This window comes from Pelodiscus sinensis, chromosome 19 (genome assembly GCF_052426305.1).
Source record: "Pelodiscus sinensis isolate ZL-2025 chromosome 19, ASM5242630v1, whole genome shotgun sequence".
NCBI lineage: Eukaryota > Metazoa > Chordata > Testudines > Trionychidae > Pelodiscus > Pelodiscus sinensis.
This window is the reverse complement of record NC_143070.1, coordinates 18096710-18206929: the sequence shown is the minus strand read 5'-3', so window position 1 is coordinate 18206929 and position 110220 is coordinate 18096710. Positions and strand designations below refer to the sequence as shown.

The following is a 110220-nucleotide window of genomic DNA, read 5'->3' as shown; positions in this document are numbered from 1 at the left end:
TGAAGGCATTGGTGTGTGTGCGAGAGAGAGAGAAAAAGAACTGGCAAGTTGTGTGGCAGGAAAAATGCCCTTTGTGGATAGGGTTGCCAGATGGTTTTAATAAAAATATCGGACACACTTGACATGACATCACAATCGACATTCCATCTTATTTAGAAAATACCGGACAGTTCTGTTTTCTCGATTTGTTTCCCAAACAGAAAGCTCAAATACTGGCCTGTCCGGTTCCAAACCGGAAACCTGACGACTCTTATTTGTTGACAATCCTGCATGAGCGTTCTCACTGTCATGCAGCTTCTGTTGCAGAAAAAGGCCATGATCAGCAGAGAACATCTCCCAGCTCCACCAGCATGGGCGGTGGGTGAAGGTAGAGCTGGGAGAGGCAAGACCAGTGCTTCAGCCCCGCCCCTTCTGCTCAGGCCCCGCCCGCCCCACAGGAGGCAAACAGCCCCTCCCTTCAACAAGGAGGTGGAGCGGTGCACGGCCCCAGTCTCCCCAACCTCAGCACCACCGGGAGGACAGTGGGCATGTGTCCCCAGCCTCCCTGGCCCTGGAGCGTAGGGAGAGTGAGCGACATGCATCCCCAGCCTGCCCAACCCAGAGCACCAGGGAGCGAGGAGTGTGCACGTCCCCAGCCTGTCTGGCCGGAGCAGCCAGCGGGAGGTGAACTTGTGGTTCCAGCTTCCCTGGGCTGCTCGTGGCCCCAGCCTCCCGAGAAAGGCAGAGGGTACACAGCTCCTGCCTCCTCTGGAGCATGGGGAGGTCGGGCGGCATGCAGATGCCACAGTGCACAGCAAAAAATGGCCACTGGAAAAAAGCAGGCCCGTAGGCAGGGGCGGTGTGGAGGGTGCAGAAGCATCCCCCGTGGTTTCCCAAGTAAGAATGCTCCAGCAGGCCAGGGGAAGGCAGGAATGGCCTCTATCCCCCATACTGTGCCTGGTGTAATGTCACAAACAACGGTGAGCACAATTGGCTCCCAGTAGCTGTTTTTGACACACTAGACCGCCAGATCTGGCGTCTATCAGTTTTAGCTACCAACAGATGCGTTAGGAGGGAAGCCGATTCTGATAGATGGGGTGCACTGTGTCACATTTGGCTGCTTGTACCCCTGCCACTGGCTTAGAGGGGGCCTTTCCCATCCCCTGGTCTGGCGCAGCCAATCCTGATAGATGGGGCTCACGGTGTCACATTTGGCTGCCTGGATCCCTGGGGCCTTTCGCACCCCCTGTTCCAGGACCAGCTGATTCTGATAGATGGAGTTCACCATACCACATTTGGCTGCCTGTGTGCCTGCCACTGGTCCAGAGGGCCTTTCGCATCCCCTGGTCCAGGGGAGCCAGTTCTGATAGATGGGGTTCACTGTGTCACATTTGGCTGCCTGTACACCTCCCCCCTCCATTCCCTGCTCACTCCCTGCCCCTCCCCAGACTGCGATTTGCCCCCTGAGCCCTTTTTAATGATGGTAAAGAGCCGGGAGCAGCATCTGAAGCCACGTAAGGGCAGAGTGAAGGCAGCAGAGCATGCTCAGTACACCCAAGGTATGGAATTGTGATAGGCAGCTGTTTCCATCCTTACATCCGGCAGGAGGAGGGGGGAGGCAGGCATGGCCTCCCTCCCCCATGCTCTGTCTGGCTGGGGCTGATTACCCCACTTTTTTGGAGGACCATGGGGGGGCACATTCACACCCTAATGGTCCATATAGACAAAAAAACCTCACTCCCCCATGGAAATGCCTACATGTGGGCCTGAAAAGTCACAAGAGGCCACCGGAAACTCTTGAACCAAGCAGCGCCTGTGGTGTTTTGCATGGTCCTATGATGTCCCGTGCTCTGTTGCGAGGTCCCACAACAGCTAGTGACACACGGCTAGCACGGCCAGGAAAGTGGGAGACATACCACCGTGCATTGCTCCAGCGATTGGCATGGGAACTAAGTGTGGACACAATCTGTCGACCGAGGGAGCAAATGTAAACTCGCTGTGGCCACATGTGGGGGCCACTTCAGCCTGTCGAGATTAGTTTCCTTGGTGACGCTGGGTAGCGTAGACAGCCCTTAACAAAGAAGCGGATACATTATTTCACTGTCAAGTCTCTAACTTTGCCACCTTAGACGCTCCGATGCCTTCTTGTAACTTTCAGCACTTTCCTTCACCTCCCTTTTATGACCGTAGGGCCTAGCGTTCGTTTCTCATGTTGTCCGTTTTACAATCGGGATGCTATAGTGTAGCTGATGAACCGACAAGCAAAAGCGTATCGGTTAATACTATAGACCACATGCTTTCCCCTCTCCTCCTCTCCGTGCCAGTACATTTCTCAGTCCTGGCTCGCGCTGGGTCCGGGACCTATCCCTGCTGCGGCTCTGCATCTCAAGTCTATTAAAAACTGGGTGGGCAGGCAGCACAGCTCAGTTCTGGCTCACGCTGGGTCCAGGAACTCAGACCCCCCCTAGACAGGGACTGATGCCACCCCATGCTGCTGCCTCTTTCTCAAAAGCAGCAGCGCAGGGTGACAGGCATCTGGTCAGTAAGGGGAGCTGGTTTGTAAACTGGTTCCCCGCATGGACCATCTCCCACCTGACACCCTGCACTGCAGCCTCTGATACACAGGCTGCCAGCCCTGTCCAAGGGGGCTATAGACTATTCGACTACCGGTACCCCATAACATATCGTGAGTGCACATGCTCAGTATGCCCTAGGGCTCTGTCTACATTGGCGTGATTTTGTGCAAAAGCAGCCGCTCTTGCGCAAAAACTTGCTGCCTGTCTACACTGGCTGTGTGTTCTTGCACAAGTAAACTGAGGTTCTACTGTATGAAATCAGGGCTTCTTGCACCAGAACTCTGGCACTCCCGCTCAGGAATAAGCCCTTTTGTGCAACTGTTCTTGCTCAAGAAGACAGTGCAGACAGGCAACATGAATTTCTTGTGCAAGAAAGCCCTATGGTTAAAATGGCCATCGGAGCTTTCTTGTGCAAGAGAGCAACTACACTGGCACAGATGCTCTTGCACAAAAGCACATCTCTTGTGCAAAAGCACATGCCAGTATAGATGCTCTCTTCTGGAAGAGTTCTTGCGCAAGAAGCTGCCAGTGTAGACGTAGCCACTGGTATGGAAGTTACTCGACTTCCGTAATCCATGAGGTTACTCGACTATTCAGTTAACCGATATTTAACATCCCTATTTTGCAGTGCAGCCATCACCCGATCATAGTCGCTTTAGCACATTAATAAAGCCTGATATTTCCCAAGGGGCTTTTTTTAAACAGCTCTTCAGGGCTCATCCCTGTTGGGAAACGCAGGCCAAACTTTACTGATGCTTCTTGTTATTTAGTTGTGCTATGACAACATGGGAGACTTAACTATTGACCCGGGCCAGGTTGTGCAGTTTCCCCCTTCTAACACGGGGAAAACCAATGGAGTCCTAACTCACCGTGGAGCCTCTAGAAACTCTCAGCAGAAGAGAGAAGATGGAGAAACCTCAAGAATTTCCCTTGTTTTTGTGTAGCAGAAGCAGAAGCAAGAAGATCAGGACGGGTCTTGATTCCTGTAAGTATCTTCACATAGGGAAATGCTAATGGGCTCTTCGCAGGGAGGGGAGGGGAGGGGGGCGAAGGAGGAGGAGGGGAGAGGAAATGACCCAGATTGTTGAAGCCAAACTCAGTGGAGAAATAAGGTGCAAATGCCGAGCAGCGTGGGAGCTGACCGGTACCAGCACAGGGCGTAGTTTCCCGGGGGAGGACGAACTCCCAGGGGAGAGCTGTGGGGTCCCTGCGGGGAAGAGAGGGTCTGCACTGCAGCTGGGGCAGCGGGGGAGGCTGACCTGGCAGAAGGCCAGGAACAGACCAAAGAGGAAAGCAGGCGTGGGCGTGGGCACCCTGCACACTTCATTCACGAACCAAATGCCCGACTGGGTATCGCAGGCACGGGAAGCAGCTGCTTCCCCAACTAGCCTGACAGATCTTCACCCAGGCAGGCCCCTTTTGCAGGGGAAACTGGAGAAGGAGGACACAGGCTATGGGGGGCAGCTTGGCTAGAGCTGGGGGGTAGGTCTGGGGGGGTAGGTGGGCTGGATCGGGGGGGCAGGCAGGAGGGTATCTGGGCTGAAACTGGGGGGCAAGGTAGGGGCATAGCTGGGCTGGATTTGGGGGTAGCTGGGCAGGGCAGCTGGGGAGCAGGGCTAGGGTAGCTGGGCTGGAGCTGGCGGGGGGGCAGGGCTGGGGGCAGCTGGACTGCAGCTGGGCCAGGGGTTAGCTGGTCTGGAGTTGGGGGGCAGGGCAGGGGAGCTGGGCTGGAGCTTGGGAGGGTGGGTGTAGGCTGGTTCTGCACCCACTCCTGTCCACCAAACCCTGACAGCCAACAGCCCCGCCCCCATTCTCCTAGGCTCCTCCCTTTCAAGGTGACATACAGCCAATCAGGAGGCAGGCATGTGGGGGTGGGGAGGTGGGAAGAGGGCAGAGGAGGCGGCACAAGGGAACACCAGCCCCTCCATGCCCTGTTCCAAACCTCCCACAGCCAGGCCGACTACATTTCCAGCATGCCCCCGCCATGGGCTACAGGCCACAGCAGGCGGCAGGGGTGTGTGCACCAATGGGACTGCACCTTCCAGAGCCTGGTGCGACGGCAGATGAGCCCCCGGTGTGGGGATGTCTACACCCACCAGGTGGGGCACATCAGCCTGTGGGCCCCCTTGCCAGCTGGGTCAGAGCCTCTGTCTGGGGGGCAGCCCCAGAGTCCAAGGGGCCGCCCCGGGGAGGGGGATGGGTGGGGCTGTGGCTCAGAGCTGAGGGCAGGGAGCCTGGGGTGTTTCAAGGGGGCGGGGAGCGGTGGGCGCAGCCGCATCTTCCATCTCGGGGAAGTGTGGAACCGAGCGGTGCAGGACCTGGCTCTGCCCGGCGACAGATGCTGCTGCTGACACCAATGGGGCTGGGCCCAGGGTGTGTGCGCCCGTCACCAGAGCGACGGGCATAGCCCTGGGGCTGCTGCCAACCCCACAGCCCAGGAACATGCCAGGGAGACAATGGAAAGTCACTAGGTGGCGCTAGTCAAGGCTTCCAGCCCCATCAAATAAGTCACTAAACAACTTTCCTTTCCACGCACAAAACACACTCTGGGCGAGGGACAGTCCCCGCCGCCGACAAAGAAGCTGCAGACCTGCTGGGCATCCCCTGCATGAGCGTGATTCCCACCTGTGACGAACTGGGGACTTTATTCCCCTTGGTATGTGGCATGGGATTGCCACTGTCCCATGGCAACCCTGAGTGCCTCAGTTTCCCCAGCACTGCACCAAGACCGAGACTGCCCTGGGAATGGTGGTGGCTAGTGGGGGGCTCGCCCCGGCAGGCAGGGCTGCCCCATGGCCCTAGGGAGCGGCGGCAGGTACTTCCGGCTGCAGGAACTGGGGGAAGGGGAGGGTCTGAGCCTGGGGCAGGCCCTGGCACTTGCTGCCAGGAATCCCTCTTCTGCCCTGCCGCTGCTTCCCGGCTGGCTCGGCCCTGATTGGCTTGGGGCTGGCAGCTGCCCGGACTGGTCTGAGCAGAAAGAGACAAATGAGAGAAGTTGCCAGGGCGGCGTGTGCCCTGGGGCGGAACCGAGAGCAGGTGGGTGCCTGGGCCCCACGTCCCACTGCCCTGAAACCCACCCAAGCGTGGGTTTCCCTGCCAGGATGCTGCTCCCTCTGCTGCTCCTCCCCTGGGCGTGGGGGGCCCTGGCTGGTAAGTGGGGACCCCCCCACACACCCTGCCTGTTTTGCTACCAGGGGTGGGGATTGTGCAAGGCCAGGGCTGGAGGGTGTGGCGGGGGGGGGGGGGGGGGGGCTGGAGGACAAGGAGGCAGGTGGGGCTCAGCAGGGGGACGTGGTAGAGCTTAACCCTCGACCAGAATGCGACTGATTCTCGTGCCCTGCTTGATTTCTCCTCCCCTCCCCCCGCAGCCTCCCCCCCTCTCACCACAGAGTCTCTCGCCCTCCGGCTCCTCCTCACCTCCCTCTTCCCCAACGCCAGCGCCGTGACCGTGGCAGCCAAGGTCCTGCTGGGCGACCTGGAGACCCACGCCCTGGACAGCCGCACGGGGGCCATCCGTTTCCTGCAGCCCTGGGCCCAGGAGGGGCTGAGCCCCCGGGAGTGGCAGGACCTGGAGCAGGTGGCCGCTCAGTCCCTGGCCGACTTCGTCCGGACAGTGACCGAGATAGCCCGGGAGCAGGGAATAGACTGTGAGTATGGTCCCCATCCATCGGGGGGCGCTGAGGACTGACGCGCTCGCCACAGCAGTGAGCGTGTCAGTGGTGGAAGGGCAGCTAGTCCCTTGGCTGACTGGAGCCAGCATAACCCCCTTGTCCCCTCCTGGTTCCCAGCCAGCCCGGCCGTGCGTGGGGGAACACAGAACAGGCAGCAAAAGCAGGAGCCGCCCCCTGCCTCCCCAGTCCTGCTGTCACCTTGCAGCCAACGGTCCACATTGCACCTGCCCCCCACCTTTACTCCCCTTCTCTTTCTGCCCCCTGCCTCAGACCCCTTTGTGGCCCAGGCCTCCATCGGCTGCGAGCTGCGCCCCAATGGCCCCTCCCGGGGCTTCTATGACATCGCGGGCAATGGCCAGGCCGTTGTCAGCTTCGACGAGGAGGCTGGCACCTGGGTGGCTCGCTCGGCGGACGGGCTGGCGCGTTACACCCAGGACCTGCTCAACAGGGACTGGAGCACATCCACCAGGCTGCAGTATTTTCTCAAAATTTCCTGCATCTACGTGCTCCAGACCTTTGCCCGACATGGGAACGCCTCCCTGGCTAGGCGAGGTGAGGCGGGGAGACCACGCCCTGCGCGCAGAGATGCAGCCACCTCTGGGGTGGGACATGGGCTGTTTGTACAGGGACCCCAGGCCTGGTCTGGGATAGAGATGCAGCCACCTCTGGGGTGGGACAAAGGCAGTTTGTACGTGGACCCTAGGCCTGGTGCACACATGCAGCTGTAGCTGGGGTGCAGCGCAGCAGCTGTTTCCTAGTCACACTGTCACTTAGGCCAGGAAGTGAAGGGGAATCCTGTCACCATTGGTTACAGGAGGTGCAGAATTAGGCCTGGCCCGGAGCCAGCACCTGACCCCGGGTACGGAGCTGGGCGGGGCTAGTGAGTCCCTGAGGCCCAGGCTGACATGTCCCCTCTCCCCCATCTCAGAGCGGCCCATCGCCGTGGTGTTTGCCCGAGAGCCTCCCCCCACCGGCCCCCCCGCATCGTTACTGCTGGTTTGCCGGGTCACCGGGTTCTACCCCCGGACCGTCCACGTGGCCTGGCTGCAGGACGGGGAGGAGGTGGGGCCGGGCCGGCAGCTGGACTCCACTGGGACCCTGCCCAACGCCGACCTGACCTACCAGCTGCGCAGCTCCCTGGCCGTGGGGCCGGGCGACGGGCACAGCTACACCTGCTGGGTGGAGCACAGCAGCCTGGGGGGCCAGAGCCTGCTGATCCCCTGGGGTAAGTTCAGGCCTCAGAGTACAGTGGCCGGAGGGGGGAAGGGGGATGGTCACGGTCCCGGGGGGCTTTTCCTGCCCATCCCAAATGGGGTGGAGGTGGGATTGGGGTGCAGGGAGATGGGGGGCAGCTAGGAGGGATTCATGGAGGGGTCAAGGGGGGGCAGATGGAGCTCAGGGGAGCGCCAAGGGAACAGGATGGGGAGAGCTGTGTGAAGTGCCCCCATGTTCCCCCTACCCATGTGTTACAGGGCAGAGCTGGCGCTGGGGCCCCGGCCTGGCTGTGGGCATCGCCCTGGGAGCTCTAGCCGTAGCCACCCTGGCCGTGTTGCTGTGGCGGTGCAGACTCAGGTGAGGCTGCATCCTCTCTGGGGTGGGGAGTAACGTTCCCTCTGAATTGATCCATCCCCTGTGCAGAATAAATTTTGTGTGGTCCACCGAAGCAGGTGTGGATGTGCACCACCAGGAGGAACACAAACCCAGCTGTGGGCACTCTGCTAATCAGCTGGGCAGCCTTGGAGGCTCTCGTGGGCTGTTGCCCAAGTGCTGGGCTTATGGGGAACACTGGCGGGGCTGTTACACCCCATCACCATCCCCTCTGCTCTCTCCTTCAAGGGTCTACCAGGACGTCGGACCAGCCTCAGGTGACACCAGCCCAGGTGTGGGGACCGGCCCCTCTCCTGGGGATCTGGAGCTCGTGGCAGGATCAGGGCCTGGCTCCAGGGCAGAGGGCTCCACAGATGGGGCTGGATCAGAGCAATGCGAGAACGGGGCCTTGGGGGCTGGTTGGGATTCTTCTCCAGTTGGGACATTGGGGGCACACTGGACATGTGGACGCATCATGGGGTGGCTGAGAGCCAGGAGCCACTCGGAGCCGGGGCTGCCCTGCACCATTCAATAAACCCTTCTGGGGGAGTGGGGTTCAGGAGCCAGGGTAACCCCAATAACACTACAGTCCACGGGATGCCGGGAGGCCACTCCAAGTTGCTGGCTGGGCTGGGGCGAGCGGGGTAAACCCAGACTCCAGGGGTAGGATCTGTCTGTCTGTCCTGTGGCAGCAGCAGGGCCGGGGGCCGGGAAAACGGCGCCCTGGGAGAACTGGTATTTTGGCGCCCCTGGAGTTGAAGTGCGGCGCCGCAGGAGCGAAAACGTCAGACATACAGCTGGGATCGCCACGTTTTCTCACTCCCCAGGAAATTGGACACACAATGGGAGCGGATTGTACGGAAACAATAAATGTTGTAAGTTGGACAAGCCTTATAGCTCAGCGTCAAACTGAACCCCAAGCTCCTGAATAGCAACAGGCACAAAACGTTGCTCCCCAAGGATTGAGAGGCCGCGCTGGTGCCTTTGCTGCTGAAAACTCTACCGGGTCTTGTGCCTGGCGACACTGAGCCACAGTGGCCTTCGCAGCCGGGGTTGAACTGGAGTCGCAGGAGCTGCAAAGGATGAGGCACCTCAGTGGGGCACTGGAAGGAAGCTCAGCTCTTTGGTCCCTGGGGTGCAGGGCCTGCTACTGTGCTGGCCCCATGCAAAGGGACTTGTCAGGATCAGTCCGGTGGCCCAGCCCTTCCTCTATGAGCTAGGTGGGGAATGGGCCATTTCAGCTGAAATATTTGCCCTGAGACATGAGGCATAGAAAGCGGCTGCTATCGGACTGGGACATGAAACACGCTTGGCCAGGCACTTGTGGAGGGGCTTGGCTGGCACAGGGGATCACACCCTGACCCACGGCGCTCTGTGCTGGGGGCAGGGGCCCATCCATGGGCTGTGACCCAGGGGTGCACCAGCCCCGATACACCCCAAGGTAGGGAGCCTGGCAGGTCACCAAGGTGAGGAATGGGACACACTCTTAGGATGCCTTGGCCCCAGTCCAGCCCCATGATGGGAGGGTGTGGCTGAGGGGCTGGACGATGGGACATGGGGTATGTACCCTGCTGGGGAGCCAGCACCGCTAGGACGTTAATGACCAGAATTCCTCCCTGCGGGGTCTGGTCCATGCCCCTTGCATGGAACATAGGCCTGTGTCCCCTGCCCACGCCCAGCCTCCCCCAGTAGCACCCCCTGCCCTGCTCTGTCAAATGCGCTGCACGCTCACCCTGTGCCCATCAAGATGTGCTAGGAGCAGGTAGCAATTTGCTGTAATATTTTGCAGGAATACAGTGCGTGCCTCAGTTTCCCTGATATGCTGCTCTGTTTGTGGGGAGAATGGGGGAGGTGGGAAATGGCTGTTTACTGCATGCAGAGGCCCAGCAAGGCAGGTGGGGCTCATGTCCCCGCTTTGGGTCCCTGGAGCAAAGCTGAATAGTGCGACACTCCCCACTTCACATCCAGCCAGTGACCCAGAGCAGGGCCCTGTCTCTCAGCAGAAACTTGCACCCTCCTAGCCAGGACCAAGGGGGCCAGGTGGGGATCAGCTCACCGGGGAACTAGAGAGCAGAGGAACTGGGGGCAAAGAGGCACCAAGCGGCAGCGAAAGGGACCCCACAGCCTGGCTGGGAGCCCCCCCAAAGGGGCCCTGCTGTGATCCATTTCTCTGGGCTGACTGCCGATGCCAGTCCCCTTCTAGCCCCACCTGCTCTGACATGCCTGGCCCCCGTGGGGCTGACAGGGGCATCGTGCCCTGCGGGGGACACGTCTCTCAGAGGCAGGGAGCCAGGCCTGGGCAGCGCGCCAGGGTGCAGTAACTCCACACTGGGGCTGCAGGGGATAAGCAGCTCACCTGGCTGAGGAAGCCCCGCCTCTTGGCCCAACTGGGCACGCTCCAGCTGGAGGCAGCTATAAAAGGCAGGGGAGCAGCTGTCTTTTGGCTGCTTTCTGCTGTGGTTGGGGGGGGGGGGACTGGATTGGTTTGGGCTGGGCTGGGCTGGGCTGGGCTGGCCAGCGACTTGGCTGGAGACTCCCTCATTCTGAAGGGAAGGGGCAGGGAAGCTGCCCCAGTGAATTTAGTGAAAAGCAGCCCTGGGTGGGGAATTAACCATCCCCCCCAGGGCTGGGTGTGGGGGGGGGGGAAGCCTGAGCTGGCAGGTTAGAGGGTCTGGCTGTGAGGGAGTATCTGGGCTTGCCCCAAATTGGGCCCCCCTGCTGCTAATTTTGGGGGGGGGGGCTGCATCTGCATTTACTCCTATTGCTGAGAGGGTTTTTTTTTCTGTTTGCTGACTAGGGAGCAAGGACAAGTGCCTGGCCTGTGTCCTTCCTCCCCTGGGCAGCTGGGAGCAGAGCAGGCTGTGAGCATGGCCTTGCTCTCTTGCCAGCACTGAGTGATGAATATTAAAAAAAAAAAAAAAACTCTAATAATATATGGTAGACTTAAAACTGGAAGCACTTTCCCACAGGCCCTGTGTGTGCTCGGCTTTTCAGTGAGCAGTGATTTCCATTAAGCTTTAGAATTGGTTTGGGAAGAGGTATCGGCAACTTTTAGGGACAATTCTGGCTCTTCAGAGGGCCTCACGGCTTCATTAGCACTGAGCCTCGTGCCTGCTCCTTGGGTGGGTTGGCACGTGGAGACTTTATTTGCAAGCTGGCTTCTGAGTTTTACTTGCTCACCTGCCCCGTTGCCTCTTTCTGCAGCTGTTAGGACTCTGTGGCACTAGCACAGCCTGGGTCCCACCCGCTCACTCAAAATACCCATCACCTGAGCTGTAGATTAGTTTAGGACACTAAAGCTGGGCTCTGGGCCCAGGTAACATGCAGGCAAAGGGGATTTTCTGAACTGCAAAAGTCCTGGGCTGTGGTCCCTTTCTTAATCTCTTGTTGGATTAGCTAGTAGGGAGCAAAACCCCTTTGTCTCCTGCTTGCTCCTCTTAACAGGGCTCCCTCGCTAGCAGCACTCACCAGTTGCTATGCCAGCTGGGGCAGGCTCTCTAAAAAGCAGTTTATTGTGGGCAACCTCTGGCGGGGAGGTTGGGCACAGGCAGCCAGGTGAGGCAGCAGCATGGCAGGCAACTTAAAGGGACAACTGGGGGTGCTGCACAGGAGCTGTGACCTGGGCAGCATACAGGCTGTTCCTGGCATGCGTTGTTGCCAGCAGACCCTGGGAAGAAGGCAGGCGTGTTCTCTCTGCTGCCAATTTCCCAGCTACATCGCCCCCACACATCCACCCCCTCCCCTGGAGCATAGCCAACTTGTGGAACTCCTTGCCAGAGGATGTTGTGAATACTAGGACTTTAACCGTCTAGTAAAAAAAGAACTAGATAAGTTCATGGAGCTTTAGGTCCATCAACAAGGGATGGATCACTTGGTGATTCCCTGTTCAGTTCATTCGGGGGCATTGGATGATGATGGAAGACAGGATACCGGGCTAGATGGATCTTTGCTCTGACCCAGTCTGGCCTTTCTTATGATTCTTTCACCCTGCCCTAAGCCTCCTGACACCCAAAGGGAATGAATCTGCAATAATAAGAGAAAATTGGTGTTAAAGCTTTAATTGCACGTATTGCACGTTACAAATCCCCTTCCAGTTTCACATGCTGGGTGGGATACGCTCACGTCGGGTCCGATGAGAGGTGGCAGCGTTGTCCTATCACAACAGGACAGCACTTGCAAGACACTGACGTCTCACTCCTGTGTTCTTCCACAGAGCCAAATGAGGGGTGGGTGGCCACTGCCCAGCATCTCCTGCCCTGCGGCGGTTCCAGGGTGGAGACCCAGCAATGGGCTGTGGTGTCTTGCAGCAGGACACATGGGCTCTGGCAGCAACTGCCCTGGCTCATCCCTCCATCCCATGCTTGGTGGGGTTCTTGTGATGGGGTGGGATCACCCCAGGGCTGGGTGCCCCTGTTGCAGTGGTAGTGGTCTGTGCCCTTGCTCTGGGCTGGGGGAAATAGAGCCCCTCTGGACTGTTCTGGCTGTCCCAGAGGGGTGTAGAGAAGGGCCCGATGCCCCAGGAGGAATCTGGTGAAAATGACTCTGGAAAAACAGCATCTGTTCACAGCCAAGTGGGGGGAAAAAATAACAAACCAACCTGTGCACAGCCCCAGTGCTCGCCAGCAACCCTACAATAACAAAACTGCCTGTCCGTAGCCCCAGTGCTCGCCAGCAACCCTACAATAACAAAACTGCCTGTCCGTAGCCCCAGTGCTTGCCAGCGACCCTACAATAACAAAACTGCCTGTCCGTAGCCCCAGTGCTTGCCAGCGACCCTACAATAACAAAATTGCCTGTCCATAGCCCCAGTGCTCACCAGCAACCCTACAATAACAAACCTGCCTGTCCGTAGCCCCAGTGCTTGCCAGCAACCCTACAGTAACAAAACTGCCTGTCCACAGCCCCAGTGCTTGCCAGCAACCCTACAGTAACAAAACTGCCTGTCCGTAGCCCCAGTGTTTGCCCGTAACCCTACAATAACAAACTGGCCTGTCCCCAGTATCAGCACTCCCCAGCAACCCTACAATAACAAACCAGTCTGTCCGTAGCCCCAGTGCTTGCCCACAACCCTACAATAACAAACTGGCCAGTCCCCAGTGTCAGTGTTCCCCAGCAACCCTACAATAACAAACCAGCCTGTCTGCAGCCCAGAGTCAGTAACATTTTGGAAACCCAAGCAGATCTAGCAGCCACTTGCTTTTCCTGCTACCCTCCCCTAGGGCAGTTCAGCTGGACTTGCAACCTTCCCCCCCCCCCGTGACATCACAAAGGGACGGGAGGTGGGGGGGGGGGGTTCCTCCGGGAACCAGGCAGCTCAAACCTGCAGGGGCTGCAGCATGGGCCTGCCCTGCCCCGGCCAACCTGCTGGCGAGGGAGGACACTGCGTCTGGGCTGTCACTGAGCTTGGAGACCAGGCTGGGCAGACAGCGATGGGCAAGTCAGCAGGCCACTGGCCCCAGGTCCTAAGGCAGGAGTGAGCGACCTTCTCACACCATAGAGCCAAACTACACTAAAACTCAGAACAAATGATCAACAAAAAGCCATATCAGCACGCCCATTGGCATGACTGAGATTATGCATCTTACTATTCTTGATCATTGACATGACGATTAATAAGCACATCAATGTCCTCACAGACTTTATTTAATGGGACTTCTGTTGCTGCAGCTTTTTGCACAGTTCTTTGAAGTTTGCATCATAACTGGTCAACTCCAGCTTCATGCCGGCATTCAAGCTGTCTTCTGTCAGTCTTATGGCAGGGGGCTGGGCATGTTGGGGTGCAGGAGTCTGGGTTGGGGTGTGTGTGGGGGGCTCATGGCAAGGGGTTTGGGTATCTGAGGGGCTCAGTGTTGATGGGGGGGTGCAGGAGTGCTATGATGCTGTGGTCAGATGGGGGCTGGGCCAGGGCTGGGCCCCAACTGGGGGCTTGCTAGCCAGGCTTCATTTGTAAATACAGTACACTATGATGTCCAACACAAAAGGTTTCGACATTGCCTTTATTTACGGCAGGGGTGAGGAGTCTTTTTTGGGTCAGAGGCTGCTGAGTTTGGGTGAAGGAGGCAGTTGAGACATGAGGTACAGGGATTGGGGTGTCAGTTTGGATTGTGACCTAGAGCAAGGGATTTCAGAGCAGAGATTTGGGTTGTGGCCTAGAGCAAGGGTTGCCAGGTGTCTGGTATTGAACCGGACGGTTCCGTATTTTTGCCTCCTGTCTGGTAAAACATTCAGAAAATACTGGACACTTAAAATGTCTGGTACTTTCTGATTTTTTTTTTTCATGCCCAAGAGGCGAAAAACTCTGTCTGGCTCAATACGGAGGCAGCCTTGCAACCCTACTGCTTACTGGGGAGCTGTCCAGCCCAGCGCAGGGAGGCAAAATGGCTGAACAATGCTCAGGGTACTTTTTTTTGCTCAGCAAACTTGGCATTTTTTGTTGTTGTTGTTCGGTATTTTTTCTGAAACCATCTGGCAGCCCTAGGACAGGAGAAGATTGTGACCTAGGGCAGTGGACTGAGATGTAGGAGATGGTACAGGAGTTTGGATTGTGACCTCGGGCAGGAGGGGATTGTGATCTGGGGCAGAGGAGTAGGGTGCTGGGTCTGGGATGGGGTATGGGCACAGGAGTGCTCACCAGCAACCCTACAATAACAAACCAGCTTGTCTACAGCCCAGTGTCAGTAACATTTTGGAAAACCCAAGATCTGGCAGTGCCTTGCTCTTTCTGCTCCCTCCCCCCGGGCAGTTCAGCTGGCCTGCATCCTGCTCCCCCCTCCCCAAACACCCAGTGTGACATCACAAAGGGACATCACGGGAACCAGGCAGCACCAGACTCCAGGGGCCCAGCTGCAGCATGGGCCTGCCCTGCCCCGGCCAAACTCAGAGCAAGCGGTCAGCAAAGAGCCGTATGAGAACACTCATTGGCATGACTGAGAATATACATCTTACTATTCTTGATCATTGACATGATTAATAAGAGCATCAATGAGCCATTGTCCTCACAGACTTTTATTTAATGGGACTTCTGCTGCTGCAGCTTTTCGCACAGTTCTTTGAAGTTTCCATCATAACTAGTCAAATCCAGCTTCATGCAGGTATTCAGGCTGTCTGCTGTCAGCCTTATGGCAGGGAGCTGGGGATGTGGGGGTGCGAGTCTGGGTTAGGTGTATGAGGGGGTTAGGGCACAGGGTTGGCATGTGGGGAGTGCAGGATTGTTATGGCAGGGGACCAGAGGTGTAGGGGTGAGGATGTGAAGAATATGAGGGGCTCAGGGCAGAGGGTTCAGGTGTATGATGGGCTCAGGGTTGGGGTATGGAGAGGTGCAGGAGTGTTATGATGCTGCAGCCAGTCGGGGGTTGGGCCCCAATTGGGGGCTTGTTGGCCAAGCTTCATTTTTAACACAGTAAAATATGATGTCCAACACAAAAGGTTTCAACATTGTCTTTATTTATGGCAGGGGTGAGGAAACTTTTTGAGGTTGAAGGCCACTGACTTCCGGTGAAGGCGGCAGTTGTGACCTGAGGCACAGGATTGGGGTGTAGGAGTTTGGATTGTGACCTAGGGAAGGGGATTACTGTGCAGGGGTTTGGGTTGTGACCTAGGGCAGGAGGGGATTGTGGGGTGCAGTGTTTGGGAGGTGGCATGGACTCAGGAGTGGGGTCGAGGATTTGGATTATGTTGGCGAGGAGGGAGATGCTGGCTAGGAGACTTACCAGCAAGACATGTTTCTGCAGGGCCATGTGCTCTGTGAAAAAGACCCTAAGGGGGACGAGGGGTGGGGTGGGGGAAGTGGTGCTTTGCATAATGCCTGTTCTTGAAACAGGCATCTCCCATTGGCCTGAAACCAGCCAATGGGGATTGTGCTGGGGGCAGGAGCAGCCATGAGGCACCCCTGCCCCCTCCCCTTCTGGCTCACAGTGTGTGATAAAACAAAGGGCCCTACAGTGGCATGCGGGGGGTAGGGCATGCTGTGTCCTTGGTCTGGATTGTTTTGCTCAGCCCGGCAGCGGGAACAAGGGGGAGGGGCTGGATTAAAGCTTCAAAGGAGCCATATTTGGCTCCCCTAGTGAGCCGTATTTGCTTTGTGAGCTGTAGGCTGCAGCCCCCTCGTTTAGGATGAGCAGTATTGGGTTACAAACGAGTAGACATCTTAGGGGCTAACAAAAGTAAATACAGTATCAGGAGCATTTGGTTAGACGGGCGAGTGGCTTGTTAATTCAGTCCAGGCTGTAGAAGGCAAACACAGCTCCTTCGTCCCACTGTTATATCATGGCAGCTTCCTTCTGGCAGATCCATCTGAACCTAGAACCACACGTTTGAGACTCAATCTTTCTGCCGCTGATGCAACCACAGCTGTTTCCATCCACAGGGCCTGAGACGGGGAAGCTGCAGAATAAAGAACCAGTGTCACTGTGCTTCCCTGGAACAAGCCAAGGCCCTTAAGTTTAATATTTTTCCTCCCCCTCACTCCACTGGGAAGCTTGACTTTGATTTTATCTTTCACCTCTGTCACTTCCCGGCAGAGTGGCAGGTGAGCAGATGGCCCAGGAGGTGAGAGGAGTTGGGGGTCTCTGGCAAGGAACAATCCAGGAGGAATCTCATGGGGTCAGTGACTCCAGTGCTCTTTGATTGGAATCAGCCACCTTGAGATCCCGCATCTCAGCTTCCCTTTCAAACGACGTCTGAGCCCCAAGGATGGGAGGAAACCCACAGCATGCAACCTGAGTCACAGACGCTGCAGAGAGCCCAGGGACTCATCCCAGGGAACAGTTGGGGCTGGATTCACAAAGGGTCTTAGAAGCTGCTTTGGGTGCCTACATGCAGAAATCATGTTTGTACCTTGTGCTGCGGGGTGTTTATCATGCCCCTTCCAATGGGGTGTGCGTGGGCAGCAGGACGGTTTCCCTCTAGCAGAGCCTGTCAAGTCAGTCCAGCGGTCTCCTGGCAGTCCAGCCTCCATGGCAAAGAATCTAGGGCCCTGCTCACCCACTGACCTTCAGTTCTCTCTGGCCGTGTTGCTCCGACAGAGGAGTAGGTGTATGGTACTAGAATGGACATGAGCAGCTCAGCTCACCAGACATGTTTCAAAGGGCCGGTCGCCGACCATTGTTCCTTCTGCAAGTGATTGTTCCTGGTCTTTCCAATGAGATAATGACCAAGCCTGAGTTATGGAGAGGGGGGCAGAGCTCACAGTTGGCTGACGGCAGAATGGCTCTGCCTGTGCTGCATGCTCCCTGGCCTGCTGGCCAACAGCAGAATGGGAGGGCAAAGCACATATGGGTGACCATGCTGGGCTCTGCCAATTGCCTGTGTCAGCGCCCAGGCCAGGAATACGTCAGTGTCAGGCCTTTCACATGCCAGGCCAGGGGTGGGGAATAATTTTGGGACAGGGGCTGTCGTGACCAATACACGTCTCTCTTCCAACTGCACCTGGAAAGTCTGGCATTCCCGACGGATGCTCTCAGCTCTCCGACGCTGACGTGAATTGAGAGCTCCACTGAGACCAAAGTCCCTGTGCCCTGAGGTCTCCCAAGTGTGCACCTCACCCCTATGCTGATGAGTCCATCTCCAGCAAAAGGGAGGAGGGCTATGCCCTAGGGAAGGGAACAGCCACATACATTGCCTGCTGGGTGAATCCTCATTCGGACTGTCTTCTGTCAATATTATGGCAGAGGGCTGGGGATGTCAGGGTGCAGGAATGTGGGTTCAGGATTATAAGTAGTTCAGGGCAGGGGGTTCAGGTGTATGATGGGCTCAGGATGCGAGTTTGGGTTAGTGCAAGAGTGTTATGACACTGTGGCTAGATCAGGGCTGAGCCCCAATTATGGACTTGTTGGCCAAGTAGGCTTCATTTTAAAACACAGTAAAATGATTATGTCACACACCCAAAGGTTTCAAAATTGTCCTTATTTATGGCAAAGGTGAAGAAACTTTTTTGGCTTTCACTGAGTTTGGGTGAAGGAGGCAGTTGAGACACGAGGTACGGGATTGGGCTGTGGGAGTTTGGATTGGGACTAGAGCAAGGAATTACAGAACAGGGGTTTGGGTTGTGACCTAGGGCAGGCGGGGATTGTGATCTGGAGCAGAGGAGTGGGGGCAGGGCATGGGAGAGGGTAGGGGCTCAGGAGTGGGGCAGAGGCTTTGGGTTATGTGGCCTAGGGGGCCAGAGTGCTGAGGGGATGGAGAGGCTGGAGTGCCAGAGGCAGGCTTACCAGTGACACTCCCAGCCAGCAGCCCAGCATATTTCTCAGGACCCCATCTTGCCCCTACACAGGGTGCAGGGCCATGTGCTCTGTGAAGAAGAGCCGGAGGGGAGGGGCGACTGGTGCATCCTGTGCTGCTGGTTCTTGAGACAGGCAGCTCCCATTGGCCAGAAACAGGCCAATGGGATTGTACTGGGTGGGAGCAGCCATGAAACACCACTGCCCCCCTCCCTTCCTGGCTCAGTGTGAAAAACAAAGGGCCCTGTAGTGGATTATGGGACAGGGAGGGGAGTCTGCCCGGGGCTCCCTACTGTGTCTGAGGTTGAATTGTTTTGCTCAGGCTTGCTGTACTGCCAGCACGAGCTTCCTTCTCAGGGAGGAATAGGTGGGGGGAGAGGAGGGCTGGGCTTAAGTTTCAAAAGAGATGTATTTGGCTCCCTAGTGAGCCATATTTGATGTGTGAGCCATAGGTTGCAGACCCCTGGTTTAGGATGAGCAGTATTGGGTTACAAGCGAATAGTTTTGTGACATCTCAGGGACTAACAAATGAATCACGAGTATTTGGTTAGAGAGGAGACTGGCTTGTTAATTCACTCAAGGCTGTAGAAGGCAAACACGGCTCCTTCATCCCACTGTTTATATCACGGCAGCTTCCTTCTGGCAGATCCATCTGTAAGTAGCTCCACACGTCTCAGACTGAATCTTTCTGCCTCTGATGTAACCGCAGCTGTTCCCATCCACAGAGCCTGAGACCGGGAAGCTGCAGAATGAAAGAGTCAGTGTCACTGTGATTCCCTTTAACAATCCAAGGCCCTTAAGTTTAATATTTTTCCTCCCCCTCACTCCACTGGGAAGCTTGACTTTGGTTTTATCCTTCACCTCTGTCATATTCCGGCAGAGCAGCAGGTGAGTAGATGGCCCAGAAGGTGGGAGGAGGTGGGAGGGTCTCTGGCAAGGAACAATGCAGGATGAATCTCATGGGATCAGTGACCCCAGTGCTCTTTGATTGGAAGCAGCCACCTTGAGATCCCGCATCTCGGCTTCCCTTGAAAACAGTCTGAGCGAGGGTGGGATGAAACCTGCACCATGCGCCTTGAGTCACAGACGCTGCAGAGAGCCCAGGGACTCATCCCTGGGAACAGTTGGAGCTGGATCCACCAAGGTTCTGAGAAGCTGCTTTAGGCACCTACATACAGAAAAACATGTTTCTAACTTGTGCTTTGGGATTTTTATTGTGCCCATTCCAATGGGGTGTGCGTGGGCAGCAGGACGGTTTCCCTCTAGCAGAGCCCGTCAAGTCAGTCCAGCGGTCTCCTGGCAGTCCAGCCTCCATGGCAAAGAATCTAGGGCCCTGCTCACCCACTGACCTTCACTTCCCTCTGACCATGTTGGTGTGACAGAGGGGGCAGGGTGGGTACTAGAAGGGATGTGAGCAGCCCAGCTTGTCGGACAAGTTTAAAGGGCCGGTCGCCATTGTTCCTTCTGCAAGTGATTGCTCCCGGTCCTTCCAATGAGAGAATGACCAAGCCTGAGTTATGGAGAGGGGGGCAGAGCTCACAGTTGGCTGACGGCAGAATGGCTCTGCCCCATGCTGCATGCTCCCTGGCCTGCTGGCCAACAGCAGAATGGGAGGGCAAAGCACATATGGGTGACCATGCTGGGCTCTTCCAATTGCCTGTGTCAGCCCCCGGGCCAGGAACACGTCAGTGTCAGGCCTTTCACACACCAGGCCAAGGGTGGGGAATAATTTTGGGACAGGGGCTGTCGTGACCAATACACGTCTCTCTTCCAACTGCACCTGGAATGTCTGGCATTCCCGACGGATGCTCTCAGCTCTCCGACGCTGACGTGAATTGAGAGCTCCGCTGAGACCAAAGTCCCTGTGCCCTGAGGTCTCCCAAGTGTGCACCTCACCCCTATGCTGATGAGTCCATCTCCAGCAAAAGGGAGGAGGGCTATGCCCTAGGGAAGGGAACATCCACATACATTGCCTGCTGGGTTAACATCCATTCCGACTGTCTTCTGTCAATATTATGGCAGAGGGCTGGGGATGTCAGGGTGCAGGAATGTGGGTTCAGGATTATAAGTAGCTCAGGGCAGGGGATTCAGGTGTATGATGGGCTCAGGATGCGAGTTTGGGTTAGTGCAGGAGTGTTATGACACTGTGGCCAGATCTCGTTTGGGCCCCAATTCCGGACTTTTTGGCCAAGCAGGCTTCATTTTTAAACACAGTAAAATGATTATGTCACACACCAAAGGTTTCAAAATTGTCTTTATTTATGGCAGGGGTGAAGAAACTTTTTTGGCTTTCACTGAGTTTGGGTGAAGGAGGCAGTTGAGACACGAGGTATGGGATTGGGCTGTGGGAGTTTGGATTGGGACTAGAGCAAGGGATTACAGAACAGGGGTTTGGGTTGTGACCTAGGGCAGGAGGGGATTGTGATCTGGAGCAGAGGAGTGGGGGCAGGGCATGGGAGAGGGTAGGGGCTCAGGAGTGGGGCAGAGGCTTTGGGTTATGTGGCCTAGGGGGCCAGAGTGCCGAGGGGATGGAGAGGCTGGAGTACCAGAGGCAGGCTTACCAGTGACACTCCCAGCCATCAGCGCAGCATATTTCTCAGGACCCCATCTTGCCCCTACACAGGGTGCAGGGCCATGTGCTCTGTGAAGAAGAGCCGGAGGGGAGGGGCGACTGGTGCGTCCTGTGCTGCTGGTTCTTGAGACAGGCAGCTCCCATTGGCCAGAAACGGGCCAATAGGTTTGTGCTGAGTGGGAGCAGCCATGAGGCACCACTGCCCCCCTCCCCTCTCCGCTCACAGTGCGTGAAGAACAAAGGGCCCTCTGTGGAGGTGTGCGGGGGGATGGGGCACCCAGGGGAGCCTGCCCAGGGCTTCCTGCTGTGTCCACGGCCGGATTGTTTTGCCCAGGTGAGCTGAGGCGCCAGCGTGGGCTCCCAACTGTGGGAGGGAATAAGGAGGGGGAGGTGGGCTCAGGATTCAGAGGAGCCATATGTGTGTCTCAAACCAAGAGTGGGCGACCCCTGGTTTAGGATGAGCAGTATTAGGTTATAAAGGAGAAGTCCTCTGACATCTTAGGACTAACAAAAATGGCTATAGTATCATGAGTATTTGGACAGGCGACTGGCTTATTAATTCAGTCAAGGTGGTAGAAGGCAAACACGGCTCCCTCATCCCATTGTTATATCACGGCAGCTTCCTTCTGGCAGATCCATCTGAAGCTACCACTGCACTTCTGAGACTCAATCCTTCTGCCTCTGATGCATCCGCAGCTGTTCCCATCCACAGAGCCTGAGACCGGGAAGCTGCAGAATGAATGAGCCAGTGTCACCGGGGTTCCCTGGAACAAGCAAATGTTTAATATAGTTCCTCCCCCTCGCTCCACTGGGAATGTCCCTGACTGGACCAAACAGGTGAGCTCCAACAGATTCAGCCAGAGAGCTTCCACACCTCCAGGTACAGCAATTTAAGGCTTAGATGCTGGAGATGACCCTGATCCTGAATTCTCAGGTCCAGGAGGAACCAAGAGATAAAGTAACGATTTTGTCTAGACTGTCCCAAATAGGCTGATACACCAAAGCCAATACATGTGGCCAATGGTTCGAAAGGGACCTTTGGCAGGCTCTGTGAGAATGTGATTAGGGTCCCACGTGGTGCAGGTCCCTAACCAGGGGATATGTGTTGTCAATGCTCATGGGGAGGCGTTTTGTGATATGGTGGGGAAAAAGTGAGGAACCTCTATTGGATCGTGGAATGTGATGGCAGCCAAATGGAACTTTAATGAGCTAAGGGATAAACCCAATTCCTTCAAGTCTAGTAAGTGGTCTAGTAGGGTGGAAATAGGTACTTAGGTAGGTGGAGTTTGTTGTCTCTGTTGACACCCTAGAGAGAAACACTTCCATTTGTGCTGGTAAGTCTTTCTGGTCATGGGCCAATGGCTATTCATTATTATTAATATTTGCTTTACTCTGCCTGAGTAGGTGTTTTTGCCTTGATGGAGCCACGGAGCAGCCAAACCATGAGGTGAAGCGTTGTTGGATCCGGATGTAGCTTGCAACCGTGTTGTGATGACAGATTGGGGTGGTGTGGCAGTGATTGCAGTTGCAGAGAGCCAGTCTCTTGAGGTAGGGGAACCAAGTCTGAGCCACATTGGTTTTATAAGCATGATGTATGATGGGTCCTCGTGTATCTTATGCATTATTCACAGTATGTGCGGGATTGGCAGATAGCCATTTAGAAGAGAAGCTTTTCACAGGATGCCCGTATCCTCCCTGGAGCAGAACTGGTGGCATTTGCGATTCACACGAGTCATGCAAATATCAATTTGAGGGAGTCCCCACTTGTGAAAGGTCTTGTGGAGAATGGTAGTGTCTATTTCCCACTCGTGCTGTTTGGAAACATGGCGGCTGAGACTCTCCACCATGACATTGAGGGAGCCTGGTAGGTAAACCACAATAGGTGTAATTTTGTAGCAGTTGCACCAATTAAATAATTGTATTGCTTCTGCAGCCATGCTCCTCCCTGTCGATTGATGTAAAACAGACAGGTGGTGTTGTCTCATGAGAACCCAGATGGCTTTGTTCTGAGTGAGCGGGAGGAAGTGTTGGCAGGCATTGTATACCGCCCTCAGTTTTGATAGGTTGATGTGTAGAAGAGATTTTTAAGACCATTTCTCCTGGATTGTGGAGTTTCCTAGGGAGGCATCTGTGGCTGAGAGAAGTTGTAGGGACTTGGTGGAATAGAACACCTTGAAGGGTAGTTTGGGTCTGTGTCCTCCAGTGCAGTGAAGAGAGAACTTGTTGAAGTTCTTGCTCAGTCCATCGCGGGAGGGGATATACACTGTGGCAAACCAGGTCTAAGGGCAATGCATGTGTAGCCTGGCAAACGTCAAGTACATTGTGGTAGCCATATGCCCAAGAATTTGGGGGCAGGTCCTTGTTGTAGTTAAAGGGCTGAGCTGGACTCTATTGATAACAGTGGTGAATGTGTCAGATCTGCATTGGAGCAATGTTGCCCTGACTTGTGTAGTCTAGGAGGGCTCCTATAAACTCTACGGTCTGAGTTGGCTCCAGTGTTGACTTTTGGACGTTGATCTGCAGACTCAGGCACTGGAATAAAGAGATTTCCATGTTTCCCATCTCTAGTGTCTCTTCGTAAGTGGTACCCTTGATTAGGCAGCGGTCATCCAGGTAGGGGAATATAATTACCCCAGTGATGGAACTATGCTAAAACTCCTGCTAATGGCTTGGAGAAGACTCTCAGGCTGTGTCTACACTGGACCCCTTTTCCTGAAAAGGGATGCAGATGAGACAAGTTGGAATTGCAAATGCAGCGGGGATTTAAATTTTCCCCGCTTCATTTGTATAAACATGCCTGCCGCTTTTTTCCGGCTTGGGGCTTTGCCGGAAAAAAGAGCCAGTCTAGACGGGGATCTTTTGGAAAATAAAGCCTTTTCCGAAAGGTCCCTTACTCCTGATTTTAAGAGGAATAAGGGACCTTTTGGAAAAGGCTTTATTTTCCGAAAGATACCTGTCTAGACTGGCGCTTTTCTCCAGCAAAGCCCTGAGCCGGAAAAAAGCGGCAGCCACGTTCATGCAAATGTAGCGGGGAAAATTTAAATCCCCGCTGCATTTGCATTTCCGACTTGTCTCATCTGCATCCCTTTTCCGGAAAAGGGGTCCAGTCTAGACACAGTCTCAGAGCTGTAGAAGTTTAAGGGCTGGGAAGCTGTCTCTCCTGTCTAGAGCCAGTATCATTGTGGCAAGAGTGACCATCTTGAACCTTTGAATGCATAGACATTAGTTCGGTCCCCTGAGATCAAGTATCGGTCTCCAACCCCCTGTTTTCTTTTGGGTAAGGAAATAATCGGAATAAAAGCCTCTTCCTTGATAAGGAGGTGGGACTAGCTGCACTACTCCCATCTATGACAGAAGTTGCACCTCCAAGTGTAAGAGGTGCTTGGGCGCGGGGTCCCTGAACCTGCGGAGTCAAGGAGGAACAAAACTTCTGTCCAAACAGGTCCTGGTCCTGCAGCACAGACTCAGTGATGAACGGCAGGTTGTGGATGGGAAAATAGGAAGTCTATATGTGGCTGGTACAAAGTACTTTCTGTTGGTCCTTTTATTCATTGGGGTACTGATGCCAGTGTTTGCCATATTGGGTCAGCCGGTTCTAAGTTGGCTTCATCCATTGGCAGCACAATTTTTATGAGAGTGGAGGGCTGCAGGATTCATAGGAGTTTGTGCTGTTTCTCCTGAACTTTTTGGAGATTGATTTCCTGGATTATGGCCGCTCATTTGAACAGCCCCTGAAAATGTGTCTGGTCATCAGCTGGAGTCAGTGAAGCTGGGGAAGAGGAAGAGCTATGAAGAGGGGACCTCTGCCCATCACCTGTGAGTTTGTGCTCCCCCTCTTTGGGAGGTCCTTCATCCTCCACCGTCAACACCGCGTCTTTGGTCTGAGGTGGGGGAGACCTGACGTCTCTTCTCGTTGGAGTGGAGGGTGCTGCCTGCTCAAGAACCAGAGGTCCCATGGTGGCCAGTGCCTGTCAAATGGAGGTGGGGGGTATGGCCATGGTTGCCCGTACCAGTGCGGGGGTGGTGCACTATGAATCTGCCTTGCAGGTCCCAGCTCCCAGGGAGGTCTTCTCTGGGTAGCTGAAGAATGTTGAGAAGAGACTCTCCAGTCCTAGATACTGTGTCTGGGTTAATGTTAGAGATTGACGGTGCTGGAGACAGAGGCAAGTGGGCAGAAAAGCAGTGTTTGCAACACCAAGTGGACCTCTGTGTCACGGTGCTGAGGGAATTGCAGCAGTGCTGAAGGCTGTTTCAGCGTGGTCCGCTTCAGTGCCAGTTTAGTTTTTGTGAGTGTTTTAAGTGCCCCATGCCGAGGTCTGCAACAAGTTTCCAATCGCTGGCACAAGGGTCACCACAGGGGAGCACCCCCCGGGACATTTCTTGGAGAAGCAGAATGAGTTTGCTCTACAGTCTTAGCTGAGAGCTAGATACGTTCCTATTACTTCTGTGTACTTTGTTAATTGATTTTATTCACTGTTAATCCGTTAAACCCTGTTTCTTTAAGTTAAGTAAAGGTGTGTTCATTCTAATGTAATCATTTAGATGTATATTATTTATAATTGTTGTCCTGGAGTTAGATCCAGATTATTGCTGGAATAATTGTATTCCTGGAGGTTCCCAAGGCACACCATTAAGTGTGTACAGGGTCAGCCAGGTGGAGGCACTGCCACTGCATATTCTTTATGAGACAGGGACTGCAGCAAGGGGGTGGATAGGGTTTTCCCCAACTAAACAACATCACCACTGGGGTACTCAGGATCTCCTTTTATGTTAAAAACACCAGGCTCCCAGGCACACCTGTGAGTGTGACCAGCTCCCAAGTAACCCAGGGAGGAAAAAGGGGATTACACTAGTAAAGGTTGTAAGGTGCTCTGGTACTAGCGTAATGGGGGCCATACAAGCACCTTCATCCTTATCTACACTAGGAGGTAAATTTCCACAGGAAACCTTCTAGTGCAGACACAGTTATGTCCACAAATAAATGCATCTACCAGTATGTCTGTTCCCCTGATTAGCATAAGCTACACAGCTATCAGCACAGGCATGTTGGTAGAACTGCAGCTACACTACGGCCTTTACCAGCGCAGTGACAATGCCCTTAACCTAGGTAGCTGGGCTAGTAAATCTTTTAGGTGTGAGCCACTTGCAAGACAGACATTGCCTGTTTCATAGTAACACATTACGCAATGGGAGCTTTTCTCAAACAGGAAATGACAGGCAGCACTCACCGGGCTGGATCTAACGGGGAGCCGTCCACCCAGGTCCACTTCCCCCCGGGGGGTGTCACTTTAAGTCCGATCCAGACGTTTTTTCCATCTTGTGTCACATTCTGTATGAAATCCTGTGAAGGGCAAGCAGAGGGGGAAGGTGAATTGGCTGTAACAGGCTGGAATTCCCTTAGCACTCCCGTTAAATGTCAGTTCTGAGCTTCGGTGGCTCTGCCCATAATGCCAGCAGGCGAACCCATTAGCAGCTGAGCCAACTCACCCCTACCCCTGAGTGAGCAGGATCCCAGCGCAGGAGCAGAGAAATGTGTCTCTCTCTATGCAGACCTGGTAATATGATAATATGCCTGCATATTTTATGGAATATGAATATGCATAACACAAAGATGCTTCATGAGACGTACGTTATGGGAGATGTTTAAAGTTGCAATCTGCTGAATCTGTACTAATCTGCTGCGGGGTTCTGGTTCCGAGCCGTGTGTGCCTCAGCCAGGTGCCCAGCAGGGAAGGATCCCCTCCCCACGGTTTGGAGTTTGGTGAACTGGAAAAAAAGGAGGCTGAGGGATAGACCCAGGCTGGATAAACCCTGCTGCCCTATCTCTCTCCAGCTACACTTGTATTATTCCTGCATTTTGTTACCAGTTCCTCCTGGCTCTGGAGCATGAGCAGTCGCGAGCGCTTCCCCCAGCAGTCGTCCCGGCTCCAGTTCCAGTTGTTAGGCCCTTTCGACAGCCAGTAACACTTGTCCCCGCGCAGCAGCCAGTCTGTGGGGCAAAGTTTGCACCCGGCGCCCCCTGCAGGGAGAGATGGGAACAGAGGTGTCATCAGTTCTGAACAGGCAACTGGCAACCGGCTGCAAACTCTTGTTCAAAGCTCTTGTTTAATGGAAAATGCTGTTTGACCTAAGTGAAAGTTCACATTTTGGTTTCTGTTTTTCATTTTCTGCTGGGGGAGGGAACGCAAAATGGAAATACTGATTTTATTGGAGGAGAGGGAGGATTTCATACAGTTTTGGAAGGGAGTAAAACCTTCTAATCACTGTTGTTCTTCCAGAGGAGGTCATGTCCCCTCCAATCAGGTGCATGCGTCCGCACATGCACAGTAGCCAACCCTGTGTGTGATCTGCCTTTACTATCTCCCTGTAGCAAGACCAGTGGAACAAGGTACTGGACAGGTAGAGCCAGGGCCCCTAGCCCAGGTACCCCACTGGCCAGTGTGCAGGAAGGAAGAACACCTGGATCCTTCCTTTAATGAGAGTGGGGGAGTGTTGGGATTAGAAAAAATGAATAGGGATCTGGAATGACTGTACACTGGTGGTTAAGGAATTCTGCCATAGCATTACCCTTCAGCATGTTTTTCCCTTTGGTTCTATAGTCTGGAAAGATAGATTAAGAGTCCGCCAAAGCAGGTATTATCCTTCCCGATGTATAAACATGCTCTTTGCCTTCATATTTGTAGCTTAGAAAAATAGGGACATAGGCAGTGACTCTTCTTTTACTTTGTGTTTTTTACTTACCCACTCTTCCTTAAAAACTGAGGCTTACGCGATTTTTTCTGAAAAAGGGTTTTTTTTCCTGAAAAAAATGCATCCAGACTACTCTGCTTTCAAAAGTGAGATTGGAAGAAGATATGCAAATTCCCACGGAATTTTGAAAATAGAACGTAGATTAGATGTAGCCTTAGGCTACATCTACACTGCAAGGTTTTTGTGCAAAAATGGCTGTTTTTGTGCAAAAACCTGCAGAGTGTCCACACCTCAAATGCACTTTTGCACAAGTAAATCAGCAGTAAAACGGCAGAACAGAGGGCTTTTGCCAGTATAGGTAAACCTGCTTCTACGAGGCATAATTCCCTTTTGCGCAATAGCTGTAGCGCAAAAAGGCAAGTGTGGATGTTTAGCAAGAAACCTCAATGGGAAAAAGCACAAGTGCTCTGATGGCCATTCTATGAATTCTATGAATGGCCATCAGAGCTTTCTTGCAGAAGAATGTCCATGCAGGGTGGACGCTCTCTTGCACAAAAGCACATCACTTTTGTGATGCACTTTGAGGTGTGGATGTGCTCTTGCACAAGAAGTTTTTGTGCAAAACTCTTGTGCAAAAGGCTTCTTGTGCAAGAAGCCGGCAGTGTAGACGTAGCCCGAGACTAACAAATTATCGGCTCTAGCAATGGGAATTACTCTGACCACTAGAGGTCACTGATTCTACTCTGCACACACAGCTGAGCATTAGTATTTATTTTACTGACACTTTGGTGTTTAAAGTGCTGCTGCAGGGCTTTAAAGCAAAAGTGTGGACAGAGCCACAGTGGTGGGTGAGGTCTATCTCCGTGCTCTCTGTTTTCCACCTAAAAGAGGGGCGTAGCTCCCAGCACTGGGTGCCCAGTACAGTACTGAAACTTTGCTGCACTTGGGGGGAAAGGGTTTTCTCCCACACTGGAGGGAGAAAGTTGCAGCACAGTGAAGTGGCCGTGTAGAAATGGCCTCAGATTGCACACTCTGTGGGACAAGGGCTGTCTTGTTAAGAGGTGTGTGGGTGTGGGGAGACTGACATATTTGTCACAAAGGGGGTTTGATTCCCAGCTAGGTCATGTAGCTATGCTGCAATACAAATCAATAGTGATCCATCATTTGTGGTAGCGTAGGAGGGAGAGGCCACACAAATGACCGTGGGTCCCCTTGTGCTGGATGTTGCACATACTGACTACGTCTAGACCGCAGGCTTGCATAAGAATTGTTTTTTCAGAAGAGATCTTCCGCAAAAACTTCTTGCACATGAGAACGTCCACCCTGTAATAGTGCATCGAAAAAGTAATGCACTTTTTAAAAAGAGAGTGTCCAGACTGCATGGATGCTTTCTCCCATGTAAGCTGTGATTGCTATGGGCGGAATGGCCACCAGGGCACCTGTGCTTTTTCCTCTTTCCTCTTCTTCTGAAAAAAATTCCCAACTCCCCATCCATATACGCCTTTTTGCAAAAGAGCTCTTTCACAAAAAGGTTTCTTCCTCATAGAATGAGGATTACCAATTGTGGAAAAACCCCTCTGTTGTTTTGATTTACTTGTGAAAGAACATGATTGCAGTGTGGACATTCTGCAAGTTTTTTTGGAAAAACAGCCGTTTTTCCAACAAAACTCTGTAGTGTAGACATACCCGTGGGCAGTAAGACGATCCTTGCCCCCCAGTGAGCTAACAAATGCAACACAGGATGAGAAACAGGTGGAGATACACAAAAAGGAGCCAAGAGAGTAAATACTCAGACTGGCGCAGAAAGGAACAATCACAGCATTTATCTTGCACCCATCCAATGGGACTGATGACAAATAAAAATGACAGGAGCATGAGATGTATAGTACATCACTGCTCCACCTAAAGCATTAGACCAGGCTGGCCCTGAGCATCGGGTATAATCGGTGGAGAAGGCTAAATTGCCAGTCTGGCCCCGCCCACATTCTGCCCTCTGCACACCTGTTGTAAGTGTTCTGGGGATGGAGTGTTGCTACTCCCAGCACCTGCCCTCACCATGCTCCAGGACCAGGGAGGCTGGGGATGCACGCCCTCTGCTGGGGAGTCTGGGGAGGCTGTGGGGCCTTACTGAAGGAGGCTGGACAGGGGCTGGAGCTGGGGGCTTGTTACATTTAACTCTTCCAGTTATTGAAATAACCTTCTGCCCCCTGGACGTTTGACAAAAAAAGAATTTCATCACTCGCCTCCTTTACCCTATCACTTAGCAATGTTACCAGCACACACATTATCACACACCTTGTGGAGTTGTAGTGTTTTCTTTGAAACCCCAGCCCCTGGAGACATGAGATTAGGTGAGAATGTCAGTTTCATTAAAGAAAGTTTCTGGTCCTCGTAAGTCCCAGAAAAGTCTGACAGCACAACCCAAAAACTTCAGAGGGGGAACCAAGATATTTAAATCCCCCGCGGATTTGCCTATTCCAAAGTGCTACATTAGCATCCCTATTACGGAATAGGGTGCCAGTGTAGACACAGCCTACCGGTGCAGTGAGCTCATTAAGAAGACTGGACATACAGAGGCCTTGGGAGTCTAGCAGCAAGTGCCTGTCCTAGGAAGAACTCTCTTTGAAGCAGCATTAGAAAAGGCAAGATGTTGACTAATTGGCTGCAGGAGAGGGATAAATAGGAGGCATCTTGCAGAGGGACCCCGGATTTTCGTCTTGTCAACATGGGAGCATCGATCTGGATCCTCAGAAGCCCGGCTCCACCCCTGCCCCATCTATCTCACCTGGCCAGTGCAGTTAGGGGAAGCAACTTTTGGTAACAACAAAATGGAGTGTGCTTGTGTGTGTGTATGAGTGCATGAGTGTAATGTGTCATATGCATATGATAAGTATTGATTGATCTATGTATGTTCAATAAATGTGGTGTGTTGCCTTATCCCTGGAAAAGATCCCAAGAGCTTCTTTTAAGCACAACAGGGGCATATAGGAAAGGGGTGGAGTATGTGGAGGGTTAACTTGGGGCAGAGCCAGGGGCTAAGCAAGGAGAACCCCCTGGCACATTAGAAATTTGGCACCTGTGGCTCCAGCCTCAGACTCAGGAAGTAGCAGCCTATTAATTTCTGAAGAGCCACATGTAGCTCCAGAGACACAGGGCGGCCACCACTGCATGACATCATATTAAAAAGAACCTTGTCTACTTGAAAACACCCTGCTCTCTAACCATTGTTTTCCTGCTGTAGTTCGAACGAGAGCAGATTGACAAAAAGTGGCCTTGTTGCAACATGAAAATCTTCACAGCTTGTTACATTTAACTCTTCCAGTTATTGAAATAACCTTCTGCCCCCTGGACGTTTGACAAAAAAAGAATATAATCACTCGCCTCCTTTACCCTGTCACTTAGCAATGTTACCAGCACACACATTATCACACGCCTTGTGGAGTTTTAGTGTTTTCTTTGAAACCCCAGCCCCTGGAGTCATGAGATTAGGTGAGAATGTCAGTTTCATTAAAGAAAGTTTCTGGTCCTCGTAAGTCCCAGAAAAGCCTGATAGCACAACCCAAAAGCTTCAGAGGGGGAACCAAATTAGTCTGTAATGGGAAAAACTTAAAAAACAACTCACTTGTGCCCACAAAAGCTCATGATCCCATCTATATGTTTTGTTAGTCTTTAAAGTGCTACCAGACTATTGGTTGTTTTTTAAGCACAACCCAAGTTCAACTTAAAGGCTCAGAAGGCAAATATAAAGAACCCTGCATTAATAATTTTCCTAAAATTAGCCAATCTCACGATTTATTTAGGGTCTGACGCGTCGTTTTTGAATGCCTGGGGATTGTTACTCTGGCATAACGTACATAAAGAGACCCCTGTAGGAATGAGCATCTGGTCCATTGTATTTGGAGCTGACTGTGCCCCTTTCACATGGTACCAAGGCTTTCAGTAACAGTGATTGTGCTGCAAACTCTCTAAGGGACAGTGAGTCACGGTTCTGGGACAGTAGGAGCTGCCGTTACCTGCCAAGCTGTCATTGGGGGGTTCACATAGAATTGATTTCAAGTGAGACCGGAAATCCTCCAGGCTGGAGCTGCCTTCAGTGCTATTGACAATTCTGGTTTCATTATTCTCTGATGTGTTCAGAGCCACCCTGGTCTGTCCTCTAGCAGAGATGTACAACTGTAACACTGCGAAAGAGCATCGGTGTCAATGAAAATCACGTCTCTTGCAGCTATTTAGGGATGAAAAAACCAATGGGGGGAAGAGCAGGGTGTAAAATCATCAGACAGTGTCGTATCCATCCCAGCTAGGGTGAGGACAGGAAGGGAAAAATCCCTTTCACTGTACAATATTGGTGCATTTCTATCCTCCACCCACATGTAACCAATCTTAGCTGGGTCACACGAGTTTCATGCATCCATTTCTTACCTACACCTTATTCCTGGTGGAGATGTAATGCCCAGAGTCTCATTCACAAACGGACTGGGATCAGGAACGGAATATCCTTCAGATTTGGGGATGAGAAGAGAATTCATGGTGCACCACTGAACCCGAATGGATAAACAGATCAGTGCTACTTACCCCAAATCCTCAGCGCTATCACAGCTATTATCAGGATGATGTTCCCAGCCCAGCCGACCCCTATAGCGATGCGATGCCACCGGGGACACGGAGGGGCACCTATAAGAGGCATTATTTGGAGAAACACCATCAGCCCCCATTGCGGGAAATAACAAGAAACTTCTTCAGAGTTTATTGCAGCCTCCTGACATGGGTAGGACCCTCCTTGCCCATATGTAGAATTTGCAGCTGCATGGGGCTCCTGAGAATCTGGGGCACCACTGGGTTTTAATGTCCACTCTTCCTATCTCCGTTCTGTGGCTTTGTTTCCTCCAGAGAGGCTCATTAACTTGCAAATGAAAAAGAATCTGTTATGTAGTGGGCAGGGGGTGACCCCTACTGGCTGGTAACTGTTGCACTGCCCAGCAGGATGGCTGACTAAAGTCACATAGGCAAAGACCCAACCTGTCTGACCGGTTGAGGGCAGGGATGGAACAAAGGAAGGGAGGTTTCGGGGGAAGGGTCAGTTGCTGGCTGGGAAATATGAAGGAAACAGCCTGGGCTGAGGGTCTAGGGGAGGCAATGGACCCCTAACCCAAGGGGTCTGAGGCATCCTGGCCCTGACTCCTATAAGCACATCATGTCTATGCTGTGCTGTATCCTGGAGAAGCAATAAACTCTCTCTATTCTACCGGCTGGCTGAGTCTGTTCTTGCTGCTACGGGGCTGCAGGACCAGGGGGAACCCTGACTCACCGTCACAGCCTGCTAGAGTATTAGCAGAGCACTGACCCCGTGAGAGAGCCAGTCAAGTGGTAATGAAACCATTTAACAGACAGGTGCCAACCCCAGATCGAGTCTGTCAGTTTCGGAATTCACTGTGTCAGTCGACAGAACCCGAGTTTACAAATTTCTTTACAATATTTTATTAGTGTGTGGCTGAAGATTATAAAATCACATCTCTAAAAATAATCGGTCCCTCTGGCTGCCATCAGGCATGGCCACACTGATTTAATGGCACTGCGTAAGGCCCCATAAATTCTATGGGCAGCCCTATACATGGGAGTTCCTCTTTCCATAGAACAATAGGGACAGCTGTAACAATGGAAGCCTCTTTCATCCATTTCTCAGAGCAGCAATATCGCACCTTTCTCCTGGTTGGCTTGTAAGCATGGAGGGCCCTCCTGAAATCGTTGTGTAAAGCCACTCTCAGCCCTCTTTCAGATCCTTTCTTAAATTTCCCCTTTAATATGACACCCATGTAAGCTTCCTAGTAATTATGGCTAATTAAGTGGCCTGTTAATGATGAATTAATTTAGCTTACTTTGTTTAAAGAAACCATAACTAGGAAACCTCCAAATCGTTCACCTAATATGTGCCACCTTGTGTTCCTGTGACACATCCCCTTAACTTCCTTCTCCCCTAGCCTTTCTCTCATGTTCTCAATATACGTACTGTGTTTTGACCCCTGTCCTATAAACACTGTTATGGCAGAGTCACTAGGTGATGCTGTTACACATAATTTTATAAAAAAATTTTTGCTATGGTGTGAACACTGGTCATTCTTTGAAGAAATATTATTGTTCATTTTGTGGCATGCAGTAATGTATTTGTGGGGGAACTATTGCAGCAGTACCAGAGTTTGCTGTCTGCCTTAATTTCTCTAACTAGAGTCACATTATGCATTGCTTTTTACAACCAAACCAGGGTGCTTGGGCTGAGATTCCTGAAAGAGGAGTTTGTCTGCATGCCATCTGTGACCACCTCTGTTCCAGGACTGGTGTAGACAGTATAAATAAACAAAGGGTATGTCTACACAGCAGGGCTACAGTCAAATTAAGCTACACAACTCCAGCTATGTCAATTGTGTGCCTTAAGTCGAAATAGTTTAATTAGGCTTTTGGCACTGTCTACACGGCTGGAAGTGGAAGAAAGAACACTTTTCCTTCAACTTCTCTTATTCCTTGTGAAATGCCTTTTGCCAACAAAACAGCAAGAGCATTCACACTGCAATGTGACCTTTGTTGGGAAAACCACCCGGTTTTGGCAACAAAAAACCTTCCACCCCATGAGAGACTTTTGTCTTTTCACCTCCCTTTATTGTTGCCAAAGAGCCAGTATAAACACTGCTTTTGTTTTGTCGACTGACCCAGCTTCCACCAGCATCCCACAAGGCCTGCCCTGCTGGCTCTGCTCAGTGTTTTGATCTCTGCTGCCCTGCAGGCAGGCGCTCCTCTCCTCTGGGAAGTGTCTGTCTGCTGAGTGAACTGCTCTCTCCGGGGAAAAAACAATGAGCTAATCGTTGGAATGATCCTGTTCTGCCCAGCTAGGAATATGGCGGCAGGCCAGCTGCTGCAGCCGGGGGAAAGAGGACAGATGCTATGCTGCTCTGACGTGCCCCAGCACCATAGACAGCTCACAGAGCTGCTTAGGATGCTGCTCCAGCAGCTGACGAGGCCGTAGGAGAATTTAGAGGGATCAGCTCTGCTTTCCCCACAACACTGCCCTGCGGGCTGCTCACTCACAGTGCTTTGCGCTAACTCTCCACAGGGTGGTGGCAGTGTGGCCATGAAATGTTGACAGCAGGATGCAGAAAAACCAGGTGGATCGGTTTTCATTTTGGGCAGCTTTTGCTTGTCAACAGCATTTTAGTCACCAAACATTCCCAGTGTAGAAGCAGCCTAACACCTTGTAGTCAGCCTGAGACTCCACTATTTTGAGTAATTTTGTATCCTCTGCAAATTTTGCCAACTCATTGTTACCTAATTCCAGGATCATGTATGTATAAGTTGAGCTGCCGTGGTCCAAATGCAGGTTTTCCCCTATCTTGTAAATCAGGGGTAGGGAGCTTAAGGCCCGGGGACTGGATGCGGCCCTGGATTGCCTGGATCCAGTCCCTGAGTTTCAGGGCTTCTCCATAACATTGGGAAGCTGATGCTAGTGCCCCAGCTTCTCCACCATCTCTCCACAGGGCTGGTGCACACAAAATATACTAGCTTGCCCCTCAGGCTCTGGCATGCGAGGGGATAGGAGAACGTGGGGAGTGTCTTTCTCCTCATTTGGGGGCCACATCAGTCGGGTTTGGGGTTTTTTTTGCTTCTCATTTGATTTTTTGTGGGTCAGTGGCCCCCGACCCAAAAAAGGTCTCCCTACCCCTGCTTTTAGTGGAGTCCCTGGCAATGTGTTCATGATCATCTAATGATCCTGCAGTTACTGGACTGCCCAGCCTTTTGTGATCTTAAATCATTTTCCTCCCTCTGTGTATAAGCAAACTCCCTGCCTCAAGGCAAAGTTGGAAGCAGTCAAACTCTTGCAATTAAGACCTGTCTCTGGAGGACATGCACTTGAAGCAGACCTCAAGTATGAAATCCAGATGGGTTCAAACTGCCCCCAAGTCCTCCTTACATGGCAGTCTTGCTCCTGGGACCCAAGGGCCCACTGTTACATCATTGGACCTCTGTCATCCTGGTCTTTAAAGATGTCCCGGCCAGCTGTGTCCATTGATTTGAATGAGAATTTACTCTTTCAATGGAAGCTTCAGGGGGTAGCTGAGTTATTCTGTACAGGATAAACTTAAAAAAACAACAAAAGGTCTGGTAGCACTTTATAGACTAGATGGATCATGAGTTTTCGTGGGCACAGCCCACTTCTTCAGATGACCGGAGTCTTTCAATGGAGTGCTCCATGCAAAGAGTTCATACGTAACTCGCTAATAATTTATTCAAGATTCGCACCTGTCTCCATAATGTTTCCAAAATGTGATCACAAAATACATGTTTCTGTTTGATTTTATATATTGGGGAGATGCCACTGTAGGAGGAATGATTGTAGGAAGAACAGGTGTCCCAAAGAGCTGTTTAGCCTGTGAAGATGTATTCTGAGAACTTGAACAGAGCAATGAATAAAAATTCATCTGCTGGCTTTGCAAAATAAATAAATAAATAAATAATGCAGCACACAAGGGTGCTGTAGTACTGGTTAACAAGTGGTAACAGGGCTATGCAGTGAACAGAAAGCAAAGGTCTCTGTGCAAATAACAAGGCCCTAAAGAGACAAAGAGTGTTAGGAATCCGGATGTCCTTCAAATGGCTTGGGTTTTCTCTGCTGTTTTTTCAAGCTTACTCTGTGAATTGCAAAAAGTGAGGAGCGGAGGGACCTGAAGTGTGAGAGTTTTGAAATAAACAGTTTAATTGTTGAACGCCTCCATTTCTTTTCTCAGAAATCAAGCAAACAGCAGAGGACTTTGCAAGGGCATATTTACCTCAGGTTATGTCTAGATTGCAGGCATCTTGTGCAAGAAGCTTTTCTCAGAAGAGATCTTCCAAAAAAACTTCTTGCACAAGAGAGCGTCCATACTGCAAAAGAGCATTGAAAAAGTGATGTGCTTTTTCTAAAGATAGCATCCAGACTGCATGCACTCTCTCCCGCATGTAAGCTGTGATTGCTATGGACAGAATGGCCACCAGGACACCTGTGCTTTTTCCTCTTCCCTCTTCTGAAAAAACACCCTCTTTCCTGTCCACATGCCTTTTTGCAAAAGAGCTCTTTCGCAAAAAGGCTTCTTCCTCGTAGAATGAGGATTACCAATTGAGCAAAAAGCCCTCTGTTCTTTCAATTTACTGTCAAAAGAACGTGCTTGCAGTGTGGACGTAACTCAAGTTTTGTCGGAAAAATGGCCGTTTTCCCAACAAAACTCTGTAGTCTGGACATAGCCTCAGTGTGGCTGTAACAATCTCTCATGGGAAGTACTGAATGAAACAACAGGAATAGAGGGATGAAGTCAAGATGTTCAGGCAGAACATCGGAGGTTGAAGTTATTGTGGTCAGATAAAGAATTCTGAATGTCCTACAGATAAATATCCATCTCTTAGAGTTACTTCTAAAAATGGCATTACTAGAGATTGTAGGACCTGTCTGATTAGCACTGGAACAAAAACAAACACCTATTTCTGGCACTGTGGTTATGGTATTCTTCTTTAGTTCTTGTTCTAAAGTGTTGCTGCTAAACTGCCGATATGGTACATCCCAGAACTGCTGCATTTCAGTGGCAGATGAAACCATACACCAGATAGACTGAACGTGCAAAAATTATTCAGATAAAACTCACAGACAAATTAATGTAGAGCTACTATTTCAGACATCTAAACTTACCTTTTTATATGCAACTATTTATGCACAAGAACTACATACTGTGCAAAAGGCATCTGCAGTTATTAACAAACGAGCAGACATAAGACCTAGCCTTGCTTGGTTTCTTAATTCATATTTTTTAAATGACAGGAAAATGTACGTGATTTATTTAAAAGATTTCATTTTTCAAAAATACAATGTTATTTTTATGAAGATAATTTTTATTTCAAATTTCTTAAAAAAGGGATTGTTTACATTTTTCCATTTAATTTTTTTAGTAACATTTTTAAATGGGGATCCCAAAAAGTGTATTTTATACTGGAAGAGCATAATAAGTGGAGTTCCACGGAGATCAGTTTTGGCATGGGTTCTATTAAATATCTACATCAACAATTTAGATAATAGTATAGTCCGCTAATTAAGTTTGCAGATGATACCAAGCTGAGAGGGGTTGCAAGTGCTTTGGAGGACAGAATGATAATTCAAAGTGACCTGGACAAAGTGGAGAAATGGTCTGAGTCAAATAGGATGAAATTCAATAAGGACAAATGCAAAGTGCTCCACATAGGAAGGAACAATCAGTTTCACACACAAAAATGGGAAGTGACTGTCTAGGAAAGAATACCGCCGAAATGGATCTGGGGCCAGAGGGGACCAGCAGCTAAATATGAATCAACAGTGTGATGCTATTGCAAAAAACCAAAAAACCCCACAACCTCCCCCCAAAAATGCAAATATCTGGGATGAAATAACAGAAATAAAACATAAGAAGTAATTCTTCTGCTCTCTGTGCTGATTAGACCGCAGTTGGAGTATTGTGCCCAATTCTGGGCACCACATTTCAAGAAAGATTTGGAGAAGGTGCAGAGAAGAGCAACAAAAATGATTAAAGTTCTAGAAACCATGAGCTATGAGGGAAAACTGAAAGAACTGGGTTTGTTTAGTTTGGAAAAAAGAAGACTGAGACTGGACAGGATGGCAGTTTTCAAGTATCTAAAAGGGTGTCACAAGGAGGAGGGTGAAAAATTATTCTCCTTGCCCTCTGAGGACAGGACAAGAAGCAATGGGCTTAAACTGCAGCAAGGGAGATTAAGGTTGGATATTAGGAAAAAGTTCCTAACCGTCAGGGTGATTAAACACTGGAATAAATTGCCTAGGGAGCTTGTGGAATCTCCATCTCAAGAGATATTTAAGAGCAGGTTGGACAGACATCTATCAGGAATGGTCGACACGGTGTTTGCTCCTGCCGTGAGGGCAGGGGACTGGACTTGATGACCTCTCAAGGTCCCTTCTGGTTCTCGTGTTCTATGAGTCTAAGCACATGAGGTCAATGACAGCAGCAGTCAGTGATGTCAATGGGGGTCCCAAAGGCAGTAGCACTGAGGAGAGGAGAGGATACAGGGGTCTGAGACAAGCAATGCTGGTCACCTGGCTGCGCACTAGTCTCTCACCTGTGTGTGCCTAGATCCTGTAACTGATCTCCACGACCAAGCCCTGTCTGTGGGTACACACGAGGGCAGAAGTGGGGGGACAGGGCGGGTATCGGTGCTGAGATTCCTTCCACCAGGCTACATGGGACACGCCCAGAGGCAGACAGTCTGTTTCCATGTGGGGGCTTGCCCTGGGGTCACCGCTACTGGGGCTCAATCCGCAATCCCACTGGAAATGCCAGTTATGAGCTCCAGACCCTGTGTCCGGCTCGTGCTCCTTGTTCTGGGGCTGCAAACGCCTGTTGTTCCCATGCTGGGATCTCTCCCAAGGAGCAGCTGCCCTGATCCCCCAACCCCCGGCTCAGCCCTGCCCTCTCCCCATTCCCTGGGTGGCCAGGTCAAGTGCCTGGCCATGCGAGGAGCTGAACTAGGAGTCGCCCTTCCCGGCACTGAGCCATCCTGGGGACAGATCGCAGGCTCTTTGTTTCCATGGAAACAAGATGTTAAAAAAATGCCCCTAAAGGTCCCATCGAACTCGTCCCCCAGTGGAATCCCAGGGCAGGATCCTTCCCTACTGGGCTTTGACCTACCTGATCCTACCTGTGCCCAACCACGGGAATCTCCCAGTCCTTCCCCGCTGGGGGCTGATTTCACTAAGGTTGCCAAGTGTCTGGTATCAGCCCAGACAGTCCAGTATTTTCGCTTCCTGTCTGGTAAGAAAATTCAGAAAATACCGGACACCTAAAATGTCTGGTATTTTCTGATTTTTTTCACGGACAGGAGGCAAAAATCCTGGGTGCTTACCAAGTTCTGCAGGGAAGCTGTCTGGCCCGGAGCAGGGACACAATATGGCAGACAGAACGGTCGTCGGCAGCCTGTTAGGGCCGAAAAGTCTCAAAAGCATTTCTTAAAGGGGCCATGCTGGGTTTTTTTTTAAATTATTATTATTATTATTATTATTATTATTTAATTTTTTTTGCTTAACAACTCTCAGGGTCCTTTTCTTTTTTTCTCAACAATTTTGGTCTCCCCCTTTTTTTCCTCAACAAAATTCTTCCCCATTTTTTGGGAGGAGGGGGGGTGTTCAGTAGTTTTGGTTAAACCATCTGGCAACCCTAGATTTCATAGCCCAGCAAACCCATCCCTTCCCTCCCAGCCTCCCCTGTAGGAACAGACCCCGTCTCCCCAGATCCTGACCCACACGGGGACAGGAGCAAGACTCTGCAGGGAGGCAAGAAGCCCCCGGATCTGGGTGGAGGGACAGCAGAGAGAAAGGCAAAGACCTCACCAGACAGGCTGGGCCCCAGATCCTAGTTCCAGTGGGAGAGGGGAGAGAAATCAGGCCCCTTTTGGAGTTACCCAGGCTCTCCAGTTCCCAGTGACACCCAGATCCTGGGGTTCAGGAGCTCCAGACACCACAGAGGAGCAAGGCCTCCTGGGCCCTGGATCTCACAAGGGGAAGGATTTCTTGACAGCTGGGACAGTTGCAGAAAGTGAGCATGAAAAGGGCCGCCATGCAGCTGTGGTTGTGGTTAAAATTCAGTAGAAGGAGGGATGTAATGCCATATAATCCCCAGTCCTCGCTGGGAATGGAAGGAAAGAATTAGTGGCCGTAACCACTGAGGTTCATTTTCAATTGGTGCCACCTCATCTGGCTACCTTGTCATTACCAAAAGTGCAGAATCGGTCGTTTTTCAGACCAAGATCTTACACTGTGGGAACCTCCTGAATGCCCATGGACATTAGATTTCATCACAGCCCATTCTCCACTGTCTGTGACAGCAGCATGCTCCTATCCAATGGTTTGCACTCAGTGGCCAGGGAAAATACACATACCGGTGGCCAGTCATGCAGCACCCCTGTCATTTGTCATGGCCCCAACATTTACTGGGTGCTCGGTTGGTTTGATGCCTTCCCAGTGGGCACGTTCACTGTGCACGGCTGTAGAACATGCCAGAAGTCGATGGTGCTGTTCTCGGTAGGAAATCGCAGGGCGATAATTGAGTGTTCACCAGACAAGCCCTTAGCGGTGCCATTGGAAGTGCAGGGAGTAATTTCACTCACTCTCTGGCAGTGAGTTGTGTTTCACTCCATGGATTGTCTGTTCATCCCAGGGCACTTTCCCTCTTCCCCCCTCTCTGAGCCATGACACGCAAAGGCCCCACCCTGGGCTGTCAGAGCGGCCCAGTGAAGCTGGGCACCTAACTCTCAGTTAATTTCATCTCCCTTGGGTCCCTAAGAAGCCACCCCCAGTAGTTGCTGTGTGGCAAAATGCTCTGGGATGATGCTCAGTCACTTACCTTGGGCTGCAGCCAAAGCAGGGCAGTCTGGCTGCTTCTCCCTTGACCGGAGGTTTAATACCGTGTAGCCCTCCATTGCCCAAGCGAGTCCCTGCTTTGATTTCCAGCCCGGGGTTCAGAGCAAGGAAAGGAGGCTCCCTATTAACTGGCCATCAGGCGTGATCTGTGCAGCTCCGGGCTCCCGTGAGCACCGGCCGCTCTTCTATGAAACCACACAGGAAATGTGGATACCGAGCAGTGCACATAGGACTTCGTTCCCTCCCCTGCACACTTCATTGAAAATGAGCTGCAATTGGTTTTTGTAAATTTCATTTAATAAGGTAAGTGGGGGAGGGGAGGTCATTCAGATTCTTTTCCAAAAGTAGAGAGGAAGATTTTTTTCAGACCAGAGAGAGACACCATGATAGGACAAGAGAGAGAAAACCTCGTTCATTGCACAGCATCGTCAGCTTGCTGCTTTTCCCTGCCTACTATCCAGGGAAACAGTGAGAGCTGGATCCCTGGGGGGGGTTATATATCCAGCTCTAACAGCCCTTTGATCGTGTGATCTTATTCCCTCTGTGCTGCCAATGAAGTGTCCAGATCATTGTTCACACACGTGTTGGAGTCAGAAATGGAACCCACATGGAGATAGGGGGGAAGGGGAAATTCTAAGGTGGAGCATTGTGCATGAATTAATTGTGACCTGATTACTCCAAATGTCGATCGCTATCAAGATGATTTCTCAGATGCTCCAAGCCATACAGCAGAAGTGGGGAACCTACAGCCCCTGGGAGCGATCCAAGCTGTGGCTTGCCTTGATCAGGCCTGTGAGGTGCAGGGCTCCCTCCCTCCAGAAGTAGGGACAGCTGACACTGGCACATCAGCCACATGCGGTGGGAGGAGGAGGGGAGGTATGTGTTGCTGTAGCTGGAGCACTAGCACCAGCTCCCCACTGCCTCTCTCTCTTTGGACCTATGAAGACAATAGAAATGGCCATTGGACTTTGTGGGCATGGGCCTGGCTTGAAAGGTTTGGGCAGTGGTGTTGGAAAGCTGGGGTAAGGCCTTGACTTTGAATCCTCTGTAGTTTAAGTTTTAGAACTAGATAAAACTCTTCCTTTATTTATGGCCTGTGCTTACACACCCTTAAAATCCTCTCTTATTTGGTTAATAAGCTTGTATTACTGTTAAACCCAATCCAGTGTGTTTCTGTTGTCTGCGTAACTCTTAAGGTTGCCAGATAGTTTAACCAAAAATACCGAATACCCTCCCTCCCCCAAAAAAACCCATGAGGGAAAAAATTCTGTTGAGAGAAAAAAAAAGGAGGAGACCAAAGTTGTTGAGCAAGAAAAAAAAAAGCACCCTGAGAATTGTTAAGCAAAAAAAAAAAAAAAGGGGGAAAGAAAAAAGGCGTGGCCCCTTTAAGAAACGCTTTTGAAGCTTTTTGGCCCTAACAGGCTTGTCTCCCTGCTCCGGGCCAGACAACTCCCCTGTGGAACCAGGATTTTTGCCTCCTGGCCAGGAAAAAATCAGAAAATACAAGACATTTTAGGTGTCCGGTATTTTCTAAATTTTTTTACAGAACAGGAGGCAAAAATTCCGGACTGACCGGGTTGATATCAGACACCTGGCAACCCTAGTAATTCCATTTAAAGTGGCACATTTGTGTGTCTGGTTCCCTTACAGCAAAAACAATCCCAGTCTCTCAAGCCCATCCAGGAGAAGGCTGGGCAACACAGAACCTATATTTCTGGGGGGAAATCCAGGACTGGGCATGTATTGGGGTCACTCTGCTGTGTAACCAAGACTGGAAAAACCAGAGAGTGACCCAGGTATGGCTGGCAGGCTGCAATTACACATCCTGGTTATGACTTTGGAAGCAGCACCAGGTGACTTTGTGTGTCCCGTGTCCCAGGGTCTGGATGCTGCAAGGGGATGCTCGGGAGCGAGGGGAGCCTGCTGCTAATTTGCCGAGTGACAGCTGGTCTGCGAGGCATGGAGGAGAGCTTACAGGGGCAGAGTTGGGGAGCTGATTGCATGCTAGAGGCAGGTGGTGGCAAGGTGCCTCCCAGCCGTGAGTACTAGGGATATAAGCGAGTAGTTGACTATCCGGGTACTTGAGTACTTGAGTCAACTATTTGCCTACTCACATTTCCCCCTCTTCCACTCTGTACCGACTTAAAAGCTGGTTCCCCCCAGCACTATCACCACAGTGCTGCCCCTTCCCTCCTCCCCCCCTCACTGTTGCCTCTCTCAGAGGCAGCAGGGGGTGCTGCCATGAAACAGCCTTGGCCTGCAGTGGGCCCCAGCCAGGGCAGGGAGCCTACTACAGTTAAACTGCAGTGTTGCAGTGGGGAGGCTCCTGGAAGCTTGCTTCCTTATCGACTAGTCGTGTAGAAATTCTATCGATGACACGCTTTGCTATTTGCTCCCCTCCTAACATCCCTAACGCGTATCCCGGGAAGCAGCATGGGGCGGGAACTCACTGCAGGTTTAGGGCAGGTACAAATCTCTCCCCAGGGGCTGCCCAGGGTGAAGGATGGAGGGAAGAGCTGTGACTGCCAGAGGCACCTGAGTCCCATCACCTCCCGGGGCTCCGCCCCAGCTCTGAGCTCTGCAAACCCGCTGGCTGAGCCTGAACCCAGGGTGCTGCTCCTCCTAGATACCCAGACACGGCTCCTTCGTCCCACCGTTTAGATCACGGCAGCTTCCTTCTGGCAGATCCATTTGAGCTCCGCGCCGCACGTCTCCGAGTGAATCCGGCTGCCTTTGATCCAGCCGCAGCTGTTCCCGTCTGCCGGGCCCAACACAGAGAAGCTGCAGGATTGAAGGCAGCATCAGTAGCGCTGGGGGTCCCCGTAACAAAGAAAGGCCCTTCAATGATACCTCCCCCCGCCTCTCCCCTGCCTCGCTCTGCTGGGAACCTTGGCTGTGGAATTGTCTGTCTCTGTCACTACCCTGCAGAGCATCAGTCCAGCTGACAGCCTAGGAGGTGAAAGGGTTTCTGGCAAGGAATGAACGAGGTTGAATTTCGTGGGGTCAGTGACTTGGCATTTTGTCATTGGTCACCCAGACCTCCCACAGCTCGATGTCCCTTTAAAACGCCAAGTCAGAGTCTCAGGGGTGAGAGGAGACCTGGGTAAGGGGCAGCCACAGGGAGCCAGAGAGCTGGTCCAGATGAACGGTGAGGGCTGGATTCACAAAGGGACTAAAGAGCCTAATGGCTCCTTCAGGCCCCTCCATCCCAAATCCGCTTTCCCCTGGGATTCACCAAACCCCGGCTCAGCTGCCACCAAACCCTGGCTGCTCCTGAATGTTCAGAGGGGAGGTTTCCTGGGCGCTCGTGCCTGTCTCTGGGCATGCACTTGGCTGCCTCCCTCTAGGCTGCCGGCTGCCCACACCCCAGTGTGATGTACGAACTAGCAGAATCCAGACATTCCCCTGTCTAATGCACCTGTGGGCCCTGAGCTGGTCAGCATGTGTGACAGTCTGTATCCCTATGCCCGTCCCCCCTTCGCATGTTAAAGCCTGCCTTGTGAGGTGTCATTTGAAAATTCATAATTTGCTGATCATCATTGTCCTGCTAGATGTGGCTATATTGGGTGCAGAGTTATAAAATTCTACTGCAGGGGCAGGGGATCTCTGGCCTGCAGGCTGGATCTGGCTTAATTTCATCTGGCCCAGGGCAAGTCTTTGTCATGTGCTGGAAGCTCTGAGCTATGGCGCCACCCACAGCCACTGCAGGGCTGAAACGAAGAGCTTGCCCCACTATGCGGGGGGAATAGGATGCCAGTCTGATCAGGGAAGCTTAGAGTCCACATGCATCTACCCTTGAGGTTTCCATTGGTGGGGACTGCAGCCAGTGGGAGCTGCAGGGGTGGCACCTGCAGGTGTGGACTTCAGGCACCATGTAGATCCACCTGATCACATCCTGGCAGCTTGTGGGAGTGGTGCAGGGCCTTAGAGCCACAGCAGCACCTGAACCCCTCCCACATGATAAAACTCCCAGTCCTGAGCCCCCTATCACATTCTAAACCCCTCAATTCTGGCCTCACCCCAGATCCTAGGGGCAGACCAGTGCCTCTGAACTCCACCTTCCCTCCCGTAGGGCTGGGTGTGACCCACGACTGATTTTTGTTGTGGGTCAGAGGCTTTCCTTAGAAAAACCAAAGCTGGGTAAAAGGCACCCCCAGTTTGAGAAATGAGGGGACACAGCAGGGCAGGTTCTACCCGGAGGGCTCTGAGCTGGTAGGGTTCAAAGGCCACGTCCTGGCTGGGGCCCAGAGCTGAGCAGCCACCAAACAGCAAGGAGAGACAAACACTGTGACCGCTTGAAGCCCAGGGGTTCAGGCGCTGAGCTGGAAAGTGGGAGACCCCAGTTCAAATTCCCTTGTGGCTGCAGGGGAACCTTTTCTGGCCACTTGAGCTAGGGGTTAGTCAGAGGGGCGTGGGGGGAGGTCTCCCTCATTCTCTCCTGTGAGTAAATAAAGAGGGATTGGAGCAAAGGGACTAACTAGCACCTCAGTGAAGAGAGATGACTTCTAGCCCCCATCCATCAGTCTAGATGAACCCTTACTCCTGAAAAAAAATGAGATTTACAGGGTTTTTTTCCCCAAAAAGGGGCTTTTTTTTGAAAGAACTGCATCTAGACTGATTTTTGTTTTTCGAAAACACCTTTTTCGAAAAAGCCATCGGACGAGATTATGCAAATAAAGCACAAGATTTTAAAACCTGTGCTTCATTTGCATTTTCGATTTCCCTCATTTGCATTCCTCTTTCGAAAGAGGAATGTGGTCTAGACGCACCCTAGGAGGTGTTTCTGGTTCAGTTACACTGGAAACCCTCCAGTGTAGACAAGGTCTGGACATGTCTATAGGTGCTTCTACCACTACAGCTTATGCCAGTTTTCCTGTTCAGGATAGGCTACCCTGCTGTAAGCACAGGTATATGGGGGTAAATGTCATAATATTAGGGCCCTTACTGCCCCTTCCCCCCCAGTCCCTCTGCTATGTTAGGAAAAATACCCTTAACTGCCATAGCCACACTGGTGAAATGTTCAGGTGCAAGCCAGGCCTTAAACAGACGCTGGACATTGAACATCAGCAAGTTGTACAAAGGAAGCTTTCTTCAAACAGCTCAAACAGGAAACACAAGGCAGCACTCACCGCGCTGGGTCTAACGGGGAGCCGTCCACCCAGGTCCACTTCCCCCCGCGGGGTATCGCTTTAAGGCCAATCCAGATAAAGTTTTCACCTTGCGTAACATTCTGTACGGAGTCCTGTGAGGGCCAAGCAGAGGGAGAGGGCTGAATTTGCTCTAACAGGCTAGAATTCCCTTAGCGCTCCCATTAGATGCCCATTCCGGGATCCGGTGGCTCTGCCCAGGTTGCCAGCTGGAGAACCCATCAGCACCTGAGCTAACTCACCCTCACCCCTGGGCAGTGCAGGGAAATGTGACTGTCTGGGCAGACCTGGTAACACCAGCATCAGTCCTTGGGGTGAGTTGGTCCTTTAAGGGAGTCCTGGGATCAGCCTCACAGGAGATTAATTTACCTCTCAGCCCAGGCCCAAGTGGTGGAAGCAGATGACCGGGAGCCAGGCCTGGTGGAGCCCAAGGTCAGTTAGGGCAGGGGGCAATTGGATGGCTTAAGAGAGTGGTGATTTGCTCCACTCAGGGGCCTGAGAGTGGAAAGCCTGTGGCAGCCAGACGACAAGTCTGGGAGGGAGATCTGTGCTGTTCTGGGCAGCTTGAAACAAGCCAAATCCCCAGAAGGGGAGCAACCCCTACAGTGTGGGGTTTGGAAAATGAGAAATGAGACAGGGGAGACCCAGGCAGGATAATCACAGCTGCCCGGGGATTGTAACTAAGGACACACGACTCTCTCCAGTTGGAGTTTGAGCCCATATTTTACCATCTCCTCCTGGCTCTGGAGCACGAGCAGTCGCGAGCTCTTCCCCAAGCAGTCCTTCTGGCTCCAAGCCCAGTCTTTCCGCTCTTCCGACAGCCAGTAGCACTTGTCCCCACGCAGCAGCCAGTCCGTGGGGCAAAGTTTGCACCCGGCACCCCCTGAAGGGCGAGTTAGGAACAGAGGTGTCATCAGTTCTGAACATGCAAACTGCATCCGGCTGAAAACTCTTGTTCAAAGATCTGGTTTAATGGTAAAAAAATGCCATTTGGACCCAAATGAAAGTTTTTAGTTTAGTTGAAATTGTTCATTTTTTGGACTCTGTGGCTGTGTCTAGACTGGCAAGTTTTTCCGCAAAAGCACTTGCTTTTGCGGAAAAACTTGCCAGCTGTCTACACTGGCCACTTGAATTTCCGCAAGAACACTGACGATCTCATGTAAGATTGTCAGTGCTTCTTGCGGAAATACTATGCTGCTCCCATTCGGGCAAAAGTCCTTTTGTGCAAAAGGGCCAGTGTAGACAGCTCAGATTTATTTTGCGCAAAAAAGCCCCGATCATGAAAATGGCCATCGGGGCTTTTTTGCGCAAAAGCGCATCTAGATTGGCATGGATGCTTTTCCGCAAAAAGTGCTTTTGCGGAAAAGCGTCCGTGCCAATCTAGATGCTCTTTTCCGCAAATACTTTTAACGGAAAACTTTTCCGTTAAAAGCATTCGCGGAAAATCATGCCAGTCTAGACGTAGCCAGTGTGTATATTTTATGGGGGTGGGGGATTCATTTAGTGTTCATGGGAGGAAAACACTTTACTCTTCCCATTTTCCCTATTGGAAAAGTGGGGAGGGCTTTCCCCAGAGCAGTGCCCAAAAAGCCAGGCATGCTGTAGGCCAGGACTGAACAATGTTGTCACAGATTGAAGCTTTTACCTGGTGTTCATGTCTTACTAAAGACCTGCTCTTATTCAGTCCTCTTCTGGGCTTAGTGCTGGAGTCTCTGGCTGGGAGTATCTCGATTGGACCATCTCGGCTCTTAAAAGGTGACCAGAGGCAGGTCTACAGGAGACCTCAAGGGAAACTCAGGCTAAACGTACACTGCCACTTAACTGCACTGCAGCTTTCTGCACTTTAAATGTCAGCGCTGCAGTCTGGCAGTAGGGGGCGCTGTGCCCTGCCAGTGCCAGGACTCAGGCAGCGCTAAAAGCAAGGGACTGTTTGTCATGGTTAAAAATCCCATAGTACTTCTTGAATATGGGGATCTGAGTCGGTCCAGATTCCGGTTTGGGTGACTGCAAATTGCCTACCCTGCAATGTCAGCAGGCTGTGGGATGCATCTTCCACCCTTCCTGCACTCTGGCAGTGGGAATTCCTCTGACTACCAGATGTCACTGCTGCTTCTCTAATAGCTGAGATTTATTATTTATTGTTAGTTAATTATAAGCTCAGTTGGGCAGGAATTTTTAAAAAATGTTTTACAGCATCTGGCATGAGTGGACCCTTGGGTACTACTGCAGTACAAATCAATAATTACCAAGGCCGTCAAGTGTCAATCACACTACTAATAATAGAATACCAGATATTTAAATATTTTTAGCTGTTTTCTACACATTCTAAATATTTTTATTTCAGTTGCAACACACAATTCAAAGTGTACAGCGTTCACTTTATATTCAGTTTTGATTACAAATATTTGCATGGTAAAAACTAGTATTTTTCAGTTTACCTAGTGCAAGTAGCATTGTGCAATCTATTATGAAAGTTGAACTTACAAATATAGAATTATGTACAAAAAACCCTGCATTGTTTTATTTTTCAATGTAAAACTTGAGAGCCTACAAGTGCACTCAGACCTATTTCTTGTTCACCTGATTGTTCAGGCAAATAAGGAAAGAGTAAAATAACCATATTGGTACCGTAGCAGGCCCTTCCAGCATTGGCCTTGAATCCTCGAGCTGGGAGTGATGCAATGAAAGAAGACCGCAGCACCGGGGTGATATAGCCCAGCACAATTGTGTCTAAAGCATTAAAAGGTACCCTGTCAAAATACAGATCACCCTGCTGGCTGAACATTGTTTCCTGCTGTAGTTACCAGGAGAATTTTCTGCCCACTTTTCTTGGCCAAAATTTGCCTTTTTGCCAGAATGAAAATCACCACAGAAAAAACTTTTCAGTCGATTGTTTCCAATTTTTGGTTCAACTCCCCTCTCCCACCCGGAACAGAAACGTTCTTGCACATTTAACATCCTTTTCACTGCACATGTTGGCAATTCTCACATTTTAATCGCAAGTCTTGTGATTTGTGTGTGTATGTTTTTCTTGGAGTCAGGTGATTAAGTGCAGTTTGGTTTGTTTAAAAAAAGTTTTATGAAAAAAGCTTAAAAATCTGACTTTCGGTGCCCAGAAATTAGAAAGTAACAAAAATCCCCAAAATGTTGTTTTTTTCAAAAATCTCATGATTCTTTTTGAGGGCTTATGAAAGGCTTTTGAGCAGCAGGAGGTGGCTGGACTAGGGGGGGTACAAATAAAAGGACCTTGGTGTGAATGAGAAGCCAGCCTCTTGTATTTCAAGTTGATCGTATCCCTTCAATATGGAGACATGTCTTCAGTCACAGTGAGAGTCCTGCAGATTCCTCCAGGAAAAGTGACCAGGTTACCTGCCAAGCTGCCATGCCGGGGTTCGCATAGAATTGATTTCAAGCGAGACTGGAAATCCTCCAGGTAGAAGCTGCATTTAGTGCTTTTGATTCTGGTTTCCCTGTTCTCTGATGTATTCCAAGCCTCTCTGCTCTGTTTGTCACCAGAGACCTGCAACTGGGAAACTTCAAAACAGTGTCAGTCACTAAGGCTATGTCTAAACTACTTTTTTTTTTTTTTTGCAGAAAAGAGGCAATGCAAATGAAGCAGTCATTAGCATTTTCTCATGCTTCATTTGCATAATCTCTTCCGATGTTTTTTGCGCAAGAGGTTTTTGTGTAAAAACTAGGGCTGTGTCTAGACTGCATCCCTTTTCCGTAAAAGGGATGCAAATTAGACATATCGCAATTGCAAATGAAGCGGGGATTTAAATCCCCCCCGCTTCATTTGCATAAACATGGCTGCCGTTTTTTTCTGGCTCGGAGTTTTGCCAGAAAAAAGCGCCAGTCTAGACGGGGATCTTTTGGAAAATAAAATAAGGAATAAGGGATCTTTCGGAAAAGGCTTTAAGAGGAAAAGGCTTTATTTTCCAAAAGAGCCCCGTCTAGACTGGCAGTTTTTTCCGGCAAAGCTCCGAGCCGGAAAAAAGCGGCAGCCATGTTTATGCAAATGAAGGGGGGGAGATTTAAATCCCCACTTCATTTGCAATTGTGATGTGTCTAATTTGCATCCCTTTTACGGAAAAGGGATGCAGTCTAGACACAGCCTAGCAGTGTAGACGGGTGTGTTTTTGTGCAAAACCCCCCTTTTTGTGCAAGATCTGTATATCTCCTTTTTTGAGGCATAAGAATCTTGTGCAAAAGGTTTTTTTTTTTTTTTTGCGCAAAACAAATCCGTCTACAGAGGGAGGCAGAGGTAACGGAAAGCCTGAAAGAGAAGAAAAGAGACTGGAGTGAACCTTGGAGGGTTGGCGGGTGTGGAAGTGAGAAGTACAAAATAGTTCTCTTTTGGGGCGAGGGATGGGATTGTTAGGGGTGTTGAAGAGCCTCCACCAGACAGACACTGGCTGACCCCAGACCTTCCCTATTCACTCAGGCATGTCTGCTTTTGTCCCTGTACCTCCTGTGCTCATGGGTCTCTTCAGCCTCTTCCCCCATCCCCAGGTGGCCTTGCACACCCATGCCCATTCAGCCCTTGGCTCAGTGCTGTCACCCCTCTACCTTCTGATCCCACATCCCAGTCTGTCCCCCCCACTAGCCACTCGAACCCCAGGCTGTAACCTCCCAGCAGCCCCATGTGTCCACTTTGGTGCTGATACAAACTGGAGGGAGCCATGGGGGATAATGTGTGACCCTGGTTTTAGGGGGAGGGAGGAATGGCAGGGACACATAGAACCCCTGGCATGGAGGGAGGGGAAGACACAGAGCCCCTGGCAAATGGGGGGACAATGGTATGTGGGGAGAAGCACACGGAGGGGTATAGATGGGATGTGGGAGGGGTCTGGCTGCCAGGAGCCCCTGGGAGGTGTAGTCAGCCCCACACAAGTGACGAAGCGAGTGACTCTCTAGAAGGAATAACAACCACGTGCCTGCTCTGCGGCCTCGCACCACTTACCCCGAACAGCCAGCGCGATCACAGCTACCAACAGGACAAGGCACCCAGCCCCGGCCAGCCCCAGGGCGACCCAGATCCAGCGCTGGTACCGAGGGGAACCTGGAAGAGTCAGGGTTTGGTGAGCAGGGGCCCTCATTTTCTGTGGTTAACCTCCCCACCCCCTGAATTCACTGATTAAAAGAAAAATTCTGTGTCTTCCTGTGATTCAACTGAAATGCTGAACTTGAGTTTCCTGATCCACAATCTATAGAGCAGGGCTGGGCACGATGGGGCTTGCCGCTCGGGGGTTAGATCTATCTCACCTAACACGTTGATCCGGCCTGTAGACCGCATCTGATGCTTTCTATTTATATCCTGCTGCTCGTGCCAGTGAGTTTCCAGGCTGTGGCTCAGGCAGCGGGATCCTATTTAAATGGCTCCCAGTCATGGCACTATCCCAGCATGGGGTGGAGCCGTGAGCCCTTGAAATAGCCACAGCAATCCCAGGCGGCTGCCAGGCAATGCGGTAGCAGCAGGGGTGAGAATGGTAAGCCCTTTGCTGTGTTTTTAATTCAAAGCCTCTTGCCCCAGACAACTCAGGGAAGGCTACTCCCCAGACCACCCCCATTGGGGTGGATCGAGCCCATAACCACATACTAAAATTCATTAAGAGGCCCCCCCTTTAAAAATTATTGCCCACTCCCGATATAGAGGTATCAGTTGAACACAATGTTTTAGAGATATAGTTACACGTTTTAGATCAGTTTGCCGCCGGTCATTATCATGAAATGTTACAATGCAAAAAAAATAACAGAACTTCAATTTGCTTCTCTTACAGCTACCCCACGTGCACGTCTGTAGTCTATATTTTCCAGGAAATTGTGTGTAAAAATGCACCAAAAATAAATCAAAACTTGCTTTTTATATGAACACTGTTCACGTTCTGAGTTAGTCCTGGAGGAGAACTGAGAATAACGCTGAGATGCATTAAAACCAGAACTTCGCTCCCGCTATGCCATTGAGTAACCTCCATGCGCCAGAACCAGTTTATTGGAATATTTTTAGCCTTGTCATGTTAAACAGCATTCAGAAATCAACCACGAGAAGGGGCAGTTGTGTGCACTGAAGAAGTGATACTGGGTCTTGCCGTACAGTTGGTTAATATGTGTTTTAAATTTTTTTTTCACAAACTGTAAATACTCAAGAGTCTCTATTAAAAAACAAAAAACAAAAAGCCAAAAAAACCCCTCCAAATTGTGGGTCTTTTCCATAGCAAATGGATTTCTAGTGTCCCTATGGGTGATGCAGCTTCATCCTCTAGCATGTGGGTCAATAACATACCCAGGGGTCATGTTCCCCTGTGGGAACCCTCGATGGGTTATGCTCCTTCTCACCCCAGCAGGAACAGCTGCACTCGGAGAACCCCGGAACTCCAGCCCTGAACATGTGTCGGCACGGCAGCCGGGAGGTAGGATCCCCAACCCGGACAGAAAGACGGGCAGTAGCTCTGCTCAAGCTAAGATTAAAACCAGCCGTGTGGATGGTACGGCTTGGGCGGTGGCTCGATTCAGCCACTGAAGCTCAGACCCAGGAGTCCAGGGGACCCAGATGGGCTGAGACCGGGCTGCCCTCTCGCAGCAATGGCCATGCTGCTATTTGTAGCATGCTAGCTCCAGCAGAGTGAGTTTCCGTCTCTGCGTGGGAGGGGAAGCAGGGTCCCAGCTGCAGTGTAGACTTATCCCAGGTGTCTCCACCAGCTCCTTCCTGAGAGATACATTCAGTCACCCCCTAATTTAGCTGTGCAGCTGCCTCTCAAGCCATGCACAAGTGCTTAAGGCTGAGGTGGGGAGAGATGCCTTTCTGCAAGTCACAGAGCTGCCATAGCCGGGGGAGAGGTGTCTCTGCCAGGAGCTGCTGCAGTCAGGGAAAAGATACCTTCCCCCATTTTCTATCCAGCCTAGATGCACATCCCTTTCACATCGGTGCTCATAACAAAATTCATTCTGCACATGAACATAAATATTAGAGGGAACACTGGTGTACCTCCCATTGGCGTTGTGCTACACTCACTCTCTGCTTCCTACAGTCCCCACTTCTCACAACAGAGACGCCATTTCAGATTTCTGTGTCACTTAAAGCGGTGTTTCTGAACCTTTTTTTATAAAGTACCCCTTTAAAAAAATTATAAGTACCCCCAGTACCTACAGTTTTCAGACACATAATTTTTTTTTTAACCATTGCAACACATTTGTTTAAACAATTTAATTATAACTGGGCAGGCAATGAAATTTTTGAGTGTAAAAAGTACAAAAATAATAAAGCGCTGTAAAACTTAAAACAAAAATTCAGTTTTCTCCAAATTTCAGTTGTGTTGACGTACCCCCCCCCAGACTTCTCTCGAGTACTCGCAAGGGTCCTCGTACCACTGGTTGAGAAACACTGACTTAAAGGACTTTTTGACAGGTTATCAATGCTAATGTTTATTCTTACTTTATTACAAATACAAATGAGAGAGCGAGAGAGACAGACCTCTTTTCCAAACTGAAAAGACCCAGCCTTTTTAATCTCTCCTCATATGTTGTTCCATACTCCTTAATCATTTCTGTTACCATTTTCCGTACCCTTTCCAAAACCGATCTATCTTTTTTTGACATGGGATGACCAGATCTGCATTCAATACTCAATATGTGGGCGTACTGCTGTAAGTATAGTGGGGGTCACATTTTCCAGTGTGATTACTTTGCCTTTCTGAGCACTGAATTTCATCTGTCACTTTGTTGCCCCATCACCTAGTTTTGTGAGGTCCCTTTGTAGCTCTTCACAGTCTGCTTCGGATTTAACTTTGAGTAGTTTTGTATCATCTGAACACTTTGCATCCTCACTGTTTACCTCTTTCTCCAGATTATTTCTGAATGGGCACGTCTAGACTGGCAAGATTTTGCACAAGAACACTGACTTTGTAACGTATAAAATCAGGGCTTCTTGCGCAAATACTTTGATGTTCCCGCTCAGGCATAAGCCCTCTTGTGCAAGAATACTTGCACAAGAGGACCAGTGTAGACAGGAACATTAATTTCTTGCGCAAGGAAGCCCGATGGCCAAAATGGCCATTGGAGCTTTCTTGCGCAAGAGAGCACCTACACTGGCACGGATGCTGTTGCGCAAAAGCAAATCTTTTGCGCAAAGGCACATGCCAGTATAGACGTTCTCTTGCGCAAATACTTTTAATGGAAAAACTTTTCCATTAAAAGTATTTGTGCAAAATCATGCCAGTCTAGACGCAGCCAATATGTTAATCAGCCCTGGTCCCAATATAAACCCCGGGGAGACACCACTGTTTATCTTCCTTGATGCTCACCATTTATTCCTACCCTTTGTTTCCTACCTTTTAACTGGAGCCCCTGGCAGTATTTTCAGGATCATCTAATGTTCAGCTTCAAACCCTGTCACATATCACACTCAAGCTGTGTAGCATTTAAGAACTCTGTCTGGGGCTGGGGCACCCACCGTGTGTAGATCTCATGTACAAAAACTCCCCTAGAAACCCCTTTAAATGGCGCCTTTGCCACACAGGCTGGAAGCTCACAGTGACGTTTTCAGGGCACATTTTTCAATATTTGCCTAACCCAAAAAAATCCCCATTTCCAAACATTTAATAATTCCTCAAGCAATTACTTCTGCCAGGCAGTTTGTTAGCAGGAGTATTGGCAGAAAGTGAGCACAAAACGGGTAGAAACACAATTCTGGTAAATTCCTTTACAATCTCAAGCAAATGAGTGGAGAGATTTGTTGCAGCATTTCCCCGGTCCCAGCCAGGAATGGAAGGAAAGAATTAATGACTGTGAGCATTGAAGTTCACATTTAGTTGGTGCAACAGCGTCTCACTAACTGTCCTTCTGGAGAATGCAGCATCAGTCTTCATTTAGAATAGTAATAGAGAGGTAGCTGTGCTAGTCTGATCTTGCTAAAGCAAAAGACAAAACTATGTAGCATTATAAAACTGACTCACCCCACCTTCTGCACTAAATCTGAATTTATTTTTTCATTGTATTCCTTTGGTATATATGGTTGTGCCAATTCTCTTCCAGAATATGATCTGAGGAAGTGGGTCTGGCCCACGAAAGCTCATCACCTATTAAACCATCTTGTTAGTCTTTAAACTGCTACCTAGTTTTTCCTTCTTCATTTAGAATTAGACCAAAGTCCTAAGCTGTGGGAACCTCTTGAAGGAGGTTGCACATTTTGATTTAGGTGTTACATACAATTAAGTTTTATAATAAGACTACAAGTTGGACCTCTCTAGTCCGGCATTCTCTGGTCTGGCAACATCCGTGGTCTGGCATGATTTGAGTTAGCCAGATGTCCACTTATCATGGGTATGGCAAAGTTTCCCGCGGTCCCCTAAAGTTTGTTTATAGCCACCAGTGCTGGCTCTCCGTGTTCTGTTAGTTCTAATTTACCCCTAATGGTCTTCTCAGAGCCCAGCAAGCAGTGGACGTGTTGGTGATGATGCTAGACAATATTGGCCTTCTGTGGTCTGGCAAATTCTCTGATTTGGCACCGGTCAGGTGCCGAGGTGCTGGACTAAAGAAGTTCAGGCTGTACAGCACATTTTCCATTGTCTGTCACAGCAGTGTTGTCTTATTCGATTGTTTGCATTCAATCTTCAATGGAAATACCTTTATCAGTGATCAGTCAAGCATCACCCATGGATTTGTTGTCCCCTAACATTCTCTGGGTGCTTTTTCTATTTTCCCTCAGGGCAATGGTCCTGTGTAGTGCTGAAGAACATGCCAGAAGTCGATGGTACTACTCACGATAGTAAATCCTGTGCATATCATAGAATACTAGGACTGGAAGGGACCTCGAGAGGTCATCGAGTCCAGTCCTCTGCCCTGGATGAGCTGGATCAAGCCCTTAGTGGTGTCATTGGAAACAGAAGGAGTATTTTTCTCTCACTCTCTGGCAGTAAGTTCTATTTTACTCCATGGGTCATCTGCTCATCCCAGACCACTTTCCCTCACCCTTCTCTGACCCACGGCATGAAAAAGCCCCCACTGGGACTGTCACAGCTGCAGATGCTCAATCCCTAGTAAATTTCAGCTCCCTTGGGTCTCTTTGAAGCCATCTCCTATAATTTCTGAGTCGTGAGAGCAGATACTCAGTCACTTACCTTGGGCCCCCAGTGCAGTGGGGCGGCAGCCTGGCTGTCTCTGCTTTGGCCGGGGTTTTAACGCCATGTAGCCCTCTTCATCCTCCATTGGCCAAGCATGTCCCTCCAGGGCTCAGAGCGGGGAAAGGAGGTCCCCCATTAACTGGCCGTCAGCCTCGATCTGTGCAGCTCAGGGCTCCCGTGATGCACTGGCCGTTCTATTATGAAACCACAGAGGAAATGCAGGTACCGAGTAGCGTGCCTAAGGTGGCTACCGCTCTGTCCTCCTCCCTCCCCTGGACTGTGCTGTGAACTGAACTGGCTGGGCAGAACGGCTTTGAATTCAAGTGGGTCAGGATCCCTGTGACAAAGCAGGGATTGTGGGGGAGTTATTCCCTTTCTCTGTTGCATGTGATTTCAACTGTCTTGTAGTAACCCTGTGTGGGTGCCTCAGTTTCCCTGGGCACTGTGCTAATACCTAGATGGTGATGGGAGTTTTGGGTGTGACTCCCACTGAGGGAGGCTGTCCGCTACCTTTAGGGATACTCGTGAGAAGTCTGGTGGGGCGGGGAGGGTACATCAACACAACTGAACTTTGGAGAAAACTGAATTTTTGTTTTAACTTTTATAGTGTTTTATTATTGTTGTACTTTTTCATCCAAAAATGTCATCACCCAGCTGGCTACAATGACAATGTTTAAACGAATGTGTTGCAACAGTAGGAAAAAAATGGTGTGTCTGAAAACTGTGGGTACTTATATATATTTTTTAAAAGGGGTACTTTATAAAAAAAAAGGTTGAGAAACACTGACCTGTTTGTGAAGGGGGTACAAGGCCCAGTGACTCTCCACACCTCGGGGACAGGCCCTCTGTTAGCTATGCTGAATTGGATTTCAAACTGATTCCAGTTCATGCTGCACCCACACCAGTGGCCTCCTCAGCTGTTTCCACTGTGATGTCCTCTGGGTACCACTCTTCCAGCTCAGCCCTTGGAAGCAGTGCATTCTGGGAAATTCAGCAACCCCACCAGGGCACTGAGGGACAGCAGTGGGAGGGGAGAGATGGACATGTATAAATCACTGGCCAAGGTGTGTTCCATGTCCCCACCTCTGCTTGATCTGCAGAGGCTGTGGGTCTGTGACAGCCCCACATACGGCCCCTGGCTCTCTTGTGCACACTGCTGGTGGGCTCACACTTCTAGCTGGTTCTTGTCACATGCACCCAGCTATGTTTTCCCATCCTTTAATCATCTTCGTGGCTCTTCTCTGACCCCTCTCTGATTTATGAGCATCCGTCCTGGATTATGGACACCAGATCAGGACTCAGGATCCCAGAAGGGGTCACACCAAGGCCATATCCTGGATGCTACTCAAGAATCCCCTGTTTATACTTCTCAGGATGGCATTAGCTCCTTTGGTCACAGTGTTGACCTGGGAGCTCATTTTAATTGATCTTCTACCATGACCCCAAAATATTCTTCCCTACCACACTCATGGGCTTTTGCTCAGCATGTCCTGGAGTGTGTAGGGAGGCAGAGTGCTGGTATGTGTGCTAGAGCCATTCTGGGGCAGGGCTCAAAGAGGGCAGAGTTAAGGTTGTTTTGTGGGGTGGGGATTTTCCCTCTTGGTGTTTGTACATCAGTGAGTGAACTATATTCATTTGCTAGTATAGCTGCATATCACATTGTGCATTGTTTGGCCAGTGCTTGCTGCTACAGTCTGGCAGGTCAATAGAGAGGTTTTTGGAATCAGTGCTGGCAGTACGACTCTAGCAAGAATTGCAGCCAGCCAGAGAGCTTGCTGGAAATTGGTTGTAGGCACTCCAGCAAACTCACAAGCATGGGCCTGACCCAGGAGCTCTCACAGGAAATTGCCTTTGGTCAAGAAATTGCTTAGCATCTGGGCGGTTGTTCACACCATCAGCATCCTCTGATGCTGTGGTCGGGCTGGCTGAGCTCAGCTCTTCCTGTCCTTGCTGGGTGCTGTCATTTGCTGCTCTTACCTCCCACAGCCTGGGCTCCTTCTATGTCCCAGAGACCAGCCTCACCCATGGCTGAAATGAGCAGGGCAGGGCTGCAGGGAATGTGGGTGGGAAGGGGGGAGGATAACGTGTCATGACAAGAAGGTGCCCAAGCAGTGCTGTGTATCATGGGAGGGCAGATCGTTAAAGCTGAGACAGAGGTTGGGGCCCCCCAGGACAAGCATCTGGCAACAGCAGAGCTAAGGGCAGTGATGGGAGCTGGCTGAGCGACGTGGGGGTTTGAAGAGAAATGGATCACTGTTCCATTCATTCCCTTTGGGACACCTGGCACTGGCCACTGTCGGAAGACAGGACACTGTCTGAGCCAGGTTGGGTGCTCTTATGAGAGAGAGACTGGCCTTGGGCTTATGGGAGTCTGCAGAAGTGGGATCAGATCCCAGCATTGCCCCAGCCAGCCGGAGCATGTGGGAGGGAGGCTGGGGATACGCACTACCCGGCCCAGCCAGAATTGGCTCCATGGGGGACTATGGAAGGGTGCATTGACACCCTTCACATCCCTCCTGCATACGAGCCTGGTAGCTAATTCTTGTATGCAGTGTAGTTGTAGATGTGTCAATCCCAAGACAGTAGAGAGATAAAGCGAGGCAATCTGTGATATTAACTCATCCATCTGGTTTCTTTAACAGCTAAGGGTATGTCTACACTTGCCCCCTAGTTCGAACAAGGGAGGCAAATGAAGCATACCGAAGTTGCAAATCAAGCGCAGGATTTAAATATCCTGCATTTGATTAGCATATTCGCGGCCGGTCGCCATTTTAAAATGCTGGTCACCCAATGTAACTTGCCGCATGGAGACGCGGTAGTCCTATTTAAGACCCTTCCCTTGAATTAACTGTTACTCCTCGAATTAACTGTTACTACTCTAATGAGCAAGTTACATCGAGTGACTGGCAAGCGCGGCAAGTTACATCGAGCGACTGGCATTTGAAAATGGCGACTGGCCACAAATATGCTAATCAAGTGTGGGATATTTAAATCCTGCACTTGATTCGCAGCTTCGGTATGCTTCATTTGCCTCCCCAGTTCAAACTAGGGGGCAAGTGTAGACATACCCTTAGACTATTAATATTCTGCCTCTCTAAATTCCCTCAGTTTCACATGGTTACCCTCCTCCACTTTCTGACCTATCCGGTCGTGTTGATGCGACATTGGCTGTTTTCTGCCCCAGAATGTGCTGCTTTTTCATGACTCGCATGGGTACGTACTTTGTAAAGATGTAACCCTTTGGGATGAAAGCGGCTATAAAAGTGTGTGATAAAGCAGGTAGTATTAATCATTGTTAAACGTCCTAGCAACCACAGGTGCAAAATCCTCCTTTCTCACAACTGAGCAAATACTTGTTGCATGCAGCAGGTCCAAAGCTGCATTTCCAGCACCTTGTGTTGCCACTGACACATGTGCATCCGTGTACAAAGAGAGTGTGAAATACAATTCATGGGAGTTGGGGGGCATTGTGCACACCCTTATAAGGTGCACCACACTGGAGAACGGGTTGGAGGGCTCCTTGATGCAGCTTGGCAATGTGTCCCAAAGCTGAATTGGTGATGCACAGGGAGCTTCAGAGGTGTGGTGCACCTGTCGCTCCCTTTGACTCCGGGGGGAGTTGAGACTGAGCAGAATCTCTGCAAAGCGAAAGGCACCTGGCCAGATTCCTTTCCCAGCCGTAAGTCCAATTCCTCATCAGTGTAAATCTACTGTGAGGAGGAGAAGGAAGCCCCGGATCTAAGCGACGTGGCTGGTTATTGCTGTGCCTGTGTTGTAAACACCCAGCTCCTCTGCTTAATGAACCTTGATGTATGTTTTCCTGCCCTTCTTCCCTTGCAGAAATCATGTCACTGAGGGTATGTCTACACTACCCTCCTAGTTCGAACTAGGAGGGTAATGTAGGCATACCGCACTTGCAAATGAAGCCCGGGATTTGAATTTCCTGGGCTTCATTTGCATAAGCGGGGAGCCGCCATTTTTAAAACCCCGCTGGTTCGAACCCCGTGCAGCGCGGCTACACGGGGCTCGAACTAGGTAGTTCGAACTAGGATTCCTAATCCGAACTACCGGTACACCTTGTGGAACCTCAAATCCCGGGCTTCATTTGCAAGTGCGGTATGCCTACATTACCCCGCTAGTTCGAACTAGCGGGGTAGTGTAGACATACCCTGAAATAATGCTGTGAGCTGCTGTTGTGGCTAACAGGTTCTTGTGCTGTACAGCCCAGCCCTGTGCATCTTCCATGTCTAGTGCTCTAGCTGCTCAGTCTGTCTCCAATACTCATTCCAAAACCGCTCTCCCCAAGAGTTCAGTCTTTGGAAAGGAGTCATGATACACAGGCATCGTTTTCTGTAGCTCCTTATTTCTTCTGTGTACCTTGCATTGTACGTCTGTAAAATTATTGATTGTAAATAGCAACCATCTTGAAAAGGGGAAGGGGGTGGGGGGCAGAATCAACCTCAGCCTACCCCTACCTGGACGGCACACAGGAGAGAGATGCTGTGTCCTCTCACATACCTCTTCCTAACCCTTTCCTCCAGAAAGGATCTAGTTCTCCTCAAAGGGAGAAAGCCTGCCAGAGCCATTTAAGTGCTAAAGAAGCCATTTAACAGCATTTGCCAACCCAGGTATAGACTGACAGTTTCTGCATTTACCATGTTAGTCGACAGGACCTTCATTTTTTAAAAAAATTGCTTTAAAAATGTCATTAATGTGTTGCTGAAGATTATAAAATCACATCTCTACAATATTATTATTCCTCCCTCCCCACCCCCGCCCAGTGTGGTGGTCGGGCACAGGAGCATCAATTTAATAGTACAGGCAGTCCCCGGGTTACATGGATCCGATTTACATCAGATCCCTACTTACAAACGGGGTGAGGCAACCCCGGACTAGCTGCTTCCCCCCAGCAGACCAGGGAGACGTGAAGCTAGTGCCCCCCTTCCCCCCTCTCCAGCAGACCAGGGAGACGCGGAGCGGCTTTTCTCAGCAGACCTCTCAGCTTGAGAATAAAGGACTGAGGGAAGTGAGGTGTGGGAGAATAAAACTGAGCTCTGGAGAAATGTTTGGCTAGAGTTTCCCCTACAATATGTACCAGTTCCGACTTACATACAAATTCAACTTAAGAACAAACCTACAGTCCCTATCTTGTACGTAACCCGGGGACTGCCTGTACTGCGTAGACAGGCCAGCTGATGGGGCAGAGATGGGGGCAAAGGGAGCAATAGTCCCAGGGTCTGCGATTCAAAAGGGCCCGAAGCTTCTGAATGCTTCTGCTGTGGAGCCCCAAGCCCCTGTGAATTGTTGCTGGAACATCAGAGCACCCCTCTAGGCAACTGTGAGGGCTGGGAGCAGGCGGCAGGGTGATGCCACGTTCCTGGAGCCACTAAGGGCTGACTGCCCTTGGCCAAGCCTTTTCTGCCCTTGACCTTGCCCCATCAGGGATGGGGTCTGCAGTGGCTGGCAGCCTCGCTGTGCATAGAAAGCAAGCATTAAGGGATAAGATACAATAAAAGGGATGGGGGGAAAAAACAAAAAACAATCAATAGCTCCTAAAATAGCCAGTTAACTGACAACAGTAAAAACAGTGACACCAGGGACGGGGGGGTTGGAGGCTTGAATCCCAGGCCCAAATCTCTCCCTCCCTTGAACAGCACACTGTAAAGAATCACGTTTCCTACTTGCATCTCGGTGCAGGGTCAGTGTGCGCCAATGATGCTCAGGACCGCAACTCTCAGGCTCCTGGCAGCCGTCAAAGAGAAGCTCTGAGGAGTCCAATGGTGATGGCGCAGCTGTGGGGAGAAGCCCCTCGAGGATGGAGGTGAGAATTGAGCGTCTTCAATAATCATCATAGTGCAGACTGAGGCCTGGCTGGCACCACGAGGAGCCCTGTATATGCAATGAACTTGGCCTACAGAAGGAAAGCATATCACCCTCTAGTTTACCATTTCTTCCTAGTCCTGGGTCACTAGGGTTTGAGAATTCTTTGCTGAACAGTCATTTTGGCCCTGACAACAAATCTTACTCTCTTAATAAAGCCAGCACTTTTATTCCTATACGGAAGCCATTCTATTGGCAGAGTTTGGGGGAAAGTATGCGTGGGATGTCACCAACTGTTTTGGATATATTGGGTTACCACTTGTCTTTTACAGTAACATGAGGAACAGTCGTGAAAATTAATTGGCACTGGATGCCAAAATTAATAGGTAAAATTCTATGGCCTGTGTTATGTAGGAAGTCAGATTAGGTGATTGAAGTCATCTCTTCAGGCTCTAAAAACCAAAAATTTAAAATATTTTAAACAGGATGTTTTACTCGTTTTATTTATTTCTTTATTTTGCTATAGAAATGCTGCATATGAAGAATAGCGAAGGGCATGGAGCAACCACAGGTACAGAGATTTCCTTTTCATAGAACTTATTCAGTGTCTGAGACCTTTAGGGAGAAAGATATATAAGTACACTTCCATACTATTAATGTATTCTATGAGTTACACCTGTAGTCATATTGAAATAACAACAGTAACTCTATAGCCAACCATGCTTATCCTGTCTGGCCACTAGATGTCACTGCTAATGGCCCAGACAGGCACTGCTCAGTGTACAGCCAGTCCCCAAGTTATGAACAGTCGATTTACAACCATTCGCACTTATGACCAAAACTCCCATTAAGCGGTCATAAAGGCGGTTCCCGAGTTACGAACGCAACCCGCGCTTACGAACAGCGCGGTTGCATGTTAAATCAATGGGGTCCGACTTACGAACACTTCGAGTTATGGCCAAGTGTTTTGTCCGTAACTCATTTGTAACTCAGGGACCAGCTGTATTAATGGAGTGACCCAGATGGGATTAACTTAAAAAACAACTAATAGTCCTGCACCTTAGAGACTAACAAAACATGTAGATGATATCATGAGATTTCGTGGGCACAGCCCACTTCTTCAGATGACTGGTGTTATTAAAGGTCCAGTTTTGAAATAAATAAGGGGGGGAGAGAAGGAAAAGAAGGGAAAACAACAGTTAATCAGAGTCTCCACGCTACCAGAAGCTGATAGAGAAGTTGCAAATTGTTCTTACGCACCCATTGTTTGGTTTGTTACGTCATTAGGACGTGGAATGTAGTGGGGCCATCCAGCCAATGTCTTTATTCATACCTTTGTGATAGGAATCAAACCTGAAAATGAAGCTTTGTTCCAAGAATTCCCTGTGTATTTGGCTTGTGGAATTGGCCTGAGACAGTACAGTGATGTTGAGATCCATTAGTGAGTGCCCGGGCAAGTTAAAATGTTCCCCAGCAGGTTTCTGTGTGTTACCTTTTTGGATATCTGATTTATGTCCATTAATTCTTTCCCGTAGAGACTGTTCAGTCTGGCCAATATACATAGCAGGGGGGCATTGCTGGCATTTGATTGCATAGATCACATTAGTGGATGTGCAGTTATATGAGCCTCTGATGTGGTGGCTGATGTGGTTAGGTCCTGTGATGATATCACTTGTATACATGTGTGGACAGCATTGACTCCGCGGTTAATTGCAGGGGTGGGGTCCGGGATGATTATGATGGAGGTTACTGGAAAGAATTTGTTTGAGGTTAGGGGGTTGTCAGTAGGTGAGGAACGGCATTGACAGGGACAGAGATGACTCACTCACATCATTGACCTATCAGCCATTACAAATTAACTCATTTCTAGGTAGCCTATCCCTGACTAGCTAACTGTTCTGTGGTGTTCAGGAGCTCACTAGGGGTATGTCTACACTACCCTCCTAATTCGAAATAGGAGGGTAATGTAGGCATACCGCAATTGCAAATGAAGCCCGGGATTTGAATTTCCCGGGCTTCATTTGCATAAGCGGGGCTCCGCCATTTTTAAATCCCCGCTCGTTCAAACCCTGTGCTGCGTGGCTACACGGGGCATGAACTAGGTAGTTCGAACTAGTTCGTGCCCCGTGTAGCCGTGCGGCACAGGGTTCGAACGAGCGGGGATTTAAAAATGGCGGCTCCTCGCTTATGTAAATGAAGCCCGGGAAATTCAAATCCCGGGCTTCATTTGCAATTACGGTATGCCTACATTACCCTCCTATTTCGAATTAGGAGGGTAGTGTAGACATACCCTTGGTCATGTTCTCTAGATCATTCTTGTTGCTCTTCTCTGGACCTTCTCCAATTTCTCCACATCTTTCTTGAAATGTGGTGCCCAGAACTGGACACAATACTCCAACTGAGGCCTAATCAGTGCAGAGTAGAGTGGAAGAATGACTTCTCGTGTCTTGCCCACAACACACCTGTTAATGCATCCCAGAATCATGTTGGCTTTTTTTTGCAACAGTGTCACACTGTTGACTCATATTTAGCTTGTGGTCCACTGTAATCTCTAGATCCCTTTCTGCTGTACTCCTTCCTAGACAGTCGCTTCCCATTCTGTATGTGTGAAACTGATTGTTCCTTCCTAAGTGGAGCACTTTACATTTGTCCTTATTAAACTTCATCCTGTGTACCTCAGACCATTTCTCCAATTTGTCCAGATCATTTTGAATTATGACCCTATCCTCCAAAGTAGTTGCAACCCCTCCAAACTTGGTATCATCCGTAAACTTAATAAACATACTCTCTATGCCGATATCTAAATCGTTAATGAAGATATTGAACAGAACCGGTCCCAAAACAGACTCCTGCGGAACCCCATTTGTTACTTCTTTCCAGCAGGATTGTGAACCATTAATAACTACTCTCTGGGAATGGTGATAGAAATGTAGCCGTGTTAGTCTGGTGTAGCTGAAACAAAATACAGGACTATGTAGCACTTTAAAGACTAACAAGATGGTTTATTAGATGATGAGCTTTCGTGGGCCAGATCCACTTCCTCAGATCAAATAGTGGAAGAAAATAGTCACAACCATATATACCAAAGGATACAATTAAAAAAAATGAACACATGGGAATGGTTATCCAGCCAGTTATGCACCCACATAGCCCCATATAGTAGCCCCACATAAGTTGTATTTGCCAAATTTATTGATAAGAATATCATGCGAGACCATATCAAATGTCTTACTAAAGTCTAGGTATACCACATCCACTGTTTCTCCCTTATCCACAAGACTCGTTATCCTATCAAAATACGGGACAATATTCTTGTTTGTTATGAAAAAGTTAGGACACCTGAAGGAGGGCTTAAATAGGGGACTGTCCCTTTAAAAGCAGGATGTCTGGTGGTCGCTCTACCCAAAACCATTTGATCCCTGGTATATGGTTCCAGCATGACCTGCCTCCACACTGCCAGAACCCTCCCTGAAGCTGCCATTTTGCACCTGTCACCAGAAACCCTCACTGTTATACACTCTATCTCCATAAGGGCAGGTTATCTGGTAGTGCCAGGGCTGATGACCTGGGAGGCAGCTACCCGAAGGCCTGGCGATTTAAAAAGGTCGGGGGATCCTGATCGCTGTTGCCTGCACTGTGGCAGCAGCCGCTGCTGCCAAAGCCTTGGGCCCTTTAAATCACAGCCAGCACCTCCCTGCAGTCCCAGTAGCTCTGTAGTGCTGTCTAGGGGATGCTAGCCCCAGCACTGCCCCTTCCACCTGAAGCCCTGCCCTTTCGGGGGGGGGGGGGGAGGAGGAGTTGGGAGAGGGCAGGGAGGAGCCAACTTTCCCCAGGGCATAGCAAAGTCTTTCATTAGCCCTGCTTGGGGTAGGACTAATGAATATAGTACAGGAAGAGGAATAAGCTACCTCATTGTAAGGCACCTTCTCTCTGGTAATACTGCATCCATACTAGGATTGTACTAGTATAACTACATTTGTTAGAAAATGCACACCAAGCTGAAATAGTTATACTGGTACACAGGCTGTGCAGAACAGGTTTATTAAGGGACACTGAAGCACTTGTGAAAAATATACTCCTAATTAGTAAGTGCTTTGAAACATTTAAAGTGCTAAGTGCAGTAATTATTTTATCTTGGCTTTATCTGAGGTGGGCAGCTGGTGTTTCTCCTGTCCAGCTGGAGATGTAGTATCATGTAATTTTCTTCAATATGCACCTTCTGTTTTACATGTTGTCTTGTAGCAAAGATTTGACAATAAAAGAAGTGCTAGCCGCACCTGTACTGAGATGATCCAAGTCAGGTCATAGGCCCACAGCAGATATGGTGACACCTCCGCAGGGGTCTGTGCTGAGAAACCACACAGGAAGCTTAGATATGTGCATAGACACAATAAAAACAACAATAGCTCAACCGTTATTTAGACTGGACACCTTAGAACTTCAAAATGTGGAAAATTAAATTGTGTGCACGGAAAACAAAGTTAAACCAAAGAATCATAGATGCAGACCATGTGTTGAAACAAGCTATGGCCTATCTTTTATTGAGTTTTAAATATGGATAGCTTAAGACTGCATCTAGTTCCACATTTATAATATGGTAAATGGGGATAATCTTACTTTTTCCATCTTTTTTATCTATATTGTTCACACTTTAGTGCCACGTCTACACTGACATGATTTTCCAGAAATGCTTTTAAAGGAAAAATTTTCCATTAAAGCATTTTTGGAAAAATCGCGTCTAGATTGGCAGGATGCTTTTCCGCAAAAGCACTTTTTGCGGAAAAGCGTCCGTGGCCAATCTAGATGCAGTTTTCCGCAAAAAAGCCCCGATCGCCATTTTCGCGATTGGGGCTTTTTTGCGGAAAACAGTACTATGCTGTTTACACTGGCCCTCTTGCACAAATGATTTGCGCAAGAGGGCTTTTGCCCGAATGAGAGCAGCACAGTATTTTCGCAAGAACACTGACGATCTTACATGAGATCGTCAGTGTTCTTGCGCAAATTCAAGCGGCCAGTGTAGACAGCTGGCAAGTTTTTCTGCAAAATCATTTGATTTTGCAGAAAAACTTGCCAGTCTAGACACAGCCCAGGAGAAAAACAGTCTTTTACTGTGTGTGTTTGGGTGTGTTCAAATTTTGTCATTACATTTTAAAGGAAACATTTAAAAAAGGAATAATTTTTATTTTTGAAAAATTGTTTTTCAGAGTTAGTGGGTGACAAACTACTTTTCTCCCTATGGAAAGAAATGTGGTGGGAAGGGAGACTAAAAAAAAGTGAGTGGGATTTTTTTCCATCAAAACCAACAAAATAATTGTTTCTCGAGTAAAAAAAATAGTCAACCAAGCTGAACACTTCCTTTGAATATTAGCATTTTCATTGGAAAGTCATTTGCTGTAGAAAAATCTTTGAATGAAAATTTTTTGACCTACCTCAAAGTGGCTTAAAACAAAGTCATAAATAAACATCTCTCTGCAAACTTTGCATGCATAACTGCAAAAAAAGACAGTTACTGGTCTCCGTAACTAGTGTTCTTCAAGATGTGTTGCTCATGTCCAGTCCATGTAAGTACATGCGCTTGCCACATGCAACGATGTTGGAAGATTTTCCCTCAGCAGTATCCATAAGAGACCAGCTGCAGTCCCCATGGAATAATGCACACATGCCGCTCTGTATGCAATGCTGCTGGGCAGTGTTCCCTCTAACATTTTTTATTCTTGGGCAGGATGAATTTTCTTTTGGGCAGGTTGAAATTTCTTATGTGCAACACCAATGTTGAGGTTGTATGTGGATGTGTACCACCAGTACAAACAAAAAAAAACTAGATATAAATATGTATTTTAAACAGTACATAGGTGTGGAAGAAAATATATTAAAACAAGGGATAGTTAACAAGGAGCAATGCTCATGATGTTTATTTAATATGAAATCAAATAAAAAGAAAATTAACTCTAGAGTACGAGTCGTCGTCCTTTCTAACAATTCAAGCTAGTAAACACTGCAAAATGCCTATTGACCACACATAGCACAGCTTTAAAATGATAAACAAATCTAAGTCAACTAGAAATAGTTATATCTCCTTGCAAATACTAATACAATATTTACTGACTCTGGAAAGGCAAGTAAAAGGCATTCACTCAGGCTTATACAATTTCTCTGGGGAACATTTCGGATCCATGCTATACAAGAACAAGTGAAACAGAGACTGTAAAAACAGATAAAAGTTCTGGTTTGAAACTTTCACCTTGTGTGTGCCACCAACTCAAAGAGTAGAGAAGCCTCAGAGAAAATTAACACATGGCTTCAAGGTTTGTAGACAGATACATATTTCAAAGAGCTTGCAAATAAGGTTTCATCCTACAAAACAACGAACATCACACCTATTACTTGCTACTTCTGACTCATAAGAGCCAGAACTCTACCACATAGCAAAGATCTGGCTTTAATGCAATACAACTTACCACATATTAATTAGTAAAACAGGGTTTTAAAAAATCATTAAGATCAGCATTTTAGATATCTGCAACACGCCCAAAAAATCTGTTAAAAGAATCCGCTTCTTTCTTACCGTAAGCAGTTAACAGCCGTGTAAACTTTATGTGAAATGTAATCATGCAAATGTCCTGTCCCATGCAACCTGCCTCCCTTCCCCGCCTCCTGCCCACCCCCAATCCAGACAGACAGAGAGGACTGCCATCTGGACTGGAGCAAGTAAGTCAGGATACCCCAAACAAACTCCCTCCTGCCTCCACTTCAAGGCACAGATGCCAGCACCCTACCCACTCCCTCTTTACCCCACCTACTCCTGAGCAATCCCCCCCCGCCCCAGCCCATTCAGCACGAGCCAGCCTAGCTTGAAGTTATAGGACACACTTCATAAACTCTTTACCTCTCCCCACTCCCCCCAGGACACACAACACAAACAAACTCTCCACTTCCACCTCACCTCAATGCCAGCACCCACCACCTCCCTATTTCCCCCACCTGCCCAATGCAGTCTGCTTGCTCCCACCCTTCTTCCCAGCCCACAAGGCTTGAGGAGAGTGCTGGGTCTCTACCTCTCTCTCCTCTGCTGGTGGAGATGGGACCCCTCTCCCCATCCTTCCCTCTCTCCTCATATCCCCAAACTCCACTATCCTACATCTCTCCTTATTCCCTCCTTCCCTCTTCCTTATCTCCCCTCCCTATCTGCACTCAGAAGTCCTCTGTTTGAAGCAGGCAGTTCTGTCTGAAGCTGCTCAGCAGCGAAATGGTCCCTTCCCCAGCCAGTCAGTTGAGCTCCCTACCTGCGTGAGAGCTCTGAGCCTCTAGGCAGGACCCATTAAACAGCTGCGTGGCCACAAGGCTACACAGTTTACAGGGAGCCTAGCTGCTGGGCTCCCTCCTTCCTTATTGTCTTTTTGCTGGAATCTCTGACAGAGGGCATGGAGGGCAGGATGTTGACTGGACACGAGTAACAATTAGTCATCCCTAGGATAAGTTCTGAACAGGAACTAACTAACTACTAACTAAAACTGTTAACAAAAGGTCCTCGGGCTAAATCCCTGATAGGAACTAACTAACTGCTAACTAAAACTGTGAGCAAGAGGGAAAACTATTTACAACTATTCTACGTGGACCCCTCCTGATAGTTGAAATGACACTCTGGACGTCTACTATGATTGCTTCAGCAAATGTGCACGGGCTGACGTGGACAAACAGCATCATGTGACCCATAACTTCAGCCATGCGAAATGCAACGCTATCCACAGCCTCAAAACAACTCTGACTTCATAATAAAAGAGGCTGACAAAAGAGGTGTTATAGTCAACATGAACAGATCAGATGACAAACAGGAAGCCGCTAGACAAATCACCCACACCACATTCTACAAACCTCTTTCCTCTGAGCCCACTGAGAAATACCAAAAGAAATGACACCATCTACTCAAGAAACTCTCTGCTAGAGCTCAGCACCAAATCTACACAAACACCTTCTCCCCCTAGAACTCCAACCAAGAGTATTCTATCTGCTACCCAAGATCCATAAACCCGGAAATCCCAGACATCCCATCATCTCTGGCATTATCTGGCAATGCTGGCTCTCTCCTCAGACCATATGCTACTAGCACTCCTAGCTATCTTCAAGACACCATTGACTTGAGCATCAGTAATCTTCCTGAAAACACCACCCTGGATGTAGAAGCTCTTTACACCAATATTCCACACAAGGATGGACTACAAGCTGCCAGGAACGCTATCTCCCATGATGCCACAGCACACCTTGTGGCTGAGCTATGTGATTGTTTTCACCCACAACTGTTTCCAATGTGGGGACAGTTTATACCTTCAAATCAGCAGCACTGCTATGGGTACCGACATGGCCCACAATATCCCAACATTTTTATGGCTGACCTAGAACAACCGTTTGCTCAGCTCCCATCCCCTGGCACTCTTCCTCTACTTGTGCTACATCACGTGGAACCATGGGAAGGAGAACTTTGAAGACCCTGACAGGAATTTCAACAATTTCCACCTCATTAGACCAAGACACAGGAGAGACACTACCTTGACACTACAGTGCAATTACATGATGGCCACATTAACACCACCTTATACTGGAAACCTACTGACCACTATTCTTACCTACATGGCTTTAGCTTCCATCCAGGACACATCACGTAGTCAGTTGTCTGTAGTCAAGCCCTAAGATACAACTGGATTTGTTCCAATCCCACACACAGAGACAAGCACCTATAGGATCTGTGTCGGGCATTCTTAAAACATACATCGCCACCTGGGGAAGTGAGGAAACAGAATGACAGAGCCAGACAAGTACCCAGAAGTCATCTACTTCAAAACAGGACCAACAAGGAAAATAACAGCATACCACTGGTCATCCTTTACAGCCTCCAGATTAAACCCTCCAGCACGTCATTGACAATCTACAACCTATCCTGGAAAATGATCCCTCACGCTCAGTCTTTGAGACAGGCCAATCCTCATCTACAGACAACCCCCTGCAACCTGAAGCAAATACTTACCAGCAGCCACACATCAAACCTCAGATACACTCACCCAAGAACCTACCCCAGCAACAAACCCCATTGCCAACTCTGTCCATACATCTATACAAGCGACACCATCGCACGACCTAACCACATACATAGCGTGGAATGTGCATACCACTCCAGGAGGCTCTGGAACAGGTCCTCTGTGGATACTACTGAGAGAAAATCTTCCAGCACTGGTGCATGTGGCAAGTATACACACATCTAAGTTGAAAGGATATGAGCAAGGATTTGAAGAACACTCACACACAACATGCCGCACCCCATTTGTGGCTACACCACAGAAGTTTGAGTCCATTCCCTCTGAACTGATAGAAAAGGCTCTTTTAACTCAGATAGTAGGAGCTCATGTGTTTAGCTCAAGAAGTTGTAGGTTCAGTTCCTCCTACCAACAAGCTACATGTAAAATTGCTGCTTTACAATTAAAAGCCACATCTATCTGTACAGGCATTTTGTATGTGGTATTGTTGTTAATAACTACACATTTTGCACACTATGCCATTCTGGTGGATACATAGTTGCATATGGAAAGTAAGTTTAGAAGTTTAAAATAGTAGCTCTACATTTATTTTTCTGTGAGTATTGCAGGCTCAGATCTTCTGGTGTATTCGTTCATCTGCCACTGAAATGCAGTTGTTCTGGAATGAACCATATTGACTGGCTAACAGCAATACTTTAGAACAAGAACTAAAGAAGAATACTATAATCATAGTGCTAGAGATAGGTAGAGTTTGTTTTTCTTCTGGTGCTAATTTGACAACAAAATAATGTAGGTCCTTCATTCTTCCAATAATACCATTTTTAAAGGTAATTAAGAACTTGATATTTATTTGAGTGACATTTAAAATTCTTTATCTGGCTAGAATACCTTTAACTGCTGATCTTTTGCCTGAAATTCTTGACTTTGTCCCTCTATTCCTGCTCAGTATTCAATATTTTCCATGAGAGAGTGTTACAGCCCACACAGAGGCTACGTCTAGACTGGCATGATTTTCCAGAAATGCTTTTAACGGAAAAGTTTTCCGTTAAAAACATTTTTTGAACAGAGTGTCTAGATTGGCATGGACGCTTTTCCGCAAAAGCACTTTTTGCGGAAAAGCATCTGTGCCAATCTAGACGTGCTTTTCTGCAAAAAAGCCCCGATCGCCATTTTCGCGATCAGGGCTTTTTTGCAGAAAACAAATCTGGGCTGTCTACACTGGCCCTTTTGTGCAAAAGCTTTGCACAAAAGGACTTTTTCCCGAACGGGAGCAGTACAGTATTTCCTCAAGAACACTGACAATCTTACATGAGATTGTCAGTGCTTTTGCGGAAATTCAAGCGGCCAGTGTAGACAGCTGGCAAATTTTTCCGGAAAAGTGGCTGATTTTCCGGAAAAACTGGCCAGTCTAGACACAGCCAGAGTTAAATATAGCCTTGCAAAGCACTCTGCTGTTTGCTTGGTTTCAGAGAAAGGAAATGGAAGGTTTCAGCAATTAAACTATTCATTTCAAAACCCTCACACTTCATGTCCCTCAGCTCCTCAGCCCAATTGCATCTTTTATAATAAACAGAGTATGCTTCAAAAAACCCAAGCCATCTGAAGGACATCCGAATTCCTAACTCCATTTGTCACTGGGTTTAGGACCTTGTCATGTGCAGAAAGGCCTTTGTTATTTGTTAACTGCATAGAACTATTATCACTTGCTTTAACCACCAAATTTGTTTGCTGCCTATTTTTGCAAAGCTAACAAACCAATGTTTTTCACTAACTGCTCTGTTTATGTTTAAAAAAAAATCTTCACAGACTAACTCACTTCTTGAGACAACTCCTCTGCCTGCAATCATTCCTCTGACAGCAGCATCTCCCCGATATATAAAATCAAACAGGAACATGTATTTTTGAGATAGTAATTTGTAATTGTTGTTATGGAAATAGATGCTAATGTCATACATGTTATGAGTTGGATACAAATAAGCACAGATTCATTCCACTGTAGGGGTATGTGCACGCAGTGCACTCCGGTCTGACTATGTAAGGCTGTCTATCACCTCTCTCTCAGCTCCTTCTTATCACTTACGGTGAGAACAGGAGATTTTTGTCACACATAAGTTTTGGGTAAGCTAGCTTTAACTACTACTTATTGCATGTAGTTCACTTTAGTGTTAGAGCTAGCATAGTTTTAGTTAGTCAGTTAGCATCTACACAGCACCTAAACTCAAAATAAGATACACAATCACCACCATTTCAACGAAGTGCTACATGCAGGGCCTATATCTCTGTGAGTGACCGACATAGAACTTGCCTAATTTGCTGAGGTGCAGGACATGGAGGGACAAATGTTCTATTGGCACCTCATTTCCAATGACAAAGAAGAAAAGGGATTTCCACCTCAATATTCCTCTTTCCAAAAGGAGATGTGTCCCTCCTTGGAGCCTGACCCTGACCCGTGGAGAGTGGGGAGCCCCTCAGACTCTGAAACTGGATTTGGATAAGAAATACCACTCCTTTTCCTCTCCTGTGGTCTCCTCAAAGCGCACAGAACTGCCTGAGAGTGTCATATTGACAAAGTGCTGTTCTTTGCCTCACGAAAGGGCAGTAAAAAGTCCTCAGATGTCAGTTTGATGTCTGGCTGTAAGCACCAATACCTCAGAGGAGGAATTGTCAAGACTGGTGCTTTCACCTTTTCTGGAGGATCTTTGCTCCCAGCACCATCAGATTTGGTAGCAGGCAGGTTCGCATTCAGCTCTATGGTCAGTCCGTTGACATCACAAGCACTTGTGTCTCCCTCTGCCAGCCTCGCCTCTGCTACAAGTGCATTGTCTGATTCCAATCACAGTAGCTTCAGCTATATAGGCATGGCTGTCATTGTGTACCATTATGTTTCTTCTGCCTCCTACAAGCATCTCACATTGGCTCCACTGACATTTAACATTGACTCACTTTTTGTCCTTCCCACTGCCTCATCCATTTCCACTGACACTCTTGGATACTTCAGTGTCCATTCTATGTGTCACCAGTGCTGAGATCTCCACCGAAGCCATGGAAAGTATTCTTCCATTCACAGAAAAGAGTTCTGTTTCCTCTTCAGACTTTGCACACGACAGGCGTCTGTCTTCTCCAAGGACTTTCTGTTCTCCATATAGAACATACTCTAAACTTGCGCAAAATATTGAGCAAGGCTATTACTCTTATGAAGATGCCCTGGTACAGTGCTCACCACCATGGGCAGTACTGGGCCTCATAGACTGCTTTAAGACCCTTTGGACCGCCAACAGCTACACAGTCCAGAGGGAAGTCACCTAATCCAGCTCAAAATCTCAGGGTGTGTCTAGACTACAGGGTTTTGACGACAAAAGTGGAGTTTTTGTCAACGAAACTATACCTGCGTCTATACTGCCGACGAGTTCTGTCGACATAATGTCGACAGAACTCGGCAGTTTTGTTGACGGCGGTAAACCTCATTCTACAAGGAATAACACCTTTTGTCGACAGAGTTCTGCCAACAGAAGGCGTTAGTGCATCTATACTGTCCTTTGCATCTACACTCTCATGTCGACAAAGCTTGCTTTGTCAACAGAACTGGATGTAGTCTAGATGCTCTTTGTCGACAGAAGGTTCATTTAGACGTACCCTCAGTGTCCCTTCTAACTAGATCCCACAGGGCTGGAGGCAGCAAGGAAAGTATCCCCAAATATTTCTTCCTCTTCTCTGGATGAGACCATCATGAGTCAACATCACCTAACCATGAAGACATCAAGGCCTTTCAAGACCTTGTGAGGTGAGTGGCTGCTTCTCTTGCAGAACCAGTGGAAGACAATACACATAAGGGATTAGATATCCTGTAGACTCCTGCCCTTCCCATTAATGGAGCTCTGTTGCAACTTTCCAAGACTCTTTGGGTATGTCTACACAGCAACATTTTTTTGAAATAACTAGTGTTATTTCAAAATACTGTCAAGCTGGATGACTTCTTTCTCCAACTCTGTAGCCAGACAGGAACCCCCCTTGTAACATCCATTTTTGCTTGCCTGGGAACAGAAGGCCCAGGCTGCTGTGACTGTGAATGGCTGTAAACAGAGATATGCCAATTGCTGACCAAGAGGCTGCTGAAGAGTGCCCTTGACTCAAACCCATATTGATACGAACACACAGCCGTCCATGGGGGGAGGAATCTCTCGCCCAGTAAAAAAATGTCCAGTACTCACAATTTAGTTCTCTCTCTTGCAAGTGTAAATTAACTTGAAACTTGCTTGTAAGAACTGGCGCCACAAAACGGACCAGTAGAATTTGGCATCTTAGATAAGAAAGAGGACACGGGCCCCCAGGGGTATAAAGATGGGTCCAGCAGCACATTTTCTCTGAGTGTCAATCTACCATCTATCTGCTGATCGGGTTTGGTGTTTGATCTTCCGAGGTTCAACGGGGATGCCCACCTCATATTCGTCTTTCCTAGGAATTGAGAGACCGGCCCTGGCTTGACCCGCTGGAGTTGAGAGGCACAGAAGGGGGTAAAAATTGTACCTGGATGTGGTCCTTTGTTTAAGTGTATATACATAGTGTTAGAGCTCTTTAAAGATTAAGCTGTCACTTGGTACCATTATTTCTATTTTCTATCTTTATTTTCCTGTAACCATTTTTAAGATCTATATATATTTGCTAACATTTAAGAAAGAGAGCAATAGCCATTGTAACCATATGCTTTTATAAGTTTTTTTTAATAAACCTGTAACTGTTTAAGCTTTAACCTGACTCCTTCAGTTGCTGTAACAGAACCAAGCACAATTTAAAAGAACTTCAGCCAGTCATAAAAGGGACAGTTATAGGAAAAGCTTGGGTGTTTGGATCTGTGTCACTCCCAGGTGACAGGGTCCGCTGGGGCACCTTTCAGCCTTTCCTGGGTTGCCCGCTGCGAAGGAACCCTGTGTTCTAGCAGCTAAAATCTTAGGTGTAATAAGCTCTTCCTACAAACCGGGGCGTCTGTTGGTCTGCTGGCCACCCTCTGCTACGGGACCCCGGTCCTAGCAGTAAAGACACGGATGTTAAACCTTTTCTAGGAAACACACACACACACACTGCCCTGACCGTCGGCTGACAGACTCCTGAAACCCTCATTGTATGAGGAGTGAGGGAAGTCGGAGGAAGAGAGCTCTATTTCAAACTAAGTGCTGTGTAGACTCTCCCAATTTCGAAATAAGCTATTTTGAAAAAAAATGTATGCAATTGACGTAGCTCAATTTGAGTAGCTTATCTCGTGTTAAGCCCTGCTGTGTAGATGCACCCTTTGGCAGATCACAGCCTCCATTGGACTCACTGCCAAAGAAGTGGATTACACAATGAAATTCCTCAGCAAGAATATAATTATTTCTTCACCCACCATGTCCCTGAAGTTCTAGTAGTTACGGTGGCAAGTGAATGAGGGTGTTGCACCCAAAGTCTCCCTCGAAAGACAAAGAGTTTAAGAGAATAGATTGGTACAGAACAAAGTTTATATCATTATGGGCCTTCCAATTAAGATATCAAATTATCAGGCATTGTTGGCCAAATACTTTTATTTTTCTTGGTCAGGCAGTTTCAAATCTCACATACCAGTTGCCTGAAGAACACAAAGAACAGTTGTTTGCCACCATCTTTGAAGGACACTCCACTTCTTGGATATCCCTCCAGATGGTTTATTGACATATTTTACATGACTTCTTGTTCTGTGGCAACAGCTGTCTTGAAAATGAGACACATTTTTTGGTTGCAAGCCCCTGGCGTCGGAAGAGAGCTACCCAATCATTTGAGGGAACTAAGCTATTTCTCAAAAGACTCTGGATGCCACGTGCATGTTAAATTTCCTGTGCAACTGTTCATTTGCTTTGCGTGTACACCCCAGTAACACACACACACACACAAAATCCATTCAAAACACAGGTGCAATACCTTATCAGCCATCCACTGTGTCTCACTTTCCAAAAAGACTCACTTTCCAAAAAGAGGTAATTTTCATTTTGTACATACAAACATTAAACAGATTTATCAAGAAAATCAAGTTCAGAATGGTTACCCTTCTTGTAACCAATTATCGGTCTGGAGATGGGAGGTTGATATGCTGCTCTTGCTCTGTAGGGCATTTCCTTTCATGTGGCCACACATCCTGGTCACAAAAAGTATCTTTGATTAATGGTAGCTTCCTTGTATTACCAGTAGATGGTAGTGCCTGTGAGGCCTGAGCATGTTCACCAACATAAGGCAATGGTAACAGTCTGCACCATTCAAGAATTCAGGCATTTCCTCAACTGGATGTTGGCTAGTTTGAGGAAGATCAAGGTCCCATGTCTAGAACAACATCCTGGTCCTCAGATCTTGTTTTCTCAGCTTGGTCTAAAATTGATTGTAGACAAATCAACATTACAACCAACACAAAGAATAATTTTTGTAGGAGTGGATCTGGACTTTATGACTCCTATGGCTTATCTGCTGATGGACGGATTTCTGTGTCTAGTCTCTGTTTGACACAAGGATTACTACTAGCTGTATCACAGAGATGGGAGCGAAATGGACCATCATATTACTTAGGCAACAGCATGAGAGGAGGCCAGGGGTGACTGCTGCAAACCAGCCTCTGTCCACGGTAGGCCCAGGCTCCCCAGAGTTGGCTCCCACCTCTCCTCCACCCTTGCTGCCTCTGATACAGAGGGAGGGGGCGGGGAGATGTGTGTAGTTGACAGGATTAACCAGTAAGCCTAATTGTGTAGCTGTCTACATGTTGACATCTCTGAGGACTACTGCTGCATTTGAAATGTTCTGTTCTTTCCATCAGTAATGTGATGATCCATTTAGCTTCCATCTCTGTGATACATCCCATGGAGTAGCCTCTGTCCATGGCAGAACCAGGCTCCCTGCAGACAGGGGCTGCTTGGACCCCCCTACAAACAAGGGCAGTAGGCGAGAGTTTGTCTGCCCAGGGACCAGCTCCCCTCATGGACCAGCTCTCACCTGATAGAGAGACAGCAGCGTGGGCTGACAGGGGGCTCCCCAGGAGGGGAGCTGGGAGCACATTGGCTGCCAGTCCTGCCTCCAGGGACTCTTTGATGCAGTTACACGACTATTTAATTACGCACTATCTAATATCCCTAGTAGTCCTTGAGCTGGACTGGAGGTATTCAAATAAACTATGGAGAGATTTCTGTCCATCAGCAGATAAATCATAGCAGTCATAGGGTATGTCTAGACTACATGGCATTTGTCGACCTCCCCGGTATGCCTCATAGGATGAGGTTTACCGGGGAGGTCGACAAAGGGCTTTGTGGTCGACTGCAGAGCGTCCAGAATACCGCACAGCGCAGCAGCCATTTTAATTTAAATGAAGCGGTGATTATTTAAATCACCACTTCATTTTCCTATGTCTACAAAGATAATCTACATGGCTCCATCGACGGAGCCATGTAGTGTAGACATACCCTTAGAGTATGTGTACACTACAGGACAAAGTTGAATTAAGATATGTAACTTCAGCTATGTTAATTGTGTAGCTGAAGTCGAAGTAGGTTAATTCAACTTTCAGCGCTGACCAAACTGCAAGAAGTCAAAGGAAATGACGGTTACAGAAGTCGGTTTAAGAAGCCCGTTATTTCGAAATAACAGTCTTGTTCTGTAGACGTGCACTTTGTTATTTTGAAATAAGTGAGTTATTTGAAAATAAGGATTCAGTGTAGATATAACCATAGAGTCTAGATCTACTCCAATGTTTTTCTTGGGACTGGTAGTTCTGCTTGTATAGTAACAACTGTTTTTCAAGCTGTGTCATGCACATACACACACTTTCCAAGTCTCCCATCCTCCCTGCTACTTCGGTTATGAGATAGCAATGAAAAAGAATGGTGAGGGAATTGGTGGTTCTGCCTTTTTATACCTATCCCCATGCACAGTGCAAAAGCAGAGATACATCCACTGTTGAGGAATACTGCTGGCAAAAGTGTCTGACTCGAGTGCATTCGGCGCAGGTACACCTATATTGGTATATATATTCACATAATACATCTTGAAGGACAACAATTCCTGTCTAGTTAGATAACTGCTTTGCTTCCCCAATTGTCAGCCGATGGTCAGGGCAGGGAGTGGTGTGTGTGTGTTATACACCCGAGATTTCAACTGCTGAGACCGGGGTCCCTTGCAGCGGGCAACCTGGAGGAGGTTGACGGGTGCCCCAGTTCTGACAACTGATGGTTAGGGCAGTGAGTGGTGTTTGTGTGTGCTATACACCCGAGACTTTAACTGCTGAGACCGGGGTCCCTTCGCAGCGGGCAACCTGGAGGAGGTTGACGGGTGCCCCCCCAAAAAGACTAGTTTAACGTCTGTGACTTTACTGATAGGACTGGGGTCCCGTCGCAGAGGGCAGCCAACAGGCTCTAAGATGCCCCAAATTTATAGGAAGAGCTTATTACACCTCAGATTTTAGCTGCTAGGATACAGAAATCCCTTCGCAGTGGGCAGCCTGAGGAGGCTGAGAGGTGCCCCAATGGATCTGCCACCTGGGAGTGACACAATCCAAAACACCCAAGCTCTTCCTATATTGTCCCTTATGACCGGCTGAAGTTCTTTTAAATTGTGCTTGGTTCTGTTACAGCAACTGAAGGAGTCAGGTTAAAGCTTAAACAGTTACTATTTTATTGTTACAGGGTAAACTTAGCTGTTAAATGCTACTGCTGTGTTACAGATAACACAGCCACTACAAAGGACAGGACAGAAATTACACTAATAAGTCACTTACAGGTACCATGAAACCCTTTTGGTTCTCTGAGCTCTTATTAAATGCATGCAAAATAGACATCTAGCAGGTATATATTCTCACCCCTGCGTTCCAGACTTGGCATGGCCAGTGTCTGTCTCTCAATCCCTCGGGAAGAAGTAGAGCGAGGTTGGGCATCCCACAGACCTCAGGAGACAATCAATACCTGCCAGCAGGTATAGATGATTGGAGCTCAAATGGGGTGGGCTACTAAACCCCTCTTTATACTCCTTGGGTCACGTAGGCATCTTCCTGGTCTCAAGTGGCCAATTAGGAAAAATGGCTTTGAATGCCAAGTTTCCCACGAAGGGTGCAATGCATAATTCACACCTGGGAAAATGCAGACAATGAGCACCTCTGGTATGTGATGGGCGAAGATTCCTCTCCTGGGACAGTGCAGGCGTGTCAATTACTGGTACTAGCCATCAGGACGGTGGGAGGTCCCGGGTCGTCAGCTAGCCCATTTACTGTCTGGTTTCTGTTTATGGTAGAGTCAGGGACAGGCAGCACACCTGCATTTCCAGGGCATCAAAGGCTGACTGCCTTTCTCTTGCTCTCGGGGGGGAGGGGGCGGAAACCAAGATGGGGTCATGTCTGGCTACACCAATATGGTAGCTTCACCCACACAGTCATTAAGGGGGTTAAAGCACTCTGCTTTGCCTGGGTAGGCAGCCAAATCTTGTCTTTGGTTTCTTCCTGGGGCAGAGCAGTAGTGCAAAAGAAGAGTCAATAGCCAGCCATGACCTAAGTGAACAGCTGGCATGAGGGATTTTCCATGTGAAAGTTCCACACTTGAGTCAGAAAGACAGGACTATGTGTTAAGGAACAGAACACACAAGAGAGGTGTTTCTTGGTGATGGGGCAGTGGTGCTTTAGCTGAGGTTTCTGCAAAAGGGGGGTGAGTGGTGGGGCAACTTCCCCACACTGGTTGGAAGGGGTCTGCAGGGAGTCTGCACAGAGCCCTGCCCAATTGGAGAAGAGCTTTTAAGGAGCCAGTCAGGGTGTAGCTTGCTAGGGCAGTCCTGTATAAAAGGAGCTGCTCAGCAGAGAGTAAGTAGTTTCAATCCTGACCTGAAAGGATACGGGACGGGTTCTTTTGGAGAAGGCACCTTCAATAGAGCAGTGGTGGGCAGGCTCAGTGAGGCTGGAGAGGGGGGCTCCAGCCCGATACCCGACAGGCTGCTGGCCTTGTTCTGTCTGGGAAAATACCACAGAGTTCATAACCAAAACCATGAGTAACAGTCCCAGCCCAAGTAGGTTGGACAATCTCCTTTTCCTCTCACGCTCTTAAGTCTAGCAGATTGGGCAGACCCAAAGTTCAGAGGTGCAGCCACAGAGTTTACTTCCCATTCTGAGTCAGGGGAGGTAAAGAGACATCTAATTGACTCTGCCGGTCACCACCTGGCTGGCCATTCATCTCACCTTCACCATCTTCTTGGCCACTCATCGTGCCTCTCCATCATTGCTTCACCACCTTCTGGCCACTCATTACACCTCTCCATTGTCATTCTGCTGGCTGCTCAGTGCACTGCTGCGTCTCTGCTGACCGGTCACCACACTGCTCACCACATTTGTCCATCACTGAACTCTTGCTATATCTGTCTGTCACCGGGCTCTCAGTCACCACCCACTTGTTGCTTCTGCAGGTTTGTGGTGGATTTGACTCTCGGCCAAACCTAGTGATTTCAGCTCTTGATCCAAAGCACAGTCCAGCCACAAGAAATTCCAGTATTCCATGGAATACATTTAAATAATAAAAGAGACTCCTTAGGGGGCCTATCTTTGGGTACATCTAGATTACATCCCTCTTTTGGCAGAGGGATCTAAATTAGACACTTTGAAATTGCAAATGAAGCTGGGATTTGAATTTCCCGCTCTTCATTTGCATATTCGCATCATGGCGCTTTTTCTAAAAATCTCTATTTCAAAAGTAAAACCACAGTCTGGACATGGTTCGTTCGAAAATAGAAGCCTTTTTTGAAAGATCCTGTAAACCTCGGAATAATCTAGACATAGCCTTCAGCTCTGAAACAGGTTGAACGAGTCTCTCAGCTCATGTTTGGAGGGCATGTAGCCTGCTGACTCAGAGTCCTGCCCTTTCGAGTTTAAGCTCACAGGGCTCTGGAAGTGGAACCTCTCTCCAGCCGTGTATTTTTACATTGACAGCGTCTCTCTCCTTTGTGCCAGGTTAAGCACAGACTTTCTTCTTTTGTAGTCCCACAATAATTACAGAAATTGCAATTAGCATTAACACAATTTGTGACCCAACACCAGCCAAGTGGATTACAGTGAGCAAAACACTCTTCCATCAGCTCAATATTTAACACATCTAAGTAAAGCCAGGGCAAACTCTCTTTACATAGATACACTCAGGGTTTCTCTCCCATTCCAGCTGGCTGCAGTGGAGATATTGATCCAGAGCCTGTTTGCATCTAAATAAACAAATAGCACTAGGAGATAACCTGTCAGTTTGTCATTCATTTCTCCTCCAGACACGAAGCTAACCTCTAACACATAGTAACGTGGTTCGAGTCCTTCCTAGAGGGATTCAGCCAATGAGTAGTGATGGGAAACTGAATTTCCACTATGGGACTCCTCACTTTGGGTGTGTCTAAACTACATGGCTCCATCAATGGAGCCATGTAGATTAGGCTGATCGGCAGAGGGAAATGAAGCCGCGATTTAAATAATCACGGCTTCATTTAAATTTAAATGGCTGCCACGCTCTGCCGACCAGCTGATGATCAGCTGTTTGTTGGCAGATCAGGGAAGTCTGGACGCGCCACGGTTGACAAGGAAGCCTTTGTCGACCGGCGCAGGTATGCCTCGTGAAACCAGGTTTACCTACGCCGGTTGACAAAGGCTTCCTTGTCGACCGTGGCACGTCCAGACTGTTCCAATCTGCCAACAAACAGCTGATCATCAGCTGGTTGGCAGAGCACGGCAGCCATTTAAATTTAAATGAAGCCACGATTATTTAAATCGCGGCTTCATTTCCCTCTTCCGATCAGCCTAATCTACATGGCTCCATCAACGGAGCCATCTAGTTTAGACACACCCTTTGAGAATTGGTACAAGGACCAATTCTCTCTGCGGTCCTTTTCAGCATATACATGCAGCCAGTAGGTGAACAGGTCCGATGACAAGGATGCAAGTGCCAGCATTTATGTAGATCAGTGGTCCTCAACCTTTTTAAGCACAAGATCACTTTTTGAATTTAAGTCCGTCCAAGATCTACCTCAAACCCAAATACCTACTCCACCCCTTCGCCAAGGCACCACCCTTCTCACTCTGGGTATGTCTACACTACAAAGTTAATTCGAACTAACGGATGTTAGTTTGAATTAACTTTGATAGGCGCTACACTAGCACTCCGCTAGTTCGAACTTAATTCGAACTAGTGGAGCGCTTAGTTCGAACTAGGTAAACCTCATTCCACGAGGACTAAGCCTAGTTCGAACTTATTAGTTCAAATTAAGGGGTGTGTAGCCCCTTAATTCGAACTAGTGGGAGGCTAGCCCTCCCCAGCTTTCCCTGGTGGCCACTCTGGCCAACACCAGGGAAACTCTATTGCCCCCCTCCCGGCCCCGGAGCCCTTAAAGGGGCACAGGCTGGCTACGGTGCCCATGCCAGGTGCAAGCCTGCCAGCACCCAGACAGCAGACCCTGCACCTGGCATGGCTCGAGCCAGCCACCCGATGCCCCCCAGCCCTCCCCCTCTTCCCGGGACCAGGCTGGCGGCTCCCGGGAGCTTGCCTGGGACCGCAAGAGGCGGGCACTTGCCTGGTCTAGTGCGGACATCGTGGACCTTGTCCACGACCTCCACACTAGGCACAGGAAAGTGGCCATCTAGGGCAGGAAAGCTGCCAGCCTGGCCATCTGGGAGCAGGTGTGCATGAAAATCAAGGTGGTCCACTGAGACCCCCGACCCTGAGCCCTGAGCTTACAATGGCCGTCCTGGGTCAGACCAAAGGTCCATCTAGCCCAGTAGCCTGTCTGCCGACAGCGGCCAACCCTAGGAACCCTGGAGGGGATGGACCAAAGACAGTGACCAAGCCATTTGTCTTGTGCCATCCCTCTCCAGCCTTCCACAAACTTTGGGCAGGGACACTACTCCTACCCCCTGGCTAATACCACTCCATGGACCCAACCTCCATCACTTTATCTCACTTCTCTTTAAACTCTGTTTTAGTTCTAGCCTTCACAGCTTCCTGAAGCAAGGAGTTCCACAGGTTGACTATTTGCTTTGTGAAGAACTACTTTCTGTTACTAGTTTGAAGCCTGCTACCCATTCCTTTCCTTTGGCGTCCTCTAGTCCTTCTATTATGGGAACTAATGAAGAACTTTTCTTCATGCACCCTCTCTACCCCACTCATGCTTTTATAGACCTCTATCCTATCCCCCCTCAGTCTCCTCTTTTCTAAACTGAAAAGTCCCAGTCTCTTTAGCCTCTCTTCATATGGGACCTGTTCCAAACCTCTGATCATTTTAGTTGCCCTCCCCTCTCCCACCCTCTCTCTTCCCCTCTCCCACCTCCTTTTCCCAGTCTCCCCCAGTTTTGTTCAATAAAGAGAGATTCTATTTTTGAACACACGTTTTCTTTATTTTGTACATCAGGAAGGGGGGCTTGGGAAGGGTAAGTGGAAGGAGGTGAGGGAGGAATGGGGTACGAGCCCCCGATGGGGAGGACTGGGCTGGCTCTGCGGGCTTCTGGGGGTGGAAGCTTTCCTGCAGCCCTCCAATTGCCCCCTCTCCCCAGATGGCAGCCTGCAGCAAATGCAGCCAGTCTGATGGCCGAGTGCTGTGATGTGCCCAGTGTGGGTACTCCAGGCAATCCAAGCCAGGACTGCTTTGCAAGCGGGGCACCCCTGAGAACTGTCTGTCCGGGGTGGGGGTCGGGTCCCTTTAAGCACAGCCCTCGGCTAGCCTGAGGCAGCAGCTCCACGCTCTAAGTTCTCATCTGATGCCCTGCCGGCACTGCTTCCGGCCATCCTTAACCCCGGTTCAGGGTCCACTTAATGTGGACATGCTAGTTCGAATTAGCAAAACGCTAATTCGAACTAGTTTTTTAGTCTGGATGCGTTAGTTCGAATTAGCTTAGTTCGAATTAACTAATTCGAACTAAGTTAATTCGAATTAGCGCTGTAGTGTAGACATACCCCCAGTGAAGATGGGGTACAGCGGACAGGGTCAGAGTGACCTAAATGCCCCTTTACCTCTGTCTCCCCCACTCTGAACAAGCAGGAGGCTCTGAGGGGCAGTTCTGAGCAAGAGCAGCAGGATAGTGCAGGGAGGGGCAGCTGAAATGCACGCACTTGATAGTCTCCCAGCCACACCAGTCAGGATCACCTGTCGGAGGCTCCAAGATCTACTGCTAGATCCTGATCTACTGGTTAGTGACCACTGATGTAGATGATAGCCGGCTCTACCTATCCTTCACCACCCACGTCTACACCACTATCCCCAAGACAGTCCAGGGTTTAGACAAGATCAGTTCATGGATAAAGAACATCTGAACCCAAGCAGGTAAGAAGTGATGCTGATGAGCAGAGGAAAAGTTTCTGAAGAGTTCACAGCCCTGGGGCTGTCTCCACTGGTTGAAGATACACATCCACAGCTGGTCAATTCAGTCTGTAATGTCAGAGTACTCCTGGGTTCCTGGCTGATATTGAACACTCACAACGCAACATCTGGGAGTAATGCTTTTTTACCAGCTCTGTTTGGTTAGAGAAGCCATCCCATCCTGGCAGATGAAAACCCAGCCTCGGTTATTGACACTTTTGTTCCCTTTCAGCTGGATAATATGCCTGGACATGAAACCTTCAGTGCCTAGGAAACTCCATCTATGCTGAACACTGCAGTGTCTCTTCAGGAGCACAGGCTACCATGGACACATCAGATCTGTCTTCTCAACACACTCACTTCCCAAAGAGGAGGTATCTGAGCCTTTAGCTATGATCTTTGAAAAATCATGGAAGACAGGGGAGATTCCAGAAGACTGGAAAAGGGCAAATATTGTGCTCATCTATAAAAAGGGGAATAAGAACAACCCAGGAAACTACAGACCGGTCAGTTTAACGTCTGTCCCAGGGAAGATAATGGAGCAGGTAATTAAGGAAATCATATGGAAACACTTGGAAGGTAATAAAGTGATAGGGAATAGCCAGCATGGGTTTGTGAAGAACAAGTCATGCCAAACTAATCTGATAGCTTTCTTTGATAGGATAACGAGCCTTGTGGATAAGGGAGAAGCGGTGGATGTCATATACCTAGACTTTAGTAAGGCATTTGATACGGTCTCGCATGATATTCTTATTGATAAACTAGCCAAATATAACTTAGATAGGGCTACGATAAGGTGGGTGCATAATTAGCTCGATAACCATAGTCAGAGAGTTGTTGTTAACGGTGCTAAATCCTGCTGGAAAGGGATAACAAGTGGAGTTCTGCAAGGGTCTGTTTTGGGACCTGTACTGTTCAATATCTTCATCAATGATGTAGATATTGGGATAGAGAGTACGCTTATTAAGTTTGCGGATGATACCGAACTGGTTGGGGTTGCAATTTCTTTGGAGGATAGGGACATAATTCAAAATGACCTTAGCAAGTTAGAGAAATGGTCAGAGGTAAACAGGATGAAGTTTAATAAAGAGAAATGCAAAGTGCTCCACTTAGGTAGGAGCAATCAGTTCCATACATACAAGATGGGAAGCGACTGTCTAGGAAGGAGCATGGCGGAAAGGGATCTAGGGGTCATAGTGGACCACAAGTTGAATATGAGTCAACAGCGTGATGCTGTTGCAAAAAAAGCAAATATGATTCTAGGTTGTATCAACAGATGTGTTGTAAGCAAAACTCATGATGTCATTCTGCCGCTCTACTCTGCACTAGTTAGGCCTCAGTTTGGAAAAAAGAAGATTAAGGGGGGACATGATAGCGGTTTTCAAATATCTAAAAGGGTGTCACAAGGAGGAAGGAGAAAATTTGTTCCTCTTGGTTTCTGAGGACAGGACAAGGAGTAATGGGCTTAAAGTGCAGCAATGGAGGTTTAGATTGGACATTAGGAAAAAATTCCTAACTGTCAGGGTGGTCAAATATTGGAATAAATTGCCAAGGGTGGTGATGGAATCTCCCTCTCTGGAGATATTTAAGAACAGGTTAGATAGACATCTGTCAGGGATGGTGTAGACGGAGCTTGGTCCTGCCTTGAGGGCGGGGGGCTGGACTCGATGACCTCTCGAGGTCCCTTCCAGTCCTATGATTCTATCAAGTTCAGGATCTGGCCTTGTCTTCAGAGGCCTTTGTGGCCTGGGCCCTGGGTATCTAAATAATCATCTAAAGCTCTGGGAAGCAGACCAGTTGACAATTCCATTCGTCTGGCTCACTGGAACTCACAACCCTCAGGGCTAAGCTTGTCTGGGAAGGAGACAGAACGTTTTCTGCAACGAACTCCCTGCAGAACTAAGGACCATCACAAACCTCACCATCTTCCACACATGTCCTTGATCTTGCCATCTCTAATACAAACACATCACAAGAGGTATATTATATGAAAAAGCAAAACAAACCCTCTCACACCTTACTAAACCAAGGCTCCAGTGCACATTTCTCCCTCTGGGGAGGTGATGAGAGAACAAACATGTGACAGATGTTAGTCACGTTGCCTAATGCACTGCTAGAAGTCTCATGTACTTTGGTGATGATCGTGGTCTACGATCCGGCATAGACCAGAACAGAGATGTGCTACTGCTCAGCAGAGGGCAGACATATACATGAGATTGCTCTTAGGAACAAACCTCCTGCTGTACGCTCACACCTTTCTCTGTACTTGCCATGGCTGGAGAAGTAGTTTATGCTGATTTGAATATTCCTGGAGCTGGTTCCTCTTCCAGGCCACCACAATGCTCTCAGAACCTCAGTAAGTGGATTTAGTTTCTATTTTTGCACCAAAATGGGCAGTCTTTGGTTAGGATTCTTTTTTCCTAAGATTTTTTTTTGACTTGCAGCATTGGCAATTTAGAGAAACTGTGTCCAAAGCCAAAAGCCAGCTGTGTGCTTTATGTATGATGGGATTTAGCTTATGTGAAATTCTGTTCCACTCTCAGCATTTGGCAACTGAATTCTGTTAAGGGAATAGAGTGCACTTCAGTTTGTGAGTGCAGCATGTCACAGAAAACTTCTTAGTCTTTGACATGCAAATACGAGTGCAACGGAATATAGTTGTTCTTTATATGACACCCTTCCTACTGATTTCATACATATTTGGGGCGGACCAACCAGCTACTGAGGTAACAGTACACAGTAAAACGCTTCGGGGGTAGCTGAGTTAGTCTGTACAGGATAAAATTAAAAAACAACAAACAGTCTGGTAGCTCTTTATAGACTAACAAAACATGTAGATGGTATCATGAGTTTTCGTGTGCACAGCCCACTTCTTCAGATGACTGGCGTTTTATAGTTGGAGGGCAAAGAGCAGTACGTTGGGTGAGTCTGAGAAAGAATGATTGAGCACAAGGAATGTGGGACGCTCACAGATTGGAATTTGTTTTATTTGAGAGAAAGTTTAAACTCACATACCTCTGAGAGAAAAGGTGGAATCTGAGACTAGGTAGGGAGCCTGTTATGTGCAGAGGGTCACAAAAACATGGCGGATAACAGCACTATGGGCAGGGATGGATTTAGGGGCAGGCAACTGCCTGAGGTGTTGGGCTTAGGGGGTGCTGAGTTGAAGGTGAAATGGCTACAAATGCAATTAAAAATAAGGTTCTGAAAAGTATAACAAAGGGGTGGGGAGAGGACACTGAAAATGTTCCTTGCCTGGAGTGCCAGTTGGTTTAGGCCAGCCCACTGACTGTTGGAGCAGGAAGGAAGGGTTTACTCACCTCTACAGTGATAAAGGGGAATTTGCCCACAAAAACTCGTGATCCCATCTACATGTTTTGTTAGTCTATAAAGTGCTACTAGACTATTTGTTGTGTTTTAAGTTTTTCCTCTATAGTGAGCTAAGTAGGGAGAGGGAAACCCAGCAAATGAGGAATGCAGGGAGAGGGATCTGAAAAGAGAAAGAAAGGAGCAAACTGGCCAATGGGTGGATGGGAATGACTGAGATAGCAAAGAGGATTTTTTTCTGGATGCTGAAATGGACACAAAACTAGGAAAATGTTCTAAGGAGAGAGAGGATGTGAACTGTTTCCGAGTGCAGGAGAGACTGTGAATTATTGCATTGTGGCTTAACAAAGGCACAGAATTAAGAGAGTCTGTCAAGGAGAAGATGATGGAGGAGGTAGGGACTGTAGTGTCATCAGTGTTTTAGGAATATTGAAAATACAAGGAATCATGTGATTCCTTTAAAGGATGGAAAGCGAGTATCATACATTCTTTGTGATTCCTGTGAAAAAATAAATTAAATTAGTTAAAAATCTTGATTCTCTGTAGGCTGTTTGGGGGAAATAATGTAAGTATTAAAGAGCTATATCTTCCATAAGTACAGTCGGGGTATAGATTTACATGAAGGGTAACATTTTCAAGTGACATAGATGATTCTAAAAATCCCACTGTAATAGCCCAGCTATTTCATTAAGCTCTATATAAATTGTGACATATAATCAAATATTCGATATCGTTGTTACCGTCACTTATTCTTGTATAGCCTTTTATCTCATACGTTTTTCTTCCTTAAGAATAACTACAACTGCATTAACTTAAAAAACAACAAATGGTCTGATAGCACTTTAGAGACTAACAAAACATGTAGGTGGGATCATGAGCTTTCATGGGCACAGCCCACTTCTTCAGATGACCGGAGTTATACTTTGAAGTGTGTTGCTTTACACTTGCTATGAACATAACTGCGCTACTGTATAGCTTTTGAAATAGTTTCTTATAGATGTGCCTGATCTAGACAGTGCATGTTCGTGCCATGAGGGCAGGGGACTGGATTCGATAACCTCTTGAAGTCCCTTCCAGTTCTATGATTCTATGATACAATTTTATTAAAAGCTGATGTTTTCCTACAGGTCTTGCTCTGGTATCTGTTTACATCACAGTAATGCCTAGCATAATATGTGGCTATCTAATCAAATTTAATTTTTGTTGTGAACCGTTATAAAATTGTATCCATGCACTTGTGATATTATTTGCTGACAGCATTTGATCTATTCTTGAAAAAAGTTTTAGGACTTAGATTCTGCTTGTTGCATCAGTGTAAATGCAGAGTGATTCCATACAAGTCAATGAGATTGTTCCAAACAGATACTGATGTATCCAAGAGCTGAATTTGTTTTTAAAACTGCTTTTCTAGTTGCAGTTATTTAGTTAATTCACAGAGTCAAAGGCCTTAAGGGACCATCTAGTCTGAGGTCCCATATATTTCCCCAAAATAATTCCCAGAGCAGATCTGGGTTACAATAAACATTTAGTCTTTATTTTAAGCTTGTCAGTGATGCCGAATCCACCAAGACCCTTGGCAATACAGTATTTCCTGTCTTACAACTAGGGCTTGATCCTCCAAATGCTCGTGGCCAGAGCACAGAGCTTTGTGCTGCGGGTCGTCCCAAGGACTACACGTGCAGATGCTTAACTTCACTCACATGAGTTATGCCACTGAAGGAGTCATTCCCACATTTAACATTACACCTGTGCTGAAATCTTTGCAGGATCAAGGTCTACGGCTGACATTAAAAGTCTCAGAAGCTGCTGTTAAAATCATTGTCACAATATTGACTTAATCCAGTAGTTAAAGTTGGAAGATGGATTCCAATATACAGAAAACCTTGAACTTTCCACTTGCATTTCCTAAAACCCCTCTTCTTTTAACCTAGAATAATTCCTGTTAGTCTGAAATTAGAAGTCTCAGAGGGGTAGCCCTGTTAGTCTGTAATTTTGAAAACAATGCATAGTCCTCTGGCACCTTAGAGATCATCAAATATATATATAATCATGAGCTTTCCTGCCATCATCCACTTTATCAGATCAAGCTCATCCCATTTGACAAAGTAAGTTCTGCCCACAAAAACTCATGATAATATATAATATCATGAATTTTTGTGGGCAAAACTTATCTATATCTATATCTATATCTATATCTATATCTATATCTATATCTATATCTATATCTATATCTATATCTATATCTATATCTATGTATATAGATATAGATATAGATATAGATATATATTTGATAGTCTCTAAGGTGCCACAGAACAGCTCCTTGTTTTTGAAGCTAGAAGATAATTTTACTTAGAAACTTTAAAGTAAAATCGAGAAGCCATTTTAAAACAAAGAAAGACAGAAAACACAACCACCACCACCACTCATTAGCATTCATTAATATGAAACTTGCCAGATGTGGTGCTAAGAACCTGAGGTTCTACTTTGGAATTGACACCTCATTGTGCTTGGCACGTATATATCAAGCAATAATTGTTTCACTTTTCAAAAATTATTTCCACTATTTTTGTCCACTTATAATTCCAGAACAGTTTGTTCTGTAAAGTTCAAAATAGTGAACTAAAGTAAGTGTCTGTGGAAATCCACACACAAAGATCCACTTTTATGAATGGAAGAATGCAATATTTGAACTGACTCAGAAGTAACAGTGGTTACAAAAGGAAGAAATTTAAGTAGTCTGTATCGATTATAAACTCTGTGAATAGCCATAAGAGTGTCACAAGTTTCATCAGGAACAAAGACCCCTTTGCTAGTAAATGCAGTTCGAAAACATAGTCTGAGTTTAGTTTCAAGATGGCAATGATTGTCCTTTGAAAGAAAAAGAGAGAATGTCAATTGAGTCAGGCTCGAGTTGTTGTCAATGTTGTTTTTTGGAGTCTGATCCTATTTCTTTAAAAGAGAAAATAGTACAAACTCAAAGGGAGATAAAGAGCAGCAAAATTAGAAAATGCAACTTCTATCTTTTGTGTTAACTCTTAACTTGTAACCTTGTTGCTGCTTATCAGCTTATCAGACTCCTGGAAAACTCATTCCAGAATCAGGCTGTTTAGGGCATTATGGCTAGTTGTCTTTCTCTGGTCAAAGGCTCACAGCAATGCAGTGTTGGATGGCTAAGCCAGACTCTTATTACACAGAAGGCAGAAGGAGAGAGATAGGAAAGAAAAGAAGTAAGTTACAGAGAAACTTACAGGTGTGTGTGGGGGGGAGGTTATAGCTACTTTGGCAGATGTACAGCGCTAGCAGCTACAGTGATGCTCAAAGAGCACTGCAGGAAAACTACTGTTGTGTGTTCACACTCTCAGCACACACAGTAGTGTGATCACACTTGTAGCAATCGCAGCTGCTTTTGGAGCAGTGCACTCTGGGCAGTTATCCCTTAGAGCCCTTTTCCATTACTCAGGCTCGTGTAAGGTGGGGGGAGGGGTTGCAGGGCATCCTGGGTCCTATGCCAATGTCCCGTACTGCATAGCTTCATATCCCATCAACCCCTTTGCTTCTGGTGCCATCTCCAAATGGTTTTTGTGCCGCACGTTCTGCCTCTTCAGTGTGTAGCAATAGAAACTGAACGGCTGAAGAAAATGCTCATAGGTCTTACTAATGTGTCGCAAGTGGCAGTCAAGTTACTCCTTAACCTACAGTGTGACAATGAGGAGTCAGATACTGATGGCACCACCCCCATAGTTGTTCTGACACAAGATTTCTTGACATACTGCACAGACTATGGTGAGAGATACACTCCCAAAGAAACTGAGGAACCACCTGATCAACATCCTGTACAGCAAACAGGAAAACATCAAGAAAAAGCTCTCAAATCTGGAGACTTATATAAAAAAACCAACCTTCCACACAAACTTCCACATGGCGGGACTTTACTAAAATAAGATGGGAGATTTATATTACACACTTCACTTCTCTACAGAGGAAAAAGGACTGTAAGCTGTCTAAACTCCTACCTGCCACATGGGGCCACGATAGTGGTACCCTTAACTCACCCAGCAATATCATCAATCTATCCAGCTACACACTCTGCCCAGCAGAAGAGTCTGTTCTATCTTGGAGACTCTCTTTTTGCCCCACCACCCCCACAAACATGATACAGTTCTGTGGTGATCTGGAAGCCTAATTTTGCCATCTCCGATTCAAGGAATACTCTCCACACAACACTGAACAGAGCACTGACACACAGATACCCTCCCACCAACAGCACAAGGAGAGCTCTGCATGGACCCCCTCCTGAGGGTCGAAACGACAGTCTGGATCTATACATAGACTGCTTCCTCTGATGTGCACAAGCAGAAATTGTGGAAAACCAGCATCGCTTGCCCCATAACCTCAGCCATGCAGAACGCAATGCCATCCACAGCCTCAGAAACATCTCTGGCATTATAATCAAAGAGGTTGATAAAGGACACGCTGTTGTCATCACGAATAGGTCTGACTATCAAAAGGAGGCTGCCAGACAACTCTCCAATACCACATTCTACAGGCCACTTTCCTCAGATCCCACTAAGGAGTACACTAAGAAACTGCATCATCTGCTCCAGACACTCCCTACAAAAGCACAGAAACAAATCTACACAGACACACCCTTAGTGCCCCGCCCGGGGTTATTCTATATACTACCCAAGATCCACAAACCTGGAAATCCTGGACGACCCATCATCTCAGTCGTTGGCACTCTCATTGCAGGACTGTCTGGATATGTGGACTCTCTACTCAGACCCTACACCACCAGCACTCCCAGCTATCTCCAAGACACCTCTGTTTTCCTGAAAAAACTACAATGCACAGGTGATCTTCAAGAAAACACTATCCTAGCCACCATGGATGTAGAGGGTCTCTACACCAACATCCCTACCAATATAATATACACTATCATGTGCCAGCAATGCCCCTCTGCTATACACATCGGCCAAACTGAATAGTCCCCATGTCAAAGAATAAACAGACACAAATCAGATATCAGGAATGGCAATATAGAAAAACCTGTAGGAGAACACTTCAATCTCCCTGGCACACAGTAGCAGATTTAAAGGTAGCCATCCTGCAACAAAAAAACTTCAAGAACAGACTTCAAAGAGAAACTGCTGAGCTACAGTTCATCTGCAAATTTGACACCATCATCTTAGGTTTAAATAAAGACTGTGAATGGCTAGCCAACTTCAAAAGCAGTTTCTCCTCTCTTCACACCTCCACATCATCTGCTAGAAGTGGGCCTCATCCTCCCTGACTGAATTGACGTCATTATCTCTAGCCTTACTTTTGATTGGTACTCTTTTCTTATGCCTGTATATTTATACCTGCCTCTGGACTTTCTACTACATGCATCTGATGAAGTGGGTCTTTGCCCATGAAATCTTATGCTCCAATTAATCTGTTAGGGTATGTGTACACTACCCTCCTAATTCGAACTAGGAGGGTAATGTAGGCATACCGCACTTGCAAATGAAGCCCAGGATTTGAATTTCCCGGGCTTCATTTGCATAAGCCGGGCGCCGCCATTTTTAAATCCCGGCTAGTTCGAACCCCGTACCACGCGGCTACACGCGGCACAGGGTAGCTAGTTTGGATTAGGCTTCTAATCCGAACTAGCTGTACTCCTCGTGGAATGAGGAGTTTGAAGTAGGAATAAGAGATCCTCCGGAAAAGGGCTTTTTTCCGGAGGATCGGGGCCAGTGTAGACGCTCTTTTCCGGCTTTTCTAAAAGCCGGAAAAAAGCGGTGGACATTTTTATTTAAATGCCGCGGGGGATATTTAAATCCCCCGCGGATTTCCCTATTACGACCTGTAAAATTAGTATGCCCCTTTCGGAAAAGGGGCCAGTGTAGACGTAGCCAACATGTGTGTTCGTGGCAGTGTTTTTAGGTTTTTTTGTTGACAAATTTTTAGCCCATGTGCTTGATATTTTTTGGGAGACCATCTGGCAACCCTTCATTTCAGAATCAAATATTTGATTTTGGGGAATATTTTTATTTAAAAAAATACCAATTTTCTGCAGAAAGCAAACACTTTTAGCAAAAAATGTAGACTCAACCTCAATTTTCTATAAAAAACCACTCTGATGGAAAATGTAACCAACTGTCCTGGTTACTGGTTGCTTTTAAATGAAGAAATCTACATTACTGTATCATGATCAGGCTACTTGCTTATCTCTTACTACTAGGAAGTTTACAGTGAGTGTCATGTACGGGGAAACAAAAGTAAGGATGTTAAGCAGAGCAGTGGCTGTGAAGAATGATTTGGGAGGGTCAACCATGCATTAGAGACAGTGTGGGAAAAGATGTGGACGTGTACTCTGGGAGAAATAGGCAAAAGAAGCTGCCATTGTTGATGCTACTCCTGGTGGTAGGTAAAGAAATTGCAATAGGGTGCAAGAGAAGAACAAGTTTTAGTGTTATTCCCTACCCTGGAGGCTGATTGATGTTTCTCCAAACATTGTCTCTCATAGGTTCCCCTCCATGTCCCCAGTGGTGTCGCATCGCTGTAGGGGTCAAATGGGCTGGGATCATCTTCCTGGTAATAGCTGTGATAGCGCTGGGGGCTTGGGGTAAGTAGCTCCGATCTGTTTACCGTGAACTCTCTCCTCATTCCCAAATCTGAATGACATTCCGTCCTTGATTCCAGTCCATTTGCAAATGAAACCCTGGGCATTACATCCCCACTAGGTCAAAATGTTACGGAACAAGGTATAGTTAAGAGCTGGATTCAGGAAACTTGTGTGATCTGGCTAAGGCAGTTTTACTGTTACGTGTAGATGGTAGGACCAAAATTCACCTATTTGGTGTAGTGAATGGGATTCTCTCTTCCACTGTCCCTACCCTCACTGGGATCAATACTACACTGTCTGATGACTTACACACCCTCCACAATTGTTTTTTTTTAATCTCTACATAGCTTCAATAGCAGTGATTTTCATTGACGCTGATGTTGTTTTGAAGTTTCCCAGTTGCATGGCTCTTGTGAAGAACAGAGCAGAGGAGCTCAGAATACATCGGAGAAGAATGAAACCAGAATTGTCAATAGCACTGAAGGCAGCTCCAGCCTGGAGGATTTCCGGTCTCGCTTGAAATCAATTCTATGTGAACCCCCCAACGGCAGCTCATCAGGTAACCGCAGCTCCTACTGTCCCAGAGCCGTAACTCATTCTCCCTTAAACAGTTTGCAGCACTCTCACCATGACTGAAAGCCCTGGTACCATGTTAAAGGGACACTGTCAGCTTGAAATACAATGGACAAGATTCATACTGAGGCCCTTTTATGTACATTATGCCAGTGTAAAAATCCCCAGACATTCAAAATCCACAAGTCAGGCCTAGAAAAATCATGACATTGGCTTATTTTAGGAAAATTATAATTTGGGGTTCTTTATATTTGCTTTCTAATTTCTGAGCCTTTAAGTTGTACTTGGGTTGCACTGTCAGGTTTTTCTGAGATTTATGAGGACCAGAAACTTTCTTTAATGAAATTGAGATTCTCACCTAATCCCATGATTCCAGGAGCTGGGACTTTAAAGAAGACACTAAAACTCTACAAGACCAGGGCCGACTTATCCAGTAGGCACAGTGCCTAAGGCCCACGATACTTTTAGGGGCCCACAAATATGTTTTAATTTCTTTAAAAATCAGAAGAAAAAAATGAACTTTCAGGGTAGAAGAAAATGTTTTAATTTTTTTCTCACCTCAGAAAAAAATGAAACTTTTAGGGCCCACGAAAATCTATTACATTTTGCCTAAAACAGAAAAAAAAATAAAATGTTGAAGTATTTAAAAAGTGATAGAAATGTTGCCATGTTAGTCTGGTGTAGCTGGAACAAAAAACAGGACTATGTAGCACTTTAAACACTAACAAGATGGTTTATTAGGTGATAAGCTCTTGTGGGCCAGACCCACTTTGAGCTGAGGAAGTGGGTCTGGCCCACGAAACCTCATTACCTAATAAACCATCTTGTTAGTCTTTAAAGTGCTAGAAGTATTTAAAGTTATATCAAAAATAATTTTTAATATATTTTTTTTATGGAGGAAGGGGACCATGAAGGCAAAAGTGCCTTGGGCCCAAGAAAGTCATAATGAGGCCCTGCACAAGACATGTGATAAAAATATGTCTGCTAATTGACAGGGTAAAAGGGGCTAATGGGGTTCTTTTTTTCTCTCAAATGTTCAGGAGGCAGGAAGTTACGTCAACAACTAGAAAAGTTAAATGTAACAAGTCGTGAAGATTTTCATGTTGCAACGAGGCAGCTTTTTGTCAGTCAGCTCTTCTTAGAACGACAGCAGGAGAACAATGTCCAGACAGCAGGGTGTTGTCAAATAGATCAGGTGCTTTTTAATATGATGTAATGTAGGGGTGGCCAACCTGTGTCTCTGAAGCTGCATGCAGCTCTTCAGAAATTAATATGCAATGCAGCTCCTTGCTGACTCTGAGGCTACGTCTACACTGCGGGTGTTTTGCGGAAGAGGAAATGCAAACGGAGTTCTCATTTGCATATCTCATGCTCTCATTTGCATATCTTCTTCCAGTCCTTTTTGCAGAAGAGGTTTTTGCGATAAAAAGCCCTGTGTAGATGGGGCGATTTATAGAAAAAAAAAAAAACCCTTTTGTACAAGAGCCTGTAAACCTCATTTTTTGAGGTATAAGGGATCTTGCGTAAAAGGGATTTTTTTCTGACAAATGGCCCCATCTACACGGAGCTTTTTATCGCAAAACCCTCTTCTGCAAAAAGGATCAGAAGAAGTTATGCAAATGACACCACGAGATATGCAAATGAGCACTCCGTTTTCATTTCCTCTTCCGCAAAACACCCGTCATGTAGACATAGCCTGAGGCTGGAGCTACAGGTGCCAACTCTCTAACGTGCCAGGAGGCAAGGCCCCAGGCCCCCCTCTTCTATGGGAGACGAGCTGCCTCCACACCCTCTACCCTACCACAGGGAGAAAAGGGTGCGTGCCTCAGCCACAAGCACTAGGAGGGAGGACGGAGTGCATCCCCAGTCTCCCCAAACCCGGAGCATAGGGAGGGCAGGCTCTGGGAGCAGAAATATTTCCCCCCCTAGAATGTCTACAGCAAGCATTCTGGGGTGGAGTTTAGGCAGGGCCAGACTGGTGATTTGGGAAGGCAGAGCCTTCCCTTGCCTATTTTACTGGATGTCCATGGCCACCCTGACCTAATGCTTTAGGTGGAGCAGTGATGTACTATACACCTCCCACTCCTGTCATTGTTATTTGTCACCAGTCCCAATGCAAGGGTGCAAGATAAATGCTCCGGCTGCTTCTTTCTGTACTGATCTGGGTATTTTACTCTCTTGGCTCCTCTTTGTGTATCTCCACCTGTTTCTCATCCTATGTTCAGTTTGTTCGCTCTTTGGGGCAAGGATCATCTTACTGCCGGTATGTGCAGCACTTAGCACAAGGCCGTTTTTGTGGCCCCTCTCTCCTATTCTAATAAGAATGTTGAATCATTATTGATTGGTATTGCAGCAGTGCCAAATGACCCAACTGAGGGTCAAATCTCACACACATACACACACACACCTTAACAAGAGAGTCCCTGCCCCACAGAACTTGCAATCTGAGGCTCTTTTTTATACTGTCACTTTATGCTGCTGCAACTTTCTCTCCAGGGTGGGAGAAATCCCCCTCTCCTCCCAACACAGCAAATTACAGTGCTGTACTGGACACCCTATGCTGGGAGCTATGCCCCTCTTTTAGGCGGGGTACATCAACATTGAAATGCTATTTCGGGATACCAGAGGTATCCCAAAATAGCTGCCCGATGTCCAAGGAATGCGTCCACAAATTTGAAATAATTTTCAAAATAATGGGCATGCTATTTCACCATCCCTGTAAACCTCGTTTCACGAGGGATAAGCGATGGCTCGAAATAGCTCTTTATTTCAGAATTTGGTGACGTATAGCACAAATTGCGGCTCTGATTTCGATTGTAGAGTGCAGTGTAGACATACCCACAGAGAACACGGAGCTTGGAGAGAGCTCTCTCTCAGCCCTGAGGCTTTGCCCAAACTTTTGTTTTAAAGCTCTGCAGCAGCACTTTAAACTCCAAAGTGTAAGTAAAATGAATTCTAATGCTCAGCTGTTCCTGTAAAGCAGCAGCAGGGACCTCTAGTGGTCAGAGTAATTCTCATTGCGAGAGCCACAGATACATTCCTTCTGCATTGGGTGGCCCCTCCCTGAATGCCTTTCCACCCACATGTCAGCCGACGGTCAGGGCAGTGTGTGTGTGTGTGTTTCTGAGAAATGGTTTAACGTCCGTGTCTTTACTGCTAGGACCGGGTCCCTTCGCAGAGGGTAGCCAACAGGCCAACAGACGCCCCTTTTATAGGAAGAGCTTATTACACCTCAGATTTTAGCTGCTAGGATTCAGAATCCCTTCTCAACGGGCAGTCTGGGAGACTGAGAGATGCCCCAACGGATCTGTCACCTGGGAGTGGCACGATCCAAACGCCCAAGCTCTTTCTATACCTGTCCTTTATGACCGGCTGAAGTTCTTTTAAATTGTGCTTGGTTCTGTTACAGCAACTGAAGGAGTCAGGTTAAAGCTTAAACAGTTACAGGTTTATTAAAAAAAACTTATAAAAAGCATATGGTTACAATGGCTATTGCTCTATTTCTTAAATGTTAGCAAATACAGATCTTAAAAATGGTTACAAAGGAAATAAAGATAGAAAATAGAAATAATGATACCAAGTGACAGCTTAATCTTTAAAGAGCTCTAAGTCTATGTGTACACTTAAGACAAAGGACCACATCCAGGTACAATTTTTACCCCTTTCTGTGCCTCTCGACTCCAGCGGGTCAAGCTCAATTCCTAGGAAAGACGAATATGAGGTGGGCGTCCCCGTTGAACCTCGGGAGGTCAAACACCTAACCCGACCAGCAGATAGATGGTAGATTGACACTCAAAGTAAATATGCTGCTGGACCCATCTTTATACCCCTGGGGGCCCGTATCCTCTTTCTTATCTAAGATGCCAAATTCTACTGGTCCGTTTTGTGGCGCCAGTTCTTACAAGCAAGTTTCAAGTTAATTTACACTTGCAAGAGAGATAACTAAATTGTGAGTACTAGGCATTTTTTTTTTTTTTTTTACTGGGCGAGAGATTCCTCCCCCCGCGGACGGCTGTGTGTTCGTATCAATATGGGTTAAGTCAAGGGCACTCCTTGGCAGCCTCTTGGTCAACAATTGGCATATCTGTTTACAGCCATTCACAGTCACAGCAGCCTGGGCCTTCTGTTCTGTGTGCCCTGCATGCTCCAGGCAAGCAAAAATGGATGTTACAAGGGGGTTCCTGTCTGGCTATACCACACCGCTCATTCTCAAGGTACTCCTCAGGACCCAAAGGGAGCGAGCACAAGTCATATTGACAGCACCAGCCTGGCCCATCACCACTGGTACACGTCCCTCTTGGAAATGTCAGTGGAAGCCCCAGTCACCCTTTTATTCTTACTAGACCACCAGACACAAGATCACAGTCACCACCACCATCTGAACCTCCAGTTGCTCCATCTTACGGCCTGGAAGCTCTGTGCTGGAACTCTATGGAGCTTTCCTGCTCAGGCCAGGTCAGACGAGACCTTCCTAGCAGAAGAAAGCCTTCAATGGGAGCTACCTACCTTGCCAAGTGGAAGAGATTCCCAGTCTGGTTGGCCCAGTAACATCCATCTCCGATGATAGCCCCAATGCTGCTCATTCTGGGCTATCCCCACAGCTGAAGCAGCCCGGCTTTCATTAGCGTGGATAAGAGTGCACTTCGCCACCAAACTGGTACTCAGGGGCAGGTGTTTCCATAGCCAGTGGTCAGACGGTTCCTGAAAGGGCTTGGAAGGCTTGCGGCTGCTGAGGGAGATTCCAGCGCCACCCAGAGGATTGGCAGAGTGCCCACAGCTGCGTTGTGGTGCACATTGGCACCTGCCTCGGTGCACATAGAAGTGTGTCCACACATGGATGGAAAAGACCAGAGAGCGTGCTGGTCTGGGGTGCGGACTCAGGGAGGGAATGCTGGTGTTGGATGCAGGCTTTGGGATCAAGTTTTGGAGCTGGAGGGGGAGAAGGAATTTGGGGGCAGGATGGGGGGAGCGATTACAGGCTCTGGAGGGAGCAGAGTGCACTCAGGGATGAGTGGCTGGAGGTACCAGGCTTACCTGGGGAACCCCCCTCTGGCAATGGCTCCTGGGGAGGTGGGTGTCTTTGGCTGCTGCTGTCCCCTGTGCTCCTCCAGACCCGCCTGCCCCCAGGAGATTTAAACACCTCAGGTGGCCCTGCCGATAGTGCAGTAGGGTGAGGGAGGCTTCTGGTCACTCACTCACTCCGGCTGTCAACAGGTGTGTCCCTGCAGCTGTGGGAGGGTGGAGGGGTTTCTGTGTTGTGCGATCCTCTGTGTCCTACCTCAGCACCCCTCTCCTTCTGTGGGGTCCCCCTCTCATACCCATCTTCCCCTTCCTGCTGCACCCCCTGGCCCAGCTGCCCACATTTTACCCCAGACCTTCCCATGGGGTCTGCCCCCAATGCCCAAGCTGCCCCTCACTGTAGCCTCACACTGGAGGGTGAGGGAGCTGTGAGTGCCCATTGCTCAGAGTGGGGCAGGAGTAGTGGCTGGGGGCAGGGGAAGGAGGTTGGTATCAAGCTGCCCCTCATCATAGCCTCATGCTTGGGGATGGGGATGCCTGTTGCCCAGCATGGGGTAGAAATGGTGACTGTGGGTCAGGGGTCACTCACCCCAGAAACCCCCTCAGACAGCAGCTGGCCAGGTGTGAGATCTCTCCTCTCCTCTTGCTTCATGGGAAGCCCCCTCATTGGAGGGAGTTGAGAGCTGCCAATCATGTTACAACCTCTTCCCTTCCTACGTACGGGAACAGTAGCCAGGGGCCATAGGCTGTGAGCTGCTGCCTCCCCACTGCTCAATTGTGGCACCTTTGCAGCATTCAGATGGGCCCAGGAGAGAGTCAGCAGCCACCCTGAGGCAGGGGAGAGACCTGCCCCCAAATATTGCAAGAGCCAAGTCCCCAGCTCTGACTATTCATGGTACTTGATCATCTCATGGCCCATATAACTCACCACCTGTGCCGGCACCCCAATGCTCTGCCCATCCCTTCGCCTCTTCCATATTCCAAACCCCTTATTCCCACCCAGAGCCCACTTACAGCTATGGACCAGCTTACAAGGCAGGGGCGGGGGGACTTGGACCCATTCTGGGCACCACCAAAAATGATACAAACCTGCTGCCCTGGCTCTCCACGTCTTTCGGCACTGGCAGCCTTGGACAGATACAGCCTCATGGGCTCCTGCACCTCCAATCTCTGTGCACACTGCCACAGCACAGACGGCATTGACAGCGCTCCTGGGCCAGGCTCCCACTCAAGAAATTGCAGGGTGATGATGTGAGCCTCTATCCACACGTTTGCTGTGCCCTGTGCGATCACCCAGCAGGCCGGAGGCGATGTGGCCTTTGGATGAGCAAAAGTCTCCAACCCACCACCTCAGCTTGGGCCTGGGAGTCACCTGATTGGAAGTGCCATGAACAAGCGCTCAGAGGAGAATAAACAAATGGCCGCACCTCTCTCGTAGCGGTTGTTCACGTCCATTCCAATAGCTCATCCTCCTACCCTCTGTCGGAGGAGCTGGCAAGATGGAACTGAGGGGGTGGAGGGTTGGCCGACCTCTGTATTGGGCACCATAAAGGTACAACTCCAGGGGATGCCCATACTGATCCTATGGCTAGCTACTGTGAGAAAAATCTTCTCGCTTCTGTACATGTGTGTACATACACACCTGACTGGAGTGGACATGAACAACACAGCTTGAAGAACAACAGTTATTAGACGGGAACAGTTTCCTTCTCTTGCAAAACTGAATGAAATCCTCCCTCTCCTCCAATAAAATCAGTATTTCCATTTGGAGTTCCCGCTCTGATCAGAGAATGAAAAACGGAAACCAAAATATGAACTTGCACTTAGGTCAAACGGCGTTTTCCATTAAACTAGAACTTTGAACAAGAGTTTTCAGCCGGCTGCCTGTTCAGAACTGATGACACCTCTGTTCCCATCTCTCCCTGCAGGGGGCGCCGGGTGCAAACTCTGCCCCACGGACTGGCTGCTGCGTGGGGACAAGTGCTACTGGCTGTCGAAAGGGCCTAACAACTGGAACTGGAGCCGGGACGACTGCTGGGGGAAGCGCTCGCGACTGCTCGTGCTCCAGAGCCAGGAGGAGCTGGTAACAAAATGCAGGAATAATACAAGTGCAGCTGGAGAGAGCCGCCTGTCACTAGTTACAGTCCCAGGGCAGCAGGGTTTATCCAGCCCGGCTCTGCCCCTCCGCTGCCTTTTTCCCAGTTCACCAAACTCCACACCAAGAGTTTTTCCCCTGCTGGGCACCTGGCTGATGCACACACAGCATAGAACCAGAACCCCACAGCTTCCTACCCCGCACTGCCCAGCTGGCTCCTGCAGTCTTTGCACCCCTGAGCCCTGCCTGAGAGTGTAGCAGGGCCCTTCTGCACAGAGCTCCTCACACCCCCAGCAGATCTCGCTCTGCCTTGACCGACCTGGGGCTGCCCTTGTGCCCTACAGAGCCTGGCTCCTGGTCACCTGCTTCCAGCACCTGTGCCCCTGCTCACAGGTGAGGCTGAACCTAGAACTCACTTAAAAGGTCAGCTCACCCTGTGACACTAAGGACTGGTGCTGGCTGTGATAGGTTTGATATCACAGGCCCCCTTGAGACTGTCACCCAGTGTGCTGATCATACCACTGTGCCCATCACCCACCCTTTGGGACACCCCACCCCCTGTCCTCCTGAGCCAGAAACTCTGGTCTCCCCAGCAAAGGCTCAGAGTTGGAACAACCACCCCCCAGCAGAGCAACACAGATGCTGAGACACAGCTCTGGGAGGGCTCAGCTCTAGGGCCTCCACAGCACCCAGGAGCACAGCCCTCAAAAGGGACCAAACCCCTAATTAATCTGGTCTTCCTCTGTACAGAAGTTTTACACAGAGAAAGCCCCTAAGTTCACGTTGTGCCACACCCCCCACATCCCTGTAACAAATTATAAATACTGAGTTTGAACATAAACAAAAGTGTTTTTATTAAGTGTAAAAAGTGGGATTTAAGTGCTTGCGAGTGAAAACAGATCAAAGCAACACTGGGATAAATTGCCTAGGGAGATTGTGGAATCTCCATCACTGGAGATATTTAAGAGTAGGTTAGACAGACATCTATCAGGGATGATCAGATTCTAGACAGTACTGGGTCCTGCCATGGGGGCAGGAGACTGGACTCGATGACCTCTCGAGGTCCCTTCCAGTCCTAGTATTCTATGATTCTAAGTCACTCATCTACAATAAGCAAAACATGACAGAGAAGCCTAATATTTAACACTGTTACCTAGTCTTTATTCTAGGTAAAATCCTTCAAGTCCAAGCTAATCTTTTCCCTGACCTGGGTCTAAAGCTTCTTGTGTGGTTCCGGTTCTTTGTTTTCAGATTTCCTCATGTGCATCCTCTTTACGGCGAGGGAGGCAGTGTTCAAAGGCCAGCAGCAGATCCTTTGTTTGTTTTCCACCCCATAAATATAATTTCCTGAGCAGGAACTCTTTCTTTCACCTCCCTTCCCCTCCAACGCCCCAGAAATGTACAGAATTCAAGATGGATTCCAGCACCAGGTGACCTGGTTGCATGTCTTTGTAGGATCTGCCACAGTCTAGGCTTACAGGAAAAAAAAAACTATGTACAAAGTTGTTAACTTGAACACCGAGCGTTGCATTCCTCATGTATCACTAATGGCTTTCACTAGAATACCTGTATTAACAGAACAGGTTCAGCTTCATGTTTCTAACGTCCCATACAAGACAGACACAGACACACAAATAGAAAGTATGGATTCAGCCGATTACAACTTTAAACATCTCCCATGACATACGTCTCATGAAGCATCTGATTATGCATGTTCATATTCCATAAAATATGCAGGCACATTGTCATATTACCAGGTCTGCCTAGAGAGAGACACATTTCTCTGCTACTGCGCTGGGACCCTGCCCACTCAGGGTGAGGGTGAGTTGGCTCAGCTGCTGATGGGTTCGCCTGCTGGCATTATGGGAAGAGCCAGTGGAGCCCAGACCTGACATTTAACAGGAGCGCTAAGGGAATTTCAGCCTGTTACAGACAATTCACCCTCCCGCTCTGCTTGCACCTCACAGGATTTCATACAGAATGTGACACAAGATGGAAAAAATGTCTGGATCGGACTTAAAGTGACACCCCCCGGGGGGAAGTGGACCTGGGTGGACGGCTCCCCGTTAGATCCAGCCCGGTGAGTGCTGCTTGACGCTTCCTGTTTTAGAAAAGCTCCCATTGCGTAACGTGTTACTATGAAACATGCAATGTCTGTCTTGCAACTGGCTCACACCTCAAAGTTTTACTAGCCCAGCTACATAGGTTAAGAGCATTGTTACTGTGCCAGTAAAGGCCTTAGGGTAGCTGCAGTTCTACCAACATGCCTGCGCTGACAGCTGTGTAGCTTATGCAGATCAGAGGAACTGGCATAAGTTATACTGGTAGAAGCATTTATTTGTGGACATAACTGTGTCTGCACTAGAGGGTTTCCCATGGGCAGTTGGTGAAGATAGGACTGAGGGAGGCATGCTGCTAGCCCCACCTACAGCTCCGCCCCTTCTGCTGAAGTTCCGCCTCCCCACTAGAGGGAAGGGAAGAGGTGGAGTAGGGAGCTGAGCGCTTGCCTCCACCATAGGGCCCCCACCATGGGGAGGGAAGGGGGTGAGAATGCACACCCCCGCTTTCCCTGTCCCAGAGCATGGGGAAGGGAGGATGCCAGGCAGCTCCAGCCTCCCAGGCCCCGGAACAGAGGGACTGCAGGCATTCAGGGGCAGCAACATTTCACCCTCAGCACATCTACTGCAGGTGTTCTGGGAGCGGAGTGTGGGCGGGGCCATGCCTGGCGGATTGGGAAGGTTGTGCCTACCCCACCTAGGTTACCGGACGCCCATGGGGTTTCCTGTATAACTTTACCTCCTAATATAGACAGGGATTAAGGTGCTTGTATGGCCCCCATTGCACTAGTATCTGAGCACCTTACAATCTTTACTTATCTTCTCATGCCCTTGAGAGGCCGGGTAGGGCTACAGATCAGAAAACTGAAGCACAGAACCTAAGCACAGAATTCACTAGAGTCGCTCGGTACCTCTCATTTCAAGGGGAGTTAGGTTCTTAAGTATCTTGAGAACCTCTGCCATTTCCGTTTTTTCCCCAAAAGAACGCCATACAGACGGTGGTTTTACTTTCGAAAAGCCCTTTTTCAAAGAACGTGCAGCTGCCATTATGCAAATGAAGCACAGGAAATTGAAATCCCGGCTTCAGTTGCAATTTTGATCTGTCTAATTTACATCCCTCTTTCAAAAGAGGGATGTAGTCTAGACATGCCCTTAGTGGTGTACCTTGGGGGTCTCCAAGAATAAATTTATTACAGTAATATTTTGGATCTAATTCCAAAACAACCATTATTAATAATGTAGATCTAATGGATTCGATTAGAACTAACCCACCTTTACTTAACAACTTAAAGAAATGGGATTTAACAGGTTAAAAGTGAATAAAATCAAAGTACGCAATGATAAAGGAAAGTTATTTAATTGGCATGTGCACTGCCACTATTTATCTCACCCCAGAATGTGCGCTCCTCTGGATTCAGAGTCCCAGATGCTTGCTTGACTGGGTGCACTGCAGGTCTGCAGCTGGAGTGGAGATAGCACTAGGCAGGTTCTGTGTGTGTCAGCCCTAGCCAGGCAGTCAGTCCAGGCAAGGCAGTCCAGCAGATCTGGGTCACTGGACACATCACTCTGCTTCTCTTTGGACTCAGAGTCAGTCAGTTTTCTGTGCTATGTCCCAGGAAGTGGTTTCCAAAACTGCTACAGTTAGTTACAGCACCTTCTATGCAGGCCCTTCTTAGCCACAGGCACAGCCAGAGTCTCTCCCCTCCAGAGACAATCAACAGCCCCTGAAGCAGCCGGCTAGATCCAAGCCCCAGCAGATGCTCAGCAACAGGCTCTAGCTTCCAGCAGCATCTCGTGAACTGGAAGAGGCTCCACACCAGCCATTTGGCCCCTATCTCCCACAATGGAGCCCTCCAACTTTCTCTCTCCCTGGCTATGTCAACACTTCACTGATCTATCAGAAACAGATATGCAAATTGCAATCTTTTTTTCTTTGTGGAACAAGGAGGACAGAGCTTCCAAAAGAGCACATCTGTTCTTCTGAAAAAAGAAAAGAAAAGAAAAGAAAAGAAAAGAAAAGAAAAGAAAAGAAAAGAAAAGAAAAGAAAAGAAAAGAAAAGAAAAGAAAAGAAAAGAAAAGTGGAAGAGCAAACATGTTCCCTGGATGCAGCAGAGTTTATCCCCAAAAAACTCCGTAGTCTAGACACTAGACATAGACTAGCTTTCTTTAAGCCAAGCCTTGCCTGCATGCTTTGGGCACACCAGACTTGAGAGAGGCCAGAAAGCGACACTTTGGACAAGACAGACAGCACCATTTATTGCCAAGGCAGGGTAGTGCAGGCTCCACCACAGTTCCATGGCCGTGAATGATCCTTGCTCTTTGACATGGTGAACACTCTCTTCCAACAGGGAGGGTTTTCCCAGAGAGACTTGTTTGCCTTGTATCACAACAGGAAGTTCCTGTGGTTTTGCTCCTTCCTGAATCACAGCCTGTCCTCCATCCTGGATGTGTTCCTCCTTCCCAGGAAAGGACACCCCATCTCTGTGCTTCCTTCCATCTCTCCTCTTCACAAGTGCTCCTCAAATTGGAAGAGTCGAGGCCTCAGTGATATTGACAGCTCCAGTCTACCCTTACCAGCACTGGTGTGCCTCTCCCTTGGAAATGTCTGTGAAAAGGCCAGTCACCTCATTGTTCCTCCTGGACCTGATAATTCAGGATCAGGGTCATCTCCAGCATCTGAGCCTTGAATTGCTGCACCTTACCATGTGGAAACTCCATGGCTCAATCTGATGGAACTCACCTGTTTGGTCCAGTCAGGGATGTTCTCCTAGGCAGTATGAAACCCTCCACTAGGGCTCCTACCTGGCTAAATGGAAAAGAGTCACAGTTTGGTCTTCAGAGTGTCTCCCATTTCCAGCACTTACATTCACACCCATGATAATGGATGATTCCTCCACCTCACACAGCAAGGGCTTTCCATAAGAACGGCCGTACTGGGTCAGACCAAAGGTCCATCTAGCCCAGTGTCCTGTCTGCCGACAGTGGCCAGCACCAGGTGCCCCAGAGAAGGTGGACTGAAGACAATGATCAAGCGATTTGTCTCCTGCCATCCCTCTCCAGCCTCTGACAAACAGAGGCCAGGGACACCAATTCTACCCCCTTGCTAATAACCTTTTATGGACCTAACCTCCATGAAATTATCTAGCTTCATCTGGTGTTTAGCAGGCTAATGGGGTCACCGTTTGAACTCTGGCTGACAAGTTCTATGCTGTACCTTTCCTGGCATGTAGCCTGGCTGGTAATTATAACATGGGTCAGGAGAACATCTGAGCTCAAGACCCTGGCGTGTGAAAGGCCTGACACTGCCGTGTTCCTGGCCCGGGTTCTGACACAGGCAATTGGCAGAGCTGCAGCATGGTCACCCATACGTGCTTTGACCTCCCATTCTGCTGTTGCCCAGCAGGCCAGAGACCATGCAGCATGGGGCAGAGCCGTGCTGCCACCAGCCAAGCTGTGAGCTCTGCCCCCTCTCCACAACTCAGCCTGGGTAATTGTCTAATTGGAAGGAATGTGAACAATCCCTTGCGGAAGGAAAAATGGCAACTGGCCCTTTGTAACTTGTCCGGTGAGCTGGGCTGCTCATGTCCATTCTAGTACCGCACACCTACCCCTCTGTCAGAGCAACATGGCCAGAGGGAAGTGAAGGGCAGTGGGTGAGCAGGACCCTAGATTCTGTGCCATGGAGGTGGGACTTCTAGGAGGAACCTGGACTGAGCTGACAGGCTCTGCTAGAGGGAAACCATCCGGCTGCCCACACACACCCCATTGGAAGGGGCACGATAAACACCCCGAAGCACTTGTTACAAACATGTTTTTCTGTATGTAGGTGCCTAAAGCAGCTTCTAAGACCCTTGGTGAATCCAGCCCCAACTATTCCCGGGGATGAGTCCCCAGGCTCTCTGCAGGGTCTGTGACTCAGGGCGCATAGTGCGAGTTTCCTCCCATCCTTGGGGCTCAGACGTTGTTTTCAAGGGAAGCTGAGACGCGGGATCTCAAGGTGGCTGCTGCCAATCAAAGAGCACTGGGTACTCATCCACGGGAATAGTTGGGGCTGGATTCACCAAGGGACTTAGTGAACCAGCTTCTAAGTCCCAGCAGGGAACAATCCAGGAGGAATCTCATGTTCTGCTGGAGACCCCCCCCCCCCCAACTCCTCTCACTTCCTGGGCCATCTGCTCATCTGCTGCTCTGCCAGGAAGTGACCAAGGTGAAGGATAAACCCAAAGTCAAGATTCCCAGTGGAGTGAGGGGGAGGAAATATATGAAACTTAAGGGCCTTTCCTTATTACAAGGAATCACAGTGACACTGACTCTTTCATTCTGCAGCTTCCCGGTCTCAGGATCTGTGGATGGGAACAGCTGTGGTTGCATCAGAGGCAGAAGGACTGAGTCTCAGAAGTGCGGTGGTAGTTTCAGATGGATTTGCCAGAAGGAAGCTGCTGTGATATAACAGTGAGACGAAGGAGCCGTGTTTGCCTTCTACAGCCTTGACTGAATTAACAAACTAGTCTCCTGCCTAACCAAATACTCACAATTCTATATATTTTTTGTTAGACCCTAAGCTATCACAGGACTTCTCATAGTTTTAATCTTTGTGGTGCTTTACAGCAAGACGGTCTCTGACTCTTCTTTCATGACACAGTTTGCCTCTGAAATGAAGAGTCCACTGTGTTTCTGCATTCCAATATTGATTTAAAGGATTGATCTAGGCTAACAAGACAACCCCCTCGTCCTGTGGCTGTCTGCAAAATCCACAAAATGAGGAAATCTATAGGAAGCAGCAATCTCTCAATTTGCATCATGCAAACAGGCAGGCAGTCTGAGATGCACAATACAGGCAGTCCCCGGGTTACGTACAAGATAGGGACTGTAGGTTTGTTCTTAAGTTGAATTTGTATGTAAGTCGGAACTGGTACATATTGTAGGGGAAACTCTAGCCAAAATTTTTTTTTAGTTTTGGATAGCATAGGGAAAGGTTAACTCCCCTCTAATGTTTGTTTTGCTGTCTGTTCCCCTGTTCAGAAGATTTCACATCTATTTCTGTCCCTGTGACAAACTCAGGACTAAAGGAGTAACTCATCAAATACCAAACAGCTCAGCACCATGCTTTGAGCTAATAGCTTTATTTCCACACACCACCCAGGGTTCTAGGAGGAGGGTCCTTTTTTTGCTAACACAATGAGGCCAGCACTTTGTTTGTTTTGGTGGAGTCTTTGTTTGCCCAGGGAGCCCAGCATGTATAGGGGGAGGAGGGGCGGAGAGGCTGCTTTTGTCTGCTGTTCGGCAGCCTGTTGCTCAGGGGAGGGGGCAGCCTGTTGCTGGGAGGGGGGAGGCTTGCAGGATGCGAGGCCGCGGGGGGGGGGGGGGCAGCGGGC

At 48.6% G+C, this 110220-nt stretch overlaps 4 protein-coding genes across 4 annotated transcripts; 2 read left to right on the top strand and 2 right to left on the bottom strand.

Annotated features, from left to right (window-relative positions):
- Positions 1-3340: 3340 nt before the first annotated feature.
- LOC142818239 (antigen-presenting glycoprotein CD1d-like) lies at positions 3341-9609 on the top strand. Its single transcript, XM_089771514.1, has 6 exons — positions 3341-3370; positions 5854-6202; positions 6497-6778; positions 7155-7451; positions 7699-7798; positions 8063-9609. Exons 1-6 carry the CDS (start codon positions 3341-3343, stop codon positions 8346-8348), a joined length of 1344 nt encoding a protein of 447 aa, XP_089627640.1. The 3' UTR covers positions 8349-9609.
- A 10690-nt stretch (positions 9610-20299) lies between these two features.
- On the bottom strand, positions 20300-40780 carry LOC142823081 (killer cell lectin-like receptor subfamily B member 1B allele C). Its single transcript, XM_075913371.2, has 6 exons — positions 40705-40780; positions 31868-31966; positions 31306-31473; positions 26467-26621; positions 25831-25943; positions 20300-21331 (listed from the first exon to the last, which is right to left on the bottom strand). Exons 1-6 carry the CDS (start codon positions 40778-40780, stop codon positions 21208-21210), a joined length of 735 nt encoding a protein of 244 aa, XP_075769486.2. The 3' UTR covers positions 20300-21207.
- LOC142823123 (killer cell lectin-like receptor subfamily F member 1) lies at positions 39488-56225 on the bottom strand. The gene is made up of 6 exons (XM_075913469.2): positions 55984-56225; positions 50832-50930; positions 49238-49402; positions 46597-46751; positions 45851-45963; positions 39488-43502 (listed from the first exon to the last, which is right to left on the bottom strand). The coding sequence occupies exons 1-6, from the start codon at positions 56069-56071 to the stop codon at positions 43379-43381; spliced, it is 744 nt and encodes a 247-aa protein (XP_075769584.2). The 5' UTR covers positions 56072-56225; the 3' UTR covers positions 39488-43378.
- A 31102-nt stretch (positions 56226-87327) lies between these two features.
- Positions 87328-109413, top strand: LOC142823204 (killer cell lectin-like receptor subfamily B member 1B allele C). Its single transcript, XM_089771513.1, has 6 exons — positions 87328-87522; positions 95002-95100; positions 95492-95659; positions 102621-102865; positions 104710-104867; positions 109172-109413. Exons 1-6 carry the CDS (start codon positions 87438-87440, stop codon positions 109293-109295), a joined length of 879 nt encoding a protein of 292 aa, XP_089627639.1. The 5' UTR covers positions 87328-87437; the 3' UTR covers positions 109296-109413.
- Positions 109414-110220: the final 807 nt, after the last annotated feature.

Excerpts from the sequence above, each read along its gene's own strand:
- LOC142818239 (XM_089771514.1), top strand. The coding sequence starts at position 3,341 with ATGGGAGACTTAACTATTGACCCGGGCCAG. Across the intron at positions 6,779-7,154 it reads CGCCTCCCTGGCTAGGCGAG|AGCGGCCCATCGCCGTGGTG; the intron begins GTGAGGCGGGGA and ends CCCCCATCTCAG. Across the intron at positions 7,799-8,062 it reads CTGTGGCGGTGCAGACTCAG|GGTCTACCAGGACGTCGGAC; the intron begins GTGAGGCTGCAT and ends CTCTCCTTCAAG.
- LOC142823081 (XM_075913371.2), bottom strand. The coding sequence starts at position 40,780 with ATGGAGGGCTACACGGTATTAAACCTCCGGTCAAGGGAGAAGCAGCCA. Across the intron at positions 31,967-40,704 it reads TGCTTTGGCTGCAGCCCAAG|GTGCCCCTCCGTGTCCCCGG; the intron begins GTAAGTGACTGA and ends TGCCTCTTATAG. Across the intron at positions 25,944-26,466 it reads TCCAGAGCCAGGAGGAACTG|GATTTCATACAGAATGTGAC; the intron begins GTAACAAAATGC and ends TGCCCTTCACAG.
- LOC142823123 (XM_075913469.2), bottom strand. The coding sequence starts at position 56,071 with ATGGAGGATGAAGAGGGCTACATGGCGTTAAAACCCCGGCCAAAGCAG. Across the intron at positions 50,931-55,983 it reads CACTGCACTGGGGGCCCAAG|GTTCCCCTCGGTACCAGCGC; the intron begins GTAAGTGACTGA and ends TGACTCTTCCAG. Across the intron at positions 45,964-46,596 it reads TCCAGAGCCAGGAGGAGATG|GACTCCGTACAGAATGTTAC; the intron begins GTAAAATATGGG and ends TGGCCCTCACAG.
- LOC142823204 (XM_089771513.1), top strand. The coding sequence starts at position 87,438 with ATGGCTGGAGAAGTAGTTTATGCTGATTTGAATATTCCTGGAGCTGGT. Across the intron at positions 87,523-95,001 it reads ACAATGCTCTCAGAACCTCA|GTTCCCCTCCATGTCCCCAG; the intron begins GTAAGTGGATTT and ends TGTCTCTCATAG. Across the intron at positions 95,660-102,620 it reads CCCCAACGGCAGCTCATCAG|GGGGCGCCGGGTGCAAACTC; the intron begins GTAACCGCAGCT and ends CTCTCCCTGCAG.